The sequence below is a fragment of the Triticum urartu genome, chromosome 1A (assembly GCF_056163025.1).
Source record: "Triticum urartu cultivar PI428250 chromosome 1A, HENAU_Tu73, whole genome shotgun sequence".
NCBI lineage: Eukaryota > Viridiplantae > Streptophyta > Magnoliopsida > Poales > Poaceae > Triticum > Triticum urartu.
In genome coordinates this window covers 475,268,576-475,412,754 of record NC_141873.1, presented here as the reverse complement: position 1 = coordinate 475,412,754, position 144,179 = coordinate 475,268,576, and the positions used below count along the sequence as shown (strand labels likewise).

General features: G+C 45.4%; 5 protein-coding genes and 4 pseudogenes across 6 annotated transcripts; 7 read left to right on the top strand and 2 right to left on the bottom strand.

The window, feature by feature from the left end:
- The first annotated feature begins 52,015 nt into the window (after positions 1 to 52,015).
- Positions 52,016 to 54,138, top strand: LOC125520205 (uncharacterized). Its single transcript, XM_048685049.2, has 2 exons — positions 52,016 to 53,362; positions 53,456 to 54,138. The coding sequence occupies exons 1-2, from the start codon at positions 52,176 to 52,178 to the stop codon at positions 53,679 to 53,681; spliced, it is 1,413 nt and encodes a 470-aa protein (XP_048541006.1). The 5' UTR covers positions 52,016 to 52,175; the 3' UTR covers positions 53,682 to 54,138.
- Positions 54,139 to 75,728: 21,590 nt separating this feature from the next.
- On the top strand, positions 75,729 to 76,638 carry LOC125535786 (uncharacterized). The gene is made up of 2 exons (XM_048698869.2): positions 75,729 to 76,070; positions 76,240 to 76,638. Exons 1-2 carry the CDS (start codon positions 75,744 to 75,746, stop codon positions 76,330 to 76,332), a joined length of 420 nt encoding a protein of 139 aa, XP_048554826.1. The 5' UTR covers positions 75,729 to 75,743; the 3' UTR covers positions 76,333 to 76,638.
- Positions 76,639 to 81,457: 4,819 nt separating this feature from the next.
- On the bottom strand, positions 81,458 to 83,050 carry LOC147991772 (uncharacterized; annotated as a pseudogene).
- A 1,803-nt stretch (positions 83,051 to 84,853) lies between these two features.
- On the top strand, positions 84,854 to 86,403 carry LOC147991771 (uncharacterized; annotated as a pseudogene).
- Positions 86,404 to 86,436: 33 nt separating this feature from the next.
- On the bottom strand, positions 86,437 to 88,005 carry LOC125535775 (uncharacterized; annotated as a pseudogene). The gene is made up of 2 exons (XR_015613981.1): positions 87,691 to 88,005; positions 86,437 to 87,618 (listed from the first exon to the last, which is right to left on the bottom strand). The product of XR_015613981.1 is annotated as an uncharacterized LOC125535775 (transcript).
- Positions 88,006 to 91,582: 3,577 nt separating this feature from the next.
- LOC125520194 (auxin transporter-like protein 2) lies at positions 91,583 to 95,834 on the top strand. Its single transcript, XM_048685037.2, has 8 exons — positions 91,583 to 91,821; positions 91,953 to 92,173; positions 92,282 to 92,467; positions 92,866 to 92,978; positions 93,069 to 93,252; positions 93,386 to 93,483; positions 94,859 to 95,324; positions 95,415 to 95,834. Exons 2-8 carry the CDS (start codon positions 91,973 to 91,975, stop codon positions 95,619 to 95,621), a joined length of 1,455 nt encoding a protein of 484 aa, XP_048540994.1. The 5' UTR covers positions 91,583 to 91,821; positions 91,953 to 91,972; the 3' UTR covers positions 95,622 to 95,834.
- A 4,932-nt stretch (positions 95,835 to 100,766) lies between these two features.
- Positions 100,767 to 101,650, top strand: LOC125520185 (pleckstrin homology domain-containing protein 1 pseudogene; annotated as a pseudogene).
- Positions 101,651 to 112,973: 11,323 nt separating this feature from the next.
- LOC125520177 (uncharacterized) lies at positions 112,974 to 116,461 on the top strand. The gene is made up of 8 exons (XM_048685020.2): positions 112,974 to 113,452; positions 113,557 to 113,617; positions 113,711 to 113,871; positions 113,956 to 114,438; positions 114,543 to 114,603; positions 114,725 to 114,885; positions 114,966 to 115,346; positions 115,979 to 116,461. Exons 1-8 carry the CDS (start codon positions 113,225 to 113,227, stop codon positions 116,222 to 116,224), a joined length of 1,782 nt encoding a protein of 593 aa, XP_048540977.1. The 5' UTR covers positions 112,974 to 113,224; the 3' UTR covers positions 116,225 to 116,461.
- Positions 116,462 to 117,746: 1,285 nt separating this feature from the next.
- Positions 117,747 to 124,803, top strand: LOC125520168 (arginyl-tRNA--protein transferase 2-like). Its single transcript, XM_048685010.1, has 6 exons — positions 117,747 to 118,018; positions 119,028 to 119,066; positions 120,624 to 120,774; positions 120,904 to 122,046; positions 123,476 to 123,800; positions 124,423 to 124,803. Exons 1-6 carry the CDS (start codon positions 117,880 to 117,882, stop codon positions 124,546 to 124,548), a joined length of 1,923 nt encoding a protein of 640 aa, XP_048540967.1. The 5' UTR covers positions 117,747 to 117,879; the 3' UTR covers positions 124,549 to 124,803.
- The last annotated feature ends 19,376 nt before the right edge of the window (positions 124,804 to 144,179 follow it).

Here is a 144,179-nt window from a genome sequence, read left to right as displayed (position 1 = left end):
GTAATTCTTGCATAACACATACCATAGAGGGGTGGGTGTGCGTCTCTCTGATCTAGTATTGTTTCTATGACATGAACACATCGCCAAAATAAATATGAAACAATGAAAAAGGGAATAATTAATACAAATAGAATATGCATAACTTAAATTTTGAAAATGATGTGTATGGATATCACATAAAAATGTCCATGAAATTCAAAATAATCATTTTGTGTCTCACTAAAAAATAGAATGTTTCCAGCAACAAGAAAACATAAAATTACAAAGATTAATTGCCATTTATCCCAGAACCAATGTTCTTTTGTCTAAACAAATGTTCATGACTTTCAAGATATTGTTCATACAATTCAGAAGAAATGGTCATGTATTTTGTGGTAAAAAACACACCAATAGATTAAGAAAAACCATATGTTTTAATCTTATTAATACGGCATGTTATATTTGATCAGAAATAATGAATAGTATGTTCATGTTCCACATGAACATGAACAATATTTCTAAGAGTAGATATAATCATGTAAAACTGTCCTGTATGCAAAAGTATTTTTATCCTATCAAAATAACTTGTTAAATCCCCTGAAAAATACATTTATGTATTGGAGAAACAAAATGTTTTTTGTGCAAAAAAGTTTCCAGTCTATTAAAATATGACAAGGTAATATAAAGACCGGGTACAAAAAAACTTTCTAATTTATATAATTTGCTTTTGTTATTTTCTTTTTTCCCACTTTTTTTCCTCCCTTTTCTCGACACTGTTGGGTAAAAACATGAAATTGTTGACCATGTAGTGAAAAATGGTCATCGTGAATAAGTATTTGATCGCGCATATAAAAACTAAAAAAATGCAGCAATATCATCTTTAATTTACATGAGCACTTTTTTCTAAAATGTTTGACCATTTTTACAAAAATACATGGACATGTTTTAAATACATAATGAACATTTTTTTTTACAAAATGAACCTATTTTAATACAAGATGAACCAGTTTTAGGACATGATGAACATTTTTATACACGATGACCATTTTTTGATACACGATGAACATTATTTTCAAAACATAATGAGCATTATTACCATTAGACAAATATATTTTTAATACATGACGAATAATTCAAAATAGTCATGGAATACTTCAAAATTATATGGTGACAAATTTTTGGTGCATGATGAACATTTCTAAATACACAATAAAGGTTTTCTAATACACTGGACATTTGTAAAATACACTATGGACGTCTTTTAACACAACTTAAACATATTATTAATACAAGATGAACTTTTAAAAAATATGACTAACATTTTTAATACAAGATGAATATATTTAAAATACACAATGAACAATTTTTAATACATGATGAACTATTATACGACAACTTATTTATAAGAACTGATGATTGTTCTAAAACTATAGTATGTCTATTTTCAAATATAAGATGAATAACTTTTAATACGTGATATTTTGTTAGGACCCCAATAGCCAGCGAACGTTCGCTTGGAGGGGCCCATTTATTAACATTTTTGCTGGTAGTTTCTTCAGAAACGCATATCAATTTCTTCAGAGACGCGCGGTAGTTTCTGTAAAGAAGGAAATTTTGCGGCAGAAATTGCCATCTGCTACCACCTAAATAATGCCACGAAAAAACAGTTCGGTATCCATCCCTCTCCCAAAGGATGTTTTCTTTTTTTCTTTTTCAGGGTCTCCAAGAGGATATTTTTCTTTTTGTGGGTCTCCCAAAAGACGTTTGTGAGTTAGTATTTCCGTATTTTTTAATACACAACATTTATTTTTGAAATAGAAAAGAACAGTTGGAAAAAAATAAAATGAACAGATTGTGCTTGATGAACAAAATTACAATGAATACTTCTATAAATAAACGATGAACATTTTTTAAATACACTCTGAACCTTTGTTGAATGCGCGATGAACAAAAAAAAGAACCAGATGAAAAGGGGGGAATATGAAATAACGAAGGAAACATTAAAAGAAAAGGTTAGTAAGAAAATGGAAAATAGGACAAATGAAAAAAGAAATGTTAAGAATAGTAAATAAAAAAGGAACGATAAAGAAACGAATAATGGGGAAAGGGAAAGAAAAAACCAAAGAATACGAACAAAAAAGAACCACACAAACACAACTAACAAACCGCAAGAAATGGGAGGAAAACCGTTTCTTGCATCGTGGCCTATGAGCAGAGCACTGTAGGCGAGCGTTGTTTTCGACTCGCAATGGGCAAGACCCAAATCCTGATTGGCGCCCTCAACGCCAGTCCCTGGCGTTTCCACACACCAGTGCACCCCCCCCCCCCCCCCCCCCCTCCCGCCCATATATACGTAGGTCGTTCGTCTCAGGGTTTTTTTTCTCGATTTTTCTGCTGCCTGCTGTCAGACAGTTTATGATTTTCTGTAAAAAAAATGGACTGACATAAAATATTCCTAGGTTTGAAAAAAAAGCTGAAAATTTTGCTAAAAAGTTAACCGATTCCAAAATATATCATGAATTTGAAAAACAGGTCGTCAAAACAATTTAAAGCTCATCAAATTTAAGTTCACGAATTTGAAAAAAAAGTCATTGTTTTTGAAAATAGTTGATTAATTTGAGAGAAAAATCTTCAATTTTGAAAAAAACATGGATTGTTTTAAAAAATCAGGGTTTGAATCAAAAAAGGTTCCACGCATTTGAAAAGAAAAAAAGAAGGAAAGAAAAAACCATATAAAAAACATCCTGCGGACCGGGAAATGAACTGAAACAAAAAGAGATGAAGGATGGAAGTATGTCATGCACGTGAGCATGCTTATTTGGTTACTAGAGCTTATATAGGAAGAGCAGGTCATGTGTTCAAATCTCCTATAACGCACCTTTTTGCAGAGAAAAAGGTTAACATGAAAAGAAGGCAACATGGGTAAGCCCAACGCGGGTGGGGGTGTGCGTCGGTTTGCGTTTCGCACATTAATGGGCGAAACAGGCGTCGAATAAGAAATTCCTACCTTGGGCTGGGCCCATTTAGTTTTTTTTTCATTCCACAACCTACACATCTTACATGAATGGGCCAGCTCATGTAAGGCTAATCATAGTGGGAGTAACTTAGCTAGTAACATAAAACATTTCAAGACAAATTTGCTTATGTGGCAGCTGGTTAATGAGGAAAGAGGTGTTTGGAGTAACATATTAGAACATGGTTAATAATATAGCCCGCTGCTGGCTATAGTATGTTGACATGTCATCTATAGGCAATGTAATAGTCAACATGTATAATACTCCCATCCGTTCCAAAATATAGTGTGTCCACGCTTTCTGAGGTTCAACTTTGACCATAAATTTAACCAACGAGACCGACTGCGGCGGGAGAAAAAATTAATTGCTCCCGCTACAATCGGTCTCGTTAGTTAAATTGGATAAATTTTGCTCCCGCCGCAGTGGGTCTCGTTGGTTAAATTTATGGTCAAAGTTGAAGCACGGGAAGCAAGGACGCACTATATTTTGGAACGGAGTCAGTAGTTAGCTATAATAAAATACTAATTTACCAACATATGACCCACTTTCCACTATCACAAAATTTATTGGAGCTCTTGCTACAGCCGACTGTAAGTCTATAGCCCGCCTGTCTTCTCTCTCCTCTTCTTTCTCTTCTAGCTCAGCAACAATATATTATTTAAATCTTTATAGCCCACTTACATCATCTTATTATACTTGCTTTTATGTTATTGTTACATAGCATTTCGCAAGAAAAGTTGAGTCTACAAGCTAATAAATGCAAACATATATGAAACTACTTATGACATTTTGCACTATGAAGATAATAACATAGACTAGTGTCACTAGTCTAAGTTACTCTCCACTTTGACTAGCCTAAGTCACCGCTTTTCGAAAAATATTCCAGGCGATTTTATGAAGCTTCCAGAAGTCTTTGACCTGTTTTGGGATGCTTCTAGAAGTTTCCAATGTTTTATTCTTTATATTCAGTTTTTAAATTTTATTTTATTTTATTTTTCATGAACTTTTCAAATGTGGGAAGATTTTCAAATTTGTGAACTTTACAATAGCATGAATTTGTTTCAAATCCATATACTTTTTCAATTCGCTGACTTTTTCAAATCCACAAAAAATTGAAATCATGAAATTTTCGAATTCGTGAGGTTTTTACAAATCTGTAAACTTTTTTGAACCCGTGAACTTCTTCCGAATGCATGAACTTTTCCCAAACCCGTGAACATTTTTTTGGATTCCCGATCTTTTTTCAAATCCGTGAACTTTTTTGAACGCATGAAATTTTTTTGAATTCATGTACTTTTTAATATCTGTGAACATTTTTTTGAATTCTTTTTTAAGTTTCACATTTCCTTGAAAAGTCAAGGGTCAACTATGGACCGGTCAACCATGACAAGTGAACTGCGAAACGAGAGCAACCAGGGGGGACAGGTAGAACCGGCGCGTCATGAGCGAGCTGCCTCGCCTTGTTGTTGGGCCGTCTGCGGAACGGGGGAGCGTGAGCGTTGGATCCTATATCTAGCGCAGGCTCTAAGGAGGGGGTCTCTGGGCAAGATATATATTTTTCATTAACAATATGGCCCATATCATTCTCAAAAAAGAACACGGCGGGCCGATTGTGCTAAGTTGTTTGAGCTGATTCTGTCAAGAAAAATTGTGTTAATATTTCTCAAAAAAAAGAAATAAAAAATGTGTTAATTCTCAAAAAGAAAAGAAAAATTGTGTTCTGAAAAGAAATGTAAGAATTTTCTTTGAACTGAAACTCCGTCTAAAAATTATATCTCTGTACAAATTGTGTTTCTTTAGCCCGTACTTTATTTTATTTATTTATTTTGTGAGAAAAACTAGCCCTTACTTTATACTCCCTCCATTCCGTAATATAGTGCGCCCGCGCTTTTCGAGATTTAAGTTTAACCATAGATTTAACCAAGTATAATTTTTGCTCCAGCTGCAGTCGCCCACGATTGGTTAAATTTACGATTAAATTTGAATCTCGAAAGCGTGTGCGCACTAAATTATAGAATGAAGACAGTATATCGATAAAAAATAACCAGATCTAAAAGTATAGACTAATAAGCCCGAAATAATGGGAAAGCTTACCGGGAAGACACGACAGTGCAGGAACTTTCGGCACAAGATGGCGTGCTTCGCTTTCCGTATTTCAATCTGTTGCACGAAGGTAGCCTAAATCTGGGAAGATATTATTTTCGCCTCTTCCTGGGATATTTGCCACAGGCAGCGCCACACAAGCAGCATTGACGTGCTAACGCTGAAGCGGCGGATCAGCAGGAATCTGGTGAACTAGCCGATCGACGTGGAAAAAATGCATACTCGCGATATGCTTCCAGTTGTCTTTGCTGCGAAAAGTAGCACTTGTGGATAACGTGGAGGCTGGAGCACGTACGCCGTACGAGTTTCGCAGTTCGTTCAAACCAATTAGCCACGATTTCAACGATGGATACGTACGTTGATATGTATGTACAGCGTGCGATGCCCACTGAACATAAAATATCTACACATCGCACGGTGGGTAGTAGGAGCAGCATAGCTGCTCCATTACAGAACCGTGCCAAAACCCGCGAAAAGGTGCCGGGCGTAGCACTCAGCGGCCCCCTCATGCAGGTGCAGTCCGAAACGGAAAGGAGACCGACGGCGACGCGGAAGCTTTTACCAGATGACGCCAACTCAGCGGTCGACCGTGTAGAGTGATCCCTCTGTGACCACGAGCCCGTATATGTCACTGCCAGGAAAAGCAATGGATATCGACGAGATGCTACGGCTATGGCGCCTATTCACCCGATGATCCGAACTCGCAGCGGGTAGAATGGAGAGACGAACGACGGTAACTCGTCGCAGTGTACTGCTGTTCCGGATAAGGTGATGCGTGTGTGGAGTGAGTGGAGTTGGGAAATGGGACGTGCGTCGGGAGCAAAGGGCGGCATGCTTGCATCGATCTGGCTGGCTTGAGCAGACGGTGAGAGCGCAGCAGAGGATAAGGACGGTGTCGCCGGATCGTTGGCGCATGGCGTGCTCGATGAGGCTGGTCCTGGACGGCCGGAGGCACACGAACCCGCTAGGGTTAATTTGCATGCAAATCAAGCGATGGAAGGATCGCAAAGATGATTTTGGGTGGCATCGTTCAGTTGAGCACTGTACTACCCATGTGTGTGTGCTTATTCACAAAGGTATAATAGTTGCTGCTTCAGGAAATGGGATGATATGACTCCACGTCCACGGGGCCGGAGAAGGTGCAAGGAAAAATCTGAATGAACTCCGGACGTGAAAAGACTTATGCGTGTGAATGAACTCAGTGTGGCCTTGTGGGGGCACTGGATCTTTCGCGTACAGTTCCGCCTGTCGCCATTGCAACGGGTTCGTACTACACGGATTCTTGTCTTGTGTGTGGCATGCGTCCTATATATGGACCTCATCAGCTACGGTCCGTCTTTCCAAGCAGGTAAAACGTAGTGCGACAGAATAACTGCCGTGGTTGGAGTATGTAATCATCATGGTCGTCGTCATTATCTCACTCTCATCATCCAACAAGGCTTCTTGTGCGGACCCGACCGAATAACTACCACTGTAGCAGCGTAGCCTTAGGACATGTGCATGTACGTGAAAGGAGTCCTGGGCATATGCGTGTTAGTTGTAACGAACATACGGATGTCCCGTAAAGAGGCAGATACCTACAATCTTCAGAGGGTACGGCTGTGGAAGTGGAAACCGTGATTCAAGTCATAAAAAGTGCACTGGTATTTCAAGGTGGTCTGAGAGAGTTCTCATGACTGATTGAACAATGAGAAATGTGGCATGAAAACCAAACAGGACGGATGCATTGATGCTACGAATTTAAGCTCGCTTGTCCCAAAAGCTGTCTAAGCAGCTGCGGTGCCAGGGGTGCAATTAGTCGTAGAGCATCACTAAAATTCCGCGCGCGTCTCGTCCGAAGCGATTTACATCATTTTCATTGCTGTGCAAAAAGTATGTTGAACGTCCATTAAACTCTGCTTGTACATTCTCTGCAAAGAAAAAACAGACATTTGTCTCTACATTTCCCGGTAGAAAAACCCTGTCGGTACATTTGAAGTTTGCCTTAGGGTATCTTCAACGATATACCCTAAACCGCACCTAAGTGGTTCGGACAGCGGTGCCTGGATGCTTTTTACCATCTAGGATGTGTCACAAAAGTCCGCGGAGAGGTTTACGGGCGTCCGGACCTCCGCCGCGAAGGACCCTGACACCCTGGCCCATCCAAAATTGAGGTTGAGCCCGCGAATTTGGACCATTCCACACTATTTTCGTGTCAAATCCCGTGCTTTCCCACCCTTCCCGCTTCGATCGCTGTTGCCCTCTACGGCAGTTGCCACCCTATTGCACATTAACCGCCGCATGGACCCAATCGAGATGTCTGGAGTGTCGCTAGAGGAGGGGGGAGGATCTAGAGGTGGTGGTCAGCCGCAAGATCAACTCCACGACACACAACGATCACCGCCGCAAACAGAAGATTAGGGAGGTAGCAGCTACGATGGGCACTAAGCTGCCACCTCGTAGGTGAAGAAGGTCCAAGGGCGGATGGAGGGGAAGGGGGAAACCGCCGCCGCTGCACTCGTAGGCTTGGCCAGAACCGTGGCAGCCACCATATTAATACGCCGCCAGCAAATCGGTTATCAGCAACCATCCCCGGCCACCTCCGCCCCGCACGTCCCATGGAGTGTCGACCTCAACGCACCCATCCAATTCCTCGACTCGCCATCGCCACAGCTTGCCCAGTCACGGACGTCGGGCGTGGATCCACTAGGTGTACACTCTTTGTTTGTCGGTTTGTCTCAACCGGGTGCGACACCGGCTGACTATGTGGAGATGTTGGACATCATCCGTGGCAGATCCGGTTTTGAGAACGGGCAAGTGGATGACTCCGAGCCGGAGCCGGGCATGTACACCCAGCAGTCGGACACGTGCAACGAGCAGTCAAGTACGAACAACGAGCAGCCGGGCCTTGAGCAGGACGATTGGCTGGTCGGTGGCGACCCAAAGAAGAAGGGTAGGGAGAAATTTTTAATTCAGGAGAGGATGAACTGTTGTGTGATGCTTGGTTGGCCACTAGCGTTGATTCGTTTCATCACACGTAGAAGGGCTCAACCTTTTTGTCGAACGTTCATGGTTGGTTCCATGAGCACAAGCAAAAGATCTCTATCGCAAGGAAGCGATCCGATAACGTGTTCTGAAGTTGCTCGTCATTCAATGATGCACCATTTAAAGATGTGTCAACAAGTATTGTGACCATTAGAAAGAAATCAAACTCAATGGCAAGTTGTGCGCAAACTAACTAACAAGTAAGTTGTTTTATGTGTTGGTAATTTGACAAGATATGCAACTTGTTAACCATGCCCTTTTTTGCTACCTATCATGTGCGTGCACTTTATTCTTCAACGTGGAGAAGAAGCACTTCATCTTCACGCATTGTTGGTTGAAGTTGAATGTGCAACCCCAATAGCTCCTATCAATTGCCAATTCCATCAAGACCGTGGGCATCATCGTCAATAATTCCAAGATGGTGACCCAACAAAAGGAGGGTTTGAACCAGCCAAGAAGGTCAAAAGGGGTTTCAGAGGAGCAAGTGGGGGGGGAGAGAAGAAGAAGCGACAAGGGGTGGCACCTAAGATGCCAGAGCGGTTCGAAGACATCATGACAAAGAAGGAGGAGGGACAGATCAAGAGCAACGACGCGAAGGAGAAAAAGAAGGCTGATAGGTTTGAGAAGTTCATGGCGGCGACGGAGAAGAAGATCATGCTCGAAGAGAAGAGGGCTGAGATCACGACTAACTTGAAAAATGCCAACATGTTGCCCTTGAAGCAAGAGGACTAGGATCCCGATGCGGCAAAGATCGCGCAAGCCTACCGCGCAAACAAGGGCTTACCGATAGCCTGCTGTACAGTGACGAATTTGCCACAAATATCCAGACTCGTTACTTTTGAGATCTATGTAAATTTCTGTTCAACATCTGGTATTTTTTTGGTCGTTATGCATATGTTATTTTTACATATGTAAAAAATGGTATTGACTCAATGTATACATGTCAACTTCACGAGGTTGGACCTAGGGCAAACATTTAGTGCACTGAATTGGATGGCCGGCTTCCGTTCGTGACCGTTTAGTATGTCCGATTTGAAATACACTGTTGGAAATGCCTTCAATATTCACTTATCACAACTCGGTTCATCTTGGAAAAAAAACAACGCAATCGGGAGTAGTTCATGTTAGAAACAAGGGTTGGCTCGCGCTTAGGCTGGTCATTGGGGAGTAACTTAGCTAGTAACATAGCACACCCAAGGCAAGTTCGCTTATGTAGCAAGAAGTTATTGAGATGTGACATGTTTGTGCTAACACAATATGTTACCGTAACATGACACGCCAAATGAGGCTGCAACATAATAAATACAATCATCTATAACTCTATTTTTACGTTACTTTATATTGTGGTGTTGCCCGTAATGGGAGTACCATAAGCGGCATCATACATTTCAACTATGCATTTTTATGACGTGACATATAATTAAATGAGAAAAGAGAAAATTTGGTATCATACCATGATATGGTATCATATTAAAAATTGCGCTACATTATGTCATGCATGGCAATAAGTAAATCAATCTAAGATACCAACTTATTGAAGGAAATATGCCCTAGAGGCAATAATAAAGTTGTTATTTATATTTCCTTATATCATGATAAATGTTTATGCTAGAATTGTATTAACCGAAAACTTAGTACATGTGTGAATACCTAGACAAACAGAGTGTCACTAGTATGCCTCTACTTGACTAGATCGTTGAATCAATGATGGTTATGTTTCCTAACCATAGACATGAGTTGTCACTTGATTAACGAGATCACATCATTAGAGAATGATGTGATTGACTTGACCCATCCGTTAGCTTAGCACGATGATCGTTTAGTTTGTTGCTATTGCCTTTTCCATAACTTATACATGTTTCTATGACTATGAGATCATGCAACTCCCGAACACCGGAGGAACACTTAGTGTGCTATCAAACATCACAACGTAACTGGGTGACTATAAAGATGCTCTACAGGTGTCTCCGATGGCGTTTGTTGAGTTGGCATAGATCGAGATTAGGATTTGTCACTCCGAGTATCGGAGAGGTGTCTCCGGGCCCTCTCGGTAATGCACATCACTATAAGCCTTGCAAGCAATGTAACTAATGAGTTAGTTATGGGATGATGCATTACGGAACAAGTAAAGAGACTTGCCGGTACTGAGATTGAACTAGGTATTGAGATACCGACGATCGAATCTTGGCAAGTAACATACCGATGACAAAGGGAACAACGTATGTTGTTATGCGGTTTGACCGATAAAGATCTTCGTAGAATATGTGGGAGCTAATATGAACATCCAGGTTCCGCTATTGATTATTGACCGGAGACGAGTCTCGGTCATGTCTACATAGTTCTCGAACCCGTAGGGTCCGCACGCTTAACGTTCGGTGACGATCGGCATTATGAGTTTATGTGTTTTGATGTACCTAAAGTAGTTCGGAGTCCCGAATGTGATCACGGACACGACGAGGAGTCTCGAAATGGCCGAGGCATAAAGATCGATATATCGGATGACTATGTTTGGACATCAGAAAGGTTTCAAGAGAGTTCGGGCATATACCGGAGTACCGGGGGTTACCGGAACCCCCCGGGGAGTCAATGGGCCTTAATGGGCCATAGTGGAAAGGAGGAGGAGGCCGGCCCTCTCCCCCCCTCCACTCCCTTATATACGGGGGGAGGAGGGCACCCCATAGACACACAAGTTGATCATTGATCTCTTAGCTGTGTGTGGTGTCCCCCTCCATCATAATCCACCTCGGTCATATTGTAGCGGTGCTTAGGCGAAGCCTTGTTCTGGTAGCATCATCATCACCGTCATCACACCACCGTGCTGACGAAGCTCTCCCTCGACACTCTGTTGGATCGTGAGTAGATCGCGGAGGTGCCGTACTTTCGGTACTAGGATCGGTCGATCGTGAAGACGTACGACTACATCAACCGTGTTGTCATAACACTCCCGCTTACGGTCTACTGATACGTATCCAACATATCTATAATTTTTGATTGCTCCATGCTATATTATCTACTGTTTTGGACTATATTGGGCTTTATTTTCCACTTTTATATTATTTTTGGGACTAACCTATTAACCGGAGGCCCAACCCAGAATTGATGTTTTTTGCCTATTTCAGTGTTTCGAAGAAACGGAATACCAAACGGAGTCCAAACGGAATGAAACCTTCGGGAACGTGATTTTCTCACCGAACATGATCCAGGAGACTTGGACCCTACTCCAAGGAGTCAAAGAGGCGGTCACGAGGGTGGGGGCGCGCCCCCCTGCCTCATGGGCCCCTCAGTGCTCCTCCGACGTACTTCTTCCTCCTATATATACCTACGTACCCCCAAACGATCATAAGAGGAGCCAAAAACCTAATTCCACCGCCGCAACGTTCTGTATCCACGAGATCCCATCTTGGGGCCTGTTCCGGAGCTCCGCCGGAGAGGGCCGTCATCACGGAGGGCTTCTACATCATCATAGCCTCTCCGATGAAGTGTGAGTAGTTTACCTCAGACCTTCGGGCCCATAGTTAGTAGCTAGATGGCTTCTTCTCTCTTTTTGGATCTCAATACAAAGTTCTCCCCCTCTCTTGTGGAGATCTATTCGATGTAATCTTCTTTTTGCGGTGTGTTTGTTGAGACCGATGAATTGTGGGTTTATGATCAAGTCTATCTATGAATAATATTTGAATCTTCTCTGAATTCTTTTATGTATGATTGGTTATCTTTGCAAGTCTCTTCGAATTATCCATTTGGTTTGACCAACTAGATTGGTAGTTCTTTCCATGGGAGAAGTGCTTAGCTTTGGGTTCGATCTTGCGGTGTCCTTGCCCAGTGACAGAAGGGGCAGCAAGGCACGTATTGTATCGTTTCCATCGAGGATAACAAGATGGGGTTTATTTCATATTGCATGAATTTATCTCTCTACATCATGTCATCTTGCTTAAAGCGTTACTATGTTTTTAACTTAATACTCTAGATGCATGCTGGATAGCGGTCGATGAGTGGAGTAATAGTAGTAGATGCAGAATCGTTTCGGTCTACTTGTCATGGACGTGATGCCTATATACATGATCATGCCTAGATATTCTCATAACTATGCTCAATTCTGTCAATTGCTCAACAGTAATTTGTTCACCCACCGTAGAATACTTATGCTCTTGAGAGAAGCCACTAGTGAAACCTATGGCCCCCGGGTCTATTCTCATCATATCAATCTCCATCACTTTAATCTTGCTTTGCCTTTTACTTTGCCTTTACTTTTTACTTTGCATCTTTATACCAAAAATACCAAAAATATTATATCTATCAGATCTCACTCTCGTAAGTGACAGTGAAGGGATTGACAACCCATAATCGCGTTGGTTGTGAGTAGCTATCATTTTGTGCAGGTAGGAGGGACTTGAGCGTGGCCTCCTACTGGATTGATACTTTGGTTCTCAAAATCTGAGGGAAATACTTACGCTAATCTACTGCATCATCCCTTTCTCTTCGGGGAAAACCAACGCAAGCTCAAGACGTAGCATCTACGAGGGTACGTAGACAACACTCTCCCCTCTCGTTGCTATGCATCACCATGATCTTGCGTGTGCGTATGATTTTTTTTGAAATTACTGCGTTCCCTAACACTTATCTCGAGCAAGCTCTCGAGCAGGCTTTCACCCCCCCTTATAAATAAAGGCACAAGCCAAACGTAGTACACGATCGAACCATACAAGATGGTGAGTCAACCCTCTTACAAAGCAGATCCTAGGCTACCTGGGTCGTGTAGAAGGCAAGCGACTACGCTACTGAAGGTAAACACAGGAGAAACTGAGAACAACCCCATGCAACCCCCTAGGACACCTAAGGTCTTCGACAATGCCTTCAAGAGGGGGAACGACGCAAAACGTCGTCGCTGCCTAGCCACACGGACAAGTAGACCGAAACGATTCTGCATCTACTACTATTACTCCACTCATCGACCGCTATCCAGCATGCATCTAGAGGATTAAGTTAAAAACAGAGTAACGCCTTAAGCAAGATGACATGATGTAGAGGGATAGACTCATGCCATATGAAGAAAACCCCATCTTGTTATCCTCGATGGCAACAATACAATACGTGCCTTGCTGCCCTTGCTGTCACCGGGAAAGGACACCGCAAGATTGAACCCAAAGCTAAGCACTTCTCCCATTGCAAGAAAGATCAATCTAGTAGGCCAAACCAAACTGATAATTCGAAGAGACTTGCAAAGATAACCAATCATACATAAAAGAATTCAGAGAAGATTCAAATATTATTCATAGATAGACTTGATCATAAACCCACAATTTATCGGTCTCAACAAACACACCGCAAAAAGAAGATTACATCGAATAGATCTCCACACGAGAGGGGGAGAACATTGTATTAAGATCCAAAAAGAGAGAAGAAACCATCTAGCTACTAACTATGGACCCGTAGGTCTGAAGTAAACTACTCACACTTCATTGGAGAGGCTATGGTGTTGGTGTAGAAGCCCTCCGTGATCAATGCCCCCTCCGGCGGAGCTCCGGAACAGGCCCCAAGATGGGATGTCGTGGATACAGAAAGTTCCGGCGGTGGAATTAGGGTTTTGGCTCATGTTCTGATCGTTTGAGGGTACGTGGGTATATATGGGAGGAAGAAGTACGTCGGTGGAGCAAGAGGGGCCCCACGAGGGTGGAGGGCATGCCTGGCGGGCTAGGCGCGCCCCCTACCTTGTGGGCTCCTGTTACGTGGCTTGATGTAGGGTCCAAGTCTCCTGAGTTGTATTCAGTGAGAAAATCACGTTCCCGAAGGTTTCATTCCTTTTTGGACTCCATTTGATATTCCTTTTCTTCAAAACCCTAAAACAGGCAAAAAATAGCAATTCTGGGCTGGGCCTCCGGTTAATAGGTTAGTCCCAAAAATAATATAAAAGTGGATAATAAAGCCCAATAATGTCCAAAACAGTAGATAATATAGCATGGAGCAATCAAAAATTATAGATACGTTGGAGACGTATCAAGCATCCCCAAGCTTAATTCCTGCTCGTCCTCGTTTTGATGCGGAGTGCTACTTGGCATAATTTTAATGTAATTCTTCTTAATTGTGGTATGAATATTCAGATCCGAAAGATTCAAGACAAAAGTTCATATTGACATAAAAATGATAATACTTCAAGCATACTAACTAAGCAATTATGTCTTCTCAAAATACATGGCCAAAGAAAGTTCATCCCTACAAAATCATATGGTTTAGTCATGTTTCATTTTCGTCACACAAGAATGCTATCATCATGCACAACCCCGATGACAAGCCAAGCAATTGTTTCATACTTTAGTAATCTCAAACCTATATACTTTCACGCAATATATGAGCGCGAACCATGGACATAGCACTATAGGTGGAATAGAATATAATGAGGGGGTTATGTGGAGAAGACAAAAAAGGAGAAAGTCTCACATCAACGAGGCTAATCAATGGGCTATGGTGATGCCCACCGATTGATGTTAATGCAAGGAGTAGGGATTGCCATGCAGCGGATGCACTAGAGCTATAAATTTATGAAAGCTCAACAAAAGAAACTAGTGGGTGTGCATCCAACTTGCTTGCTCACGAAGACCTAGGGCACTTGAGGAGGCGCATTGTTGGAATATACAAGCCAAGTTCTATAATGAAAAATTCCCACTAGTATATGAAAGTGATAACATGAGAGACTCACTACTATGAAGATCATGGTGCTACTTTGAAGCACAAGTGTGGCAAAGGATAGTAACATTGTCCCCTTCTCTCTTTTTCTCTCATTTTTTTGGGCCTTCTCTTTTTTGGGGGCCTTCTCTTTTTTATGGCCTTTCCCTTTTTTTTTATTCCTCACTTGGGACAATGCTCTATAAAATTATGATCATCACACTTCTATTTATTTACAACTCAATGATTACAACTCGATACTAGAACAAAAGATGACTCTATATGAATGCCTCCGGCGGTGTATCGGGATATGCAATGACTCATGAGTGACATGTATGAAAGAATTATGAACGGTGGCTTTGCCAGAAATACTATGTCAACTACATGACCATGCTAAGCAATATGACAATGATGAATGTGTCATGATGAACAGAATGATGGAAAGTCGCATGGCAATATATCTCGAAATGGCTATGGAAATGCCATAATAGGTAGGTATGGTGGCTTTTTTGAGGAAGATATAGGGTGGTTTATGTGTGAAAGAGCGTATCATATCATGAGGTTTGGATGCACCGGCGAAGTTTGCGCCAACTCTCAATGTGAGAAAGGGAAATGCACGGTACCGAAGAGGCTAGCAAGGATGGAAGGGTGAGAGTGTGTATAATCCATGGACTCAACATTAGTCATAGAGAACTCACATACTTATTGCAAAAATCTACAAGTCATCAAAAACCTCGGTACTACGCGCATGCTCCTAGGGGGATAGATTGGTAGGAAAGGACCATCGCTCGTCCCCGACCGCCACTCATAAGGAAGACAATAAAATAACACCTCGTGTTTCAAATTTGTTGCATAACGTTTACCATACGTGCATGCTACGGGACTTGCAAACTTCAACACAAGTATTTCTCAATTTCACAACTACTCAACTAGCACGACTTTGATATTATTACCTCCATGTCTCAAAACAATCATCAAGCATCAAACTTCTCTTAGTATTCAACACACTCATAAGAAAGTTTTATTATTAATCTTGCATACCAAGAATATTAGGATTTTAAGCAAATTACCATGCTATTAAGACTCTCAAAATAATCTAAGTGAAGCATGATATATCAATAGTTTCTATAAAACAAATCCACCACCATGCTCTAAAAGATATAAGTGAAGCACTAGAGCAAAATTATACAACTCAAAAGATATAAGCGAAGCACATAGAGCATTCTAACAAATTCCAAATCATGTATGGCTCTCTCAAACGGTGTGTAAAGCAAGTATGATTGTGGTAAACTAACAAGCAAAGACTCAAATCATACAAGACGCTCCAAGAAAAACACATATCATGTGGTAAATAAAAATATAGCTCCAAGTAAAGTTACCGATAGAAGTAGACGAAAGAGGGGATGCCTTCCGGGGCATACCCAAGCTTTGGCTTTTAGGTGTCCTTAGATTATCTTGGGGGTGCCATGGGCATCCCCAATCTTAGGCTCTTGCCACTCCTTGTTCCATAATCCATCAAATCTTTACCCAAAACTTGAAAACTTCACAACACAAAACTTAAAGTAGAAAACTCGTGAGCTCCGTTAGCGAAAGAAAACAAAATACCAATTCAAGGTACTGTAATGAACTCATTCTTTATTTATATGGGTGTTATAAATACTGTATTACAACTTCCTCTATGGTTCATAAACTATTTTACTAGCCATAGATTCATCAAAATAAGCAAACAACACACGCAAAACAGAATCTGTCAAAAACAGAACAGTCTGTAGTAATATGTAGCTAGCGCAAGATCTGGAACCCCAAAAATTCTTAAAGAAATTTCTGGACGTGAGGAATTTATCTATTAATCATATGCAAAAAGAATTAACTAAGTATCACTCTCCAAATAAAAATGGTAGCAGTTCTCGTGAGCGCTAAAGTTTCTGTTTTTTTACAGCAAGTTCAACAAGACTTTCCCCAAGTCTTCCCAACGGTTCTACTTGGCACAAACACTAATTAAACACAAAAAACACAACCAAAACAGAGGCTAAATAATTTATTTATTACTAAGCAGGAGAAAAAAGCAAGGAATAAAAATAAAATTGGGTTGCCTCCCAACAAGCGCTATCGTTTAACGCCCCTAGCTAGGCATAAAAGCGAGGATAGATCTAGGTATTGCCATCTTTGGTAGGCAATCCATAAGTGGCTCTCATGATAGTTTCATATGGAAATTTTATTTTATTTCTTGGGAAGTGTTCCATGCCTTTTTTAATGGAAATTTAAATCTAATATTCCCTTCCTTCATATCAATAATCGCACCAACCGTTCTAAGGAAAGGTCTACCAAGAATAATAGGACAAGAAGGATTGCAATCTATATCAAGAACAATAAAATCTACGAGCACATAATTCCTATTTGCAACAATAAGAACATCATTAATTCTTCCCATAGGTTTCTTAATAGTGGAATCCGCAAGGTGCAAGTTTAGAGAGCAATCATCAAAATCACGGAAACCTAACAAATCACACAAAGTCTTTGGAATCGTGGAAACACTAGCACCCAAATCACATAAAGCATAGCATTCATGATATTTAATTTTGATTTTAATAGTTTGTTCCCACTCATCATAAAGTTTTCTAGGGATAGAAACTTCTAATTGAAGTTTTTCTTCATAAGATTGCATCAAGGCATCAACGATATATTTAGTAAACGCTTTATTTTGACTATAAGCATGAGGAGAATTTTGCACGGATTGCAACAAGGAAATACAATCAAACAAAGAGCAATTCTCATAGTTAAATTCCTTGAAATCCATAATAGTGGGTTTAGCAACATCTAGGGTTTTAATTTCTTTAATCCCACTTTTATCAAATTTTGCATCAAGGTCAAAAGATTTAGAATTCTTGGAACGCCTTCTAGGTAAAGGTGGATCATGTTCAGTCCCATCATTATCAAGATTCATATTGCAAAAAATATATTTAATAGGGGACACATCAATAACTTTTAGATCTTCATCATTATTTTCATAGGAACTAGAAGAACACGCTTTTATAAAGGCATCTTTCTTAGCACGCATCCTAGCGGTTCTTTCTTTGCACTCGTCAATGGAAATTCTCATGGCTTTGAGAGACTCATTGATATCATGCTTAGGAGGAATAGATCTAAGTTTTAAAGAATCAACATCAAGAGCAATTCTATCAACGTTCCTAGCCAAATCATCAATCTTAAGCAATTTTTCTTCAATCATAGCATTAAAATTCTTTTGTGAAGTAATAAATTATTTAATATTAGAATCAAAATAAGAGGGCATCTTATTATAATTTCCATAAGAATTTTTATAGGAATTACCATAATTATTAGAGGGATTACTAGGATAAGGCCTAGGATTGAAATTTCCTCTATACGCGTTGTTACCAAAATTGTTCCTACCAACAAAATTCACATCCATAGATTCATTATTATTCTCAATCAAAGTAGACAAGGGCATATCATTAGGATCAGAAGAAACACTCTTATTAGCAAATAATTTCATAAGTTCATCCATCTTTCCACTCAAAACATTAATTTCTTCTATCGCATGCACCTTTTTATTACTAGATCTTTCAGTATGCCATTGATAATAATTAACCATAATATTATTTAGGAGTTTAGTAGCTTCTCCTAAGGTGATTTCAATAAAAGTGCCTCCTGCGGCCGAATCTAAAAGATTTTTAGAAGCAAAATTCAATCCGGCATAAAAATTTTGTATAATCATCCACAAATTTAAACCATGAGTAGGGCAATTACGTATCATTAATTTCATTCTCTCCCATGTTTGTGCAACATGTTCATGATCAAGTTGCTTAAAGTTCATAATATCGTTTCTAAGAGAGATGATCTTAGCGGGAGGAAAATACTTAGAGATAAAAGCATCTTTGCACTTGTTCCATGAATCAATACTATTTTAGGCAAAGACGAAAACCAAGTTTTAGCACGATCTCTGAGCGAAAAAGGAAATAGCTTCAATTTAACAATATCATTATCCACATCTTTTTTCTTTTGCATATCACACAAATCAACGAAGCTATTTAGATGGGTAGCGGCATCTTCACTAGGAAGGCCGAAGAACAGATCTTTCATGACAAGATTCAGCAAAGCAGTATTAATTTCACAAGATTCAACATCGGTAAGGGGAGCAATCGAAGTGCTAATAAAATCATTGTTGTTGGTATTGGTGACAAACAAGCAAACTAACACACAAGCAAACAAAAAGCAAGCGGATAAAAAGGGCAAATAGAGAGGGAGGATAGAGAGAGAGGGCGAATAAAACGGCAAGGGTGAATTGGGGGGAGAGGAAAATGAGAGGCAAATGGCAAATAATATAATGCGGGAGATAAGGGTATGTGATGGGTCTTGGTATGTTGACTTTTGCGTAGGCCTCCCCGGCAACGGCGCCAGAAATCCTTCTTGCTACCTCTTTTAGCACTGCGTTGGTTTACCCCGAAGAGGAAGGGATGATGCAGCAAAGTAGCGTAAGTATTTCCCTCAGTTTTTCAGAACCAAGGTATCAATCCAGTAGGAGGCTACGCGCGAGTCCCTCGTACCTGCACAAAACAAATAAATCCTCGCAACCAACGCAAATAGGGGTTGTCAATCCCTATAGGGCCACTTACGAGAGTGAGATCTAATGGATATGATAAGATAATATTTTTGATATTTTTATGATAAAGATGCAAAGTAAAATAAAAGCAAAGTAAATAGCAAAGTAAATAACTAAGTAGTAGGAGGTTGATATGATAAAGATAGACCCGGGGGCCATAGGTTTCACTAGTGGCTTCTCTCGAGAGCATAAGTAATCTACGGTGGGTGAACAAATTACTGTTGAGCAATTGATAGAATTGAGCATAGTTATGAGAATATCTAGGTATGATCATGTATATAGGCATCACGTCCAAGACAAGTAGACCGACTCTTGCCTGCATCTACTACTATTACTCCACTCATCGACCGCTATCCAGCATGCATCTAGAGTATTAAGTTAAAAACAGAGTAACGTCTTAAGCAAGATGACATGATGTAGAGGGATAGACTCATGCAATATGAAGAAAACCCCATCTTGTTATCCTTGATGGCAAGAATACAATACGTGCCTTGCTGCACTACTGGAATCAGCTACTTTGCCATCTGCCAGCTCTTTGCCGTCAGCTAGCGGACGGCAAAGAAGCTCTTTGCCATCAGCTACCCGAAAGCAGATGGCAAAGAACTGGCTGATGGCAAAGAAAGCCTTTGCCATCAGCCAGCTCTTTGTCGTCCGCTAGCTGACGGCAAAGAATCTTTGCTGTCCGCTAGCTGACGGCAAAGAGGGAGGGGGGCCCACTGAGGAGCTGGTTAAAAAATACTTAACGTCCCCCTGCTTTGCCATCTGCCGCAGATGGCAAATATGAAGAAAAGCGGACGGCAAAGGCTACCCTAACTAACCTACCTAACGGTCGAGCCCCTCCCCCGCCCGTTACTCATCTCTCTCCCTCGACCTCCTCCGCCCCCGCCCCCGCCGCCCCCCGCCCCCGCCGCCCGGCACCGCCCCCGCCCTCGCCGCACCCGCCACCGCCCATCGCCGTCCGGCGCCGCCGCCGCTCCCACCCCCTCCCCCACCCGCCACCACCCCCCCGTCCCGCCGCCCGGCGCTGCCCCCGCCCCTCCCGCCCCTGCCCCTCCCGCCCGACGCCGCCCCCGCCCCCGCCGCCCGGCCATCCCACTGCCCCGGAGCCCCGCCGCCCCCCCCCCCCACCCACCCGCCACCCCGGCGCCAGCGTCGCCCCTGCTCCGGTGAGTTTTTTTCTGTTTTTCTTTTTCTTTGCTGTTTAATTCTTGTTTAATTGTTAGTGTTAGTGTTAGTGTTAGATTTAGTGTTAGAAAAGAAGAAAATTTAGTGTTAGTGTTAGAAAAAAGAATATGTAGAAGAAAAGAAGAAGAAGTGGAAAAAGGATGAAAAAGAAGAAAAGAAAAGAAGTAGAAAAAAGATGAAAAAGAAGAAGAAGAAAAGAAGTAGAAGAAGTAGAAGAAGAAGAATAGAAGAAAAGAAAAGAAGTAAAAGAAGTAGAAAAAAGATGAAAAAAGAAGAAGAAGAAGAAGAAGAAGAAGAAGAAAGGAAAGAAGAAGAAAAAAGAAGAAGAGAAGGAAAGAAGAAGAAGGATAGAAGGAAACACCCCGACCACTGACCCCGACACCCCGACCCCGACACCACACCCCGACACCTGACCCCGACACCCTGACCCCGACACCCCGACCCCGACCCCGACACCACACCTCGACACACAGACCACGACACCACACCCCGTCCCCGACACGACACCCTAACCCCAAAACAGCACCCCGACACCGACATGACACCCCGACCCCCTAAACCTCTCGAAAAGGTGCTCTTTGGCCTTCCAGAGGCCGACGGGGTTATATATTTGTGAATTATTAGTTAGGTCATATATTTTTCGATTTTGTTATGAAAAACATCATATATAATTGTGTTGATCGGGTAGATTTAAATGTGCAGTTGTTTCATCGCTGCGAGGTTTGGTGTTCGACGACCGCGCCGTGCGTTTGACGAGCTCTGCCCCTTCGTTTGTGGGTGAGCACAAATGACATGTCCTTCTCCCCCATTAATTATTTGCACAAATGACATGAAATTTGGTAGCTAGCTATATATGTGTCTTGAATCATCAGTATGCATAACCAATATGTGTCTCCCGTTCGAAAGCGTCATAGTTATAAATATGCATGCATTTGCATATTTATAACCTTGATTCTTTTGAATTGTCCAACGCTATCCACGAACAGCCCGAGTATGTGTAGATTGGGTTCGTTTTCCCATATGCTTTGCTCCGGATCCGACGCATAAATTTCGTCAGTGCCTCCCCTGTTGTTCTCCGGGTACACATCCTCTCTGTTTATTGCAGAGACGTGTATCAGGAGAACAGCTGGGAGGTGCTGCCGAAATTTTGCGTCGGATCCGGAGCATAGCATATGGGAAAATGAACCCAATCTACACATACTCGGGTGGGATTAGGACCTATAATTACCTATTAGAGTGTAGGTTGCATGGACGTAATAAAATTGACAAAGTAGATCAACTGATGAATATATACATGGTGAATTATATATATAATTGTTGTGTGTCCAGTAGCTCTGAAAGTCAAGATGAGTGATCGTGCGTGGATGTATACCGGTCACACTGGTCAGAACAAAATTGTTGGATTTAATAAAAACAGATAAAAGAGCCAATATGCAGGCTCTTTGCCGTCTGCCACCGACGGCAACGGGCTCTTTGCCGTCTGCCGCGGACAGAAAAGAAGACACGTGGCATCCAGCTGTGCTTCCTGGGAGCTGACCCATTTGGTCAGTTTGCCTACAGTGGCAGACGGCAAAGACTTTGCCATCAGTGGCAGACGGCAAAGAACCTGCACTTTGCCATCAGCGGCAGACGGCAAAGAACCTGCCATGTAGTGACGTGTAGATGACATCATACGGCGGACGGCAAAGACACTAGAAATTTTGCCGTCAGCGGCGGACGGCAAAGGCCTGCCGTTAGCCACTTAACGGACTGACAGCGCAATTATTGCCGTCCGCTCTCTTTGCCGTCCGCCGCAGACGGCAAAGGGCCTTTGCCGTCAGCTGCCAGGAAGCAGATGGCAAAGTAGCTGTTTACCGTAGCCTACTTTGCCGGAGCCTTTTGCCGTCCGCCGTTCATGCCTTTGCCGTCCGCCGTGGCAGACGGCAAAATAGCTGATTACTGTAGTGCTGCCCTTACTGTCACCGGGAAAGGACACCGCAAGATTGAAGCCAAAGCTAAGCACTTCTCCCATTGCAAGAAAGATCAATCTAGTAGGCCAAATCAAACTGATAATTCGAAGAGACTTGCAAAGATAACCAATCATACATAAAAGAATTCAGAGAAGATTCAAATATTATTCATAGATAGACTTGATCATAAACCCACAATTCATCGGTCTCAACAAACACACCGTAGAAAGAAGATTACATCGAATAGATCTCCACAAAAGAGGGGGAGAACATTGTATTGAGATCCAAAAAGAGAGAAGAAGCCATCTAGCTACTAACTATGGACCCGTAGGTCTGCAGTAAACTACTCACACTTCATCGGAGAGGCTATGGTGTTGATGTAGAAGCACTCCGTGATCGATGCCCCCTCCGGCGGAGCTCTGGAATAGGCCCCAAGATGGATCTCGTGGATATAGAAAGTTACGGCGGTGGAATTAGGGTTTTGGCTCCTGTTCTGATCGTTTGGGGGTACGTGGGTATATATAGGAGGAAGAAGTACGTCGGTGGAGCAACAGGGGCCCCACGAGGGTGGAGGGCGCGCCTGGGGGGTAGGCGCGCCCCCCTACCTCGTGGGCTCCTGTTACGTGGCTTGACGTAGGGTCCAAGTCTCCTGAGTTGTATTCGGTGAGAAAATCACGTTCCCGAAGGTTTCATTCCGTTTGGACTCCGTTTGATATTCCTTTTCTTCGAAACCCTAAAACGGGCAAAAAACAACAATTTTGGGCTGGGCCTCCGGTTAATAGGTTAGTCCCAAAAATAATATAAAAGTGGATAATAAAGCCCAATAATGTCCAAAACAGTAGATAATATAGCATGGAGCAATCAAAAATTATAGATACGTTGGATACGTATCACTATTCAACAACACCTACAAAGTATTTCTAGTTTCATACTTGTTCTAGGTAAAGCGAACGTTAAGCGTGCATAGAGTTGTATCGGTGGTCGATAGAACTTGAGGGAATATTTGTTCTACCTTTAGCTCCTCGTTGGGTTTGACACTCTTACTTATGGAAAGAGGCTATAATTGATCCCCTATACTTGTGGGTTATCAAGACCTTTTTCTGGCACCATTGTCGGGGTGTTATAGCGTGGGGTGAATATTCTCGTGTGTGCTTGTTTGTTTTATCACTAAGTAATTTTTATTTGCTGTTCTAAGTTGTTCTCTATCTTTAGTTATGTATATGGAGCATGAAATACCAAAAAAATTAGGTGTACTTGCTACTCATGGAGATGGGGAACCTCCTAAAACCCTCAATGCTCACTATGTGAAAGAGATTATGTACTACTTTGATAATCCTGAGAAAACCCCATTCAATTATGTTATGGGAGACACGTTGGATCAACATGAATACTTTAGGGATTATCGCTTGACTCAAAAAGGGAAACTATTACATGATCAAATTTATATGTTGCATTGGTATGCTCGGCAACTATGCTTGAGATATGATTATACTTGTTTCTCTAGGATGAAGGCTCCACACCTTCCCTTTTCATGCGAATTTAATGATAATGAAATCTTAGCTTCAAATGCTAATGGTATTTATGATTACTATGATGTGGAACAAATAGAAGAATTCGTTGCTTTTATGGGTGCTTATGAAATTGAATCTTTGTTTAAAGAGTGTGAAAATCTTGATGATGCTGTTTACAGACCTAAAAATTTTGCTGTACTTAGATATTGCTATGAGAATTATGAATTAAATTCTGATATTGATGATTTTATCGAGAGAGTCTCCGTTGTCCAAGAAGAGACTAATATTTTGCAGGAGTCTATGGAAGAAGAAATTGATGAAACTGTGCGCTCATTGGATGAAAAAGATGACAAGGAGAGCGAAGAACAAAAGGAGGAAGATCGGATTAGCTACCCGTGCACACCTTCTAATGAGAGTAACTCTCCAACTCATACATTATTTAATGTCCCTTCGTTCTTACCGAAGGATGAATGTTATGATGATTGTTATGATCCCGTTGATTCTTTTGAAATGTCCCTTTTTGATGATGCTTGCTATGCTTGTGGACAAGAAGCCAATATGAATTATGCTTATGGAGATGAACTTGCTATAGTTCCTTATGTTAAACATGAAATTGTTGCTATTGCACCCACGCATGATAGTGCTATTATCTATTTGAATTCTCCCAACTACACTATATCGGAGAAGTTTGCCCTTATTAAGGATTATATTGGTGGGTTGCGTTTCACTACTACACATGATGATTTTGATAGATATAATATGTATGTGATTGCTGCTCCTACTTGCAATTATTATGAGAGAGGAACTACATCTCCGCCTCTCCATGTTTCCAATATGATAAAATTGCAAGAAACGGTTTATATTATGCATTGGCCTTTACTATGTGTGCATGGATTGTTCTTTCATGACATGCGATGCATAGAAAGAGAGTTACACTTCATTGTAGAATGATATATGTTACTTTGTGCTCACTACTAAATCACAAATCATTGTTAATTAAAATTGGCTTTGATATACCATGGGATTCGGGTGGATTCATTACTTGAGCACTATATGCCTAGCTTAATGGCTTTAAAGAAAGCGCTACCAGGGAGACAACCCGGAAGTTTTAGAGAGTCATTTATTTCTATTGAGTGCTTTTATATAGTTTTAAAACAAAATAAAATAAAGAGGGAAACCCAAAACTTTTCAAAAAGAAAAGTGAAAGTGAGAGAGACAAGCATTGTTGAAGTGGGGGAGCTCCTTGAACTTTGTTCATGCTCACGAAAACTTAGTGAATCTTGATTATAGAAAATTTTCAACAAAAATAATTATCCCCTTGTACAATTCCATTGTATTATAAAAATAATGTGCCAAGATTTGCCTTTAGGATGTTTACATTGCTTATTGGTTTGTGCGGTGCAGAACAAAAACTTTGGCTGTAGTGCGCGATTTTACATTTTTTACTGGAACGTCAAACGGTTTGGAAACTTTTTGAAATGTCTTTCTATACAAATTGTTTATTTTCCTAATTATTTCAGAATGTTTGGAGTACCAGAGGTACGGTGAATGTTCAGATTATTACAGACTGTCCTGTTTACGACAGGTTCTGTTTTTGATGCATAGTTTGCTTCTTTTGATGAAACAATCGATTTCTATCAGTGGATTAAGTCATGGAAAAGTTATATTACAATAGATACAATGCAAAAATAAAATATGAATTGGTTTGGAAAATTACTTAGAGTAGTGATTTGCTTTATTATACTAACGGATCTTACCGAACTTTCTGTTAAGTTTTGTGTGATTGAAGTTTTTGAATTTTTGGGAGAGATCACGATGGATGAGGGAATAAGGAGTGGCAAGAGCCTAAGCTTGGGGATGCCCGAGGCACCCCAAGGAAATATTCAAGGACTCCAAAGCAACCAAGCTTGGGCATGCCCCGGAAGGCATCCCCTCTTTCTTCTAACAATCATCGGTAATTTTACTTGAAACTATATTTTTATTCGTCACATGATATGCGTAAATCCTGGAGCGTCTTTTGCATTTACTTTTAACTTTTGTTTGATGCACCATGATGGTATGAGATAGTCCTTGGTTGATTTATAGAATGCTCATTGCACTTCACTTATATCTTTTGAGTATGGCTTTATAGAATGCTTCATGTGCTTCACTTATATCATTTGAAGTTTGGATTGCCTGTTTCTCTTCACATAGAAAACCGCCATTTGTAGAATGCTCTTTTTGCTTCACTTATATTTGTTAGAGCGTGGGAATATCTTTTGTAGAAAGAATTAAACTCTCTTGCTTCACTTATATCTATTTTGAGAGATGACAGGAATTGGTCATTCACATGGTTAGTCATAAAATCCTACATAAAACTTGTAGATCACTGAATATGATATGTTTGATTCCTTGCAATAGTTTTTCGATATAAAGATATTGATATTAGAGTCATGCTAGTGGGTAGTTGTGGATTGTCGAAATACTTGTGTTGAAGTTTGTGATTCCCGTAGCATGCACATATGGTGAACCGTTATGTAACGAAGTTGGAGCATGAGGTATTTATTGATTGTCTTCCTTATGAGTGGCGGTCGGGGATGAGCGATGGTCTTTTCCTACCAATCTACCCCCCTAGGAGCATGTGTGTAGTACTTTGTTTCGATGACTAATTGATTTTTGCAATAAGTATATATGTGAGTTCTTTATGACTAATGTTGAGTCCATGGATTATACGCATTCTCTCCCTTCCATCATTGCTAGCCTCTTCGGTACCATGCATTGCCCTTTCTCACCTCGAGAGTTGGTGCAAACTTCGTCGGTGCATCCAAACCCCGTGATACGACACGCTCTATCACACATAAGCCTCCTTATATCTTCCTCAAAACAGCCACCATACCTACCTATTATGGCATTTCCATAGCCATTCCGAGATATATTGCCATACAACTCCATCATCATCATATACATGACTTGAGCATTTATTGTCATATTGCTTTGCACAATCGTAAGATAGCTAGCATGATATTTTCATGGCTTGTCCGTTTTTTATGTCATTGCTACGCTAGATCATTGCACATCCCGGTACACCGCCGGAGGCATTCATATAGAGTCATATAATTGTTCTAGTACCGAGTTGTAATATTGAGTTGTAAGTAAATAAAAATGTGAGGATCATCATTATTAGAAAATTATTCCATGATCAAAATAAAAGTGGCCAAAGAAGCCCCCCCCCCAAAAAAAGATAGAGGCCAAAGAAGCCTACAAAAAAGAGAAAAAAAGAAAAAAAACAAAAGGGACAATGTTACTATCCTTTTACCACACTTGTGCTTCAGAGTAGCACCATGTTCTTCATATAGAGAGTCTATTGAGTTATCACTTTCATATACTAGTGGAAATTTTCATTATAGAACTTGGCTTGTATATTACAATGATGGGCTTCCTCAAATGACATAGGTCTTCATGAGCAAGCAAGTTGGATGCACACCCAGTTAGTTTCAGTTTGAGCTTTCATACACTTATAGCTCTAGTGCATTCGTTGCATGGCAATCCCTACTCCCCACATTGACATCAATTGATGGGCATCTCCATAGCCCATTGATTAGCCGCGTCGATGTGAGACTTTCTCCCTTTTTTGTCTTCTCCACACAACCTTCTGATACGTCTCCGTCGTATCTATAATTTTTTATTGTTCCATGCCAAGATTATTCAACTTTCATATACTTTTTGGCAACTTTTTATATTATTTTTGTGACTAACATATTTATCCAGTGCCCAGTGCCAGTTCCTGTCTGTTGCATGTTTTTGGTTTCGCAGAATATCCATATCAAACGGAGTCCAAACGGGATAAAAACGGACGGTGCTTATTTTTGGAAAATATGGAAAATTCGGAAGGAAAATCAACGCGAACCAGTGCCCGAGGTGGTCACGAGGTAGGGGGGCGCCCCCCCTTAGGGCGCGCCCCCTACCCTCGTGAGCCCACCATAAGGTGGTTGACGCTCTTCTTTTGCCGCAAGAAAGCTAATATTCGGAGAAAAAAATCACGGCGAAGGTTTCAGGCCAATCGGAGTTACAGATCTCCATATATATACGAAATCGTGAAACAGAGCCAGAAGAGAACGCAGAACCAGAGAGAAACAGAGAGATAAATCCAATCTCGGAGGGGCTCTCGCCCCTCCCATGCCATGGAGGCCAAGGACCAGAGGGAAAACCCTTCTCCCATCCAGGGAGGAGGTCAAGGAAGAAGAGGAAGAAGGGGGCCCCTCTCCCCCTCTCCTCCGGTGGCGCCGGAACAGCGCCGTGGCCATCATCATCACCGCGATCTTCACCAACACCTCCGCCATCTTCACCAACATCTCCATTACCTTCCCCCCTCTATCTACAGCGGTCCACTCTCCTGCAACCCGTTGTACCCTCTACTTGAACATGGTGCTTTATGCTTCATATTATTATCCAATGATGTGTTGCCATCCTATGATGTCTGAGTAGATTTTCGTTGTCCTATCCGTGGTTGATGAATTGCTATGATTGATTTAATTTGCTTGTGGTTATGTTGCTGTCTTTGGTGCCCATCATATGAGCACGCGCGTGGATCACACCATAGGGTTAGTTGTATGTTAATAGGACTATGTATTCGAGGGCAAGAGTGACAGAAGCTTCAACCTAGCATAGAAATTGATGCATACGGGATTGAAGGGGGACCAATATATCTTAATGCTACGGTTGGGTTTTACCTTAATGAACATTAGTAGTTACTGATGCTTGCTAATAGTTCCAATCATAAGTGCATAGAATTCCAAGTCAGGGTTGACATGCTACCAGTGGCTCTCCCACATGATACTTGCTATCGGTCTAGTAAAGTAGTCAATTGCTTAAGGGGCAATTTCGCAACTCCTACCACCACTTTTCCACACTCGCTATATTTACTTTATTGTTTCTTTATCTAAACAGCCCCTACTTTTTATTTACGTACTCTTTATTATCTTGCAAACCTATCCAACAACACCTACAAAGTACTTCTAGTTTCATACTTGTTCTAGGTAAAGCGAACATCAAGCGTGCGTAGAGTTGCAAACCTATGCCAATATTATTCAACTTTCATATACTTTTTGGCAAGTTTTTATATTATTTTTGGGACTAACATATTGATCCAGTGCCCAGTGCCAGTTCCTGTCTGTTGCATGTTTTTGGTTTTGTAGAATATCCATATCAAACGGAGTCCAAACGGGATAGAAACGGACGGAGCTTATTTTTGGAAAATATGGAAAATTCAGAAGGAAAATCAATGCGAAGCAGTGCCCGATGTGGTCACGAGGCAGGGGGCGCCCACCCTTAGGGCGCGCCCCCTACCCTCACGAGCCCACCGTAAGGTGGTTGACGCTCTTCTTTTGCCACAAGAAAGCTAATATTCGGAAAAAAAAATCACGGCGAAGGTTTCAGGCCAATCGGAGTTACGGATCTCCATTTATATACGAAACGGTGAAACAGAGCCAGAGGAGAACGTAGAACCAGAGAGAGACAGAGAGATAGATCCAATCTCGGAGGGGCTCTCGCCCCTCCCACGCCATGGAGGCCATGGACTAGAGGGGAAACCCTTCTGCCATCTAAGGAGGAGGTCAAGGAAGAAGAAGAAGGAGGGGGGCTCTCTCCCCCTCGCTTCCGGTGGCACCGGAGTGCCACCGGGGGCCATCATCATCACCGCGATCTTCACCAACAACTTCACCGCCATCATCACCAACTCTTCCCCCCTCTATGCAGCGGTCTAACCTCTCTCTTACCCGCTGTAATCTCTACTTAAACATGGTGCTCAACGCTATATATTATTTCCCAATGATGTATGGCTATCCTATGATGTTCGAGTAGATCTGTTTTGTCCTAATGACTATTTGATGATCGTGATTGGTTTGAGTTGCATGTTTTATTATTGGTGTTGTCCTATGGTGCTCTCCATGTCGCGCAAGCGTGAGGGATTCCTGCTGTAGGGTTTGCAATATGCTTATGATTTGCTTATGGCGGGTGGCGTGAGTGACAGAAGCACATACCCGAGTAAGTAGGTTTTTTGCGTATGGGATAAAGGGGACTTGATGCTTTAATGCTATGGTTGGGTTTTACCTTAATGAATCTTTAGTAGTTGCGGATGCTTGCTAGAGTTCCAATCATAAGTGCATATGATCCAAGTAGAGAAAGTATGTTAGCTTATGCCTCTCCCTCATATAAAATTGCAATAATGATTACCGGTCTAGTTATCGATTGCCTAGGGATAAATAACCTTCTTGTTGACAAGAGCTCTTTACTAAAACTAATTTAGTTGTGTCTTCACCTAAACAGCCCCTACTTTATATTTACTTGCTGTTTATTATCTTGCATACCTATCCAACAACACCTACAAAGTACTTCTAGTTTCATACTTGTTTCCGGTAAAGCGAACGTCAAGTGTGCGTAGAGTTGTATCGGTGGTCGATAGAACTTGAGGGAATATTTGTTCTACCTTTAGCTCCTCGTTGGGTTCGACACTCTTACTTATCGAAGACTGTTGCGATCCCCTATACTTGTGGGTTATCAATACCTTTTTCTGGCGCCGTTGCCGGGAAGCAATAGCGTGGGGTGACTATTCTCGTGTGTGCTTGTTTGCTTTATCACTAAGTAATTTTTATTTGATGTTCTTAGTTGTTCTTTATCTTTAGTTATGGATATGGAACATGAAATACCAAAAACATTAGGTGTAGTTTCTACTCATGGAGATGGGGAACCTCCTAAAACCCTCGATGGTGGTTATGTGAAAGATATTTTGTACTACTTTAATAATCCTAAGAAAACCCCGTTCAATTATGTAATGGGGGTAACGTTGGATCAATGTAAATACTTTAGGGATTATCGCTTGACACAAAAAGGGAAACTATTATGGGATCAAATTTATATACTGAAGTGGTATGCTAGACAACTATGCTCGGAATATGATTATACTTGTTGATCTAGGATGAATTCTCCACACCTCCCCTTTTCATGCAAATTTAATGATAATGAAACCTTGGCTTCTTATGCTAGAGGTATATATGATTACTATGATGTGGAACAAAATAAGAATTTGTTGCTTTTATGGGTGCTTATGAAATTGAATCTATGTTTAAAGAGTTTGATGATATTGATGATGCTTGTTATAGATATGAAAATTTAGCTATCCTCAAATATTGCTATGAGAATTATGAATACAATTATGAAATTAATGCACTTATTAAGAAAGTCTCCGTTGTCCAAGAAGAGAATAATATTTTGCAGGAATCTATGGAAGAAGAAGTTGATGACACTGTGAGCTCATTGGATGAAAAAGATGAGCAGGAGAGCAAAGAACAAAAGGAGGAAGAGCGGATTGAACACCCGTGGCCACCTTCTAATGAGAGTAACTCTTCAACTCATACATTGTTTAATTCCACTTCGTGCTTACCGAAGGATGATTGCTATGATGACTATTATGATCCCTATGATTCTTTTGAAATATCCCTTTTTGATGATGCTTGCTATGCTTATGGCCAAGATGCCAATATGAATTATGCTTATGGAGATGAACTTGCTATAGTTCCTTATGTTAAACATGAAATCGTTGCTATTGCACCCACACATGATAGTCCTATTATCTTTTTGAATTCTCCCAACTACACTATATCGGAGAAGTTTGCTCTTATTAAGGAATATATTGATGGGTTGCCTTTTACCGTTGCACATGATAATTTTGATGAATATAATATGCATGTGCTTTATGCTCCTACTTGCAATTATTATGAGAGAGGAACTATATCTCCACCTCTCTATGTTTCCAACATGATAAAATTGCAAGAAACTGTTTATACTATGCATTGGCCTTTACTAGGTGTGCATGAATTGTTCTTTTATGACATGCCGATGCATAGGAAGAGAGTTAGACTTCGTCATTGCTTGATATATGTTGCTTTGTGCTCACTACTAAATTACAAATCATTGTTAATTAAAATTGGCTTTGATATACCTTGGGATCCGGGTGGATTCACCACTTGAGCACTATATGCCTAGCTTAATGGCTTTAAAGAAAGCGCTGCCAGGGAGACAACCCGGAAGTTTTAGAGAGTCATTTATTTCTGTTGAGTGCTTTCATATAGTTTAAAAACAACAAAAATAAATAGGGGAACCCAAAACTTTTCAAAAAGGAAAGTGAAAGTGAGAAAGACAAGCACTGTTGAAGTGGGAGACCTCCTTGAACTTTGTTCATGCTCACGGCAACTTTGTGAATCTTGATTACAGAAACTTTTCAACAAAAATAATTATCCCCTTGTGCAATTCCATTGTATTATAAAAATAATGTGCCAAGGTTTGCCTTTAGGATGTTTACATTTGCTTGATGGTTTGTACGGTGCAGGACAGAAAGTTTGGCTGTAGTGCGCGATTTTACATTTTTAGTTGGAATGTCAAATGGTTCTGATTCTTTTTGCATGGTATTCCTATACTAATTGTTTATTTTTCCTAATTTTGGTAGAATTTTTCAAGTATCAGAAGTATGGTGAATGTTCAGATTGCTACAGACTGTTCTGTTTTAGACAGATTCTGTTTTTGATGCATAGTTTGCTTATTTTGATGAAACTATCAATTTATATCAGTGGATTAAGCCATGAAAAAGTTATATTACAGTAGACACAATGCAAATACAAAATATGAATTGGTTTGCAACAGTACTTATAGTGGTGATTTGCTTTATTATACTAACAGATCTTACCGAGTTTTCTGTTGAAGTTTTGTGTGGATGAAGTGTTCGATGATTGAGAAGGTCTCGATGTGAGAAGAAGGAAGAGAGGCAAGATCTCAAGCTTGGGGATGCCCGAGTTACCCCAACTAAATATTCAAGGAGACTCAAGCGTCTAAGCTTGGGGATGCTGGGAAGGCATCCCCTCTTTCTTCAACAAGTATTGGTATGTTTTCGGATTCGTTTAGTTCATGCAATATGTGCAATCTTGGAGCGTCTTTTGCTTTTAGTTTTCATTTTTCTTTTTTGCACCATGCTGGTATGAGATAGTCCTTGGTTGATTTATAGAATGCTCATTGTACTTCACTTATATCTTTTGAGTATGGCTTTATAGAATGCTTCATGTGCTTCACTAATATCATTTGAAGTTTGGATTGCCTGTTTCTCTTCACTTAGACAACCGCCATTTGTAGAATGCTCTTTTGCTTCACTTATATTTGTCAGAGTGTGGGCATATCATTTGTAGAAAGAATTAAACTCTCTTGCTTCACTTATATCTATTTAGAGAGATGACAGGAACTGGTCATTCACATGGTTAGTCATAAAATCATACATAAAACTTGTAGATCACTGAATATGATATGTTTGATTCCTTGCAATAGTTTTGCGATATAAAGATGGTGATATTAGAGTCATGCTAGTGGGTAGTTGTGGATTGTAGAAATACTTGTGTTGAGGTTTGTGATTCCCGTAGCATGCACGTATGGTGAACCGTTATGTAACAAAGTCAGAGCATGATTTATTTATTGATTGTCTTCCTTATGAGTGGCGGTCGGGGACGAGCGATGGCATTTTCCTACCAATCTATCCCCCTAGGAGCATGCGCGTAGTACTTTGTTTCGATGACTAATAGATTTTTGCAATAAGTATGTGAGTTCTTTATGACTAATGTTGAGTCCATGGATTATACGCACTCTCACCCTTCCATCATTGCTAGCCTCTCTAGTATCGTGCAACTTTCGCCGGTACCATACACCCACCATATACCTTCCTCAAAACAGCCACCATACCTACCTATCATGGCATTTCCATAGCCATTCCGAGATATATTGCCATGCAACCTCCATCATCATCATATACATGACTTGAGCATTCATTGTCATATTGCTTTGCATGATTGTAAGATAGCTAGCATGATGTTTTCATGGCTTGTCCATTTTTTGATGTCATTGCTACGCTAGATCATTGCACATCCCGGTACACCGCCGGAGGCATTCATATAGAGTCATATCTTTGTTCTAGATATCGAGTTGTAATATTGAGTTGTAATATTGAGTTGTAAGTAAATAAAAGGGTGATGATCATCATTATTAGAGCATTGCCCTAGTAAGGAAAGGATGATGAAGACTTTGATTCCTCCATAATTCGGGATGAGACTCCGAACTTTACAAAAAAATAAAAGAGGCCAAAGAAGCCCACCAAAAATAAAAAAAATAAAAAAATAAAAAAAAATGAGAGAAAAAGAGAGAAGGGGCAGTGCTACTATCCTTTTACCACACTTGTGCTTCAAAGTAGCACCATGTTCTTCATATAGAGAGTCTCTTGAGTTATCACTTTCATATACTAGTGAGAATTTTCATTATAGAACTTGCGTTGTATATTCCGATGATGGGCTTCCTCAAATGCCCGAGGTCTTCATGAGCAAGCAAGTTGGATGCACACCCACTTAGTTTCAGTTGGAGCTTTCATACACTTATAGCTCTAGTGCATCCGTTGCATGGCAATCCCTACTCACTTACATTGATATCTATTGATGGGCATCTCCATAGCCCGTTGATACGCCTAGTTGATGTGAGACTATCTTCTCCTTTTTGTCTTCTCCACCATCATATTCTATTCCACCTATAGTGCTATGTCCATGGCTCACGCTCATGTATTGCGTGAAAATTGAAAAGGTTTGAGAACGTCAAAAGTATGAAACAATTGCTTGGCTTGTCATCGGGGTTGTGCATGATGTAAATATTTTGTGTGGTGAAGATGGAGCATAGCCAGACTATATGATTTTGTAAGGATGAACTTTCTTTGGCTATGTTATTTCAATAAGACATAATTGCTTGGTTGGTATGCTTGAAATATTATTGTCTTTATGTCAAAGGATAGATTATTGCTTTGAATCACTCGTGTCTTAATATTCATGCCATGATTAGACATATGATCAAGATTATGCTAGGTAGCATTCCACATCAAAAATTATCTTTTTTATCATTTACCTACTCGAGGACGAGCAGGAATTAAGCTTGGGGATGCTGATACGTCTCCGTCGTATCTATAATTTTTGATTGTTCCATGCCAAGATTATTCAACTTTCATATACTTTTTGGCAACTTTTTATATTATTTTTGGGACTAATATATTGATCCAGTGCCCAGTGCCAGTTCTTGTCTGTTGCATATTTTTGGTTTCGCAGAATATCCATATCAAACAGAGTCCAAACGGGATAAAAACGGACGGAGCTTATTCTCGGAAAATATGGAAAATTCGGAAGGATAATCAACGCGAACCAGTGCCCGAGGTGGTCACGAGGCAGGAGGCGGCCCCCCTTAGGGCGTGCCCCCTACCCTCGTGAGCCCACCGTAAGGCGGTCGACGCTCTTCTTCTGCCGCAAGAAAGCTAATATTCGGAAAAAATCACGGTGAAGGTTTCAGGCCAATCGGAGTTACGGATCTCCATATATATACGAAATCGTGTAACAGAGCCAGAAGAGAACGCAGAACCAGAGAGAAACAGAGAGATAGATCCAATCTCGGAGGGGCTCTCGCCCCTCCCATGCCATGGAGGCCAAGGACCAGAGGGGAAACCCTTCTCCCATCTAGGGAGGAGGTCAAGGAAGAAGAGGAAGAAGGGGGCCCCTCTCCCCCTCTCCTTCGGTGGCGCCGGAACGCCGTCGTGGCCATCATCATCATCACCGTGATCTTCACCAACACCTCCGCCATCTTCACCAACATCTCCATCACCTTCCTCCCTCTATCTATAGCGGTCCACTCTCCCGCAACCCGTTGTACCCTCTACTTGAACATGGTGCTTTATGCTTCATATTATTATCCAATGATGTGTTGCCATCCTATGATGTCTGAGTAGATTTTCGTTGTCCTATCGGTGGTTGATGAATTGCTATGATTGATTTAATTTGCTTGTGGTTATGTTGTTGTCCTTTGGTGCCCATCATATGAGCGCGCGCGTGGATCACACCATAGAGTTAGTTGTATGTTGATAGGACTATGTATTGGAGGGCAAGAGTGACAGTTCAACCTAGCATAGAAATTGATGCATACGGGATTGAAGGGGGACCAATATATCTTAATGCTATGGTTGGGTTTTACCTTAATGAACATTAGTAGTTGCGGATGCTTGCTAATAGTTCCAATCATAAGTGCATAGAATTCCAAGTCAGCGATGACATGCTAGCAGTGGCCTCTCCCACATGATACTTGCTATCGGTCTAGTAAAGTAGTCAATTGCTTAAGGGTCAATTTCGCAACTCCTACCACCACTTTTGAACACTCGCTATATTTACTTTATTGTTTCTTTATCTAAACAGCCCCTACTTTTTATTTACGTACTCTTTATTATCTTGCAAACCTATCCAACAACACCTACAAAGTACTTCTAGTTTCATACTTGTTCTAGGTAAAGCGAACATCAAGCGTGCGTAGAGTTGTATCAGTGGTCGATAGAACTTTAGGGAATATTTGTTCTACCTTTAGCTCCTCGTTGGGTTCGACACTCTTACTTATCGAAAATTATTGCGATCCCCTATACTTGTGGGTTATCACCTCCATCATCATATTCTATTCCACCTATAGTGCTATATCCATGGCTCACGCTCATGTATTGCGTGAAAGTTGAAAAGGTTTGAGAACATCAAAAGTATGAAACAGTTACTTGGCTTGTCATCGGGGTTGTGCATGATTTGAATGCTTTGTGTGATGAAGATGAAGCATACCCAGACCATATGATTTTGTAGGGATAACTTTCTTTGGCCATGTTATTTTGAAAAGACATGATTGCTTTATTAGTATACTTGAAGTATTATTGTCTTAATGTCAAATGATAGACTATTGCTTTGAATCACTCGTGTCTTCATATTCATGCCATGATTAGATTACATGATCAAGATTATGCTAGGTAGCATTCCACATCAAAAATTATCTTTTTATCATTTACCTACTCGAGGACGAACAGGAATTAAGCTTGGGGATACTGATACGTCTCCGTCGTATCTATAATTTTTGATTGTTCCATGCCAATATTATACAACTTTCATATACTTTTGGCAACTTTTTATACTGTTTTTGGGACTAACATATTGATTCAGTGCCCAGTGTCAGTTCCTGTTTGTTGCATGTTTTTTGTTTCGCAGAAAATCCATATCAAAAGGAGTCCAAACAGGATAAAAACTGACGGAGATTTTTTTTGGAATATATGTGATTTTTAGGAAGAAGAATCAATGCGAGACGATGCCCGAGGGGCCACAAGGCAGGGGGCGCCCCAGGGGGTTAGGCGCGCCCTGGGCCCTCGTGGCCACCCTGTAAGGAGGTTGGTGCCCTTCTTTCGCTGCAAGAAAGCCAATATCCGTATAAAAATCGTGTCCAAAATTTAGCCCAATCGGAGTTATGGATCTTCGGGAATTTAAGAAACGGTGAAAGAGCAGAATCAGGGAACGCGAAAACAGAGAGAGACAGATCCAATCTCGGAGGGGCTCTCACCCCTCCGCCGCCATGGAGGCCATGGACCAGCGGGGAAACCCTTCTCCCATCTAGGGGGAAGGTCAAGGAATAAGAAGAAGAAGGGGGGCTCTCTCCCCCTCTCTTCCGGTGGCGTCGGAACGCCACCGGGGCCATCATCATCACCACAATCTACACCAGCAACTGCACCGCCATCATCATCAACTCTTTCCCCCTCTATGCAGTGGTGTAACCCCTCTTTTACCCGATGTAATCTCTACTTAAACATGGTGCTTAACGCCATATATTATTTCTCTATGATGTATGGTTATCCTATGATGTTTGAGTAGATCCGTTTTGTCCTATGGGTTAATTGATGATCGTGATTGGTTTGAGTTGCATGTTTTATTATTGGTGCTTTCCTATGGTGCTCTCCGTGTCGCGCAAGCGTGAGGGATCCCCGCTGTAGGGTTTGCAATATGTTCATGATTTGCTTATGGTGGGTGGCGTGAGTGATAGAAACACAGACCCGAGTAAGTAGGTTGTTTGCGTATGGGAATAAAGAGGACTTAATGCCTAATAATGCTATGGTTGGGTTTTACCTTAATGATCTTTAGTAGTTGTGGATGCTTGCTAGAGTTCCAATCATAAGTGCATATGATCCAAGAAGAGAAAGTATGTTAGCTTATGCCTCTCCCTCAAATAAAATTGCAATAATGATTATCGGTCTAGTTATCCATTGCCTAGGGACAAATAACTTTCTTGTGTGACAACAAGCTCTCTACTAAAACTAACTTAGTTGTGTCTTCATCTAAACAGCCCCTACTTTTTATTTACGCGCTCTTTATTATCTTGCAAACCTATCCAACAACACCTACAAAGTACTTCTAGTTTCATACTTGTTCTAGGTAAAGCGAACGTTAAACGTGCTTAGAGTTGTATTAGTGGTCAATAGAACTTGAGGGAATATTTGTTCTACCTTTAGCTCCTCGTTGGGTTCAACACTCTTACTTATCGAAAGAGGCTACAATTGATCCCTATACTTGTGGGTTATCAGACAGGAGGAGCAAAAGACATAAACTTACACTCCTAGCCCGGCATCAGACAGAGAGATTGGGACAGCGGCACCACCGTAGGTGCCCCATCCTTGTGAGCCCAACCAGGCACGGTGTACCTTGGGGACACAACTTTGTGACTCTCGACGGCCGTCGCCGAGCACCCTCGCACGACGGCATGGCGATGGCCCTTGACGCTGTGCTGCCCAACGATGGCGCAAAGTCCTCACCACCATCGACGGCCACCGCAGTCATGGAGGGAGGGACCTCTCCACCTACGGGCACCACCCGGATCGAGCCTAAGCAAACCTACTCGGAGTCGCAACTCTGACTCACCTTGGTCCCCGACCAGATCCGCCCGAGCGCAAGCCCCCAGTCACCGGCATGCCGCCAGCATAGACCGAGGAGAAGGTAGCATGCAACCACCCTTGCGATGAGATACTAACTTATGATATTATGCATTATGAAACTAGTATCATGCACCAGTATCATATGCATGGTACTAGTATATGATACTTCCTTTGTAAAGAGATATAAGAGCATTTATATCGCGACAATAGTGATCTAAATGCTTTTGTATTTCTTTACAGAAGGAGTACTCTCCAATGTCTCTATTACGAAGGATCTAAAAATATAGTAATCTACACTAGTGTCATATGCTCCCACTGTGACTGGCCTTAATTTGCCATTCCCTCGTGACGAAAACCACGAGCAATGTCCAATGCACCAACCAGATAAAAGGAACAAAAAAGTTACCACATTAGAGCATCTACAGTCGGGTGCCTTAAACCTATCTCAAACGTCCGGGTGATCGGTTCGGTCACTAACAAGGTCACAAAAAGCGACCCAGACAGGCGCCTCAAACGGGCATCAAACACCCGGGCTGACTGGCACCTATCATATCCAACCCAAATCTTGGGTGGATATGGCGCGCTCTCGGACGTGTCCGCCATGTCGGTCCCAACCCACGCTGGCCCATCGGACCTCACATATATTCCTCCCCATTCGCTCGCCGGACTAAATCCTAGCCACTTCACTCCACTCGTCTCAACTCCCCTCCGTCACCCAAGCTCCCGTCTGGCGATTTTTGTCCTTCTCCCGCATGGCAGGCAGCGGATCCGATGACGACCAGTATAGATATGTCAATTGGGATGTCGTCCCATTCGATTTGGAGGAGGCAATTGCCGTCTGCATTGCACTTCACCGCTCTCGGAGGACAACGCCCGATCGACAGCGGGATCTGTTCTGTGCGACTCCATTGCATCGGCGCATCGAGCGCTCGGATCCTCTTTCCGGGTCTGGATCATCCAGGTCCTCTCGAGAGCCTTCCAATCTTCCTTTCCACATCATCTATCCACATCAGTACGAGTCCTATTGTGACCAGTGTGCCCGCCATGGGAAGGAGAGGTGAGGGCCGCCGAGACCCGACTCGTTGCCGACAGCACGGTGGCAAGGGCGGATGATGCGGCGGCGCACGCTGCCGTAGAGGAGGAAACCATCCGCGCCCTCAGAGGCAGCGCACGCTGCCGTAGAGGAGGAAGTCATCCGCACCCGCATTGTAAAGAAGCGGCAGTGAAGGAACACACTCATCCTCGCCCGAGTGCAGAATCGGGCGATCGGTGCCACGGCCGGACTGCCCGCCAAGGAGGAGGAGGAGGACAACGATGGGTCGGACAGCTCTGGCGGCAAGCAGATCCGGCTCAATCCATACCGCGTCTTCGACCGCTACTTCCGAGAGAAGGGCGGCGCCGGGAAGGGCAAAGGTAACCGTGGATGATCTTCTCCATTGCTACTATGTAGGTTAAACATGCCATTTTTTGATAGTCCGATTACATGTCCTGTTGTAGTACGTAGTTACATGAGTCTGTATGGACTTAAGGTTTGCAAATTAAGATGTCTGGTTGTAAGAAGAAAAATTTGAGGTGTGATCTCTCAGCGTCCGCGAATATTGAGGAGTTTGAGGGGTCGGATATGTCAAAGTCAGCTGGGGAGGCTCACACACGAGATATTTATCCTGCCATAATCCTCCCCTACTCCCTCCGGTTCTTTTTACTCTGCATATAAGAATTGTCTGAAGTCAAACTTCTCAAAGTTTAACCATATGTATATGAAAACATATTAACATTTATCATGCTAAAGTTATACAATATGAATCTTTAAGTCTTGATGTATAAATATGTATTGATTTCACATTATGAATGTTGGTGTTTTTTTCTATAAAGTTGATTAAACTTTACGAGACTTGATTTGAAACAAATTTTATATGCGAACTAAAAAGACCAAAAGGAATACGAGATTCGGGTGCCTCCACGAAGAACGGAAGAGCAACTCAACTTTTACATCTCCCAGTCCCAGTGAACGAGGTCCAGCTTGGCCTAACACTGCGAACCACCGCAGCCTGCCACTGTCACGCACGACCACGTGACTGACACGGCCCCATGCCTCCGTGACCGCCCAGCTAGCGCCTAGCAGTGCACAGTACACATTTGCCATGTGCTCATCGTGGACGAAACAGGGTCGTCTAGTCCAGGACCCACCCAGCGCGCCACCTTAGGGCATCTCCAGCCGCGCTCCAGGAAAATCTTTCCAGACGATTTTTTCGCGCCGGCGCTAAAAAAACGGTCCAGTCGTGCTACAAGAGTCCGATTTTCGTCGGCTTGTACCGAAAACAGCTTCGGCGGACCCAGGCCGAACCCGGCGCGCTGGGGCGCCCGGGAACGCCGGGGCTAGCTGTTTTGGCGCGAAAAGACGCGGGCCAGCCGCGTCAACGACTCGGCGCCTCGTCTTCCCCCAACGGTCTCGGTTCCCGCGGGAAATCAATGGCAAGGCTGCCACCGGTCAGCCTTGCCATTGATTCCTCACGGCGGCGCGTTCACGGGACGGCCCGCCGACGCCTCCACTCCCTCGCAGGCGTACACACGGGCGCGGCCCGGCTATAAAAGCCGGCGACCTCCGCTCACTTGCGCCCACACCAGCCCCGCCCCTCACCGCCGTCCAGCCCTTCCTCTCCCTACCTCTTCCCGAGCGCCGCCGCCCAGCCCCTCCCTCTACCTCTTCCGAGCCCGCCCAGCCCCGCCTTCGCCATGGCAGAGCGCTTCCCCGGAGATACGGCGGCGGCCAACGGCTTAGGCCGCCGTTCGCTGCGCAAACAGGAGTCGTGGCTCCTGTTCCAGGCGAACATCCCGGCGCCGCCGGACATGCGCGCCGGGCCGACGGGGTGGAGACTCAGCGCCGGGGGAGTGCCCATTCCCCCGTTGCCCGACGCCGCGGCGGGCCCGAGGTACTTCGCCGAGGAGGTCGACATCGTGCGCGCGTCCCTCACCGACGCCGAGCTCTCCCTCCCCCAGTACGCCGCCGACAACCACGCGGCCTGGGCGGCGTATTTCGAGCGCCGCCAACAGCAGCGCCTGGCGTCCACCAACGGCGCGCCGGTGGTCGGCAGCCGGCAGAACAGCGAGGGACGCTACCTCTGGCGGGGCATCCCCGGCCGCACACTCGAGGGCGTGCTCACGTACCTCGAGGACGGCAACGACCCGCCGTTGGCGTACCCCCCGGCGAGGGTGGCCGCCCCGGCGCAGCACCGCCGCGCCGGGCCATGGGCTCCAAGAAGGTTTGGCGCCTCCTCTTCTTCCTCCTCATCATCCCGTTCTTCTTCACACTCCTCCGGCTCTCCGGCGCTGCTCGGCGTCAAGGCCGAGCCCGCGGCGGAGACGCCGCTCGGCCGGCGCACTCGCAGCGCCGGCATCGTCATCAACGAGGGCGGCCGGCGCGCCCCCTCGTCGGCTCCTCCGCGCTTCGTCAAGCCAAAGACGGAGCCGGGGCTGGCACCGGTGAAGACGGAGCCGCTGGCGCCGGTGAAGACGGAGTCGCTGGCGCCGATGAAGGCCGAGTTCGCTGACGACGGCGATGCCGCCCTCGAATGGGCGCGCCAGGACTCCATTGCGATGGAGAAGGCGCGCCGCGAGAAGGAGAAGGAGCGCCAGCGCGCCGCCCTACGCCGCTTCGAGGAGCGCCGACGCGGCCGCGAGGAAGGCGGGGTCGTCGTCCTATGCGACAGCAGCGACGACGACGACGCGCCGCCGCCTGTTCGCCATGGCGACGCCGGGCAGGGGGCCAGCAGGGGCGCCCGCCTCAAGGAGGAGAAGGCCGACGACGACGATGGCGACGACGGCGGCGACGACTTCCCCCTTTCTTTTTTTAGATTAGGTTACTATAATGTTTGGACGAATTTCATCAAAATTTGGCATGTTTGGCCGAAATTTCACTAGTTTTTATCATAACTTCGCCGAACGTTCTTTTTTTTAAAAAAAATACGCGCCTGGGGCGGCCCTGGGGGCCGACGGCTGAGGACCGACTCGCCTCAGGGCCTTTTTTGCGCCGGCTCACCCTCAGACGGCGCTTTTAGACGCTCCCTGAAGGCCAACGGCTGAAGATGCCCTTACCCACCGTCCGATCGGAGCCCTCCCATCCGCTCCCGGCCGTCCAATGACCAGGGAGCGAGCACTGTCGCCGAGCCCTAACGGGCCCACTGGCCGTTTCTTTCTCCAGGCCGTTTTCCGGTCGGGACTTTGCTTATCACGGGCCGTTTTTCCTTTTTATGTTTAATGCGACTACTGTTTAGCTCGAGCTGGTTAAGTCTGCGAGACTGCAACTAAGCGGTCAAGTTTATGGATGGCTTTGGTGCACTTGGGCTCCGCAGCCTGCACTCTTTTGCAACCACTTGCTATAATCACATGGAATCTATCTAGAAATTTGGACTTGACCTCATCACGGGAATTCCGTGAGCATGATTTTCGAGCTCCAGTTCATTCAAACTGATTAGCTAGCTAGCCACCCTCAACAACAACAACAAAAAAACACTACTCCCTCGGTCACATAATATAAGAGCATTTTTTATTAACTATATTGATTATTAGAAAAGACAAGATAGACTACGATTTGTTCTGGCTTGTCTCGTACTTCAAGTAAATTATGTACGTCTATATATATGCCCTCGACCCACCGCTGCGTCGCCCATTCGGGTTGTAGCGCAGCGGCCCGCGGTTCACTCCGTCATCATTATGCGTTAACTTTTCGTGGTATGCGTCGCGCCGTCTCCATTGACGCGGTAACACCATCGTCCATGTTGGTCTTCGTCATGCTGTCGGGTTCTTCGCCTACTTCGAGCATCGCCGCCATACTCCTAACCTAGCTATCGCCACCGCCGTCAGGCCACCGTCACCGCCGTCTGTCCACGCCATTCGTCTTCATCCAGCACCAGCCCGTCACCAGCGTCGCTGTCATCTACCCTGACCATTTTCACTCCAACCAACGTTGGTGATATCAGCCCCCGCGCCGATTGGCGCCGCAACCGTCGTCGAGTCCTTCTCTGCTGGCCTATCCGATTTCCCCGACATGACATACAGCTTGCAGGTCCCGGTCTATGCACGTCCGGTGCTGGCAACACCGATGCATGCTTTCATCCACGACGTGTCCCCGGGCCTGGCAAGCCTGGTGCAGCGCTTTGTCAACTTCGTCTTCGTCCGTCTACACATACCCAGTGCTGGCAACACCGATACGTGTCTTCGTCCATAATGTGTCCCCAGGCTTGGCAAACCCGGCACGACGCGCCGTCAACAATGTCTTCTTCCCGGCACACCACTACTTCGACACCACTGCACCCATGACTGACTCGGCGCCTCCTTGCGCCCGCAGCCCCACGACGACTTCCTCGACACCGGCCTCCCCGACTCGACGTCGACCACGGCATTCTTCACACGGCTACCTCGACCATGGCTACACCACCTCGGCTCTCGGCTACCTCGACAAACGACTCAGTTACCATCCGCCTAGACGCACAGTTCGGCGCCCCCTACCCGAGATCCGCCGGTTTTGACACCGACAGCTACCTCGACAAACGACACAAAGGGCTACTGCCTTGCTTGAGCAACCTCGTCGGTTGTCACTGCAGCCACGCCTTCCGCGATGCATCGATCGTTACGACTGTGGGGGGTGTCCGTTGTTACTCCGAAGGGATGTTGAGTATATTGATTATTAGGAAAGACGAGATAGACTAGGATTTGTTCTGACTTGTCTTGTACTTCAAGTAGATCATGTACTCATATATATATGCCCACGAGGCTCAAGCAATACAACAAACTATTCCACCAAATCTCTCTCCCTTCTAACATTATTGACACTAGTGTAGTGTCAAAAAATGCTCTTATATTATGGGACAGAGGGAGTAGCTAATTACATTATTCCATTGATTGACTGATATATACGCTGTTACGGCGTGCTCGTTAAACATGAAATATCTACACAGCGCACGGTTGCAGGAGGAGTGCCTAGCAGAGAACAATGCCAAAACTCACGAAAAGGTGCCGAGCGTAGCACTCAGCGACCTTCTCCTCCTGACGGCGACGACGGAAGCTTTTTGCAGATAACGCCAACTCGACGGTCGAACCTGTCGAGTGACCCCTCTCTGTCAAGGAGAAGAACGAACGGATAGCTACGAGATGTTACGGCTATGGTGACTATTCGACCGATGATCATCGGAGTGTACTGCTGTACCAGATAAGGTAATGTGCGTGTGTGGAGTCGGTATCTCGCAAGTGTACCGCAATGCCGGATAAGGTAAATATTCATCGCTCTGGCTGAGCTGGTCGGCGGAGCGGGGCAGAGGATGAGGACGGGTGTCGCCGGATCGGTGGCGCCTGGCCTCCTCGATCAGCCTGGTTCTGGACGGCCGGAGACGCGCGAACCCGCTAGGGTAATTTGCAAATCAAGCGATGGAAGGGTCACAAAGATGGTTTTGGCAAAGAGATATTGTTGCTGCTTCAGGAAATTGGAATTGATCCACTCCACGGGGCCGGAGAAGGTGCAAAGAAAATCCAGTGAACGCTGCCGGTTTGGAACGAATCCCCTCGACCTCGGTTACAGATTTTCCTTTTCTTTTCTCTGCACCTTCTGTTTGGCTCTTTCTGGAAGATAGAAATCCAGTGGACGGTGCCGGTTTGGAGCTTCGCATCGGGAAAGAAATATCTAGGATCTCGCACGGTGAGCGTGGACGTGTGGGGGCAATAGGTCTTTCGCGTACACTCCTGCGTGTCGCCATTGCAACGGGTTCGTACCACACGTGAAGTGCTTCTTGGGTGTGGCACACACACTGATTGCGTCCTATATATGGGCCTCGTCAGCTACGGCCGTTTTTCCCAGTGGGGAAAACGTAGTGCGACAGAATAACTGCAGTGGTTGGGTCCAGGCCCGCGTCACCATTTCTCCCTTGCAATCATCGTCGTCGTCGCCATTATGCCAACAACGCTTCTCGTGCGGGACCTGACCGTAGGAGCTAGGACCGTGGCCCTTGTAGAGGCGAGAGGAGTAATTCCGTGCTCACACGTAGCTCAGCCCTCCTGCCTTGTCACGGTCCTACGTTATAGGCGTCCTGAGCATGCATGTGCATGTTAGTTGCAACGAACATACGGGTGTCCCGTGAAAAAGCAGACACTAGTATTTTCAGACGATACACTTTTTGAGGGAAAATGCTACTGCTACTCCTACCAGTAGATGTTGTTGTGGAGGAAAGCCATGCAACGAGTCATACAAATTGCACTGGATTTTCAGTGTTGATTGAGATAGTTGTCAACTTCTAATGGCGGACTGAACGCACGTAGATCCACGACGACGAGACCGACTTTGATCAGCTCAGAACCGTTCGAGGCTTCGAGCCTCCCTGCTTAATTTGCCAACGATGAAAGCCGCGAGCAATGGCACCGACCAGCAGGTTCCAGCATGGTCGGAAACGTTGCCGCCTCACACGAGCGAGATATTTGTCCTGCCATTACCAGAAAAATCCGACAAAATTGACAAATCCACCACGACGAGACCGACTTTGACCGGCAGAAAGCCGTTCGAGCCTCCTGCCTAATTTGCCATGACCTGACGATGAAAGCCGCGAGTAAGAGCATCTACAGTCACACCTCCTCTCATGCCCGTCACAATCGGTCAAAAAAGTTAACTTAGTTAAACTTCTTAAACCATGGACAAACGCCCGCGCTGACTGACGCCTCTTATATCCAGCCCAAATATAGGATAGATATGAGACAACGTCCACCATGTCAGCCCGGCCCACCGCTGGCCCACCCCAACTCCCCAAACCCCCCTTCGGCACAAACCCTAACTCACTTCGCTTCGCTCCTAGATGATCCTTTTTCTCCAATCCTTCCAATCCCTAGCGCCGACGAGCATGTCAAGCACCGGCAAGCACTACGACGGCGGCACCGACGCCGGCGCTGGCCCTTCCCACGCTGCGCGCGGATTTGTGGGGGCTGCTCAAACTGCTCTGCCCGCCCAATAGCCTCCTCCACCTTCGGCCCCTGCTCCGCACGGGCAGCGGTGGCCGGTGGGTTCTGGTGCCCGCTCCGCCGGCACCGCGTATGTGGACTCCGGAGTCGGAGGCACGCGCCCGCCTGCTGCGAGAGGCAGAGGGCAAGGGAGATGGGGGCGGGTACGACGCGGCTACACAATCCGCTCGCCACTGCTGCGTGATGCCTATGCCCGACGAGAAGGAGCGTCTCCTCCAGTAGGTGTACCGTCGCTAACTTACCACGGCGGAGACGGACGCCCGGTGGCTTCGAAGGATCAACGCCAAGCAGTTTCCGGCTCGGCATTGAACAATCCGAGTGAGAGGCGGAGAGGGTGGCCAAGCTCAAACGCAGGCAAGACTGCATCATCCAACGCTTGCAAGGCTACATCGTCATCTCCTCCTCCTCTGACGGGTCCGATTCCGATGGCTCCGACTGTGACGGCTCCGATGTCGACCCACCTCCTGTTGCGGACGCCTACAGCAGCGCCACCGACCGGAAGGGAAAAGGGCCGGCGAGAAAGTGGTGAAGCTCGCACTCTTCTTTTTATATAATGGGACATTTGCATTTCAGCCCCTAATTCGAACCACCTACTCAGATTTACCCCTAAAAAAATCGTCTGCTCAAATTCATGTGGCCTTTGACTAGACGGAAAATGTACGGAAGGGCATTTCTACAAGCGCACTTAACGGAGAAGGGGCAAATTTAAGCACATGAATTTTTTAGGGGTAAATCTGAGAGTGGACGCAAATTAGGGGCATAAATGTGAATGTCCCCTATGTAATCTTGTTCTAGTACGTAGTTAGAATGTGCCGGGTCGTTGAACTGTGTGAACTATGCCCGTTTGGTGATCTTTCTGATGATGTTTATGTGATTATGCCCGTTTGCTATCGATTTATATGTGCGTTTTCTGTCGATTTTGATCATTCGGTGATCTACGCGCTACGTTCGCATGAATTTATAAGGGTATGGAAAGCCGGATATGAGATACGCGAATGTGAAGAAGTGGATTTAAGTAGTGACCGGTTAGTGTCCGCAGACGCATCCAGACGTGTCCACGGTCGTTTGAGATGTCGAATTTGCAAAGTCCGGATGTAGACGCACTAGTGGCACCAACCAGCAGGTTCACATAGTCGGACACGTTACCGCCTCACACGAGCGAGATATTTGTCCTCCCATGACCAGAAAAATCTCACCGTACGGAAATCCGGCGCCTCGACAAAGGCACCGAAGAGCAACGTCTCCGACTTTACTCCTCGAGCTCATTCCCCGAGCCCCAGTGAACGAGATCCAGCTTGGCTTGGCCTAGCACCGGTCCGGAACCACCGCGCGTTGGCTTGTCGCCCCTCCTCACCCGACGCGCACGCACGACGCACGTGACTGACACGGGCCCCATCTGTATCCTCCATGGCCGCACAGCTAGCACTTTCAGTACGCATTTCCCATGTGCTCGTCGTGGACGAAGCAGAGTCGTCTGGGCCAGGACCCATCCGCTCCCGGCCGTCCAGTGACCAGGGAGCGAGCACTGTCGCCGAACCCCGACGCGGCCCACTGGCCGTTTCTCCGGGCCGATCAGTACTGAGACCCAGGTCGGATTCCCAGCAGGCCACAGCCGTCCGTTCGCCTCGATATTTCTCACCAGCGTGTGGGGCCCTTCGGACGATGTCAGTCTCACTTACTTCCTGCGGTTTCTCAAAAAAAAACTTACTTTCTGCGGTCACTCATCAAGTCTCGGGGCTCGAGATGGTGCGACGGATGCACCCGCGGCAGCTTTTTCCGCTCTGGACTTTGCTTGGCACGGGCCGTTTTTCCTTTTGATGTGACTACTGTTTAGCTCGAGCTGATTAGGCCTGCGAGACTACAATTAAGCGGTCAAGTTTATGGATGGCTTTGGAGTGTTTGGGCTCCGCAGCATATACACTCTTCTGCACCCACTTGCCAATCACATGAATTCGATCTAGAAATTTGGGTTCGACTTCGTCACGTGAATTAGCTGATCATGGTTTACCACGGGAGTTTGATGGAGCATGCCACTTTATTATGACTAATTGACCACATGATGCCTCTACACGGCCACAAAGTTTTTTCCACTACACTTGGTGGGTTTCATTTCTGAAGAAGGTGTGGGAGATGTAGATAACTATGATTGGTGCGTTAAGGCCTTCTTTGGTCCATAGGTTAGGAATATTATAGAAATGGGAACTTCATAAAAAGTAACATGACATGCATCTCAATTTCTATAAAGAAAGAGATGACATTTGATGTATATGATAGGAATTTTTTTATTTATTTTAGGCTAATGTTTTTTTTCCTTTAAAATGTGAAGGATTGGACTCTATCCTACATAGGAATAGGAATTAATTGCTACAAACCAAAGGGCTTCATATGAATTCTTCCTTTGAAAATCCTATCCTACAAGATTCCTACAAACCAAAGGAGACCTAAATAGATTTTGTGTCAAGCTAGGGTCAAATTTATCCAACTACTCCCTCTGTAAATTGATCACTAGTTTCCAAACTTAAAGTAGTGATCAATAGGAGTATTAGTTTACGGAGAAAGTACACATGAAATTTTCCCGCAAGAAAAAATACGTTTGAAATTGATTAAAAAAATTCAGACGGCTGGTGCATCAAGTTGGAACATAATTTCTGGCTTCTGTTCAAAATGATCAAATATTAATTTGTTTAAACTCACGAGAGAGGCAAAGTTACCGCAAACATTTACTTTCGAACAAATACACAAGGATCGTTCGACTTTATAATAAACCTCCAAACAAGTGTGATCACTTTCTCATAAAATTTGTTGAACGGGAAGGAAATATAAACAATGACAAACTAGGCGTATAGTGTGATTCACACTTTTGTGGCTAAGTGTGCCATGGCCTCAACATCCGTGGCAACAGCTCTGCAACGGTCATCCCCGTCGTCGTGCAGTGCGTACATGATTGCACGATAAGAACCGATTCCCTGTTATGAGTCATGAAAAAAATATGTAGTCACGCGATAAGTATAGACTCTGCACTATGATTTACAAATTACAAAAAAACATAAGCAATTCAATTTACATACATGCCTTTCATCTCTACTCCTAAAAGGGGAGTATGCGATCGTGATGGTAGGTTTTGGTTTGGTTTGGTTTTGCACGTAGTCATTAATGCCCAAAAATAAAATTAATAATTTGCTAGACATTAATTATGGAAAATATCATCCATCATTAATGCAAAACAATTCGAAACACAAGCACCGAATCAATTTGAAAATCAAGCCATTAATACAATTGAACAATTAATTACATGTACAATTAATTCCCATGCGGCCAGGCATGGATTTCTTTCTAGGACAAATCAGTATAAAATCTAGCGATTAACGCAATCAATTAATTAGTACATTGCCATAGATGATCCATTTTCTATTGATCATGGTTGGAAGGAACGTCATTTCTGAACAGTGAGGCCGGTGAGGTCACAACGTAAGGAAAAATAGATATTACTTCATTTTTGCCACACATTTCCTGCCTAACCATGTTCAGATGTTTACACATCGCATGTAGCTTTATATAGATGTTCCAAAGTTACTTCCGCTAGTATGATTAGCTAGAAAGTAAAAGACTTAGGGACTTAAGTTTAGGTTGTATGTGTTTCTATCCTTGTAGCAGATATTATCCATTCGATCTTAGGATTTAAGTTCGTGTATCATGTTTTTGAAAAGCACATAGGGTTGCAGCATAGAAAGTACACAGGAGAGCTGCGTTTTCATTAATAAAGAACAAGCGAGAGCACGCCGATTGTACAGTGAATAGAAAGGAAATGAAAACAAAAGTGAAAAATCCAATGAAGAATGGTATGATCTCAGGGTAACATGTCGGCCACAAGCAAGCACCCACAGGGGCGCTCCTATAGTAGGTCCTAAGGCAAATACAATTTTTGATTTGTACTTGCATGCATGGCAATGAAGGTCACATGCTCTGCCTAATTTGTGATGCTTGGTTCGTCATTCTTTTGCCTATAGTTCATGGTTTCTTTTCAATTATGCAATTTAGAAAATAAGTATCTTATTGTACAATTAGACTATGCCAGCAGGTTACAAAGGACAGTAAAGTGATTATTAATTAAAAAACATAGGTCAAGCTTGATATGTTTTAATTTGAAGTTACCTAACCTTTTGTACAAAGTAGTCATGCATTTTGAGATTATCAAGCTTCAATTGCATGATGATTTCGTTGATTAATTCCATCTTTTGTAGGTTTGTCACAAGCAAGCCTGCCAGATAGTTGAGAAAGATGATGTCCATTGATCTGACATGCGATAACTATGTAGGTTGTAGGGCCTATAGGAGAAGATATCAAAAGTGGAGAGTGGGCATGTATTGATTTGCATTGACAAATCTTGTATTTTATCCCAAAGAAATCAAAAGATCAGTTATGTCATCTCATTAGTAAAGCACTTCTTATAGACCTTTTTTCTTTCACAATTAGTAAAGGACTAAAGCAGTGATCTAAACGCTCTTATATTTCTTTACGGAGGAAATATATGTTAATCGCATACATTCATGAATTGTACACAATCTCATATTTTTCTAAATATAAATGTTGTTCTTTTTTTAAATGAATATGTGTGTCAACACACTTTCCAACATTTATGTAAGCAATCATTCTTGATATACCAAGTTCATGCATGTCTAATTTGTGAAAAAAAATTTGTTGCTCAATTTATTCTCCATGATATAGCAACAACCAAATTAACAAAGGGTGCATTTAAAAAAAGCAGTATGTGTAGCAGACTAGACTGAGGGGTATAATCGGATTAAGAGTACAGACCAGAGATGCTTTTTATTTTGTAGCCCGTAACAACGCATTGATGTTCTACTAGTATTGTTTTTTCATGGGTTGAGGGCCATAGTTGAACTCTACGAGCGTTCATCAAAAAGTTGAGAGATGTTCCTACAAAATCACAAAAAGGCTAAGAAGTGAATTTTCCACCAAAAAATTCCAAGATCTTTTTTGCTATGGCCAAAATACGGTTAGAACTATTTTCATCTTGATCACACTACACTCCAAGGCACAAACAGTGACACTACAACTAGGCCGCATCACATTCACGGGAGGCCGGCCAAGGCGGCAAGACGCGCACGCCCCTCCTGGATCTCCTTGGTTAAAAGCACCCGACGCGTTCCCTCGTCTGCTCGCATCCAGCCAGCCGCCTCCTTCGACGGCCGTGCGCGGTTTTCACACCTCCCTCGCGCCCGCGGTGCTGATCTCGAGGCCCAACCAGAGGCCGAGGGCTCTCGCCGCGCGCAGGGAAGGGGACTAGGACCAGACAACCTAGCCATGGGCTTCCAGGTTGCGGCCGTCGTGCCGTCGCCGTGCGCGCCCTCGACCTCCTCGCGGTCCCCGTTCCTTGGCGGCAGGCTCATGAGATCCTGGGCGCCCGGCGGTCTTGTGTCTCGCCGGCGTGGCGAGGGGCGGCCCGCGGGCGCGAGGTGCGCGCTGAGTGCCAGCATAGATGGCGTGGGCGGCGGGGACATGGAGTTCTTGAAGCGGATCGAGGAGCTGGCGGCGTCGGCGGGGGTGCGGACGGCGGGGTGCGGGTGGCCGCCGAGCCTAGAGCGGAGCGCGAGCGGCGTCGGGCTGCCCCTGTCTCTTCGGATGCTGAAGCGGAAGAAGCAGCAGCGGCGGCAGCAGCAGGTGCCGCAGCCGTTGCGGTGGGACGGGCGGCTCCGCCTGGGCTCCGCCGGCGAGTCGGTGGGCCGCGCCTTCTCCTCCATGGTGCTCATCGTGCGGGAGCTGCAGAGCTTCGCGCTGCAGCAGATGCTCTGCGACGACCTGCAGGCCGTCCTGGCGCGCGCCCACGGCGAGATGCAGGACTCGTTCGTCTGGCTCTTCCAGCACATCTTCGCCGGCACCCCGGCGCTCATGCTCTCCCTCATGCTCCTCCTCGCCAACTTCACCGTCCACTCCATGAGCAACAGCGTCGCCGCCGCCGCCGCGGCTGCCGCAGTGGTCGACGCCCAGCACACCGAGCCGTCCAACCCGCGGTTCGACGCGGCTTCGGTCAAGACGTTCTCTGCTGGCCGGACCGCCTCGGTCGGTGGGGGCAGCGGGAGTGGTGGCGATGTCCGGCCCGTCGCGGGCGCTTCCGGCGACGACCGGTGGGACGAATCCCGCTACAGTCTGAGCCGCGTCGCGCCACAGCAACTAACGCCGCTGGCGGGGACGGGCGCGGAGAATGTCGTGCCCGACGCCGGCGCCGTGGACGAGCAGGCCATCTGGGAAAAGATGGTCGCGGAGGCCTCGAGCATGCAGGCCGACGCGCGCGCCGACGAGCTGACGGACCCGGGCGTGCTGGGGAACCTGGTCGCGCCGGTGGAGGCGGAGATCGAGACGGAGGACGCCGGCGGCGAGTACGCGCGGACGGAGCAGCGGTACGAGCTGGCCGTGTCCGAGGAGCCCAACAACTCGCTCATCCTCGCCAACTTCGCCCAATTCCTCTACATCACGCGCAAGGACCACAAGCGGTAGGCCCTCGGTCACGCCCCCCAGTTGTTCGACGAATTGCCCGTCCATTTTCACCGTGGTTATTGATCTGTCGACGTATCTCTTAATCACAGGGCGGAGCACTACTTCGAGCGGGCGGTGCGGGCGGAGCCGGCGGACGCGGAGGCGCTGAGCCGGTACGCGACGTTCCTGTGGAGGGCGCGGGACGACGCCGAGGCGGCGGAGGAGACGTTCCAGCAGGCCATCGCGGCCGACCCCGGCAACGCGCACTACGCCGCCGCCTACGCGCATTTCCTCTGGAACACCGGCGGCGAGGACACGTGCTTCCCCCTCGACTGACGCCCGTGTTCTTGCGCCGCCCGCGGTGGATGCCGGCGCGAGGCGAGACGCCGAGAGCACGGCACCATGGCCGGACTAGTGGGCGGTGGATTGGAGCTGGGCTAACACATGATGATCCGTTTACTTAGTAGATTGAGTAGGAGCGTTCAGGGGGCGGTGTGGCGGTGATCCGGGAGTCCGTGGCGCCGTGTTTCCCGTCCCGGGAATACGGCGACCGGAGCTTTTGGCCGGGCAGACGTGAGGGCGAAGTCCCGATGAGCTTGCCGGTCATCTCCCTGGCATGCAATGGGTGGCTGTAGGCTGGCGGTGGCGCAGTGGGGAGGAAGAAGGGTGAGTGGTGGTGGCATGGATGTTTGGATATGTTGTGTGTAGCAACTTGCGTCCGGTAATTATGGTGTGTAGTATATGAGCAAAAGAACAAGTGAATAATAAGAAGGTGATGGTGATCGCGGTGCAATCTTTCTCGGATCTTTCGTATTTGTACTCTAGCCTCTGGGGATTGGAGTGCCCAAGGTGCAAAAATCGATTTGTAGCTAGTTGCACGTTCCCCGCTGATCGATTAGTGTTGCTAGCAGTATATGGTTACTGATTATCGCCGATGTTTAGAGCATCTCAAGCGGATCTTAAGCTTTTCGTTTTGATTACACCCCTTTTCAAGGGGATTGAAGGAATTTTGACTTATATGAAATTTAATCCCCCTCAACCGGATCAAGCCAAACCCTTAGTCGGTTTAAGGAAAATTCTAAGAGGCGCGAGGGCTGATGCTTATATTTGAGCAGCAGCAGCTGAGTCACTGGATAATTTTGGCCCCATCCCTCCGCATCGGCCATCCTTCTTCCTCCCCTCGCTCGCACCGCAACCACGTTGGTGCTGCCCCAAGCCACCTCGCAGCCCCTGCCTCCCCTCCACCTACACCACGGACCTCGACTCCCCCTAGCCCTCTTTGAATGGACCGCCGCCGCGCCTGGTCACCCTAAATGGTTGGATCTAGCTGTCAGGCATCGCCGCCGTCGAATCAACCCGGTGGGCCACTATAGAGTCGACGCTATGATTAGAACGGAGCCGCGCGAACCCCTTAGCACACACCGACGCAATAAGCTTCAGATCCATGTCTGACAAGCCACTATCGGCTACGCTGAAGAAGAAGTACCATGGCGTGTGGCAGCCGTTGTGGGGACGTGTGTGCCAGAGATTAAGGATTGGGACATGGGGAAGAGGCATTGGATCGCCAGAACAGGCGGCTCGCGCCTACAACATGATGGTGGTTCGCGTAAACGACACTAGGTGAAGATAAATTCCCCTGTCGATAGCGGCATCATCCTGAAATCTGTCCCCGTCGATCCCTGAGTGGTCTCCCGCCGCGAGGTGCGGGAGAATTGGGAGGCCTCCGAGGAGATCGAGGTCACGTGCGTCGACGAGGCTTACAAGGTTGAGCTCTGAGCGACATCCGGAGCTTGCGTCCGAGGAGTATCGGGTCTATGAGCTCTCCAAAAAGACTGCTGATGAGGCCGGGGCGTCAGAGAGGGAGGGGGGGGATATGGAGAAGCTCCATGCTAACGTTAATTTTTTTTGTTCGAATGAAGTAGTTTTAGTTCAGTAGTTTAAATTCATGTTATGCAATGTCTCGAATTGTGCTACTTTTGTTTTAATTTGTGTTTGAATCGAATAGTTTCAATTAATGTGAAATTTTTTTAGGGAGTTAAATTTTAAAAGGTTGGCTAGAAACTGATTTTATGCGGCTCCTCAAATATAAGGGGTTTGGGTTAAGGGGTCATTTGAGGTGCTAAATTATATGGGATTGACTAGATATGCCCTAACTCCTTATATTTGATTCACTAAAAAAATGGTTCCTAGCCGTACCCTTAAAACTTCACTCCATGAAACAAAACTTCGTCAATTTTTCTAAGTTTTTGTCTGCGTACTACATTTCAATTACATATTTGCACATGTATTAAAACCAAACTTAATAATCAAAGTTCACACAATCCATGAATATTACAATTTTAAAGTTCACGGATCGAATTATTGGAATTGAAACACACAAAAGGGTCCAAATGGAGTAAAGAGCATGATAGAAGTAGAACAATCAACCAGTGCTATGAAGCACACCAAAATCTCTCTCAACATTCTTCCTCGTCGATTCTTGACGCATTGCAAAGTGGATTCTCACGTTGCCTTCAATGGGCTCGCGGTTTTCCCCACAAATGTACTCCTCCGCTTAAACCATTCATCATGCTTCTCTACAATTCTTGCAATGGTGAGGAAGAGACTTTAGTGCATCCGAAACCGCCCCGAAAATACTTCTCCGGATAGGCTGCATTGGTGTTGGAATAATCTTTCATACGCTTCTCGTGGAGATCGATCGTCTTGTTTACCGGATCGTCGGGTGAATGCAGGGAGTCGTGTTCACGGGATTCGCACCGAAGCTTTTGTATGCCGCGGCCGGTGTCGCTGGAACAACCTTCTGGACCGCGCACATGGACGGAGCGAAACCTAAACCACTATCTCACTCTTCTAACAGACTGATAGCTGGTCCATATTGTCTTCCTGGCTTCGGACGACGGGGAAGAGTACAGACGAAATGGAGCTTGTGCGCTCCTCGCCATGTGTGCGGTGCCACTCTATGGTGGTAGGTTATCCTGTCAATCAAACGCAATGATCTTGGCTTAATGCACCAAGAGCGAGCGTCCGAATCCGGCAAGTGAAATCGTAGCTGGCTCTCAGATGATTTGTTCCGGCCAGTGAAACCATTTGGAGAGCTCGACAGCAGCATACATGACCCGCGTCCAGTCGGCGTATATATATGTTCGTCGGTACGGGCCTGCTTTTAGGCCTACACATTCCCGGCGCTGATGGGCCCATTGAGTGGAGCTTTTTCTTTGCTTTTTTTTTCCGATGAGGCGACCGTGGAGGGTTTTTTTTTGTCGAAAAAAAAGCGTCAAATTGCCTCTGATCCGGACGAGAGTGAGCGAACCAGGCCGGGCCCTGAAGGAAAAAAAAATATTACATGAACATTGCAGCACCGAAGAGCAGCTCCAACAACTCCCGTAAAACCCCTAAAAAAACTCCCTTAAAAATCTTCCCGTAAAATTGGTTTTTTTGCCTTCTTGTAAAAGTTAGGGAAATTTTTCTCGAAGCAACTTTTGCCGGTTCCCCTAAATTCTTTTTTAATTTATTTTTAATAAACACAAATAATAATGGCTAGGACCTGCTAGTCAGTAACACACTGATGGTAGCGGGCGAACGTGCGGGCGCAGGCAACGGCGGCATGGGCATGGTGGCGGACGCGGGTGGTAGCATGGGCGTGGCGACGCGAAAGTGGGTGACGACAGCAGGGGCACGATGCCGACGATAGGGGGGGGGGGGGCAGCGACAGCGGCGACGGCAGGGGCGTGGAAACAACGATGGAGTGCATGATGACCGCCAACGGTGGTAGGGGTGTGGTGCACGTGGTGGTAGTTGTTGAAATTCCTCTGGAATTAAGGTGAGGAACTGTTGAGGGGTTTCTGGCCTTCACTTTCCGTAAATGACGGTTAATTTAGAGATACTAGAGTTGTTGGAGTTGCTCTAATACTGCAATGGCCAAGAACACACCCGAAAACACTGTAAGCGAAACACAGTAGCGTGCGGGTTTATTGGTCAGCTTTGAAAAAGAATCTAAAAATTCTAAACAAAATTCAAAAACCCACTTTTAAAAACATGAATCTACATAATATTAAATGGTGGTACTTTTCCCCCATTTTGGTCCATCCACTGCTCAAGCTGCCCATGAAGGTGAAATAAATTACCCACCATGCTACTAGTAAGTGAAAAAAACTCTTTGTTAATTGTTTCTTTAATTTTTTCATCAGTTATTGAAAAAGCCCCTAAAATTGGAGTAAATTGTCCACCTTGCCACCCATAAGTCAAAAAAACTCTCTGTTAATTCCTTCTCCGATTTCTTCGCCCGTTATTTAAATTGCCCCTAAAGTTGAAATAAATTACGCACCATGCCACTTGTAAATGAAAAAAACTCTTTGTTAATTGTTCCTCTGATTTTTTCCATATGTCATCCAAACGTCCCCTAAAGTGGAAGCAAATAACCCGCCTCGTCATCCGTAAAGTTTTTAAAAAATGAGTGTTCCTATGAATTCTTTGTACGTCGTAGCGCCCTTTAGTTTTTCATTTATCATGAGTCTGACCTTTTCTTTTTCTTCTCATACACGCATAGATGATGTACTAAAAAACATGCATCAATGATCAAATCCAACATCGATCCATTGTGAGTATGTTAGAATGCACATGCCTTATGTCCGCATGCGTGCCGGTTGGTGCACAAATAATCAAATACGTGTATATACATGTAGTGTGCATATTTGGAATTTGATTTGAAAACCATTATTTTATTATCCCATTGCAACACATGAGCCTTTTTGCTAGTTTTTTTTACAAAAATGAATATCTTTTTACATTTTCAAACAATTTTTGGGACTGTGGTTTTTTTTAATTTCAGAATATTTTTTGAAAATGAGAATATTTTATCGAATATTTGATCATTTTTCGAAAACAAGATGTTTCTTGGAACATGTTTTTTTAAAGATCAACATTTTTTGAAATTTGTAGATATATGATTTCAACAACAGAAGATTTCTTGAAACTTCGAACAACTTTCAAAACATGACCATTTTCTGAAATTCAGAGGTTTAAAACACAAACATTTTTTAAAAATATGAACATTTTTTGAAATTGCAATCAATTTTTTATTAGAAAATAATTTTTGATATTATGAACAACTTTGAAGATATTAATTTTTTTCGGAATTTATGTTTTTAAAGAAATAAAAAATAAAAAGCAGAAAGAAAATTTAAAAAATGGAGTAGAGAAGCAGTAAAAGTAAAAAAAGAGTAAAAGTAGAAAGAAAATGGTTAAAAAGGCGGGAACCGTACAAAACACCCGCCAAAGAAGAACCTCTTCCTGGTGCTAATGGCCGGCCCATGACTCGCTTGGTGCGTCCCTCTTTGTGAATCAATGACAAATCGTCGCACCGAGCGGCAAATAAAAAATTCTGCGAGCTTGCTTGGGCGAGCTCCACTTTAGCTCTTTTTAAGACGGCAAAATGCTCTTAAAACACACACTAAATTTCTGCACTGTTTATAATTTTTAGAGGACATTGTATGTAGGTTGTGTCAATTAATTCAGATCAGAAGAAGTAGTAAAATTATGAAAAGCTTTACATTTTTTTTAAAATGTTAGTGAATTTAAAAAATATTCATGAATTTCAAAATTGTTTGCAAATTTAAATAAATATCCATGAATTTAATCAAATTGTGGATTTGAAAAAAGATCATGGATTTGAAAAGTTGTTTGCGGATTTAAAATTTCATGAAATTGAAAAGATATTCATGGATTTGAAAATGTTAACAAAAATTTGGAAAACACAAATTGAAGAAAAAACATAATTAAGAAAATGAAATATAAACAAGTCTAGAAACCAGCCGAACACGTAGAAAAGGGGAATAAACCGAACTGGGAGCTTCTGGAAGTTTCATAAAACTGATCGGGAGCTTAAGGTAGCACAGTGCCCCTAATGGGCCGCCCATAACAAAGTGCTTTATGCACTATTTGTGCTTTAAGCACCAAATAGGAAATTCCTGTTCTAGGATCGATATGGGTATGTCTGTCCTGGGATGATCTAGTGTGTTGCATTACCGAACCAAGAGATTTTTTGTTAAAATAGTTTAAGGCATGTAAGCAATATACAACTTGACGACTGGTCTAGCCCACTTTGAGGCTTGGTGCAATCTTCTTCTGAGCTAGACAATTAACAGCAATTGCCCTTATGCAATTTTCAACGCGGCTCATTTAGTTACTGGGTGCATAGGGAAAGATGACAAAAGGCAGGACAATGGAGTACTACCGTGGAATTGTCATGGCAGATGTCCTAGTGAAAGGACTTAATCGTGGAGCCATCACAACTAGGAAGCTTAAAGGGGTTAAACGGACAAAGGACACGAGAGGTTTATACTGGTTCGGCCCCTTGCGATGAAGGTAAAGACCTAATCCAGTTGAGGTGATATTGCTAGCTTTCGATGACCAAGGAGCGAATATGCTTAACCTGGCTCTCGATCTGTTGTTTTTCTTGCCCTAAGCCGCCGCCGGGTCGTCCCCTTATATACACAGGTTGACGCCCCGCGACCTACAGAGTCCCGGCCGGCTCATACAACGTGTCCGGCTCGGTGACGTATCTTACATGCCTTACATTACAAGTCTATTCATATATAGCGGTTTATACTTACGGGCCTTAAGTTGCCTCTGGGTCTGGGCCTATCATAAGCCTAACTGTGAACCGCCACCTTATATACTCTTGGGCTTCACTCAGGTGAACCGTCATTGTGGTTGACCCGACCCCTTCTGGGCGGGTCATATATGATAGTCATATCCCCAACAACCTCCGTCTGGGTTTATTGGTCCCCTTCGTATTTAGTTCCTAACTTTGACCACAAATTTGACTAACAAATTATAAGTTGTACGTATGTCACAAAACTTATATTATTGGATTCATATTTGAAAGAGGTTTCTAATAATATTAATTTTAGGGTATATAACTTATTTTTAATAGTTAAATAAATTGTCAAAGTTTGACCCAAATTACAAAGAGGACTAATAAATCAAGACAGAGGTAGTAACAAGGGATTAGATGATTTGCCTCATTTTACAAGGGATGGATGATTTTCCCAAGGTTGTTTAATGATTAGTGGCCTCAGCCTCATGCGTCAATTAGAGGGCAAATTATCAAATGGAGAAGTAAAGTGCGGCTTATGATCTAATTTCACGGAGTAACAGGGAGCAAGTCTTTGATATGGATCTTGGTGAAGTTGCTCTGTAGGTTTACGGACAATTCCTTCATCAATTAGGGAATGCTTGGGGGTGGTTAGATAGGTTTAAGAAAAAAGATAAAAAGCTAGTTATGGTTGGGATCACTGCTTTACTATGGGCTATTTGGAAATGCAGAAATGGGATAATTTTTGTGAATAAAAGGGTGACTGGCCCTATTGTTTTGATCAAACTAATGAGCACTGGATTGTGGACTGGTCTATTTTGCAGACAAAGGAGCCACTAAAAAGGGTGCTGGAGCTGGGAGCAAAACTGTTAGAATGAGTAGCAAGTGAAGTATATGCAGAGTCATAGGGGTGGAGGATCAAAGTGGCGTGGCTGGAAGGATGAAAAAAGATAACTTTCTACCTGTCGTAGTTGCAAGTTCTTCATTGTGCTATTCTCTATCTAGTAGTTGTCTTTTGGAAGTCTGTAAGATAAATGTTGATACCTGGATTTGAATGCGATGGACATGTAAGGAGATATCGTGATCGACGTGGGTGTGTTTCTCTTCACTTAGAGCAAGTACAATAGGGTGACATAAGCAGGTTATAAGGAATAGAATAATATATCTTTGCTTAGTTGGAGGAGAGAGAAGAGAAGCGGGCTCTTAGTTAGTAGCTGTTAGACATACTAGGGTTTGGAACAATGCTCGATACCCTTGGTGGGTACGGCTGTCATATTTTTATAAGAGGGAACCGTAAAAAAATACAGGTTATGTTACAACACGTATATCTAATATATACTTAGTCTAACATCCTCCCTCAATCTTAACTATGTCCTGAAACACACAGAAGGTTAAGATTGCGACGACATCCTTCAAAAGAAGGCAAGGGCAAAGGTTTAGTGAAAATATCAGCAAGCTGATCCTTAGAAGAAACAAACCTGATCTGAAGGAGCTTCTGAGCAACACGTTCCCTCACAAAATGATAGTCAACTTCGAGGTGCTTCATTCGGGAATGAAATACTGGATTGGATGAAAGGTATGTGGCACCGATGTTATCACACCAAAGGACAGGCGGCTGAGTTGGGGAGACCTTCAACTCTCGAAGCAACGACTGCACCCACATGATCTAAGCTGTGGCATTAGCAACGGCTTTGTACTCAGCTTCGGTACTACTCCGGGGCACCGTAGCTTGCTTGCGAGCTTGCTAGGCGATCAAGTTAGGCCCAAAGAACACAGCATGTCCCCCCGTGGATCGCCGGTCATCAGGACAACCAGCCCAATCGACATTAGAAAATGCTGAGATCAGTCCAGAACGCGCAGGCTGAAGATGGAGACCATATGAGCCCGTGTGACGAACATATCACAAGATGCGCTTAACAGCTGACCAATGAGAATCACACGGTTAACTGCAAATGATATGTCTGGTCGAGTAATGAGCAAGTACTGCAGTCCACCCACAATGTTGTGGTACTCAGTGGCATTCTCAGGAGAGAGCAAGTCACCAGCAAGAGCTGTCAGTTTGTCTGTGGCAGACATGGGAGTTGTAGCAGGCTTGCACTGCAACATACTTGCACGACTCAGGAGATCCTGAGAGTACTTCTTCTAAGTAAGAGTCAAGCCACTATCAGAATGAAGAACCTCTAGGCCCAGAAAATAATGCAGTTCCCAAGATCCTTAACACAAACTCAGCACCAAGAGAGGACACAAGCCGATCCGTAGCAAAAGCAGACGAACTGACAAGGATGATGTCATCAACATTGACCAGAATGTACATAGTCACCTCAGGTCTCTAAAGAATAAACAGAGACGTGTCCGCTGTAGAAGGGACAAACCCATGTGCACGAAGAGCAGCGCCAAGACGGGCATGCCACGCACGCGAAGCCTGCTTCAAACCATAGAGAGCTTTGACAAGGCGACACAAAATGATGTGGCTGAGCAGGATCAACAAAACCTAGTGGCTGACGCATATAAACCTCTTCTTCCAGAACTCCGTGGAGAAAGGCATTCTGAACATCAAGCTGTCGAAGCGACCATCCGCGAGTAACAACCAAGGAGAGAAGAACACGAATAGTAGTTGGTTTAATAACAAGATTGAATGTGTCTTCGTAATCAATGCCATACCGTTGTTTGAATCCTTTGGCAACCAGGCGTGCCTTGTACCTTTCAATGAAGCCATCAGCATGTTTCTTCACCTTGAATACACATTTAGAGTCAATGATATTGACACCAGAGGGAGGTGGAACATGACGCCAAGTGTTGTTTCTTTGAAGAGCATGAATCTCCTGCGCCATCGTAGCACGCCAATGTGGGATGCCAAGCGCTGCTCGAAAATGTTGTGGTTCAGTCGTAGGGTCAGCCTCAGCATGCACCACATAGCCCGCAAGCCACGCGATAGTGCCGTCAGTGTGCTTCTTCGGTTGGAAGATGCCACTTTTGCTGCGAGTATGGGGACGCAGGACGACAGGCGGAGGTGGCGCTGGAGTTGCCACACCAGAGGAGCCACTGTCCATCAGCGGCGAGGAGGACGCGCCTGCGGGCGAGTCAACAAGTGCACCCGGTGGCACAGTCAGGGTCGGCGAAGACAGACCGGGCGTGACCGGCGTCGACGGACCAGGCGACGAAGACCCGGTGACCGGCGAGGCCGCCGGCCCAGGTGATAGCACCGCGGGTCCAGCCGGCCCGGCCGATAGCTCCGCAGGTTTAGCCGGCCCAGGCGACTCGGGCACCCCGTCGGATCCACATGCATGGGACATGCACGCGTGATCGACGTCGGGGACAGTCGGGTAGCGGCGGGGGCAGCCGGCGTAGCAGCAGCTGGCATGGTTGTGGCCATATCATCATCAAGAAGCTCAAGTCGAGCGCCTCATCCAGTCCCTGCACCATGGTTAGGCAACAACAAAGGAGAATATGCAACATCCACAAATTGATCAGGCAAAACTGGAAAAGAGTGCAACTCAGTGACAGGAGTATCGGTGGGTGATGTGGGTGTGGAAAACGGGAAGACAGTCTCATCGAACACAACATCACGAGAAATGTAAACACAATTTGTCGGAATGTGAAGACACTTGTAACCTTTATGGAGAGGACTGTACCCAAGAAACACACATTGTTTGGATCGATACTCAAGTTTATGCTTATTGTACGAACGAAGATGCGGCCAACACGCACAACCGAACACTTTGAGGAGGGAGTAATCTGGAGTTTCATTAAGCAACACTTCTAGCGGAGACTTCATGTGAAGAAGTCGTGTGGGAATCCTGTTTATCAAAAAATAGGCAGTAACAAAAGCATCGCTCCAGAACTGAAACGGGACAGAGGCATGTGCAAGAAGTGTTAGGCCAGTTTCAACTACATGACGGTGCTTGTGCTCTGCTGCACCGTTCTGCTGATGTGTATGAGGACAAGACACATGGTGTGAGATGCCAAGCTTCTGAAAGAAGGTGTTAAGGTTACGATACTCACCCCCCAGTTTGACTGAACATGGATAATTTTGTGCTTAAGCAATCGCTCAACATGTGCTTGAAATTGCATAAAGACATGAAACACATCAGATTTGCACTTAATAAGATAAATCCAAGTAAAGCGACTAAAAGCATCGATGAAACTAACATAATAGTTGTGACCACTAACAGAAGTTTGGGCATAGCCCCACACATCTGAAAACACAAGTTCAAGAGGAGCCGTGACAACACGACTTGATACAGAAAAAGGTAACTGATGACTCTTGCCTTGTTGACACGCATCACACACTAAAAACTCATTATTACTTGACTCAACAGGAAGACGATGACGATGAAGCACATGGCGCACAATGGAAGTAGCAGGGTGGCCAAGGCGAGAATGCCACTGCGACGATGACACCCGAACACCACTGAAAACTTGAGAGACTCGTGGCACATCAAGCGCGTATAAGCCGTCGCGAGCTCGACCACTAAGAAGAACGTCCCTCGTGTCCCGGTCCTTAACAAAAAATGGAAAGGGTGAAACTCAACAAACACATTGTTGTCACGAGTTAATTTAGGAACCGAGAGTAAACTACGTGTGACTGAAGGAACACGAAGGACATCAAGCAGACGCAAGGTTTTAGTGGTACGTGAAAGGAGAGATGTCTGACCAACATGTGAGATGGGCATACCTGATCCATTGGCCGTGCGGACTTGATCATGACCGGTGTAGGGCTGGCGAGTGGCCAACTTGTCAAGCTGGCTCGTCAAATGGTCCGTAGCGCCCGTGTCCATGTACCAGGAAGGATCCACAAAGTATGAAGGAGTGAACCAGGGATCCTGTGTAGCGAGAACAACTTGTTTCTCATTGCCCTTCCCATTGTTCCCAATGCCAAGAAAATCTTGTTTAAAGCGACGATGGCAGCGAGACGCCAAGTGCCCCTCAATGCCGCAGAGTTGACACTCAACCCCACCACCACATGCCTCGCAGTGGAGCCGCTTGTGGCCAGCTGTCGGAGGAGGTGCAGCGGGCAGACGGGGCTGGTTGCATGAGGACGACGGCGCTTTCTGCTTGGCGCCGTGGGCACCCCCGTGGAGAGCAGCGTTCACAGAAGGACCCTTCGTGTAGACGCCAACGGAGCGGCGAGCGGCGAGCCGCTGTTCGGTGTTGAGGAGGCGTGCGTAGAGATCGCGAGGCAGCATCGGCGTGTCACGTCCATTGATGTTTTCAACAAGAGAATCATAGTCCTCATCAAAGCCCATTGAGAATGAATGAAGTAAACTCCTCATCACGGAGAGGCTTTCCAATGGATGACAGTGTATCAGCCAAGGTTTTGACCTTGTTGAAGAAGGCCGTGACGGAGCGATCATTTTTCTTGACCTCGCCCAGGTGATTACGAATGGCAGAAGAACGGGCCAGCGACTATGAGGAGAAGCTGGAGTCGAGCGTGGCCCATGCGTCCCTCGACGTCGCGGAAAAGACCACCATGTCGGCCATGGAGGGAGTGAGCGAGGACTGAATAGCACCTAGAATAGCCTGATCCTGAGCGATCCACCGACGATGAGCAGGGTTGGACACCATGACGGAACCACCAGCAGCTGAGGGCACCGGAACCACGGCCGGAGGGCACGGCAGCGAGCCATCAACATACCCCTCAAGGTAATGACTACGCATCAGCGGCAACACTTGAGCACGCCACAGGAGGTAGTTATCAGCAGAGAGCTTCACCGTCACCAGATGAGCAAAGTGGAACGGTCCTGGATCGGCCATCGGCACGGAGAACGGCGGGTCAGGCGTCGGGACTCCACTAAACGAAACCAGCGCATCAGTCGACGGAGGCGTACGGTAGTGTTGGTGATGACCGGAGGGCGCCGAAGGGGGCACACCGTAGGGTAGGGCGGCAGGCGCGACGTATGACAAAGGAGTGGCGGCGTAGGGCGCACCATACGGTGCTTCATAGTGCACTACAAGAGGCGGACCGTACGACACCGGCGGTGACGCGACGTACGACGCAGGATACGGGCCACCATAGGGCGCCTGTACGGGAGCACCATAGGGCCCCGAGGCCAGCGGCGCGTCGGGGAATTGAGCCGGAGCAGGGTGGCCGCCGTAGGGCACCCGCGCGGAGGCGCCGTAGGAGGCCGGCGGTGGAGGCGTGATACGTCTCCAACGTATCTATAATTTTTGATTGCTCCATGCTATATTATCTACTGTTTTGGACATTATTGGGCTTTATTATCCACTTTTATATTATTTTTGGGACTAACCTATTAACCGGAGGCCCAACCCAGAATTGTTTTTTTTGCCTATTTTAGGGTTTCGAAGAAAAGGAATATCAAACGGAGTCCAAATGGAATGAAACCTTCGGGAACGTGATTTTCTCAACGAACAAGACCCACGAGACTTGGACCCTATGTCAAGCAACCAACAGGGAGGCCACGAGGTAGGGGGGGCGCCTACCCCCCCAGGCGCGCCCTCCACCCTCGTGGGCCCCCTGTTGCTCCACCGACGTACTTCTTCCTCCTATATATACCTACGTACCCCCAAACGATTAGATATGGAGCCAAAACCCTAATTCCACCGCCGTAATTTTCTGTATCCACGAGATCCCATCTTGGGGCCTGTTTCGGAGCTCCGTCGAAGGGGGCATCCATCACGGAGGGCTTCTACATCAACACCATAGCCTCTCCGATGAAGTGTGAGCAGTTTACCTCAGACCTTCGGGTCCATAGTTATTAGCTAGATGGTTTCTTCTCTCTTTTTGGATCTCAATACAATGTTCTCCCCCTCTCTTGTGTAGATCTATTCGATATAATCTTCTTTTTGCGGTGTGTTTGTTGAGACCGATGAATTGTGGGTTTATGATCAAGATTATCTATGAATAATATTTGAATCTTCTCTGAATTCTTTTATGTATGATTGGTTATCTTTGCAAGTCTCTTCGAATTATCAGTTTGGTTTGTCCTACTAGATTGATCTTTCTTGCAATGGGAGAAGTGCTTAGCTTTGGGTTCAATCTTGCGGTGTCCTTTCCCAGTGACAGTAGGGGCAGCAAGGCACGTATTGTATTGTTGCCATCGAGGATAACAAGATGGTTTTTATCATATTGCATGAATCTATCCCTCTACATCATGTCATCTTGCTTAAGGCCTTACTCTGTTTTCATGAACTTAATACTCTAGATGCATGCTAGATAGCGGTCGATGAGTGGAGTAATAGTAGCAGATGCAGGTAGGAGTCGGTCTACTTGTCTCGGACATGATGCCTATATACATGATCATACCTAGATATTCTCATAACTATGCTCAATTCTGTCAATTGCTCAACAGTAATTCGTTCACCCACCGTAAAATACTTATGCTCTTGAGAGAAGCCACTAGTGAAACCTATGGCCCCTGGGTCTATCTTCATCATATTAATCTTCCAATACTTAGTTATTTCCTTTGCCTTTTACTTTGCTTTTATTTTAGGGAGATTTACATTTTTACCCCTAACTTTGTCCCGACCTCATCTTTACCCCTAAATAAAAACAGTGCTCAACTTTGCCCCTCTTCCGTTAAGTGTGCTTATAGAAATGCCCTTCCGTACATTTTCTGTCCAGTCAAAGGCCTTTGACCGTTAAGTGCGCCTATAGAAAAATCTAACGGTCAAAGGCCTTTAACTGGACGGAAAATGTACAGAATGGCATTTCTATAAGCGCACCTAACGGAAGAGGGGCAAATTTGAGAACTGTTTTTATTTAGGGGTAAAGATGAGGTCGGGACAAAGTTAGGGAGGGGGGGAATGGAATTGGCCCTTTATTTTTCTTTGCATCTTTATCACAAAAATACCAAAAATATTATCTTATCATATCTATCAGATCTCACTCTCGTAAGTGACCATGAAGGGATTGACAACCCCTTATCGCGTTGGTTGCGAGGAGTTATTTGTTTTGTGCAGGTACGAGGGACTCGCGCGTAGCCTCCTACTGGATTGATACCTTGGTTCTCAAAAACTGAGGGAAATACTTACGCTACTTTGCTTCCTCTCCTTTCCTCTTCAAGGAAATCCAACGCAGTGCTCAAGAGGTAGCAAGAAGAATTTCTGGCGCCGTTGCCGGGGATTCTACGCAAAAGTCAACATACCAAGTACCCATCACATACCCTTATCCCCCGCATTACATTATTTCCCATTTGCCTCTTTGTTTTCCTCTCCCCCCACTTCATCCTTGCCGTTTTATTCGCCCTCTCTCTCTCTCTATCCTCCCTCTCTTTCTCTATTTGCCTCTCTTTGCCCGCTTGCTTTTTGTTTGCTTGTGTGTTAGTTTGCTTGCTTGTCACGATGGCTCAAGATAACACTAAATTGTGTGACTTTACCAATACCAACAACAATGATTTTCTTAGCACTCTGATTGCTCCTCTTACCGATGTTGAATCTTGTGAAATTAATGCTGCCTTGCTGAATCTTGTTATGAAAGATTTGTTTTCCGACCTTCCTAGTGAAGATGCCGCTACCCATCTAAATAGCTTCGTTGATTTGTGTGATATGCAAAAGGAGAAAGATGTGCATAATGATATTGTTAAATTGAAGCTATTCCCTTTTTCACTTAGAGATCGTGTTAAAGCTTGGTTTTCGTATTTTCCTAAAAATAGTATTGATTCTTGGAACAAGTGCAAAGATGCTTTTATCTTTAAGTATTTTCCTCCCGCTAAGATCATCTCTCTTAGAAACGATATTATGAATTTTAAGCAACTTGATCAAGAACATGTTGCACAAGCTTGGGAGAGGATGAAATTAATGATACGTAATTGTCCTACTCATGGTTTAAATTTGTGGATGATTATACAAAAAATTTATGCCGGATTGAACTTTGCTTCTAGAAATCTTTTAGATTCGACCGCGGGAGGCACTTTTATGTAAATCACTTTAGGAGAAGCTACTAAACTCCTAGATAATATTATGGTTAATTATTCTCAATGGCATACTGAAAAATCTACTAATAAAAAGGTGCATGCGATAGAAGAAATTAATATTTTGAGTGGAAAGATGGATGAACTTATGAAATTATTTGCTAGTAAGAGTGTTTCTTCTGATCACAATGATATGCCCTTGTCTACTTTGATTGAGAATAATAATGAATCTATGGATGTGAATTTTGTTGGTAGGAACAATTTTGGTAACAACGCGTATAGAGGAAATTTTAATCCTAGGCCTTATCCTTGTAATCCCTCTAATAATTATGGTAATTCCTACAACAATTCTTATAGAAATTATAATAATATGCCCTCTTATTTTGAATCTAATATTAAAGAATTTATTACTTCACAAAAGAATTCCAATGCTTTGATTGAAGAAAAATTACTTAAGATTGATGAGTTGGCTAGGAACGTTGATAGAATTTCTCTTGATGTTGATTCTTTGAAACTTAGATCTATTCCTCCTAAGCATGATATCAATGAGTCTCTCAAATCCATGAGAATTTCCATTGATGAGTGCAAAGAAAGAACCGCTAGGATGCGTGCTAAGAAAGATGCCTTTATAAGAGCGTGTTCTTCTAGTTCCTATGAAAATAAAGATGAAGATCTAAAAGTTATTGATGTGTCCCATATTAAATCTTTGTTTTGCAATATGAATCTTGATAATGATGGGACTGAATATGATCCACCTTTACCTAGAAGGCATTCCAAAAATTTGGAGTTTTTAGGTCTTGATGCTAAATTTGATGAAAGTGGGATTGAAGAAATTAAAACCCTAGATGTTGCTAAACCCACTATTTTGGATTTCAAGAAATTTAATTATGAAAATTGCTCTTTTATTGATTGTATTTCCTTGTTGCAATCCGTGCTAAATTCTCCTCATGCTTATACTCAAAATAAAGCGTTTACTAAACATATCATTGATGCCTTGATGCAATCTTATGAAGAAAAACGTGAGTTAGAAGTTTCTATCCCTAGAAAACTTTATGATGAGTGGGAACCAACTATTAAAATTAATATTAAAGATCATGAATGCTATGCTTTGTGTGATTTGGGTGCTAGTGTTTCCACGATTCCAAAGACTTTGTGTGATTTGTTAGGTTTTCGTGATTTTGATGATTGCTCTCTAAACTTGCACCTTGCGGATTCCACTATTAAGAAACCTATGGGAAGAATTAATGATGTTCTTATTGTTGCAAATAGGAATTATGTTCCCATAGATTTTTTGTTCTTGACATAGATTGCAATCCTTCATGTCCTATTATTCTCGGTAGACCTTTCCTTAAAACGATTGGTGCAATTATTGATATGAAGGAAGTAAATATTAGATTTCAATTTCCGTTAAGGAAAGGCATGGAAAACTTTCCTAGAAAGAAAATTAAATTACCTTATGAATCTATTATGAGATCCACTTATGGATTTCCTACCAAAGATGGCAATACCTAGATCTATCCTTGCTTTTTATGCCTAGCTAGGGGCGTTAAACGATAGCGCTTGTTGGAAGGCAACCCAATTTTATTTTTATTCCTTCCTTTTTGCTCCTGTTTGGTAATAAATAATTTATCTAGCCTTTTTTTTGGTTGTGTTTTTTGTGCTTAATTAGTGTTTGTGCCAAGTAGAACCGTTGGGAAGACTTGAGGAAAATCTTGATATCTTGCTGTAAAAAAACAGAAACTTTAGCGCTCACAAGAACTGCTGCCATTTTTATTTGGAAAGTTTTATTTAGTTAATTCTTTTTGCATATGATTAATAGATAAATTTCTCACCTCCAGAAATTTATTTTAGAATTTTTGGGGATCCAGATCTTGCGCTATCTACAGATTACTACAGACTGTTCTGTTTTTGACAGATTTTGTTTTTCGTGTGTTGTTTGCTTATTTTGATGAATCTATGGCTAGTAAAATAGTTTATAAACCATGGAGAATTTTAAATACAGTAGGTTTAACACCAATATAAATAAAGAATGAGTTCATTACAGTACCTTGAAGTGGTCTTTTGTTTTCTTTCGCTAACGGAGCTCACGAGATTTTCTACTTTAAGTTTTGTGTTGTGAAGTTTTCAAGTTTTAGGTAAAGATTTGATGGATTATGGAACAAGGAGTGGAAAGAGCCTAAGCTTGGGTATGCCCATGGCACCCCCAAGATAATCTAAGGACACCTAAAAGCCAAAGCTTGGGGATGCCCCGGAAGGCATCCCCTCTTTCGTCTACTTCTATCGGTAACTTTACTTGGAGCTATATTTTTATTCACCACATGATATGTGTTTTGCTTGGAGCGTCTTGTATGATTTGAGTCTTTGATTTTTAGTTTACCATAATCATCCTTGCTGTACACACCTTTTGAGAGAGCCATACATGATTTGGAATTTGTTAGAATACTCTATGTGCTTCGCTTATATCATTTGAGTTATATAGTTTTGCTCTAGTACTTCACTTATATTTTTTAGAGCACGGTGGTGGAATTGTTTTATAGAAACAATTGATCTCTCATGCTTAACTTAGATTATTTTGAGAGTCTTAAAGAGCATGGTAATTTGCTTAAACAATCCTAATATGCTTGGTATTCAAAGATTATTAAAAACTTTCTTATGAGTATGTTGAATACTATGAGAACTTTGATACTTGATAATTGTTTTGAGATATGAAGATGGTGATATTAAAGTTGTGCTAGTTGAGTTGTTTTGAATTTGAGAAATACTTGTGTTAAAGTTTGTGATTCCCGTAGCATGCACGTATGGTGAACCGTTATGTGATGAAGTCGGAGCATGATTTATTTTTTGATTGTCTTTCTTATGAGTGGCGGTCGGGGACGAGCGATGGTCTTTTCCTACCAATCTATCCCCCTAAGAGCATGCGTGTAATACTTTGCTTCGATAACTTGTAGATTTTTGCAATAAGTATATGAGTTCTTTATGACTAATGTTGAGTCCATGGATTATACGCACTTTTCTTCCTTCCACCATTGCTAGCATCTCTAATACCGCGCACCTTTCGCCTGTATTATACACCCACCATATACCTTCCTCAAAACAGTCACCATACCTACCTACTATGGCATTTCCATGGCCATTCCGAGATATATTGCCATGCAACTTTCCACCGTTCCGTTTATTATGACACACTCCATCATTGTTATATTTCTTAGCATGATCATGTAGTTGACATCGTATTTGTGGCAAAGCCACTATTCATAATTCTTTCATACATGTCACTCTTGATTCATTGCATATCCCGGTACACCGCCGAAGGCATTCATATAGAGTCATATTTTGCTCTAAGTATCAAGTTGTAATTGTTGAGTTGTAAGAAAATAAAAGTGTGATGATCATCATTATTAGAGCATTGTCCCAGTGAGGAAAAGATGATGGAGACTATGATTCCCCCACAAGTCGGGATGAGACTCCGGACGAAAAAAAGCCATAAAAAGGAGAAAAGGCCCAAATAAAAAAATGAGAGAAAAGGAGAGAAAGGACAATGTTACTATCCTTTACCACACTTGTGCTTCAAAGTAGCACCATGATATTCATGATAGAGAGTCTCTCATTTCGTCACTTTCATATACTAGTGGAAATTTTTCATTATAGAACTTGGCTTGTATATTCCAATGATGGGCTTCCTTAAAATGCCCTAGGTCTTCATGAGCAAGCAAGTTGGATGCACACCCACTTAATTTCTTTTGTTCAGCTTTCATATACTTATAGCTCTAGTGCATCCGTTGCATGGCAATCCCTACTCACTCACATTGATATCTATTGATGGGCATTTCCATAACCCGTTGATACGCCTAATTGATGTGAGACTATCTTCCCCTTTTTGTCTTCTCCACAACCACCATTCTATTTCACATATAGTGCTATATCCATGCCTCACGCTCATGTATTGCGTGAAGATTGAAAAAGTTTGAGAATGTCAAAAGTATGAAACAATTGCTTGGCTTGTCATCGGGGCTGTGCATGATTTAAATATTGTGTGTGGTGAAGATAGAGCATAACCAGACTATATGATTTTGTAGGGATAATTTTCTTTGGCCATGTTATTTTGAGAAGACATGATTGCTTTGTTAGTATGCTTGAAGTATTATTATTTTTATGTCAATATTAAACTTTTATCTTGAATCTTTCGGATCTGAATATTCATACCACAATTAAGAAGAGTTACATTAAAATTATGCCAAGTAGCACTCCACATTAAAAATTATCTTTTTTATCATTTACCTACTCGAGGACGAGCAGGAATTAAGCTTGGGCCGGGATGCTTGATACGTCTCCAACGTATCTATAATTTTTGATTGCTCCATGCTATATTATCTACTGTTTTGGACATTATTGGACTTTATTATCCACTTTTAGATTATTTTTGGGACTAACCTATTAACCGGAGGCCCAGCCCAGAATTGCTATTTTTTTGCCCTATTTTAGGGTTTCGAAGAAAAGGAATATCAAACGGAGTCCAAACGGAATGAAACCTTCGGGGACGCGATTTTCTCAATGAACAAGACCCAGGAGACTTGGAGCCTACGTCAAGCAACCAACAGGGAGGCCACGGGGTAGGGGGCGCCCCCCCAGGCGCGCCCTCCATCCTCGTGGCCCCCTTGTTGCTCCACCGACGTACTTCTTCCTCCTATATATACCTATGTATCCCAAACGATCAGATACGGAGCCAAAACCCTAATTCCACCGCCGTAATTTTCTGTATCCACGAGATCCCATCTTGGGGCATGTTCCGGAGCTCCGCCGGAGGGGGCATCCATCATGGAGGGCTTCTACATCAACACCATAGCCTCTCCGATGAAGTGTGAGCAGTTTATCTCAGACCTTCGGGTCCATAGTTATTAGCTAGATGGCTTCTTCTCTCTTTTTGATCTCAATACAATGTTCTCCCCCTCTCTTGTGGAGATCTATTCGATATAATCTTCTTTTTGCGGTTTGTTTGTTGAGACCGATGAATTGTGGGTTTATGATCAAGATTATCTATGAACAATATTTGAATCTTCTCTGAATTCTTTTATGTATGATTGGTTATCTTTGCAAGTCTCTTCGAATTATCAGTTTGGTTTGGCCTACTAGATTGATCTTTCTTGCAATGGGAGAAGTGCTTAGCTTTGGGTTCAGTCTTGCGGTGTCCTTTCCCAGTGACAGTAGGGGCAGCAAGGCACGTATTGTATTGTTGCCATCAAGGATAACAAGATGGGGTTTTATCATATTGCATGAATCTATCCCTCTACATCATGTCATCTTGCTTAAGGCGTTACTCTGTTTTCATGAACTTAATACTCTAGATGCATGCTGGATAGCGGTCGATGAGTGGAGTAATAGTAGTAGATGCAGGCAGGAGTCGGTCTACTTGTCTCGGACGTGATGCCTATATACATGATCATACTTAGATATTCTCATAACTATGCTCAATTCTGTCAATTGCTCAACAGTAATTCGTTCACCCACCGTAAAATACTTATGCTCTTGAGAGAAGCCACTAGTGAAACCTATGGCCCCCGGGTCTATTTTCATCATATTAATCTTCCAATACTTAGTTATTTCCTTTGCTTTTATTTTACTTTGCATCTTTACCACAAAAATACCAAAAATATTATCTTATCATATCTATCAGATCTCACTCTCGTAAGTGACCTTGAAGGGATTGACAACCACTTATCGCGTTGGTTGCGATGAGTTATTTGTTTTGCGCAGGTACGAGGGACTCGCGCGTAGCCTCCTACTGGATTGATACCTTGGTTCTCAAAAATCAAGGGAAATACTTACGCTACTTTGCCGCATCTCTTTTCCTCTTCAAGAAAATCCAACGCAGTGCTCAAGAGGTAGCAAGGCGCATCACGCGGCAGAATCGGGGCGCCGGCCGCGAGCGATTGCATCGCGGGTGATCGAGGCGGTGCAGGAGGATGCGACCCCGACTCGGTCGATCGGGCCTAAGCGAGCGGAGGCGACGCCAGGAACGGAGACTCCATCGCTAGGGTTGACAGAGGCGGCGCGACGGCAGTGGCCGACGCGGCGGCAGCAAAGGAGGCGGAAGCGCGACACGGATCGAACGCGTCGTCTGATACCATGTTAGACATACTAAGGTTTGGAACAATGCTTGATACCCTTGGTGGGTATGACTGTTATATATTTGTAAGAGGGAATCGTACAAATACAGGTTATGTTACAACACGTATATCTAATATATACTTAGTCTAACAGTAGCCAGCTGCAACACGAGACCCAAGACCCTTTGTGAGGATGTAAGATGTGTCAACTATTGATAAACTAGTACATATTTAAAACTTAATATTGTACACGCCGGCTAAGACTAGCCACAGTGGGAGTAACTTCAGAAGTAACTTCAAGTCCAACTCAACAAATTTGTCTACGTGGCAATGAGTTAATGAAAAGAGATGTAGTTCTAGTAACTTAGCTAGTTACTGTAATATCACATGTCCCAATGCAGTATGAGTCTATAACCTAATAAATGTAGCTTTGCATGACACCCATTATGAATATAGTAACATAGTCTAGAAATATGTGTACTATGTTACTAGTGTATATGTTACTCTTCATTGTGACTAGTCTAAGAGGTTGGTTGTAGATGACATGGCAACTTCTTATAACCGACTGTTGGCTGTATTATTAACCATGCTCTTAGCTGTGATAGTCTTCATGTGGAGGTTGGGGTGGAGTTGAGAGGGAGAAGCACGGTAGATTTTTCGCGTTTGCTTCCTGTCGTAGGTTGTTTAGTTTGGATGCTTGGGTTTTCTTTAATGAAAATCGGAAGGGGACGCCCTTCTTTTATAAAAAAACAGGGAGCAAGATTTTCTTTTGAGAAAGTAAAAAGTCCTCGTTACATTTTTCGTTTGAGGAACAAGTCCTCGTTACATGAGCCCTGTGCAGTCCGGAACTACAAAAGCCCAGAAGCAAAGACGAATCTTGCCGTCGGCACCGTTGCAGCCCGCCAAAGAGATTCCAGCGTGCCGCCAGCGTTCACGCCTCTCTCCCCTCCCTGCCAGCCAGCCAGTCGCCAGAGGAGGAGGAGGGGAAAGTGGATCGACGATGATGTGGGGAATAGCAGCCGCCGTGGCGTCCGCGGCCGCCGTCGCCGTGGCCTCCGGCGCGGAGCTCCTCGCGTGCGACCGCGCCCCGACGCCGCCGACCGCCGCCGCGGTCGTCGTCGGCAGATGCGACGGGTTCCTCTTCCGACAGCGGGTACGTGCTGCGTCCGCGCGGGTCGCTGTTCCGTTTCCTCCCCTGCCTTCTCCCCCAGTCTTCCCCTCCCAAAGAATCTCCTCCTTCCTTGGATAGCAATCCCCGGTTTCGATTTGGGATCACGACGGCGTCTTGAACTGTTTTGTACTACTTCCTGCTGCTTTCGCAGGAATCCTCGTCGTCGAGCGGCCGGGACGACAGGTTCGCGCCGAGGTTCGACGGGCTGCGGTTCATCGAGACGCTCGTCACGGCGCACCGCTGAAATCGCCGGAACATCGACCCGTCGGCCGGGCGGCTCCCAGCCGGCACTGTTCATCAGGGGATTCTTTCCTACCGCCCTCTTCATGCGATTCGCGACAAGAGGCTAGCTGCTACACGGTTAATTCGGCGATTGGTGGCCAATATGTTGCCAAATTTTTGCTAGGACAAATTGAGATTTTTCGTTTCTTTCTTCTTCTTTTCCTGGTGATGATGGTCGACCTGTTGTTGAGTGATGCGGTTGAATTGGAACCTTCAAGTGGCATGTGATGATTGTATGTGCTTGTGCTAGCATTGGTTCTTTCCCTGATTTGTTGTGCAAGCACGATGTGATATGATTCCACCTCCAAACTTGCCATTCTCGTGTGTTGTCTTCTGTGTGTGGTCGGTCTTGTTCTGGAGCAAAACACTAGGTAGATGCTTTCTGAAATGAAAATCGGTAGATGCCAGACACCATTTAAATGAGCAAAACACTCAACCATCCGTGCTAGCGTAAGAGGTAAAACCAGATGCATCATTTTACCGACTCCAGCCTCCAGGAATGATTGTGCATGTTCGGTTCAAGTATACTCCTTTTTTTTTGGAAAAGGAGGCGTGTCCCCAGCCTTTGGATCTGAATGATGCATGCAACCATATTATTAAAAATCTCGAAAAACAAATAGTATCCAAAGTATTACAGCTCGCAAAAGGAGCAGGATGGCAAAGCCATAAAAGACCTCAAGATTACAACCGATGATGATAACAGGACTAGAGACCTAAACTCGTATCCTGTTAAGCGACCGCCATCCAAATCGGTTGAATATAACCCGTGCTACCATTTCTCATTGGTTGCACCCAGTAATCAGCGGCTTCCTGGATTCCGTAGAAGTGAGTAAGGACCATGTACGGATCCATGCAGTAGCTCTGAAAATAACCTGCAAGAAGTTTAGAAATTGTTGCCTGTTAAAGATCATATCGTTTCTGCAGTTCCATATAGCCCACAAAAAAGTACATATTCCAACTCGAATATGACTCGCAGTATTGCGATCCACCCCATCTAACCACGTCCCAAATAACGATTCAATGTTAATTGGAGGGGCAATGTTGAAAGCTATATGAATAGTGCGCCATAAAAGTTTAGCCAAAGGACAATCCATGAAGAGGTGTTGTATTGTTTCATTATTATCACAAAAGCAACATCGTGAGCTGCCTACCCAATGTCGTTTTAACAAATTGTCTTTGGTGAGGATCACTTGTTTATGCACGAACCACATGAAAATTTTGATACGCAAGGGGACCTTAACTTTCCAGATATGAATGGATCTCGGGAGGAAGCCAGAGTTAATTAGGTCCAAATAAAATGATTTGACCGTGAATGAGCCATTCTTGGTTAGTGTCCAATGTAAGGAATCCGATTGGTCGGTTAATTGTACATCCATTACTCTCCGTACCAGATGTATCCATGAATTCCATCTCTCCCCAACCAAAGATCACCTAAACTGAATATTTAGAGGTACCGATTGTAATATCGTACCAACGTAATCTTCCTTACGTTGGACAATATTATATAGACTTGGATATTGAACAGCTAAGGGCGTCTCCCCTAGTCATGTATTCTCCTAAAATTGTGTTGACATCCCATTGCCAATAGTGAATTTGGTTCTACGAAAGAATAAGTCTTTAGTTCTCATTAGGCCCTTCCAGAAAGGTGAATCGGATGACCTCGCGTTAACTTGTGCTAGAGTTTTGGACTGTAGATATTTGTTGCGTAGAATTTGTGCCCACATCCCGTCGTTCTCTACCGAAAGCCTGAAAAGCCATTTGCTTAAAAGACATTTATTCTTGATCTCTAGATTCTCAATGCCGAGACCCCTCTGATCCTTAGGTCGACATAATATATCCCAGCGAGCTAAGCGGTATTTCTTCTTGGCCTCATCAGACTGCCAGAAGAATCGAGATCGGAAGAAGTCTAGTCTCCTTCGTACCCCTTTAGGTACCTCAAAAAAGGAGAGCAGAAACATCGGCATACTTGTCAAGACAGAGTTAATGAGTACTAGTCGACCACCGTAGGACATTAACTTGCCTTTCCAACAACTTAACTTCTTTTCAATTCGATCCTCGATGCACTTCCACTCCTTAATGAATAATTTCCGATGATGAATAGGTATGCCCAAATAGCTAAAAGGCATTGACCCTAGTTCACAATCGAACAAAATTTTGTAAGTATCTTGCTCATCTTTGGCCCTACCAAAGCAAAATAACTCACTTTTGTTAAAGTTTATTTTTAGTCCCGATAATTGCTCGAATAGACATAAAACCAATTTCATATTCCGAGATTTTGCAACATCATGCTCCATGAATATAATAGTGTCGTCTGCGTATTGGAGAATCGATACTCCACCATCCACCAGATGGGAACTAAACCATCTACTAGGCCATTCTCCTTAGCCCTGCGAATAAGCACGGTCAACATATCTGCCACTATATTAAACAAGAGCGGAGACATTGAATCCCCTTGCCTCAACCCCTTGTGTGTCTGAAAATAGTGGCCTATATCATCGTTAACCTTAATCCCGACGCTACCTTTTTGGACAAGAGAATCCACTTGGCTCATCCAAGCTTCAGAAAAATCTTTCATGCGCATAGCTTGCTGAAGAAATGTCCATTTCACTTTATCATAAGCCTTTTCGAAATCCACTTTAAAGATAACCCCATCTAGTTTCTTCGAATGGAGTTCGTGGATCATTTCATGTAGAACCACTACCCCTTCTGGGATGTGTCTACCAGGCATGAAGGCCGTCTGACTCTCTTGAACCACAGAATGGGCGATATAGGAGACACCACTCTCCAAGAAGTAACAAATGGTGTGTTGATGATGAACTCCTTGCTCTTGTGCTTCAAATGATAGTCTCCCCAACACTCAACTCTCTCTCACAGGATTTGGATTTGGTGGAAAGAAGATTTGGGTGGAAAGCAACTTGGGGAAGGCTAAAGATCAAGATTCATATGGTTGGAAAGAAATATCTTGACCTCAACACAAGTGTAGGTGGTTCTCTCTCAGAAAATGTGTATTGGAAGTGTAGATATGTTCCGATGGCTCTCTCCACAAATGAAGAGTGGGTGGAGGGGTATATATAGCCTCCACACAAAATCTAACCGTTACACACAATTTGCCAAACTCGATGGGACCGAATGGTTAAACTCGGTCGGACCGATTCAGCAAACCTAGTGACCATTAGGATTTTCGGTGGGACTGAGATGCAACTCGGTAGGACCGATATGGTTAGGGTTAGGGCATAACGTAATCTCGGTGTGACCGATTACACAAACTCAGTGGGACCGATTTTGGTAATAAGCTAACCAGAGAGTTGGTCAGGTAAACTCGGTGGGACCGATTCGCTCATCTCGGTGAGACCGAAATGTTACAAAAGGGAAACAGATAGTTTACATTGCAATCTCGGTGGGACCGATCGCTCATCTCGGTAAGACCGAAACGTTACGAAGGGAAACAGAGAAATTACAATCCCATCTCGGTGAGACCGAGATCCCTATCGGTGAGACCGATTTGCCTAGGGTTTGTGGCAGTGGCTATGACATTTGAAACTCGGTGGCGCCGGATAGAAAGAATCGGTGGGGCCGAGTTTGACTTTTGGTTTAGGTCATATGTGGATGTGGGAAGGTAGTTGAGGATTTTGGAGCATATCACTAAGCATTTTGAGCAAGCAAGCCATTAAGCAACACCTCATCCCTCCTTGATAGTATTGGCTTTTCCTATAGACTCAATGTGATCTTGGATCACTAAAATATAAAATGTAGAGTCTTGAGCTTCAAGCTTGAGCCAAACTTTTTGTCCTTAGAATTTTAAGGGATCCACTTTCCTCATCCATGCCATGCCATTCATTGAGCTTTTCCTAAAATATTAATCTTGAAATAATGTTAGCTCAATGAGCTATATGTAGGGATAGTTGCACTTTTAGACGGCCCCTTAGCCGCCTTATCAGATTTATGAGGCTGCGGAGTGTGTTTCTTGGCCGAGCCCCTAGATGTGTCCTCAGATTCCTTGTTCTGGTTATCCGGTGCTCGATCTCCATCAGATGTATCCATGTCTTGATGCTCGTCAGTCCCATCATCTACTAGTGTGTCCTCAATCTCAAGTTCTAGACTATATGTAATTCCGTCATGCGTCCATGGAACCGTGTCGGGTAATAAGTCAATACTGATGACACTGACCATCAACCTTGCCACACCATTAGCACGCGTGAAGGGCATATCAACCTTCTCCGTCTTACCAATCAGAGACCCCAAACTCCAAGTGACGAGAAAATGATTTAACGGCTTAGATGGCGCACCCGAGAAGCGGACCCAAGCCTTTTCCAAAGGTATTCACTGTGGTTCGTTTTGTTTCCACTCGTCAAACTCGAGAATAATATTTGTGCTAGGAACCCTGCACATGCCAAACTTAAGAATACGAAGTTGATCCTCCTTAGTTGGAAATTCTACCTTGTATATCTGGTTCTCCAGCCTAACAAGGTTCCACTGGAAATTTCCCGGTGCCAACTCACGTAGGAGCTGAATAATCCGGGCCTCTGTCATCACCCCATTAGTCACCTTAACTACTCATGGATAAGAGTCATCAACAGCCTGAAACGACGATGTTACTTCCGGAGACTCGAAAAACATTAGCTCTTTGCAACAAACTCCATATATGGTGACTACCGGTTTGGGTCCAGACAACAAAGGACATTCACCGATTGCATGTTTAGCCTTCTGACAGTAATCGCATAACTCCGTAGTGCAATCCGCCACGAAGTGTCCTGGCTCACCACATCTGTAACACGTCAATTTCTTCTTCTTGATTACCCATTTGGATATCTTTTCACCCTCGGCCTTGTCAGTACCCTTGTCCGAACCACCATATTTTGCATTGACATGCCCCGATCCAGCCTCTGGCACCTTCACCGCCGCGAAGGCCCGAACCACGTCCTTGGCGGCTGCTGGTAACACCGCGGGCGTAGCAGCCACTGCCTCTATAGTGGTGTCGCGAGCAGGGTCGGCCTGCGGTGGAGTATGGGGTCATGGCGGTGGCGGGTGTCGCCCCCCACCTCTCCCTCCATGAAAACGATGCCCTCCCTGATTGTGAAAGGGTCCAGCTACTCCTTCAACAAAGTTTCCCGGCGGTCCTTGGAATCCACGCCCTGGTCCGTTGCCATTATTCCATCTAGAACCTCGGCCACCGCCAGACGATGAACCATGGTGTAGGCCCTCACCATAGGCATCATAACCATCATCGCCCCACTGGCCATAGCGATTATAACGATGTCCATCTCCGCCAAAGTCTCGACCACCACCGTAATCCCGTCCAGCACCACCGTATCCTCCGTTGTCGTAGCCATCATCTCGACCCCGACCGGTGCCATGGCCAGCAGCAGGTGGACTACGTGGAGGTTGCTCCTGATGCCGTGTAGCAGTGCGTGAAGACTCCTGGGTGTCAAGAGCCCTCGCCGGTGGTCGCGCAGGTGGCTGCGCCCCCGTTTTTGCCGGCGGCGGACCTCCTCGCCCCGCCATGGAGTTAGCGTTAGAGCCGGCCGCGCAGCAAATCCTCGCCGCCCGACGAATTCCAAGCGATGTGAAGCCAAGTCTTCGACAAACCCTAGTAATAGGCGTAGATTGATCGAACGGTTGTTCGTTTCCCGACGCCTCATGCAACGATGCTGGGTCAGGGTTGACCGCAGGTGTGATTGTGGGCCTGTACGTGTACATATGCGTGGCTTGGGAATTTGCCTGGGCCTCATACCCAGTGCAAATAGAGCCCACGACCAACGCATTCGCGCACCCCAGCTCCTGGCCCAACAGATCGTTCAAGCGTGTCCGTCTGACCGCTTGAATTTCCTTGGCCGCCCTAGCTGTCGACGGCTGCTGAATCGGCGGCGGCCTCGCCGCCTGTCCCTTCTTGCCGTTCTTCTTCCTCGTAACTAGTGTCCACGAATCCGGTATGAAATCAGAAAGGGTAACGCGTGCGCGGTTTACCTTCGGGATCGGACCACGCCACAGTTTCATGTGAAAATCCGGCTTCCTTTGAACCCCTCTCTTCTGGTAAGTTTTGTCGGCCGAGAAGCCACAGCTTGCCGGCGGCGGCGGCGTCATCGTAATCTCCAGGTTGCTCTGAGGCATGCCAGTCCCATCATCAACCTCCCCCCCCCCCCCCGATCAGGCCCTTGTTCCTCCTCATCGTCGCTGTCTGCAAGAACCCAGAATCGTCCTCCAAAACGATGATCCGATCTTTCGGCTTTTGGGCGTATCTGTCAAATCGATCAGATCCGTATCCTCCGTCTGATCCTCCTGCATACGACAATCGACAAGCACATCATATATATCAAAATGTAAACGAGATCCTACCGTAGTCCGGACGTCGGCCGCCAGGTAATCGCCGGCAAGGACATCGTTGTCCAAATTGATAATCCCCGTCCACCTAGACGATGGATTATGTTGAAGACGACCCTCGATCCAGCCATCAGACGAGCGCTCGTTGGCGAAATGAATCCTCCAGCGCTCCGTCTGTGCAATGTGAGGGATCGAGAGACTAGCGTCCGCCGGATCTGCGTGAGCGCTCTCCGCCCCCTGCTCGACGGCGCAGACGAGGAGCAGTGCGCCGGGGGATCCGCATGGATCTCCGGTATGGAGAGTGCGGAGATCTGATGTTCCGGCGGCCGGGGGCTGTCGCCGCGACGTGCGCCCCTAGTCATGGCCCCTCTCTTTGCTGAGTCAAGGGATCCCAAGTATACTCCTGGAGTCAAAGAATGAGCTTGCTGCACTATTTTTGGGGCATGTTTGATTTTAGCAGGACATCGAGTGACGATAGGCTCCGTTCTTTCCAAGACAAATAATTATGGAGCCAAAGAATGAGCTTGCTGTAACACATCACACAACGTCATCAGAGCAGTCAAAAATTCCGGGAACTAGGCCACACCAACTGCAAGGAAGCCTCATTTCCCCTGAATTTCTTCCTTTGTCCTACTTCTCTTGGCGAGAACGCGCTGCCTTTGCTCACTTTTCTGCAAGAGACATCCTCTTCTGGTGTTGTTTCTGCTTATTGCTCGAGCCATCAGTCTAACGGACACCCAGAAGAACAAGAACGCAATCAGGCAAGCCTCCAACATGTAGCCCAGGGTAAAATAAGTTTCTTTTCAAGAAGGTTCTGGCTTTACCATTTTCTGTTTATAGCTGCTCCTGCTTGCTATTCTCCCCTGTCCTCCCTTCCAGCTTTCACTAACAACTCTAATGTTTCTTCTTTCGTCATCTTTCTCTTGATGTGAACCTGCATAAATAGTTTGTATAGGCTTAAGCTGGTCAGAAGACGGGAGTTTGAAGGTCACTGATTTTGTGTCATCCTTGCTTAGGCCATGTTGAACCAAAGCCAGCTTTGCTTCTTTCTTTGCCTGAAAGGCTGAGACTCATATAGTACATTCAGTAAAATTTCCATCTACTTTTGAACAAAAGTAAGTACTCTAAGCATTTTGATGCTATTTGAAATTATCGGGGAACACACTGAATTGAGAAGTTGTTCGAAACTCACACTATAAACACATTCAGTAAAACCTTGAGCTCTTTGATGCGCTTAAAATCTTCATCGAAACTCCCTGAATTCGGAACGAAAGTAGGTTTAGCACTTTAGCCAAGCGAAACGAAGCAGTAGACGCTAAAACGGACATAGAATCTGCAAGAGAAGATCTGACCTCCCTTCTTGAATAATGTGATAAGGGCATGTACAATGGTTCTATCTTAAGAGTGCCATGTAGGATCAATAATGAGGTGGAGGAGAGAGCTCATAAAAAAAGGTTTGTCTTCTCTTATTTAAGAGAAGACAACAGATGATCTCTTAGCACAATATGACTCACCACATTTTTAGGAATTGCTAGTTATTGAAGATAAGGCTAAGAGATAACTCATTGTAGACTTTCTTTTTGATCATCTCTAAATTACATGCAAAACTTAAGATAAAACTATCTTATCAACCATTGTACATGCCCTAAGTGAGCGAGCGGCAATAGAAACAGCTTTCTCGCGGGACTTCTTATAGCATAAAAGAAATTTGAAAACTGAATAAACTAAACATGGTCTTGTATAGCCAAGTTACGTGTATCTTCAGTGAGCTATGCTTAGAACCTGTAGTGACACAACCATCACAATCTTTTCAGTCTATATATCATCCAGGAGCTTACAAACCAACGATTTGCAATAAACTGCAAAAGGTGGCATAATCATGCCGTCATACGCTAAGAGCATCTCCAATAGCACGTCTAAACGGACGTGTATACCTGTTTTACACGATATGGCCAAAAAACTGGTGTCCAGCAGCTCGTCTAAATGGACGTGCAAATTTACACATCGTCCAAATCAGCCTCGACAACGTCCACAGGTAGACGATGTGAAGGCGTTGTCCAAAGCGCAACCGAAGGCCAGGTTCCTCCTTCCCGCCGAGACCAGGAAGAGGCGCGCAACCATCGTCAGGTCGCCGCCGTACCGCACCACCCTATCCGAGCCGAGGTATGCCCTTTTTGTTACCGGAGACAGAGAAAAAGGAGGGGAGGGGATCCCGCTGGGTCGGGTTGGATCCACCAGCTGCTGTCGGGCTGGATCCAGCCGCCGCCGCCCTCGGGGATGGCCGCCGCCGCCGCGCTCGGGAAGGGCCGCCGCTGCCGCGCTCGGGGAGGGCCGCCGCCGCCGCGCTCGGGGAGGGCCGCCGCCACCGCGCTCGGGGATGGCCGCCGCCGCGCTTGGGGAGGGCCGCCGCTGCCGCGCTCGGGGTCGCGGGGAGCACGGGGCTGGCTTTCTCTGGCTGGACTGTGATGGCCTTTGGGTCTCTGTCGCTAGATATGTTCAGGGTAGTTAACTGAATATGTTCAGTTATACTAATGTTGCTACTGCTATTTATATAGAGAATTTTCTTTGATATTGATGCTGCTAGGTAGGCTATATGATGTGGTGCTATATGAAACTTGTGTCAAATTTTTCGCAGATGGAAGGCGACGAGAGTTTCCTGGGCATGTTGAACTTTGGTGTCTCAACACAAGTGCCAGATAGTCCAGTTGGAGAGCAAGAGTCGCCCATGCTGCCAACTCAAGAAACATCTACAACTGTGAAAGGAAAATCCACCAAGGGGAAGAATTGGTCTATTGAAGAGGATGATCTGTTGGTGGCAGCATGGGTGCACACTAGTTTGGATGCTTTGATAGGAACAGATCAAACATCAAATTTTTATTGGGGTAGGATTTATGATTACTACAGCACGCGCAAGAAAGTATCATGGCTGGTGCGTGTTCAAAATGCACTCAACTGTCGTTGGACCACTATTAATGAACAAGTGAGCAAGTTTTGTGGATACTATCAGCAAATACTTAATAGAAACCAAAGCGGAGTGACTATTGCTCAGCAGGTATGCTCCATCATTTTAATTCGGTTCTCTGTATATTCATGTGTTTGGTTCAAGTATAATAGGCCATTTATTTGTGCAGCAAGCCCAGGCACTTGTTCTGTACCAGTCCAAAGATTCTAAAAAGAGGCCATTTACATTAATGCATTGTTGGTTAGTGTTGGAAAAGCATCCTAAGTGGGAGAATCATGTGATTTCGAAGGGGCCTCAGAAAAAGCAGAAGAAGACCTCGGATGCAAGTCCAGGTACGACTTCTAATGACGAAGACTTCGAGAGATGCACTGATGCTCTTGAAACAGAGACAAGACCTGATGGTAATAAGCGGGAGAAAACCCGTTTACAAAAAGCTAAAGCTTCTGCTTCTGATGCTTTTAGTCCCAAGTTATCATTAGAAAATTTGTGGGCGCAAAAGTTAGAGAAGGCTGAGGTCAAAGAGGCCACAAAGAATGCTCGTTATGAGCGAGCGTTTGAATTGCAAGAGAAGCAGATTGCATTGCAGGAGAGGCAGATGCTAAACCAAGAGAGGGAGATGTCATACAAGCAATTTGAGTTAGAATAGAAGATCATATGTCCATGGACACTACTGTTATGATTGGGGCTCAACAAGAATACTACATGAACAAGCAGAATGAGATCGCCGCTCGCCGGTTCAACACATCGGGTTGAACCATTTGTCAGGTCTGCTAGTATTTGTCGTGTGAACTATTTTCATATCTGAAACTATTTTTCATATCTGAAATATTTGTTGTGTGTGAAAACATTGCATTATGGCATAACTGAAATAGTACATCATTACAACCGCGTACAGGATTGAAAACACTACATTATTACAACTACGTCCATAATCATTCGTCTCCAAACTTTTGCCAGATGTGCTCAACTAGATCATCTTGGAGCTGAGAGTGAAATGCTCTGTTTGTGATCCGTTGATGCATTTGAATAAACACACTCAGTTTTTCCGCATGAGTATGAGATGGGGTCACCTTTACTCCCATAGAGTCATAGATGTAGTCATGTGGACCGCTGTCTCGCTCATCTTCGACTATCATATTGTTCATTATGATGCAAGCTTTCATGAGATCACCAATTTCTTTACGTTTCCAACCTTTTGCTGGTCCTCGAACAATGGCAAAACAGGATTGCAGAACTTCAAATGCTCTCTCCACATCCTTTCTGGCCCCCTTTTGTCTTTTGGCAAAACGTTTCTTCTTTCTGCCTTCTGGAGCTGGTATGGTCTTCACAAATGTTGCCCATGGTGGATATATACCATCTGCAAGGTAATACTCCATTGTGTACGGATGACCATTGATGGTATAATTCACTTTTGGAGCTTCACCTTCAGATAGCTTTGCAAACACAGGTGAACGTTGAAGCACATTTATGTCATTGAGAGACTCTGGTAAACCAAAGAATGCATGCCAAATCCAAAGATCCTTTGAAGCAACTGCCTCCAGAATCATTGTTGGCTTGTTCACATGACCTTTAAACATGCCATGCCATTTTTTAGGACAATTTTTCCAAGTCCAATGCATGCAATCTATAGACCCTAACATACCAGGAAAACCTCTTTGCTCCCCTATTGCAAGCAATCTAGCAGTATCTTCTTCATTTGGAGATCTCAGATACTGGTCCCCAAATATTTCACAAATAGCTATCACAAACTTTTTGCAAGATGCTAGATTTGTAGATTCTCCAGACCGACAATACTCATCTGCGGCATCAGCTGCATATCCGTAAGTTAGCAGTCACATTGCCGCTGTCATCTTCTGCAGAGGATGTAACCCAAGAGCTCCAGCAGAATTTCTTTTTTGCTTAAAATAACTATCATGCTCAAGTACTGCTTCAACTATGCGATTAAACAAATTACGGGACATTCTATACCTGTGCGGAAAAACAAATATGAGATATGAAGATGAAAAATAGGCAGACAGGGAATAATGTAGTAATACTAACCTTCGGCGAAAATAACTTTCGGGAAAAGTGGGATTTTCTTTGAAGTAGTCGCTCCACAGTAGAACAAATCCGGCATCTCTTCCGCGATGCAAAAATTGTCGTCCCAGCGTGGAACCGCCATGACGTCGAGCATTTGCCTCCTCTTCCTCCTCGCGCTCTGCAAATGCTGCAAGAATTAGTTCGTCGTCGTCCGATGAAGACGACGACGACGAATTCATGAGCATATCCAAAACGAATCCTGTTTCACTCATTGTGTTGTAGCACAAGATGGAAAGATATTTGAGAGAGGAGAGGGGTGGTATATATAGGCCAGCAATAGAGCTGTTGGAATAGAGCTGTTGCAATAGAGCTGTTGGAAAGGTAGCCGTTGGAAATATAGCCGTTTGGAAAGTGCCTATTGAAAAAATAGCAGTTGACACTGCAATAATAAATCGTTGAATTATTGTTAAGATGGTAGTTGAATTGATAGTTACAAATTAATATTAAAATATATGAGAGAAAATGTAGACGTTCTATATATACACGTTCTACTGCAAAATTGGATGTATGTATGAGGGAATCTTTTTAAACCATTGTCTATATAGATATATAGATATATAGACCTTCAAATTTACACATGCTATTGAAGATGCTCTTATCAGCAGCCATTTTACTTGACGATGACACCGGGATGCTCAAGGCAAATTATGCGTGTGTGCAGTGTTATTCAGGTCTAGTGGAGAAGCTACCTGACCTAGCAGCCTAGCTAGCTAGTCGGGTGCAGATATAGCTAGTACTATAGCTAGTAGCACAGTGAAGATCAATGTGCGAACCCAAATGGCCCATCCACCACAGATCAAAGCATCCCCTGGCAGCAACACAAACTACGTACAAATCAATCGTCTTAAGCAAGTGGTTTTGATGAGACTCGCCTCCCGAAAGAGCGATGGCCGCGCGTCACTTTCTTCAGGTTTGGCAGCCAAATCTGGCGCCTAATCATTACAGATCCTTCGATTTGACTCGACGGTACTGCCGATCGAGCACCCAAGTCCTAGTTAACCCAATCTCTTCCGGAGTCCCTGCCGCGGTACAACGACGGGACCAAACTTGATTAACCGTCGCCGCCATGCCCCTCTCTCGTGCAAACACACTGACACTGGGTTTCCTTGCAAGCAGTTTCCACTGAATAATCTCATCACACGCACCTGCCACTGAATAATCTCGTGAACGATTCTATGGGCAACATATTTATCTACTTGAGCTTACTTTTGTGTACAACGTTGGTTGAAATGAGTGATTACTGCAGTTTTTTACAAGCAATTTGCAGTTTAGATCAGCCTCTAACCGGCCCATTACCTCTTAGCTTTTTACATGGGATATTATTCGCGGTCCAGGGATAGGATAGATGCCTATGCCTGCCATCGTGCAAGCTACGGGCATATAGAGAACACATAGCCATTACATGAAGATGATGCAGGTCGCTTTCCCTCAGGAGGCCGCAGAAAGTGTTCCTACTTCCTATCTACCGCTGCTACGTCCATAGGAACCGATTCCGGCCAAAAGCTGCGCGGAGCCTGAGTGGAATTTAGGCAGAACCTCAGCCATATTCAAGAAAAATGATCATGTTAATTAGGGGCAGTGTATTTGTTTTTTAAAAGTAAAAAAGATTGCCATTTTCATTTACTCAATTAATTAAGAAGAGAGCAAAAATTGTCCGGTTAATTTGTGAGAACTTGGCTAAAATTGTAACAACAACAGCCGCCATGCCAACACAATCCCTACACACACCTCTCATTCATCCACCTTGGTATGCTTCCTTTCTTGGGCTTGATTCTTCACTGCAGCCTCTTTGCCTTCCTCCACCTCTTTAATTTGTTATTTTACCTTTGTTTACCATGATTAAGAGCTTTGACTTATGTTTACTAGATCTAGCGTCGATAATCAACGTAAAGTGTGCTTTGCCAGGCTAAGTATGATACCATGGTATTATTAGTTATCCAGACAACAAGTACGATCAATACCAATCTTGTTTTGCATTGGGATAAAATTGTGTACATACGATTTTTCAAAATCATTAAAAAAATCATACACCTTAAATTCGAACAAATATTAATAAAAAAGACCAATGGCATATCAATGGATAAGCGCTTGAAAGAGATAGAGATTGACACATCAAAGAGGGTAACTTAATGTGGCAATATATGAAAATCATGAAACACGACAACCATTAATTTGGTTCCATTATATGGTGTATATTCTATTCATTGTGGTATTTACTACTATTGTCTATTGATTTCTCTATAATTTTTCCGTGTGATCATTTTTGTTTATATTTTTCTCTAGATTTCTTTTAGTGCCATGTTATAAAGCAAATTGTTCGAAGTTTTCTTCTGACAAAGGGTGTATTTATTGATTCTAAATAAAGCATCAAATGGATAAAAATACCATGAGCACACATCCAACCTCTACATAGCTAGGATACATACAATCAACACCAAAACGCACACACAAATAAACACACTGTCAAATGGCAAAGTCAGAGAAGACCAAAAGTATGCCTAAGCAAAAAAAAAACCCAAAGTGATCAAAATAGTGATCAACAAACTAGAGAAGCGACCATATGTACACCAACCATCTCTAGACATCACAAGGACAAAGAAGGTCTTCCACAACAACACCTTCAGAAAGGGAGCAACACTCAATCAAAACACCAAAGATTAGATTCTAAGTTTTCATCCTGCAGAACAAGTCCAATCATACTTAACCAGCAATGGGAAGGACCATTGGAGCCCAACCTCTGTGCTTGTTGGAGATCTCAGCTGCCACTTGCAGCAGAAGCCTTGCCCCTCTGACTTGCACCCCTCATTATTTTCGTTACTATAATAATTTTCAGAATTCTAACCAATAGTCAGATTCCATAATTGCTTGAAGGATCATAGGGATAAATATTCTCGAAACATGGTTTATTTCTAGATTTCCACAAAGCTCACAACATCGCAACAACTCCTACTGCTATATTCCCCACTAGCTTTTCTAGGAACACCAAAAATCCAACCACAAAAGTCATGTACATATCCTACATTCATATCTATCCCGAGAGCACACTTGACCACATACCTCAAGCATAACTAGGCAAAGAGCAATGGAAAAATATATGATCTAATGTTTCTTTCTCATTACAAAATCTGCACTTATCACTACCAAACCATCCTCTAGCAAATAAGCTATCTTTTGTGAGTATACTATGCCCAAACATAATCCAAAGAAAGACCTTAAATTTCAACGGAACTTTAATAAACCAAAGCTTATTATAAGGACAATCTACCCGTATAACCTTCAACATATTATATAAAGATTTTACCAAGAAGTTACCAATGTATAAAATGGCAGAGATATAGATGGATATAAGCGTATGAAAGATAGGAATTGACACACCATAGCAGAATAATAAAATGTGCCAACATATAAAAAACATGAATCAAGGCAAAACCATTAATTCGGTTCCACAATATGGTGTATATCCTATTTATTGTATTTATTTACTATTACCTATTGATTCCTCTACAATTTTAGTTTTTCACCGTGTGATCGTTGTTGTTTATATTTTGTAGATTTCTTTTAGTACCACGCTAATCGAATAAATCGTCCAAGATGGAATACATTTGATGCGAAAGCCTGCCAAAAGCATTATTACCATAATCAAGTTCTATGAAATTCCACACATTACCTGTACCCTATTCAATGTAAATATACTTGTACTGTCTAATGTTAGTATACTCATGATAGTCGTTGTTTATATTCTGCTTTAGAATCTTTTTAACATGAATATTGTATTGCTAGAAATTAGTCGTATGCTAGAGCGGTCGTTATAAATGTGGGTGGCGTGTGGTTCCCCTCCCACCCTCCTCACTCGACACCTAGCGAGAGAAGTGAGGCGGAGCCGGGGAGGCCGGGAGAAGAGGACGCCGCGAGGGGGAAGGAAGACCCGGCCGGTCGAGAGGCGGAGCTGCGGGACCCCGAGAAAGCCGCGGCGAAGTAACTGCACCCACTCTGCCGCCAACTTTGCAGTCTCGGCTGCGGGCGGCCTGCCAGATAGCAGCGCAGTAAATTCCGCCGGCGCCCTGCAGCTTTACTCCCCCTCACCGGCGACAGGTTGGTGCTGGCTGTTACAAGTAATTTACTACTGGCGTGCATATATAGCCACCGGCCGGTGCGTGTGTTCCTCTGTTCCCTGCAGCCATTGTTACATCGGGTTCTTGGTTTCCTTCCTGTCGCGTGCGTAGAGAGAGAAAGAAGCGGGAGGATGGTGCCGGGGGATCAGGCGGAGGAGTCGATCGTGGCCATGGCGGACGGCGGCCACGGCGGCGGCAAGGAGGGGGCGCGCGTGATGGACGGCGGCGAGGAGTCGGAGCGCGGGCACGGCGACGGCGGGTTCACCGTGAAGGACATGCTCTGGCACGGCGGGTCCGTGTGGGACGCCTGGTTCAGCTGCGCCTCCAACCAGGTACGTCCGTCCGTCGCATCCATCTTCTTCCCCGTCGCTTCGCTTCTCAACGAAACGAGACCTCATCGTCGCCGGATCGGATCCGCGTGTGTGCGTGCGTGGGTGCAGGTGGCGCAGGTGCTGCTGACGCTGCCCTACTCCTTCTCGCAGCTGGGGATGGCCTCCGGGCTGGTGCTGCAGGTGTTCTACGGCCTCATGGGCAGCTGGACCGCCTACCTCATCAGCGTGCTCTACGTCGAGTACCGCGCCCGCAAGGAGAGGGAGGGCGTCAGCTTCAAGAACCACGTCATCCAGGTCCGTCGGCCCGTCCATCCATCACTCCACTCCACTCCACTCCGCCCCAGTCAGTTTTTCAGTTTCCATTTTCTTCTCCGGCTTTCCTGCATACGTTTCCAGTAGTCTCTAGTCGATCTGCACCGGAACTGGATCCCTCCATCCGTCCCCTCGCGATCGTGATGCTCCGGAGTTGGGGACGAAAAGGCGCTTTGCATGCGCTGCTGTGTGGACTTGACCAGTTCCTTGTCGCTGAAGCAAAACCGCACTGGGAGTAAGCATGAATGCATTATGCACGCATGCATGCACCCATCCGTATCCATCCTCACATCAAACTCGAATGCACTAGTCCCTGAATTCTTATGTTTCATAGGAGTACCGAATTGAATTGATTGATTTTCTGTCTTGCTGGGATACAGTGGTTCGAGGTTCTTGACGGGCTGCTGGGCCCGTACTGGAAGGCGGCCGGGCTGGCCTTCAACTGCACCTTCCTGCTCTTCGGCTCCGTCATCCAGCTCATCGCCTGCGCAAGGTTCTTCCATTGATTTTCTTTTACACCTGTTATTAATCTATGTTGTCTATGGTGGATTGCTGAAACCACCGTGGCTATGGGCTATGGCAGCAACATCTACTACATCAACGACCGGCTGGACAAGCGGACGTGGACGTACATTTTCGGGGCGTGCTGCGCCACCACCGTCTTCATCCCCTCCTTCCACAACTACCGCATCTGGTCCTTCCTCGGCCTCGGCATGACCACCTACACCGCCTGGTACCTCACCATCGCCGCCGCCGTGCACGGCCAGGTACGCACGCACGCTCACTCATTTGTCCCGACATCACTACAAGCCAGCATCCCTTGTTGGCGATCGGCACACGGGTTGACACTACGCTAACCAACGACGACACCGACGATCGATGTCTTTCTGTCGGTCGCAGGTCCCCGGCGCCAAGCACTCGGGCCCCAACAGCCTCATGCTATACTTCACCGGCGCCACCAACATCCTCTACACCTTCGGCGGCCACGCCGTCACCGTGTAAGTACCACTCCTCTGTAAACAAGTAGTGATCTAAACGTTCTTATATTTCTTTACGGAGGAAGTACAAACAATCTAGCGGGCTACGGTTACTGAATTAGTGCACCACAGACACCAATATCTATCGTCTGAACTTTCACCTGGTGCAGCTTTTGCATAGTGCTGCGCTAGGGAGGTCGTGTGGATAGAGTTGAAAACTGAAAATCTCTAGTGCTGATTGTCTCCATTGCATCCTTCGTTGGTCCCCCACCTCCAGGCCAACTTGCTTCACAATTGGTACCAATCCTGATGAGTTAAAAATGGTTCACGGTTCGTGGAAAACCAGCTGTCGTGGCTTCTTACCGTCGGCAGGCCGGCACTAAAGCCAGCTGCTAGCTATGTGATCAACACTTACAGTCCTACTCAGTGCCCTCTGCTAGGCACTATGAATTTCAATACTCCTCATGAGCAAGCCTTTATGCCCCGACCCTTCATTCCCTAGCTCATCCCCATTCTTAATACATGACTGCTCGATCCATGATGATCCTCGTGCCGCGACTAATGATTATAGCCAACGCGATCGAGGAATAATCGGTGCCCGTATGTGTGGTGTTCAAATCCCCGGTTGTTAACTGGAGAGGCCTTTGTCTTAAGAAATTCGGCTGCGTTTTCTTTTTCGGTGATAGAAATGCTCTTTCCAGTCTAGCGATTAGATGATGTGGACCGGCTTCCATTTTGCTAGTGCGGAGTTCACATCAAGATCAAGTAAACGAAATCCGTCCTCGTGCGGGCCATCGCTTCTCTATAATTCCCAGTCTATTAGTAGCAACTAGCAACCTTTGGTTAGTGGAGAACTGGAGATAATGGCCTACTTTGGGTATTCCATCCAAAATCCTTCAGTTTGAGTGCTTGACAAATGACAATGGCCCTTCTCATTTGCCATTCCTTGCTATAGAAGCTATTCAAGGATGCATTTGGCCTTGATATAATAGCCTTGAAAACTGGGTGAGAGTTGAAAGTTGGGCGAGATTCCTCACGTCCCCATCCTCCTAAATGTCCTCCTGACTAGGAGAAGCACTGCTTTTCATTCCATCAACCCTAAAGCATATAGGTGTACGTAGTACGCTAATTCCAAAGGGTTTATATTCGCATTATGCATCTGTTTTTTTCTCTCGAAAAGATTCTATTCTCTATGTAACTGCCTGCCGTTATGATAAGATGATCATTTTTTGGTAATAATTAACTGATCGATCAGGCAATATGTTGCTTCCACGAAATTGTTCATGCACTTTTTTTTAGAGAAGTTGCTTATAGTACTTGGAAGTTGGAACAGCCCAATATTTTTGCACATAGATAGAAACTGACTTTGGCTGTGCGCATGCATGCATGCATGCAGAGAGATCATGCACGCGATGTGGAAGCCGCGCAAGTTCAAGTACATCTACCTGGTGGCGACGCTGTACGTGTTCACGCTGACGCTGCCGTCGGCGTCGACCATGTACTGGGCGTTCGGCGACGCGCTGCTCACGCACTCCAACGCCTTCTCGCTGCTCCCCAAGTCCGGGTGGCGCGACGCGGCGGTGATCCTCATGCTCATCCACCAGTTCATCACCTTCGGCTTCGCGTGCACCCCGCTCTACTTCGTCTGGGAGAAGGCCATCGGCATGCACCACACCGGCAGCGTCCTCCGGCGCGCGCTCGCGCGGCTCCCCCTCGTCCTCCCCATCTGGTTCCTCGCCATCATCTTCCCCTTCTTCGGGCCCATTAACTCCGCCGTCGGCGCGCTCCTCGTCAGCTTCACCGTCTACGTCATCCCGGCCGTCGCCCACATGCTCACCTACCGCTCCGCCCACGCCAGATCGGTAAGCTTGCTTGTCTTTGTCCACGTCCGTTAGCGCGCGCCGTGTCGGCCGGTATCACATGCTCTTGTTTGACGTGGTGCTTCTTAACAGAATGCGGCGGAGAAGCCGCCGGCGTTCCTGCCAAGCTGGAGCGGGATGTTCGTGGTGAACGCGTTCGTGGTGGCGTGGGTGCTGGTGGTCGGGTTCGGGCTCGGCGGCTGGGCCAGCGTGTCCAACTTCGTCAAGCAGATCGACACCTTCGGCCTCTTCGCCAAGTGCTACCAGTGTCCCCCGAGGGCGCACCTCCCGAGCCACTAGGGCACGCCGTCGAGCAGATAGAAGAAGCTCCGGTCGATCCGTGCACTAGAGTTCCGGCTTTAATTTGTTGCTAGTTACTGATCGCCTTGCGATATAGCACTACAAACCTTCTAGAGTGTTACTGCAGCTAGCATAGTAGAACAGCCCTCCGTGTTTGTCACTGGCTATAAGTTTGGAAAAAAAATGGTATCCTTTTGGTAGAGCTTGGGTTCATTTCCGTGGATTTATCTTTGTACTTCTGAAAATGTAGATGGCTGATTTCCAAAAGTTCACGTGAGAATGTAGTGTCAAAAACGGCCTTATATTATGGGACGGAGGAAGTAGGAGTCAAGCATTTTTCAAATTTGGATCCCCTTGGTTTACATTACTTATAGCAAGAAGGTAGATTGTTTTGCTATAACCAATGAAGCGGTGCATTGGCGATGACGGGCGGAGTCACGTGTTTGCTGTAACCATAGGGCGGCGAGATGCAACGCCTGCCGGCTGAGGCTACGTGTCAGCGATCATGCTGCTGCGCCCATCCACGGCTGGAGCTGCAAGCAGCCATGGCCGAACCTCTGCCTAGCGAGAAAGCAAAAATTAAGCCCTAAAAAGCCAAAGATGTTTGGTTGAAAAAAAATGTGCCAAAAACAGAGAGGGTAACCCTCACAGAGTCTGTTTTTGTTCATTTTAGACAACAATGAAACATAATGATGTAAAGCAAATACTATTGAATATGCGAGTTTTACCCACTTGTAGTGGCCGGACGCCATTACCGCAATTTGATGGCTCTGGAAAAGCAACGAACAACACATCTATCCATTTGAGATATATCATCGGTGTCTTTAGAGGTCATTTTCACTAACTTGGTCCGTTCTTGTAAGGGTTATGTCCGTCTCTTTTGAGTGGATGTTTTAGTGGTGATATTTCCTTTTTAGAATCTCAAAATGGAACGACGGGCATGGCAAGTGAGTACCACCGCCCTCCGTCTATAGTGTGTGTTTGGTGTGTTTTCGGCTAATGAGACAAGGGGCGACAAGGGGCCACTTGGGTTTGTACCATGGACCTTCATTTTATTTTCTTAAACCTTGTAAACCGTAAAGGCTCCAGTTCGTTAAATTCGGACAAGTGTCTAGTTTCTAAAAAAGACTTGAACGGAGAAACATAATGAGAAGATTTTTATAAGTCCATCCTTGCAACCATGTGGTGATTTTAGTTGTCCGATTTCTCTTATTACCAACGTGCTTGTGTTGGTGATGTAAGAAAAAAAATGCTAAAAACTTGACATTAGATTATTTTTAAAGCATGGAAAATTATGTTGTAGTAGGGATGGCAATTTTCTTTAGCAAGCAGGGCAATTCCTTCTTTCCTTTAGCGAGCAGAGCAATTTCTGTAAAAAACGAAGGCCTCCTTCGATTTGAAGAAATTTTGTAGGAATTCTATAGGAAAATTTTCTTTAGAGTTCTTTGGATTGTAGGAATAGAATCATATTCCTATGAAGGATTCTTCATATCCTTCATATTTCGTAGGAAAATAAATATTAGTCTAGACTCAATGGAAAAAGGGGGCTGCTATGTGTGATGGCCTGCCTTATTAGGGATGATAGACTACTCATATCAATAAGGAATTCCTTCTTTTCCGGGAGCCCATTCAGACAGAACTCCAAAGTTAAGCGTGCTCAGCTTGAAGTAGTGTCAGGATGGGTAACCGACCGGGAAGTTGCTCCCGGGTGCGCACGTGTGAGGGCAAAGTGCGCAGAAAAGACTAGTATTGATTTGTGGGGCCAGTCTAGATCCCGCCAGGAGTAACGACCACCGGTGGGTGTGTCCGGGGCGTTACACTATGCATCGGCCGTCGGATTTGATGGATTGAGCGACCAAGCGCCATCTTTTATCATTGTAACACATGTCGTGTTGTGGGAAATTTCTACAACGCGAGTCATGTTGCAGAAATTTTTGCAAGATCACAACAGAGGCCTTGTTATAGTTTTTTTACAATAGAGGCCTTGTTGCAATTTAGTGTTTTTTTTGCAACAGATATCTCATTGCAAATTTAATTTTTCTGCAACAGAGGTCTTGTTGCAGTTTTCGCAATAGAGACCTTGCTGTGGAAACTCATCGTATTGATCAGTGAGCAGCGAGTAGTGGCCACATTGACGGAAAGGAAAAAAAGGACCGCTCGGTCAGGACACACGTCGTACAAATGAGCCGGCGGATGCTCGCGTGCGATCCGCTGGTAGAAGCCAAGCATTTTCCATGGAAAAAATCATATGATGTGAGCAAATGACATTTCTTTTCCTATTCATATTTATGGAATTTGATATAAATGTCATCTCATTTTCTATGAGTTTCCTATTCCTATGACTTTTCTACCCTATGAACCAAAGGAGACCTAAACATGAGAAGGATTTACCATGCTTGCAAAAAAAATGGACATTCCCGCGATAACATATTTTGCCATCTCGAACATTCTATTGTAGTGAAATCTAGAAAAAGTAGTTGTATAGCTAACTCCATGATTGTGTTACTATTAGGAAAATGACTCGATGGCTACGTGACTACTGACTTGCGGTAATATATTGACTTTGTTAATTCTCACCTAGATAAGAATTAGCAAATCCACTTTTTAACACATAGCGATAACATAGTTTGTTTATAGGTTTCCACCATGTTTTATTCAAGAATCAATATTGTTTAGTACAAAAAGAAAGAACAATAGGAATGATGGATAACCAAATATGCCGTCCAACGGCAAGAGAGGCCAAAGCCTTTGCAAAATCATGATCTTAAAAGTTGTGTTCCCTAGCCTCATGAACAATTTCTGATTCATCAAAGTGTAGCATTCTCTTCTGTATGTCCCTGATAACAGGCGCCAAGCTGCCGAGGCTCCTATAAAAGTGCTCTTGAGATAAGTGACAGTAGCAGAACAGTCCATCGCTAACTATAACATGCTATATACTACTCCATAGCGTGACCTAAAAAGTCTTAAAATAGTTTAGAAGGATTTTTTTTAGATCGTAGCGTTAACATAGAGAGAAACTAAACGAGGGGTAGCTCTTACGGGAACCTCTCAAGGGTCACTTTTGGTGGGCTGAGAGCGTGCCACAGCCACAGCCACTGCCATGCTTCCCCGGGATTCATTTTTTAATTTTTCTGTACGTGTTTTCTAGTTTTAGATGATTTATTTTTGGCTTTTTGCCCAGTTTTTCTAAGGTTTTTGACCAAAAAATCGGGGGGAAATTACGCGAGAAAATGCATTTTTTTTCATCCATGAGGGACAGAAAAAAAGAACATGTGTTTTTTGTTTTTTTCGCGATAGACACATATTTACTTCTCGTGGAGGCACAGTTTTGTTTCCGCGAAAGGAACAATTGTGCCTCTCGAAAAAAAAACATTTCTTTTTTGCCTTCGCAAGAGTCACGGATTTACTTTTCGTGGTGACATATGTGTGCTTCTGCAAGAGACACGACAATACCTCTTGGAAATAAAAAATGGCATTTTTTTACTCCGCGAGAGGCATAGGTTTACTTCTCGTGAAGGCACAGATTTGCTTCCGTGGGAGGCACAACTATGGCTCTCCGAAAAGGAAAAAGACTTTTTTTTTGCTTTCTTGTGAGACACAAATTTGTTTCTCGTGAAGGTACATATTTACTTTTGCGAGAGGCACAACTGAAAAGGAAAAAAAGAAGTGAGAAAAAGATGTGCTTCCAGCTCGGTTCTATTTTGTCATGTTTTTTTTTCTTCATAAAAATAAGTTTTTCAAAACCTATCAACTTTGGATCTAGTTTTTGAAGATTTAGAAGTGATAAATCCAAAGATGAATAGGGTTCAAGATTTGGAAGCATGGTTTAAGAGATAAAGTATTTTAAAATAAATGAATTTACGAAAAAGAAAAAACTCTCAGGTTGTAACAAGTGGCACACTTGCAACTTGAAAGGTGAGAGTGCCCTTTGCAAGGGGTACCCTGCAATTAGTTTTTTTAGGGATAAGAACAAGCTTTATTCATCAAAATCCACATGTAGTGGGATATAATGATGGTCACGAAGTTGGCCAAACCAAACATGACGCCCTGGATCTCAAGAAAGCGAGAACTTAGCTAAGCTATGTGCTTCATAATTGACAGCACGACCTTCAAACAGAAAATTATAATGAAAGTTTAAAGCTTTGAGATTGATCTCAGTAGTGATAACGTTGTATCTACCTCGAGCACCCTTGGATATATCAGAGATTACTTGTTTGCAGTCTGATGCTATGACCACATTCTGAAGATGTGGGGCTTCTCGACATGCAACGGCTTCCAGTGTGCCAGGGTCAAACACTCCCTCAATGACATGAGCCGAACTCCCAAGTTAATTGCCATCTCTATCCCTACATACCGCCGTTGTTGATCCTCCTCTTCCGCTTAGAACTCCGACATCAATGTGGATCTTACAATACCCCATCGGTGGCATATTGGGCACTCTCCGGACTGCTGCATGCGGTGTTAGTCCTTGTTGAGAATTGTTCTGCTGTTTTTCACCTATGATATTAAGATTGTCTCTAAACCTGGTGATAAAACTGTCGGTCATATGTGGATTTTGAAAGATTGACTCGTGAATGGCCTTACCCTGCAATTAGTTTCTTTTAGGAAAATCTTACCCCGTAATTAGTTTTTTTAGTCTAAACATACTTTGCTTTATTAATTGAACAAGTTCAGGGGATACAATGTAAGTCCGGCGGGTTTAAGAGCCACACATGCGCTCGAAATCCAGATCAAAAGTATGTTTAGCAAGGCTATGTGCCTCGATATTAGACTCTCATCCTTCGAAGATGAAGGAAAACTGTTGAAAGTTTCTAGATGTTTATGCAATCTCTTTGATAATGCTTGCATAAATGCCTCCAATGTTGTTTTTCAACCTTGATAGATGAACGATGGGATAAAGCCCAACGGTCTTTATTAAAACCAGATGAAATGGGCTTCCCGTGTATCCATATAGTTTACAGATTTCTTAACCGTTATGATATTAGTTGCTAAAAAAAAGCCGTTGTGATATTTGTTTATAAAAAGACGTATGATATTCCCATTATAGAAACGTTATGATTTTGTGTGAATAAATACTGGATTTAAGCGAATCAATTCAGCTGGATATAAAACGCCAAATTAAACCGTTCAAGGCGACGCCTTTGCGATCGCATCAAACCGCCCGGCCAAATCCAGCGGCGCAATACTCCCCACCCACTTTGTCCCTCTCCTCCCTCCCCAGTCGCAGTCCCCCCCGGCGCTCGCACGCGCCCGCCCGATCCCGGATCCCCGATCCCCCCCGGCGCGATGGCGGCCAGCCTGTGGCGCGCGGTGATGGGCTCCTCCTCCTCCTCGGCGGGCGGCGGCGACGACCCGGCGGCGGGCGGCGTGGAGTTCTGGCACGGCGCGGAGCGCGCCGGGTGGCTGACCAAGCAGGGCGAGTACATCAAGACGTGGCGGCGGCGCTGGTTCGTGCTCAAGCAGGGCCGCCTCTTCTGGTTCAAGGACGCCGCCGTCACGCGCGGCTCCGTGCCCCGCGGCATCATCCCCGTCTCCTCCTGCCTCACCGTCAAGGGCGCCGAGGACGTGCTCAACCGCCAGTTCGCCTTCGAGCTCTCCACCCCGGCCGAGACCATGTACTTCATCGCCGACGCCGAGAAGGAGAAGGAGGAGTGGATCAACTCCATCGGCCGGTCCATCGTCCAGCACTCCCGCTCCGTCACCGACGCCGAGGTCGTTGACTACGACAGCCGCCCCCAGCCCCCGCCGCAGCCGCAGCCCAAGAAGAGCGAGGCGAGCGAGCCGTCAGAGTAAGATCGCGGTGAACTCCGTCGCCCTCTCTCGATATGACTATGTTGTATCAACTTACTTATGTGATTGTGAATTCGTGTTTTTGTTTCTTGTTTATTGACTGTGTGTGTATATTATTGACTGCTGTCTGGGAATAATTGGGTTTCAGTGTATAGCTCATTGACACTTTGGATCGGTTGACATGTTATAATTTCCAAAAATTGGTGGTCGTCTTCTAATTCAGTGCTCTGTAAATTTTATCCCTCTTGTTTTTGAAGTGGCGACAATTTTTTATCAGGCAATTCTCTGTTTTGTTCATTTTGCTTAATATATTCGGGTTGAGTTCCAGAGGATTTCACCTTAACTGACGCCAATTTCTTGGTTCCTACTACAACATAAGCGCAAGAGAGTGTTGTATAGAGGGTCTTTTCACAATAAGTAGCTCATTTTGGCAAGCAAAATGAATCATTATCCCACAATTATTTTCTATATGAAGGTAGCCGGATGTAGTTCAATATTCCTGTGAAGTTTGTGTCACAGAGTTGCTATCCTAATTTATATGAGCAACTCCAGTGGCAGCAGTACAATGGAATTTTGAGTGCGACCAATGTCAACTTGTCAAGCACTGTGTTTATCAGCAGTCAACTTGAACAATCACACACTTATTTTTTCCATCTGATGACTGAAATGGAAACTTTTGCCTTTATAAGAGACTGGAGTCTGGAGTTGGTGTGGTGGTGCTGGGCTTTGGTGAGTACAGTGACCATCATCCATCATTAGTCATTACTTATTGCAGTTAAGAGACTGGATTCGTCATCCTTAGTCAATCATGCGCAAACACAAACTGGTACTCTGACTGATTTTTGAAAGGCATGGTGACTTAGCATGATCTTAAAAACTGAACTTTGAACATTGATTCTTTTGACATTGTATTGTTCTAAACTGAGATATCATAATCATGATGACTCTCAAGTACAACTTGAACAACTTTCAATCTTTCATTCTCAAGGCTAGGTGCCTTGAAATAGTGAGCAAAAAGAGTGCTGATGAATACATGATCCTTAATAAGATGCAACCAAAGAATTTCTTGAATACTGTATATTAGAATGGAGTAGAACCTTGTATAACTTTCAGTTGTCAAATTCGTTCAGGTGGTGCCCTTATAACTGGTAATCTGTTCTCAGGTTCACTCAATTTGTGTCACTACAATTGGATTTGTAGCATTACTTTGTTATGCCTTGTTATATGCAGTTTAGTGCATGCTGATCTCTTCAAATAGTTATACATGAAATCCCAAAGTCAGGATGATCATTACCACTTGGGTGAATGTCTTTCTGACACCCGTGACCTGTCTACTCCGATTCAGCTACTTCTAATAATGTTATGGTGTTCAGGTGTCTGGGTACCTTTGATCTTTTTGCTAACAAAGTTCTTCCATTTTCTACGCTTTTTCCGACCTGTCTTTCTTCTAGTAATACAGTTGCTACTCTTCTTTATTTGTTCTACCAGCAAGACGGGTAATATTTAGCAATCTGCTGCCCCTTTGCTTGGAGTCCGAAAATATTTTGGTTGACAGTGTTGTCAACTTGTCATGCTGAAAAACAGTCATTGGCGCGGCATGTTGTTCGAGAAGTAGTCCATGTCGATGGTCCGAACATTTTCTAGGGTTCATCCTTCCCCAAAGCACCCAGAGTTACCTGTTGCTCTGAACATTTTTAATACTACTCTGGAAGTGTGGTACCAAGTTTTGAGCCTGGGTGACAAGTTCTTTTAGGGCTCAACCTTTTCCAAAGTTACAGGGAAAATGGTTTACTTAGTCCGAGCTGGAGTTTTATTTCTCATGGGAATGATCGTCCTGGGTAAACGGTACCGGTAAAGCCCAGAGCTTGAAGCTTCATTTAACAACATGTAACATCTCTCGTAATGTGGGCTATTTATAGATGGTGACGGATGTTGAACATCGGAGTGCTGAGCGTTTGTTTGGTCCTTGATTTCCATAGAATGTTTGACGGAGCAGCACACAAGCTTGGGAGTTTTAATGAGAAAAGCTAGAGCACTGTGATACTGTTCTGACGGTGTTGCAGTTCTCTCACGTCGACCCTCTGTTCCACGCGCCTCGGCAGGGCACATGACGTCCAACGGAGACAACGCGCCGCACTGCTGTGGCGTTGGAATCACGCTGGCTGGGTAGCGGTGTCCAATTTTTTTGGTGCTACTACTTAGCGCATTATTCATTCCGGTAGACAGCTTTCCTTTTTGTTGGCATATCTATATTCACCCGCTTGCTTGCAATTCTCAGAGCATGAATGTAACTATAGGTAACATGCACTTTCCTACCCTGTTCTTCAGTTTTATCCTAAGAGTATCTCCAGCCGCGCCTCCAGAACGGCTTCCCCAGGCGGTTTATTTGCGCCGGCGACAAAAAAATGGCCCAGCCGCGCCCTCAGGACGTCGAATTCCGCCGGCTCGGCGCTCAGAAGCCGAACACGACGCACTGGGGGGCGCTCGGGGGCTTCGGTGCAGGGGAAAAGCGTTCCTGGGGCCACATTGACAGGCAAAAAGTCAAGCCACCCGTCCAGATTCGCCTCCTACCACCGCGCTCGGCCGCCACCCTGCGCCACCCTGCCGATCCCGGCGCCGACCACCGCCCGCCGCAGCTAGGTAGACCATCTCCCGCCAGGAAAAAGAAGGGGTTTCGTCGAGGCAGCCTCTCCGCCGCCGCCCCGGCACCTTTTCCGGCGCTTCGGCCGCGCAGGGCCTGTACACCGGCGGGCTTGCGCCCACCTCGCCCACAAGGTGTTCGGTGAATTGCCCGGCCCGGCGATGGACTCTGAAGATGAGGAGGCGCTCGCGGCGTTGCTGGATGAGGAAGTCGAAGCCGACGTCCAGGAGCAGGAGCATCTCATGGTGCTCGCCGCCCTCGCTGGCCTGCTCGCGAGCAGTGAGAAGCCGCGGCGAGGTGGCTCGGCGCTTGGGCGGGTGAAAGCAAAGAACCGGCATCGTCTTGAAGGCTACTGCATGCTCTACTCGGACTACTTCGCCGACGCTCCATTGCACGGTGAGAAAACATTTCGGCGCTGTTTATCGGATGAGCCGAAAGCTTTTCCTCCGGATTGTGAATTCCATCCGGGAGTTTGACAGCTACTTCAAGTGCAAGAAGGATTGCACCGGCACACTTGGATTCACCTTCATCCAGAAGTGCATGACAACTATGAGGATGCTTGCATACGGAGCTCCCGGTGATTCACTCGACGACTATGGGCGCATGGACGAGTCCACCAACATAGAGTATTTCTACAAGTTCTGTCGGGCAGTGGTGGCAGTGTTTGAACCGCAATACTTGAGAACACCCAATGCGGAAGACGCTGCTCGGATCCTAGCACAGAATGCAGCAAGAGGATTTCCTGGGATGCTTGGAAGTATCGACTGCATGCATTGGAAATGGAAGAATTGCCCATTTGCTTGGCAGTGGTTGTACAAAGGCACCAGAGGCGGTTGCAGTGTGGTGCTTGAGGCAGTGGCCACACATGACCTCTGGATTTGGCACTCTTTCTTTGGGATGCCAGGAACTCACAATGACATCAACATCCTGCAGTGCTCCCCAGTCTTTGCCAAGCTTGTTAAAGGTCATTCTCCTCCGATGAATTTCGAGGTCAATGGACGACAGTACAATAAAGGGTACTATCTAGCTGATGGCATCTATCCGAGATGGTCGACATTTGTGAAGAACATCTCAAACCCTGTGCCAGGAGGCAAGAACGTCTGGTTTGCGAAGATTCGGGAGGCTTGTAGTAAGGATGTCGAGCGGGTATTTGGTGTGCTCCAATCTCGATTTGTTGTTGTCTGGTACCCCGCTCAGACCTGGTCGAAAGATCAAATGTGGGAGATCATGACTTGTTGTGTCATCTTGCACAACATGATCATTGAGAGCGAGCAGGAAGAGCCAGTGTTTGACACTGAACCATACTACAGGCAGGGCCCTCTAGCCGAAGTTGATCACCAGCTACCGGCAACCTGGACTGCCTACCTCAGTATGCGTCAGGAGATCCGAGACCCACAGGTGCATCATCAGCTGCAGTAGGATCTGGTGGAGCACCTATGGAGGCTCAAGGGCGAGGCCGAGAATGACGTGTGATGAAACTTGAGTTTTTATTTGTTAGACTATATAATTTGTAGTGAACTATTTGTTGAACACGTCGAAACACGCTGAACTATGTGATGAACTAATTGATTTCTATTTGTATGTGAAAATTCACGCCGAAACACGCCGAACCGCACCGAGTATGGGTCGATTCACGCAAATATCGGGCCGTTTTGGGCCGAAAGCTGGGCTGAATTCGGCGCCTGGGGGCGACGACTGGGTGCCGAACCGCCCCCAGCGCCAAGTTTATCGCCGGCGCACCCCCAGGCCACTCTTTTTCGGCGCCCTGCGGGGCGAACGGCTGGAGATGCTCTAAGAGCAAACCCCAATGGGGCAACCCATTCCGTCTATGGCCGTCCGTTTGGGTCGGCGCGGACAGAAAAGTCGGCCCAATGCGCCGACCCAAACGGACGCGTCCGCTTTCGTCCGCGTGCCGGCCCATTCCCGGCCATTTTTGAGCCGGATTTGCGTCGGCGCAGACACAAGACGGGCGCACGCGCTCGCCCTCTTTCCTCACCGGGCCCGCTGATCGGTGGCACATTGGCCTCTCCACATCAAACAGCACACCCTCGCCTGCCTGCTTCGTCGCCGATGTCGCCGGCCATTTATTCCGATAAAAATGGATACATAGATAGTGCTAGCGTACACGGATAAAAGAAAAGACTAACTACTCGTCGCTTTCTGACTCCGACTCGGTAATGTCCTCCTCCGACGTCTGAATGTAGGTGTCAGCATGCCGCTCCTCTTCGAAGTCCCAACCCGACATTTCTCGTAGCTTCAGTTTTAATTGAGCGGCCTGCTTTCGCGAACGCTTGTCCTCCCGATTAGGAGGCTCGCTCCGTCCTCCTCGCGTCCCTCTCCGTCCTCTTTTGCTTGTAGAACTGGTGCTCGTCGATGATGTCCTGCGGGAAGCGTTCGCGCCACACCATCATGGCTTCCACGTCCATCTCGGCGATGGCGAGGCGACGATGCCGCCTCCGGTGGACATGACGATCATCGTCGGTGAAAAGCCGCGGGAGAGGCGCGAGATCCTGCGCCCGCTGGCTCGACACGTCGGGAAAATTCATATCCCGACAAGGCCTCAGGAGGCGCCACGCCGCCGCGTCGTGCGCGCAGGCCGCCTCCTCTGCGGTGTCGAAGGTACCGAGGATGAGGCGTTTCTCGCCAAACCAGATTTCGGAGGAGAAGGCGCCAGAGCGGCGCTCGCGGACTCCGCGAAAATCTGAAGCGCCCAGGCGGCGTATTGAAATGGTGGCGCAGAGGCGGCGAGGCTAGTGAGAGGGGGCGAGACGACTGGGCAGTGGACAGAGTGTGGAGGGAGCGCCTTCTTATAACGAGCGCCGGCCGCGGCATGCGCGCAAACCTTTCCCGCGCGCTGGAGCGCCAAAACCAGCGCGCGCTAGGCCGCTTTTCCCCCGCGCGCTGGAGCGCCAAAACCAGGGCGACGGCATGGCCGATGGCATGATCTAAAGAGTGCGCGGTCATGAAATGGGTCGGCCCGTTGGACGCACTGCCAACCCAAATCTAAAAAGGACTGACGGCGGACGGACGGACGACTCAAACGAACAAAAACGCCGTTCGTTTGGGTCAGCCTGTTGGAGTTGCTTTAAGGGTTATTATGGCAATTCGCATTTCGTGAACAAGGCGGTTGAGCAAACACGGACCTCCGTGGGCGCTATTGAGTGTAACATGTAGGCCGGTACTTTTGGTTTTGGGAAGGTTCCGTTCTTTTTTTTCATGGTTTATTTTCTTGTTCGTTTTTACATTTGTTTTCTTTTAATTAATGAATTTTTTTGAATTCAGAAATGTATTTTTTTAATATTTCCAAATTCATAAATGTTTTATTAAAAAATTTGAGTTTGTTTAAAAATTCATTAAGATTTTCCATATTAGTGATTTTTTAAAAAATTGCAAACATTTTTTAAATCCCCAAACAATTTTTAAATTCGTGACCATTTTTTAAATTCATGAACAATTATAAACTCGTGATTTTTTAAATAGAATTCATGAATATTTTTTGAGATGCATAAATAATTTTTATGACATGTATAATGATATAATTTATAGCAGCGGGGGAGCTTGATCCGAAATTATGGGGGGCCATGGGCTAGAGGGGGGCAAACATAACTATTTTAGCTGATTTTTAACATGAAGTAGGCCTAATACAAAGGAGTACATACATGTGAGCTTGGGGGGGATGGCCGGGGGAATGTATCGCGCATTTGTGATGCTACCGGTGCATCGGATGACATAATTTTTTAAAAAAATTCTGAAAAAATTCTAGCGCGTTAACGCAACATCTGTGTATGATGTCACAAAATTTCATATAAAAATTGATTTTTTTTTTGAGATACAAAAATGATAAATTTAACATCACTGTTATAAGGGAAACGCTTAGCTAAAGCCGACGGATGCACGCGGGTGTCCGCCGCCTCGTTCGTGCAACGCGTGTCGTGCGTGGGATCACCTAGCATTTTCTCGTGCCTTTTTGCAACTGAACCCTTGTTGTAGTCTGCCCACCGCAACAACTCATATGTTGTAGGATCTGGATCCCTCAAGGGTTATCGTCCGCGCAGCCGAGGTACCCCGCCGCTCCTTCCTCTCTTCCTCTTGCTCCACTCACCACGCCGTCACATCTAACCGCACCGCCCCTGTGAGGTCACCGGTGACGGCCCGAATCACCATGGAAGGGATCGGGCTCGCCCGTCGCCGGACTCCACCGCCGCTGTCGAGCTGTGCATGGCCACATTGTCCGGATCTACTCGTCCCCAGCCCTTATCCGCACCTCGTCGTTCCTCCCTCGTTTGTCGGTGTGTGTGCCGCCTTCGTGGACTAGTTTGCCGCCTCGCGCTGAGCCTTTACATCACCTGCCGCTGGAAGACGCCACCGCTTCGTGAGCCGCCTCCTCACCTGGGAAAAAATTATATAGCATCACCTTTCTTGCAGAAAAAATATCCGCAACAAGACCTTCGTTGCAAAAAATTGTGCAACAAGTCCTCTATTATAAAAAATGATTTTACTGCAAAAACTTTCCGTAACAAGACCTTTTATTGAAAAAAATCCGCAACAAGACCTTTGTTACAATAACAGAGATGTCAACCGGCCGCACAATCCGCCAGATCCGACGGCTCGCAACCAGGCCGATCTTTTAAAAAGATCGACCGGCGGACGCGTAGCACGCCCCCTGTTATAATGGGTCAAATCTAAAGCCCAAGTTATATTATGTACTATCCAGTGTTGAATTTGTCATTTTTGTTTGTTGAGTTATCTTTTGAATTTTAACTTGAAATTTTATGCCAACCTACATTGATGTTGTTTGAGTGTGCTAATTTTTTTTCCAAAATTTTGTGAACATTTTAAAAGCACAATGTGAGTTTGATGCACTCGTAGCACCACAAGCTCCTATGCACCATATATTTTCCCATCGCCCAGGTTAGCCTCGATGAAGCTCCACCACTGATTTAGTCAAACGTTAGCCCAAAACAAGAGGGGCCCCAATACATTCTGAAGGAGGGAGTACCCGAAATCACTAATTAAGAAGTACTCATTGCAAAGAACACTCCACTTTCTCAGGTCGCGATAAGTGGCCATGCAGTGCGCCACTTGTCGCAACCTGAGAGTTTTCCCTTTTTTCGTAGATCTGTTTATTTAAAATGTTTTATCTTTTAAACTGTGCGTCCAAATCTTGAATCGTTTTCACCATTGGATTCCTCGTGTCGAGATCTTCAAAACTAGATCCCATGTTGATAGGTTTTGACGAAAAAAATTTCCACGAAAAAAACCGGGTGAAAAAACCGAACCGGGAGCATGGTTTTTTTCTTTCCGACCGTGCCTCTTGTGGAAGCAAAACCGTGACTCTCGTGGAAGGAAAAAAATAGAAAACGCGTTTTTTTTCGTTTCCGAGAGGCACGGCCGCGACTCTCGCGAAAGCACAACCGTGCCTCTCGCGAAAGCAAAACCGTGACTCTCGCGAAAGACAAAAAACAGAAACGCGTATTTTTTCCCTTTCCGAAAGGCACGGCCGTGACTTTCGTGTAAGCACAACCGTGCCTCTCGCGGAAGCAAAACCGTGACTCTCACGAAAGAAAAAAAGCAGAAAACACGTTTTGTTTTTCCCTTTCCGAGAGGCACGACCGTGACTCTCGCGAAAGCACAACCGTGCCTCTCGCGGAAGCAAAACCGTGACTCTCGCGAAAGAAAAAAAAATAGAAAACGCGTTTTTTATCGTTTCCGAAAGGCACGGCCGTGACTCTCGATAAAGCACAACCGTGCCTCTCGCGGAAGAAAAACTGTGACTTTCGCGAAAGAAAAAAAAACGCGTTTTTTCGCGCAAAAATATTTTTTTTTCATCGAAAAGTTAAGAAAGACCGGGGAAAAACCAAAACTTCGAAAAAACCCAAAAAAAAACCGTTTAAAAAGCCAAAAATGCGTGCGGAAAAATAAAAAAACAAAATTCGAAGGAGGCGTCCGAAGCACGACACGTGGCGAATGGCTGAGAGCGCGCCAAGTGGCGCTGATCGTTGTGAGGCATCCGAAGGAGCGCTCGTTAACTACTTGCTTCCAGGAGTACCATTTATTTTTATTCTTATTTTTTGTGTGTAAAATGATAAGTTCAAGAAACACGTTCTGCTGGGCATGAGACGACCATATGAATGAAGCTTTCGATGTGTTGCATCTGCCGGCCCGTATTTTATCCCACCTACACTTTCCCACCCTTTCATGTTTGGGCACTTATAGACGCCAGCGCACCGGCCGAAAGTTTCGGCCGGTCCAGCCCAGTCCGTCGGATGTGAGTCACGCGGCTGTTGGATATAGTAAAAAAAAACATATCGCCCCAGCTTCTTCCTCCTCGGGCAGTCGGCCTGGATCCGCATCTTCCTCCGAGGAGCGCGGCACTGTGCCTCCTGTCCTCCTCCGGTGGTCGTCCCCGTCGTCAGTCCCCACCCTTGCCGGTCTTCCTCGTCGCCCGCCGGACCCCGCCCTCGCCGGCCGTCCTCGTCATCGGTTCCCCACCCCTCCCTACCTCGTTCTCGCCTCAACCCATGCAACAACTCCACCTGCGGTTGCAGCTCTTGACGACGACGGTTGTAGCTCCGCCGCCCTCGCCATTGATGCTCGCTGCAGGAAAAAACGTCGACGGCGGCCGCGAGTCAATCAACGTCGTTTGAATGGATGTAGCAAAAAAATTCACCGGTAGTAGCAAAAACAAACTACGGGTGCAGCAAAAACGCCGTCGCCGCCTTCGCGAGGTCGCAGCTCCGCCTTACATGGATGTAGCAAAAACCTCCACGGTAGTAGCAAAATCCTGCTACGGTTGCAGCAAAAAATCATGGATGTAGCAAAAACCTCCAACGGTAGTAGCAAAATCCTGCTACGGTTGCAGCCAAAAAATCATTGTCGTCCTTGCGAGGTCGCAGCTCTGTGGATGGATGTAGCAAAAAGATTTGCCGGTAGTAGCAAAATCCAACAACGGTTGCAGCTTCCCCTTTTGTGCAGTGCCATCGAAGCTTTTTATGTCTATGGTTGAAGCTTTTTTCAACGGCTGTTGAAGCTTTCCTAGGTGACGGTTGCAACACTTGTATACACGGAAGGATCCGGGCATGGCGGCAGGCAGCCATGGCAGCCGGCGAGGGAGCTCCTGGCGGCCGGCGAGGGAGCGCCTGGCAGCCGGCGATGGAGCTTCTGGTGGCCCAAACGCAACCCGGGAGGAGGGGGGAGGGGATGCGTGTGCGTGAAGACTGTAGGTAGGGGATGGATCTGACCATGGCAGCCGGCGAGGGAGCGCCTGGCCGCCGACAATGGAGCTCATGGTGGCCCAATCGCTACCCGGGGGAGGAGGAAGGGGAAAGGATGCGCGCGCTGAAAGGAGGCGGGATGGAGGCGCTGGAAGGAGGTGGGGCGCGTGGGGCCATTGCGCGGGGCGCGTTTGCCAGCGTGGCGTGAGAACCGGCCGAAAGTTCGGCCGGCGCACCACGCCCAAACATTAACATTTGCGTTCGGTGCGCCGGCCGAACGCAGCGCCGGTCGAGCGCGAGCCGTGTGATCTGTTTTCAATCGTACGCCTCGCGATCCCTTCGCGCTCAATACAGCTAGGCCCACGAATCGTTTTTTCTCTACGCAACCTTATCCTCTTAACCGTTCGTCCTCATCCCTTCCTTCTTCCTCGCACAAGCTCCTCTGCGGCTGTCATGGCCGCTCCCTCCGGTGACAAGCCAACTCCTCGCAGGCCTCGACCACGACCATGACGATGCTGCGGGTCCTGACACCCATGGCCGCCGCTGCTGGGGGGCGTCGTATCCCAGCGAATCTACAGGCGAGGCACTGCAGACCCCGCCGCACAACCCCCATGTGCTGCAACCGCTAAAAAAAGCTTCAAACTCTAGATGAAAAGCTTCAACCGGATATACAAAAAGCTGCAAGCGTTCAGTGCCATATAAGAAAGCTACAACCGTCTATAAAAAATGCTACAACCTTCGATGAAAAAAGCTTCAATCAAACAATAGAGAAAGATTTCACCCAGACGTTGCTCAAAACAAAAAAAGTTTCAATCGTTTACAGAAAAGCTTCTACCATAAAGGGAAAAAGCTTCAACCGGCAGCGAAAAAAGCTACCACCGGCGGTCATTTTTGCTACAACCACCAGCGGTCGTCGCCGGCCACACTTTCATCGTCTTCCTGGTTGTAGCAAAAATGGCCATTGGTTTGTAGCATTTTCCTCATGCCGTTTGCAGCAAAATCGTGTATAAAAAGCTTCAACTACGAAAAGATATCTTTGAGCGGGGCGGAAAAAGCTTCAACCGATGTGTGAAAATGCTTCAACTGGTTTGTAAAAAGCTTCAACCTTGAAAAAAGCTTTAACGGCCATGGAAAAAAAAGCTTCAGCCTGGCATGGCAGTTGACGGCATGGGCGGTGTTGCATCGCCACCGAGCTACAACCATCGCCACACGGAGCTCCAACTAGAGGGTGCAGCTGCTGCATGGGTGGAGCTGGAGGACGAGGGCGGCGACCGGTGACGAGGACGGTCGGCAAGGGCGGCGACCGACGACGAGGGCGCCGTGGTGGTCCTCCTCGTTTCTCTCGCGGGTGTGTGGCGGGGCGTCGGCGGTGCTCGAGGGCATTCCAAATTTCCTTGTAAGGGAGGGGAAGGTGGACGACTACGAGAAGGACGAAGCGGGGAAACAGATCTAACGGTATTTATCACTGCATCGGACGGCCAGAACTGGACCGGCCCAACTGTTCGGCCGGTGCACCGGCGCCTAGAGTCGCCCTTCCTGTTTACGCACTCCATCTCCTACCAAGGCTTTTGACGGTGGCAGCAAAACCAATATCAAGAACAAAAAAAAGAAATAGCCGACTTCGGGAGTCTAGAAATCCAGTCCAGCTAGACGACTGGAGCGGAAGCCTCCCGAACACCGAGACGCGCGCGCCAGATCCAACGGCCAACGGGGAGGGCCCTCCCCCCAACGGCGCGGACGCACCTGTCCGTCCGTTCCCTTCCCCCCTCGTCGCCATCCCGCACACCACCCTCGTGCCCCCACCGCCGGCGGAAGCCGCCAAAAACCCCGGCCGCCTGCTGCCGATCCGCGCACCGCACGCCGACACGCCCGCCTCGTGAACTAACCCGCGCCCCTCCGCCACTGCTGCACACGCGCGCAGGGTTCAGTCAGGGCTTTGGCCCGAGGTTCAGGCCGGGATGAGATCCCCGTCCCTGGAGCCAGCCGCGGCCGCCGCGCCGGTCCCCCGGGCTGCGGCCTTCGGGCGGGTCCGGGTCGCCCACGGCGCGCGGGGGCCGCGTGGCGTCGCGGGCGCCGGCGTCGCTGGGACCGCGGGCCGCCTGAGGGTGCTCGTCGCCGCGCTCCCGGAGCCCCTCCTCCACCGGCTCATGCCCGCGCAGGAGGGCGCCGCAGCACTGTCGCCGGAGGTGAGTTGCATTAAGATCGGGAATCAGCGCGCGCGCCAATGTGGCGTGTTAACCCTTTGGTCCACTGTGATTGACTGATGGTTCTAAGGTTGCTGCTGCTGCAGGCTGATGAGGTGCATGGGGACATGGCTTCTGCCGAGACTTCGTCACCCGCTGCTCGTGCTGGTGAGTTTGCCTGCTCCCCTGAACCATTGACATTGCGAAACAGAAACGGTGATATGATGTCTTACCAACTGTATGTCTGTCTGTTGCCTCCAGTTCCTGGAAGCACAGTGCGTGTCAGATTTGTGCTAAAAGAGCGGTGCAACTTCGGCCAAAGCTTCCAGATGGTCGGCGACGACCCGGCGCTCGGCCTGTGGGAACCGGCGAGGGCGGTGGCTTTGGATTGGTCTGAAGGCCACAATTGGACAGTGGAGAAAGTGAGACTTTCCCCGGTTATGCACGATGTTTCATTATTTAGCCTCTTTTGTGTAAATTCGTCATCTCTTTTCTGTTTTGGCCAGGATTTGCCTGCCAACAGGCTGATTGAGTTCAAGTTCTTGCTGCAAGATTCCCTGGGGAAGTTCCACTGGCAGAATGGACCTAACAGAACCCTACAGACAGGTGAAACCACAAAGACATTGGTGGTCTACGAGGATTGGGGTAATGCGAAGAATCAGAAAGTAGCAGAGGAGGGAGACGCCCCTGTTCAGATGATGGAGGCAGTTCTCGATGGTGATCACGGCAGAAATGGTGTTGTTTCGGCACATGAGCTACAAGTGTGTGACAATCAAGAGATGAAAGAACCAGATGCGCCCATGCCGATCCCTTGGGGCGGAGCTTTTGGCCGGGTCCGGGTCACCTACGGCGGGCAGGGGCTGCGGCGCGTCGGCAGCGATGGCTTGGCTGGGACTGCCGGCCGCCTGAGCGTGCTCGTCACCGCGCTACCGAAGCCCCTCGAGCAGCTCGTGCCCACACAGGAGGGTGGCATAGCACTAGCGCCGGAGGTTTGTCACATCAAGATCGGAATAGGCTTGCGCTCTAATGTGGCGTGTTTCCCCCTTTGCTCCACTGTGATTGACTGATGGTTAGATGGTGGTTGCTGTTGCAGGCTGATGAGGTCCAGGGGGGCGTGGCCTCTGCTGAGATTTCGTCACCACCTGCTCCTGCTGGTGAGTTTGCTGCCCTGAACCATTGACATTGCAATCTTTGGTCTTAACATAACCTGTTTTTAATGTGATGGATCTTTGGTCTTACCATCTGTCTGTCTGTCTGTCTATCTGTTACCTACAGTTCCTGGAAGCACAGTGCGCGTCAGATTTGTGCTAAAAGAGCAGTGCACCTTTGGCCAAAGCTTCCACCTGGTCGGTGATGTCCCAGCACTTGGCCTCTGGGAACCGACGAATGCGGTCGCTATGGATTGGTTGGAAGGCAATGACTGGACAGTAGAGAAAGTGAGACTCCGTTTATGTACAGTGTTTAATGATTTAGCCTCTTTTGAGTAACTTCATCATCTCTTTTCTGTTTTGAACAGGATTTACCTGCCAACAGGTTGATTGAGTTCAAGTTCTTGCTCCAAGATTCCTTGGGAAAGTTCCATTGGCAGAATGGGCCTAATAGAAGCCTACAGACAGGTGAAACCACAAAGACATTGGTGGTCTACGAAGATTGGGGTAATGCGAAGAATCAGAAAGTGGCAGAGGAGGGACACACCCCGGTTCAAATGATGGAGACAGTTGTCAATGATGATCACGGCAGAAATGGTGTTGTTTCGGCACATGAGCTACAAGTGTGTGACAATCAAGAGATCAAAGAGGACGAATCAACTATAAGCGATGATGATAATTCAATGGCTGCTGCTATTGCATCTGTTGGAGAGGAAACAATGAAGGCATGTGAAGCTGATCAACCAGAGGTAATGGATTAATTCAATATCCATCAGTACCTTAGTGTGGAAGCTAGACATTTATTTACTACTGAAATTCCAGGGGCATTTCTATGTCTTGCCACCTGTTCTGCTGAAAGTAAGTAGTTCAGTGACCCTTTTATGCTTTGATGCTTTGCCGAATGAAACGTGGCATCTATCGCTTTCGTTAGTCACTCCATTTCCGGGCACAGAGACCATACCTTCATTAGATTTGAGAGAGAGAGAGAGAGAAGGGGGGGGGGGGGATGCAGGTTGCACGTGGCTGATCTGAATTATAGATGACCATACTCAAAATTGTGTGCTATTTTCCGGAGCACCACATGTTGGTGGTTCTTTTACAAGAGAATGTCTAAGAACTGTCAGCCTGAACTGAACTATCTATCAAGCATTAGATCACTCGTTTCATTAGAAGGTGGAAAGACATGCTTATAAAGCGGAATAACACTGGTTTTCCAAAAAAAAAACCAGTATTCTTAATGGGTAGTGTAAGCTGCATAAATCTCATTCAACGATCATGTCTACCAGTTCTTATAATCATATTTTGAGGGCTAGTTAATCATTTGTTAAGTTCCTCCAATTGTTAGACTCAACTCACACGGTGCTTTTTGATTCTGAATCAGCTATTGATGGGCGAACAGAAAATTCAAGATGAGCTTCGTTATGAAATAGACACAGCACCCCAGAATGGCAGGGCTACGACGTATGCTGATGCTGATGGTGAATACGATGAAACGACCGACGATGATAGTATCCTGCCCAAGAATGGCGCTCTGGTTAAGCATGGGCTGGCAGGAGCTTTTGAGCGCGAGTTGCTTTGGGGTTGGAAGGCCTTGCAGCAGCTCGTGGGCTTCAAAGCGGACACATGAGAGATGATGCATCTGGTATTGCTTGCTATGTATGCACGAGGGCATGGCGGTTTAGACGGCATGCTGTTCCTCAAAATGATGTAGTGGAGAACACTAGCAGGTAGCAGCAGCTACTGAGTATTTTGTTGTGGCCCTCTGTTGTGTGTACATAGTTTCTCTGGGAGAAACGCTATTTGTCAAGGGATTGTAACAACTTGTTATCAATAAGCCATGATCGGTCTGTCGACAGTTTGTAAAGCGGCCCCCGTTTTGACCCAGGGAAGATAATATCCTCTGCAAGGATGGTCAGTGAATCCTGAATCGTGCATATTCGTCGGAGTAAGCCGTGTTTCAGAACAAAATTGCACAGAAATCGTTTGATGATTGTGCTTCCTTGCGCTGTTTAAATAATCAAAATGCAATGTACAGTCAGCTCTTGTGTGCATTTAATCGTCTTTTATTTATTTATTTGTAACACTTTGCTTTCTGCCTAGTCGCCTTTTCCATTGCGACGTCTAGACGGAGCTGATGGTGGTTGGCCCTATCAGCTATCGTTATCCCAAAGATGCTTTGCGAGTTGCAGGCGAGGAATAACTATATGTAATTAGGAGGAGACGAGCCAATCAGAGGGCGAAAATGAAAACTTGTAGCCATAATAAAATTCCAGATGTTGCTTTCACTTTGTGCACGCAGAGACCATTGTTGAACCCATGTGAAATGAAAGTAGGAACGTGGAACCAACTATCTTTGGTTTAAAGGAGAGAATTGTGGACTTGAGCCCATAAAGAAATGAGAATACTACTATACTAGGGAGGAAGGTAGAACTACCTGTCATGAAGATTTGAATCCTTGATCTCATTGACTCGATCAAAGCGAGGTTGTGACTTACCGCCAATTTAGGGGTCTTATTAAGTCCTATCTTAATCCTCCCCGCAAAAACACTTTAAAAACTAGTATTAAAATGTCATGAAGCTGAAGTTGATTTTTCCTAAAAGTTTGGGCTTTTAAAATCTGTCATTTTCTATCATCTATATTTGGGAGATGAGGATGTAATTCGGTAGCCGCGTTGAGCCCGAAAAACCATGTGCAGTATGTGTTTGCTAGAAAAAAAATGGAAGGATTAACTTTAAACTATACAACCAATTTGTAGGGACAAAAGCTTTTAAGGCATGTTACGACGTAAGATGCTTAGAAATGTGCTTAGTAAAATAAATTGAGGTCTTTTTACGCATTAGTGCTTATCTCTATGATGCTATAAACAAGCATTGATTCTTAAAGAAAAACTGCTTTATTTCTCTAAACATCTCTTCTAAACACTTTGCGTTATATAAGGCCTGGTACTAGTAAAAACCCGCATGCAATGGTCAACTTTTCTTACTCTCCGTTCGAAAAAAAAGCTTTTCTTACTCTCAGCAAAAAAAAATTCTTACTCAGAATTTTTTTTATTTTGTCGATGGGGAGCCCTGTGATTTTTATAAAAGAAAAAAGAAATCTTATTCTCGGACGAGTGATGACTAGTTCTGCTATAACAACGGGGCCAGTCCAGCAGCGGCAGAGAACCCTGTGACATCCACAGCCCAGCCCTACCAGACAGATCCGGGGACCCAACCAATCCGCCCAACCAACATCGTACTCCGGCCCGGCGGCGGCGAAACCACCGCGCGGCCGCATCGGCGATGGCGGACGGCGCCAGCAGCAGCGGCGCCCGGGACGGCGGGGGAGGCGGCGGCGGCGAGTCGGTGGTGATTGACTACGGCCGGCGGCGCACGACCTGCGGCTACTGCCGATCCACCGGCCCTACGAGCATCTCCCACGGTACCAATCCCGGAATTCCCTTCCGATTTGAAATATAGCACCGGCACTTCTTCGACCTGGATCGATCCTTGTTGCGTGTGGAATTGCTCGTCAGTTCTGGTGTCTGTCTGGAGACGACGCGCTATGCGTAGGAGGCGTAGATCACCCCTGAATCGAGTTTCAGGGGTACATGCTGTTGCTAAGGGAATCAGGCCACGAAGGCACGATGTTAGGAGGTATAGGTCACCCCGAGATGAATCTTAGGCGTACATACCCTTGCTAAGGCGAGATGCTCTCTAGTTGGGGTCGTGTAGAATCGTTGTTCTTTCTGCCTACAAGTCCTCACATTTGAAAAAGGCATGCCTAGGCTCTAGGTGATAGCAAAACACCTACGCGCTTTGGTCAGAAAAGCGCAAGGCCGTGGCAAAACACACAATTAACGCCTAGTACTTTTTAGAACTTTGATAATCCTAATGAAGTGGCTTATCCTTGCTAGTATAGGTTTGTGCAGTTAGGCTTTGAATGCTGATCGTTACTTCTCTGACTTTCTTAATTTGTTAACATGTGAGAATTTTCAGATAGCTCGGTTTGTGCCTCACCTTGTGCCACTTGTAAGAGTCAGCCAATTCCATTTTCGTAAGGCGTAATGAAGTGAAAAACATGCTATTTTCATGCTGAGTGATAACTCTTAATGTTCATTATGTTTTTGACGATAAACAACTAAACAAGTTTAAATGGTCAATCTCCTTCTTCCCTTGCCGTTACCTTCTCCCCTTCTTTTTTCATTTCCTTATCAAACATCTGTTTATATGTCTATGAGTCTATAACGACAGTTTGTGCTACCATGGTGTGTCTGCTGGAATGTCCTTCTTGTGGTCATCAGTTGCTGTCTTGCCATTGTTGTGTTAGGTTGTATTGGCATATTCTTAGTCCTGTAAATCATTCTTTCTGTCAACAATGAGATACAAAACTTTTGTGCTTTCTTGGAGTAAAGTTATTGTGCTAGTTTCTTATCCTATTAATTTTACAGGTCTGTGGGCTAACAGTCTGAAAGCTGATGACTATCAAGGTGTGAAGATTTTTTGGCTCTTACCTTTTCTGTAAAATATCCATTTTTTGGACAGTTAGCTAATTCATTGATATAGATTTAGAGGCTGGTTGTTTATTCTGTTCGCACATGTAATTTAATATGCTTCTGATATTCGAAATACTAACCAGTAAATTTTTAATTAACATAATACATATATAATTAAATAATTGATAAAAAAATCAGATGACATTTTGAGCAGTACCAAATAAGTTCTTAGATAAGGTCAAGGAAGTTCATGATACGCGATAGTATATATATAGAACCATACATGAGAATCGGTGGCGGAGTCAGGAATTTGCTCCTGGGTATTCTTGCAAAAAAATTGGCCAAAGCAATATAATAGAATAACAAATGTGCAGTAAGATGGCAAAATCAATGACTCAATGACCATACATCGATAATAGTAGCAAAATATCATTGTGGCGATATCTCTAACAATGTGGCAGTGGCAATGTTTCAGACAACAACCTATAGCTACAATCAGTGGCAGTGACAAACAATTACAATTTACAAGAAAAAGTCAACAAAGTAGCATGGCAGTGGCCATTTACAAGAGAAGTTTAAGATTTGTTTGAAAAACAGAGGAAAATCACCTTGGTGGTTCCGTGGTTGGTGCCTGTAGATGGATGCAGTACTAGATGGATGGCGTACTGACGCAGCGGCGCCAAGGGGAGGCCCCGCAGCCCAGTGCCGCAGCCCCGCATGGACTGCGGAGGCCGGAGGCGGAGGGGAGGCCAGAGGGGAGGGGAGAGCCGGAAGGGAGGGAGAGGGGCAGAGAGCTAGATCGCTGGACCAGGATGGCTGGAATCGCTTGCCGTCGTCGGCGCCATCAGCTAGGTTTGGGGACTCTGCATCGAGGGAGGGAGAGTGGGAGACGGAGACCAGTTGCGTGGCTGTCGTGGCTCAGGATGGGCTGCTCTACTGGGCTCCAGCATGTATGCATGTATAGTCAGATTTTTTTGTGCCAAATTCTTTGGTATCCAGGGAATGCCCAGGAATACCCTGAGCGCCGCCACTGATGAGAGTGCATACGATGACATGCTTTTATATCTTCAAGATATTGGGATATGAACATTTGGCAACACCAAGCTCCACCATGTTACATTTTCATCCATCTAATTTATCAGTATATCACTGACTGCCCATTGTTTTAGGATCAGTGCACCTACCGAAAACGACAAACATATCCCAACTGTGATATATGGAAACAACAGCAGGTTACTTAAAATCAGATTACTTAACAAGGAAGGAAATGTGCATATTTTCATATCATAGCAATTTGCAACAAGGAAGAACATTTATACCATGAAATAAGTGTATTCACAAAAACGATGCATTTGTTAATTATGGATTTAACTAGAGGCTTTATAGAAAAGCAGAATGGAAGTGAGAGATGGAATAAGCTGACTTGTTAGTATATTAAAACTTTATTTGTTTGTATTGTTCCACGTAATGTGACTCTTATTTTTTCTTCAGAAGAATTGCTTTTGTTGCCATGGTTTTCACCATGATTAGAATGTTGATTGTCGTTTACAGCTCTTCTTGACCGTGGATGGAGGAGGTCTGGCAGTTTTCTCTACAAGCCTGAGATGGAACGGACATGCTGTCCGGCATATACTATACGCCTGAAGGCAAGTGATTTCATTTGTTCCAAAGAGCAAGACCGTGTACTTAAAAGGATGCAAAGGTACATGTTTGTTTGTCTATTTCCCCTCTTCTTCTTTTTTGCATACGCCACATGAAGTTTATATAATGTATATTTTATAGTTGACTCTTAAATTGTCTTATATCGTGTCTTCACCTTACCCCTGTTCAGGTTTCTTGATGGAGAGCTTGACCCACAGGTTGGAAGTCCACAGTGCAAGACTAACCCTACGAAACGTTCACTCAATGAACCTATGAATTCACCAACCTTGAAAGTATCCAGGGTATCAGCATATGAATTTCAAACAGCCACGGGTCCAAGTTTAGACAAAGAAGATGAGTTTATTAGTTTCCTGTCTAGCAAAATCAATGAGGCAATAGCTACGTGCTTCCAAGGTGGAATAGCAGGTTCTGATGTTGAACTCCCTAAAGCTGTTGTGAAGACTGTTAAACCTCAAGTAAAAAAGAAAGTAGGAGGAGCAGCACAAGAAAAGAAAGGAGGAGCAGTGCAAGATTTGGTGTACTCATGTAATGTAAGTTTCCAACTGGCTGCAGTAATTAAACGTGCATTGCCTGAAGAAAAACGTGCAGTATTAGGGGACCTTTCACCAAATTGTATTGCAGAAAGACTGGTGTTGACAATGGAACATCATGGAGAAATAGCTGGTTTTGCAGTGAAAGCCTGTAATGGCCATCTGAACTTCTACTCAGCCACTATTCAGCCAATTCAGAACCACACTAGCATTGATACATGTGCACAAGCTTCTGATAGGCCGACTAGCTCAAAACAAAGCTCTGTGAACAAAAATGATGCAAGACATGGTAAAAAAGCAAGAAAGCTGGAATTTAAGATGGCAAGATCGCATTTTGACCCTGAGGAGTTTGCTTTGTACCAAAGATATCAGACAAAAGTTCACAAGGAAAAGACAGTTACGGAAAGCTCATACAAGAGATTTCTGGTGGATACCCCAATCGTACCTATTCGCCCAAGGAGTGGTGATAATACAGTTCCGCCATGCGGTTTTGGTTCATTTCATCAGCAGTATAGAATTGATGGAAAACTTGTGGCAGTTGGTGTAGTTGATATCCTTCCGAAATGTCTCTCAAGCAAATATTTGTTCTGGGATCCTGACCTTGCTTTCCTATCTCTTGGAAAGTATACAGCTCTAAAGGAAATAGATTGGATCAAGACAACACAGAAAAGTTGCCCCAGCCTTGAGTACTATTACCTTGGTTATTATATACATTCCTGCAATAAGATGAGATATAAAGCTGCATATCGACCATCAGAACTTCTCTGTCCAGTCCGTTATGAGTAAGTTGTTTTTCCTCCTATTCTGTAAAAATATCCCATTCTCATGCAAATGCAATTGGAATAAGTCCATTTTACCCTCATCAATTCTTTCCTGAGTCTGTAAGTCATTTGTCAACTCCTAAGTCGGGCATTTGACAATCCTCATACCATGATAACCGGTTTAGGCTGATGTGGGTACAGCTGAAGAGAGCAACCCGATCCTAGGTGCTCCCTACCATATTAATAATTGGGTTCCTCGCCTTCCTGGTTGCTCCTTTGTGACTTTCTCCACTAGCCCCGAGAAAATCCGTTGGTGGCCTTGTCCCGCGTACCTCTTGAGTTGGGGAACAATCGGCACGGGCTGGATCTAGATGCAACCTTTCCCAAGTCCGCTCCCTGGTCTCCACCCTCTCGATGCACTCGAGGAGAGAGAGAGGAAGAAATTGAGTTCGTAGAAATACATGGGAGGGTAACATGGTATGCTCCACTGCTTATTGTAATTTAATTTGCTACTAATCCAGAAAGGGACAAAGTTGAGTGGTATCCTTGTGGCACTCATGTCAGCAAAATTTGAACATGTAGGTGCCACATGAGCCAAAACCATGGTGGTTTAGGCTTTAGGGTAAGATGCATGTTCTGCATTGTTTTTAGGAGTTTCAAGGCGTCAAATGCCTGGTTTTGGAGTTAGGGGCTGATTCCCAGACTCGGTGAGAGTTGAGGGGGTAGGTTGCAATAGCAAAATACTCGACAAAACACTATTAATATGCAGTTTATATGTGGCATAAAATTGGTGCCATTTGATTCATATTCAAATGTGCTTATCAAATGTAATTTTTTCATATAAACTACATAATAATGGGGTAATTATTGGTCAGAGCCTTTTTTTTCAGAAGATGCAAAAGGCTTGCATGTCATTAAATTAAGAATGAAAGAAGTGATGTTACAAGGGGTAATCTCCGCAGTCCGCACTAAGAACAGTAGATACAGTGACAACCATATCTACCTACAGACATGGAAAGAGCTACGTGATTCTCTCCCTGTCCCGCGGCCACCAGCCTACCTAATAAGTATTAAGAGTTTCTCTGATTGTTGGACATTCTATCTTCCTAGTTCTAGTCTTTTCTCAAACACGTGATCATTCCTCTCCAACCAGATGTTGTGCATGCACAAGACTATCATAGTACTTTGAAATGGAGGGGCACTTTCTGGGTAAGGTATATACTGGAGCCATAGGAAGTTCAAATGCGTAGAATTTATCTCCCTTTTTAGAAGGTACAGTAAATTTCCGAAGTATACGCACGGGACTTCACGTCATATTACATGGGCCTCTGACAATAGATTTTGACATGCTTATCTGCTTAATATATTATCTGAAGTTCTATTCTGAAATGGTGTGGGTTTTCTTTATCTACCGATTTTTTGACAGTTACATTAACTCTTGATGTTGCAGGTGGGTGCGCTATGATGCTGCAAAACCATTACTAGATAGGAGCCTGTATTCCGTTCTATCTGATTTCTCCACCATGGCGCAAGATGAAATCCCCCAACCACACGCTTGTGGCCCTTGTGACGAATCTTCAGCAAAAAATGACCACAGTGAGACTCCTATTGATGAGGATGATGAGGACTCAGAGTCGGACTACGACGAATCAGACATGATGGTTGATGAAGAGATGGTTCATTCAGAATCCAAAGGTGATACAGCTGAGGACTGTTCTGGCGTAGATGTTGAAAATGTTATCATGGACCTGAGCGGCTCTCGGGTTAAATACAAGGTATATACATAAATTTGAGCTCCAGCCTAAAAAATGTGATCTTAGTTGTAGCTGGTTGATGCACTCGAAAGGGGGCGTACAGTTAGGCAGGCATTTATTTTGCCTTCCTAGCATCCATTATCATTGGTAAAAACTTCGACTTGCCGGTATTAATCCATCCATCCATCCTTTTGTAAGTCACTTCCATGGAACATCTAACTGAAAGCTCTTTGTTTTGGGTTTACCTACTAGTTTGACATCCATTCATGTTGCTGCATATAATTGGTTAAAACCGCACAATTCATGCGTAGGAAACTGCATCTGTAAGGTGTAGGAAACTGCATCTACAATTGTTTGACATCCATTCATGCTGCATGTAATAATTAAATTTGCACAACTGATGTGTAGGAAACTGCATCTGTAAGGTGTTATTTCGAGTTTTCGGTTTTATCTAATTTGACATCCATTCATGTTGGATATAATAATTAAAACCGCACAATTGATGTCCAGGTAACTGTATTTACTGTAAAGGTGTTCTTTTGAGCAGTCAGCTGTCATTCTTTGGCCGTTTGGGCTTGTTGTGAAACAGTTTGTTGATATAGATGTCCTATATATAACGCTCATGAACTTTTATATCTTTCAGGAACTTCACAGCGTTGTCGGGCCGATCGAAAGGAGACACCTGAGTGAGCTGGAAAGGCAGCTGAGCCGATACGCGAAAGTCGTTGGGAAGGAGCTGTCTGACCGTATCGTCTATTCCCTCAGCTGAGCAGCAACCATTCTTCAGGGGCAACGCAGCGCAGCCGTCCGAAACTCCTCTCCGAGTGTCTGTGCAAGTCATGTAGAGAACCAGATAGTAGATGGCTATGATGCTTTCGTTGTCAATCGATTCATAAAAACGTCTCTCTTTTGGCTCCAGTGGCAATTGCCCGGACAGCGACTTGTGCTGCGCCACAAGCGATTTGATTTGGACGCGTACATGGTTGTTGAAATTATCACAACGGAAAGCGCATGCGTACAAGTATCTCCTCTGGTTCCCCGGTGCTATCTTTTGAATATGGTGCTGTTTGTTTGGGCTTTTGCTTCTGCTTTACAGTTTTTCTACTTTAGCAAAAAAGCCAAAAAAAGCTTCTAAATAGTTGCTTATTGTTCGGCTTTTGGCTTATATCATTATATTGAGAAGCTTTTGTGGCTTTTTTTGCACGCAGAAAGCCCAAACAAACAGCGTATGTAGTTTTGCACGCAGCACGCAATGGTACAACGATCTACTACGCGTGTGGTTGGCATCAAATTATCGGAAAAAATTATGTGCTGGGGCCTGTATGGCATCGCGTAAAAGGTGTATCATCGGTAGGGGCGTGGCGTCGGGCCGTGCCTTGTCCCCCCGCGCGCGCATGCCGCCTGGGAAGAAAGGCCAGGCCAGGCCACGACGCGCGGCAACAACCCCGTGAACCGCGGCCGGGCGACGTGTTTGGCTGGTAGTGCCACCGTTCATGGCTAAACGCATGCTAAACGGGTGTCAGTCATGGCCACCCAACCCAATGAATGCATGGTCGGTCCTGCTATTTCTCAGCTCAGCTGGTGGTACCGCTGCGACGGGTGTACATGCCACGAGATGAGCCACTCGAAAGTTCAGTTCAGTACGCCCCTTTTTAGTGATGGGAACAACAACAGTGCAGCTTTAACCATAGCGAAACTGTTGGCACGTGCTGTACTGCGTCTTTGCTTTGTACGCGTCTGTACAACATACGCTGCCCTCGCCCGTCTAGAAAAACTACTCCTCCGTTCCCAACTAAAACCACGAGACTTACTTATTTTGACACGGCGATGGTTACTTCTCTCCTGCGCTGGTTCTATGAGGTCTTAACACGATGACTTTTCGATTGTCTATTACAACAAGGTTTGTACGGCTTCGGTGAGGGAGAGACGATGACGGTGGCGCGCCTTCGGCTGGTTCCAGTGATTGTATTCGTCGCTAGGTGGTCGACGGATATGGTTGTCATTTTTACTACTTCTGCTGTTCTTTGTACCGTCATGATTAAAAATGAATAGATTGAAAATTTCTCGCAAAAAATAAATAAATAAGACTATTATGTTGTGTGTAGTAATTATGCGCCGGGATAATGAAAATGCGAGGAAGGGAGGATTAACGAGGGATTAGGGGGATAAACCTTTCGATCAATTGGAATCTGTAGGTATTGTCTACATTGCCTACGTTTCTAAAAAAAGGAAGGGGTGATGGATAGAGGGATAGAGGAGACATTGTTGAAGAAGAGCTAGACTAGGGATGCAAAGCGGGGCCCGATCCGCCCCGCTTTCAAGTCAAAATAAATCAAGTTAGTTGTAATTCTTTTGTCCAGGTGTAGCTTAATTTGAACTAACCTCATGCTTTCGCGGGCTTACGCGGGATGCCTACCTGCATCCCTAAGCCAGACACATATGAACATATATTATAAACTTGCAACAAAATTATTAAAAACACATTAGGGCGGATGGTTCCTTTTCTGTTCATGATGGCTCGGCTGCAACTGGTATGGTGCTACGACGTCATGACGGTTCGGTCATCTTTGCTGTTTATAGGGTTTTACTCAGATGCAATGATACTCTTGAAGCAGAGATCCATGCGCTTATGCAAGGCATGACTTTAGCTCTCCAACACACAAAACTGCAAGTGATCGTCCAGTCAGATTCAATTGAGACTCTGTCCATCTTATTAAATGAGAATCTCTCATGTTTAGCTTATGGGCACTTGGTAGCTAAGATCAAGGCCCTGATGGAGAAGAGGGAGTTTATTCCCCAGAAGATTTGTAGGGATCAAAATAGGATAGCAGATTGTCTGGCTAATTACAACAGTACAGAATCGTGTACTGCTGTTTGGCTTCAGAAAGGCCCTCCATGTTTCGAGGATCTCTTGCCAGTAGATTGTAATCCTATAATTTTGGAATAAAACTCCTCTTTGCCGAAAAAAAATAATACAAACATGACACTCTTAAATCCTATGTGGCGTCAAATCCAGACAGACGGCATAACGACAAGAGATTCGTGACGAAGAACCGTGCATGCGCGGGTGGTCTCGTCTGTCCTCAACAGCAAAACGACAAAACCATGGAATGTTCGTCGCAAAAGCAAATCTATGCCAGTGGCGAGGACCAGAACTAGATTGTCGGAAAAGAGAACACACCGTTGTTATCGTATTGATTATTGTACGACATTGTACAACCGTCAAGCGAGAATTTATTATTGGGACAGTCAGACAAGTAAAACAGCTGCAAGGCTAGTCATAGTGAAAGTAACATAAATAATAACATACATGTCACATAAGCAAAAAGATGATATGTCATGTAATTAATAAGAAGAGAGACAAATATAATAACATAATATGTTACCATCACATAGTGCTTTCCAATGCAAAATGAATCTTTCTTTTTTGCGGGTAATGTAAAATGAGTCTACAAAGCAATAAATGAAGATATGTATATTACTAGACCGATGACACTTCCCACTATGGAGGTAGTAACTTATGCACCAGCAGAGTACTATTCTAAGTTACTTCCACTATGACTAGCCTAACCTCTATATCTCGATTTTTGTGTATACAGTACTTGTTAGTATAATACTCTTTTAAATTATTACCAGCGATAAAAAAATTTAAAAAATATGCGATGTCCGTACGGCATCTTTGTGCTAGTGGAGCGATCAGTACTCTGCCACGAGCAAACCGTCTATGAAGCGTGGCGTGTTTAGCTGGCAGTGCCACAGGCCGTTCCGGGGCACACAAACGCATGGTAAACGGGTGTCAGTCACGGCCACCTTACCCAATGAATGCATCGTCGGTTCTGCCATTTCTCTGCTGGTGCCGCAGTACCGAGTGTCCGAGTGCGTGCCACGAGCTGAACAGGAAAGATCACCCCTTTTTAGTTGGTGAGGGAACAGCTTTAACCATAGCATAACTCCTAATACCTACTACTCCACTCCGTCTTTGCGTACATATCTGTAGTACTATTAGTATATATCTCTAGACTGAGGATGGCAATCTCGCCGTAATCATAGTGCCACCTGACCATATAGTGATAGAGTGCTTTGGATCGAGTCGATTAGATCTTTCGGTGAACCTACCTTCCGTTGGTGCAGATGAACTCGATTCAGCGCCGGTCATGGTGAAGTAGGGGCCGGTGATGGCAGAGAGATGGCGGCGGTGATGGAGCTTCCCGTGAGAGCCGCGCTAACCCTAGATCGAAAGGGATTATTGATGGGGATTGTGGCAGCGATCAACCTCGTAAGTTGTGCCTCGGTCCCCATCTCTGTTTATATAGCGCGGGTCACAGGGGCCCACCAACCATGGTTTGGTTGGGCGCCCCCGATCAGGGCGCGAGTCAAGGGCCCGTTCGACCCGTTGGGTTCAAATGAGAGAGAGATCAACCTAACATTCTCCCCCTTGATCTCAACTTTACTTTTAACTTTATACTTTCTAATTTATTTGTTTCATCACATATTGGTACATAGAGCATGTTTCATCGTCACAGCTTAATTGCCGATAGAATCATACAGCTACAACATATGTTATGTTCAGAAGCAAATTCTGTTTCTTTTGGGCCTATCCAGAAATCATAAAGCTTTCCCTTAAACCCATGCCTGCTAAGTGTTCCTTGAGCACATTGGGTGGTAAGCCTTTCGTTAGCGGATCCACAAGCATATCCTTTGTCCTTGTATGCTAGAGACTTATAGTTTGATCCTGGATTTTATCTTTCACAACATAATACCTTATCTCTATTGTTTTGGCAGCATTACTCGACTTGTTGTTGTGAGCGTAAAATACTGCGGGTTGGTTGTCGCAGTACATCTTTAGTGGTTTGTGAATACAATCCATCACTTTCAAGTCGGGTACAAATTTCTTTAGCCATATCGCCTGCCCCGTGGCTTCGAAGCATGCTATGAATTCTGCATACATCGTGGATAATGCAACTATCGACTATTTGGAGCTTTTCCACGAAATAGCTCCCCTAGCGAGAGTGAAGACGTATCCTGACGTGGATTTTCTATCATCTCTGTCCCTCGCAAAATTTGCGTCAGAATACCCTTTTATGTCTAGGGAATCACTTCTCATGTATATTAGCATGCAGTCCTTCGTGCCTTACGCATAACGCAATGCTTTCTTTACCATCTTCCGGTGCTCCATGCCTGGATTCTCTTGATATCTACCGAGTACCCCGGTGATAAAAGCTAAGTCAGGGCGAGCGCACACTTGTGCATACTGTAAGCTGCCAACTGCCGAAGCATATGGTACCGCTTTCATTTGATCGATCTCGTACTGGTTCTTGGGACATTGGAATTTCCCAAAACTATCGTCCTTGACTGTAGGAGCAGGCGTGGCTTTACTCGCATGCATATTATACTTTATAAGAACCTTTTCTAAATATGCTTTCTGCGATAGTCCTAAGACTCCATTGCTCCTATCTCGGTGAATTTCTATGCCCAAAACATATGATGCTTCACCAAAATCTGTTTTGTCAAAATTTGAGGATAAGTATTTCTTTGTTTCTTGTAGTAGACTAACATCACTACTAACAAGCAAGATATCATCCACATACAAGATTAGGAAAATATATTTCCCATTTTTAAACTTTGCATAAATGCAATTATCCTCAATATTTTCTTTAAATCCAAAACTTTTAATCATTTGATTAAACTTTAGATACCACTGAGAGGCTTGTCTTAATTCATAAATGGATTTCTTTAGATGACATCCCATATTTTCCTTGCCTTCCATGATAAAACCCTTGGATTGTTTCATGTAGACCTTTTCTTTTAAATCACCATTCAGAAATGCCGTCTTAACATCCATTTGATGTAACTCTAAATCAAAATGTGCAACTAATGCCATTATGATTCTGAAGGAATCCTTACATGAGACGGGAGAAAATGTCTCATTGTAATCTATCCCTTCTCTTTGTGTAAATCCTTTTATCACGAGTCGTGCTTTATACTTTTCTATATTTCCTTTAGAGTCATACTTAATTTTGTAGACCCATTTACAGCCTACTATTTTGGCTCCTTTAGGAATTTCCTCTAAGCCCCAAACATCTTTGGAACTCATAGATTTCATCTCATCTTCCATTGCCTTCATCCACTTCGATGAATGAGAGCTTCTCATGGCTTCTTCATATGAAGTGGGATCTTTTTCCATATGAACCATTTCTGTGTTATAAATTTTAAAGTCAGTAGAAATAGCTGACTTTCTTGGTCTTGTAGACCTTCTAAGGGCCTCAGTTTCTGGCACATTATGTGCCTCAACTTCTGGCACTTCTTCTAAAATTTGCTGTTGCACCTCCCTTTCATGCTCAACAACGGGTCCAGTCAGCTCCTGACGGACAGGTTCCGGGTCTACCCCCATGGTTGTCATGGGTGGAGTTGCAACTGGTAGTGAGAAAAATGGCTCCTGAATCATCGGATTAGGTGCATGCACCCTCTTCTCCTCAAGATCAATTTTCCGAGCTACCAAGCTCCCCCTCATCATTTCGTCCTCTAAGAAGACTGCATGTCTCATTTCTACAAACTTTGTATATCTGTCTGGGCAGTAGAAACGAAAACCTTTTAATTTGTCTGGATAGCCAATGAAGTGGCAACTTACTGTTTTGGAATCTAACTTTGCAATGTTTAGATTAAACATTTTGGCCTCAGCAGGGCACCCCCACACCCTGAAGTGTTGTAGGGAGGGCACCCTTCCTGTCCATAGCTCGTACGGTGTTTTGGGCACCGACTTACTTGGTACTCTATTGAGAATGTGAATGGCGGTTTTAAGCGCCTCCATCCATAACCCCAGTGGCAAGTTGGAATAACTCATCATGCTGCGCACCATGTCCATAAGTGTACGGTTGCGCCTTTCAACTACTCCATTTTGCTGAGGCTCGCGCGACATTGAATACTGGGCTACTATGCCAGTCTCCTGCAAGAACTTTGCAAAAGGTCCATGGACTTGGCCATATGGAGTGTGCCGACCGTAGTACTCTCCCGCACGGTCGGACCTTACTATCTTTATTCTATTATCATGCTGATTTTCAACTTCAACTTTGAATATTTTAAATTTATCCAACGCTTCAGATCTTTCTTTGATTGGATAAATATGACCATAGCGAGAGTAATTATCTGTGAATGTTATGAACGAGTCATATCCATCCACACTTTTCACCGGAAATGGTCCACAAATGTCAGTGTGGATGATTTCTAGTGTGCTTGTGCTATGGATTGCACCTTTTTTGATTTGTTTTATATACTTTCCTTTAATGCAATCTACGCATTGTTCTAAGTCTGAGAATGAGGAAGAATTTCACTTTTGACTAATCTTTCTATTCTCCCCTTCGAAATATGGCCCAAGCGACAGTGCCATAATTTCGATGAGTCGAATGTTCTCTTTCTGTTCTTTTGTTCTTTATTCGACGCGGAAACATGTTCATTCACATTGCATACAGAATGCACTTTTTCACGAAGTGATAACAAATAAAGCTCATCGTGCAGTAAAGCATTACCCACATAAGCATTATTATACCATATGGCACACTTGGCATGTCCAAAATAACACTCATAATTTTCTTTGTCCAAACATGAAACGCTAATTAAGTTTCTATTACATGAAGGAACATAAAGAATATCTCTAAGTAGAAGCTTGAATCCATCAGCTAACTCCAAGGAGATGTCGCCGACAGCTTCAACTTCCACTTGAATTCCATTGGCTACTTCAATGCCTCTTTCTCTTCTTAGCGTAGTCCGGGTCGAATGGAGTGCCTGTAAACAATTTGCAACATGAACAGTTGCCCCCGAGTCAATCCACCAAGTAGATTTCAAAAACTGTGTGTACAAGGATTCATTAACTAAGGAAACAATGTTGTTACCTTGCTTTGCCATTAAGGACTTCAGCCAAACAGGGCAGTCTTTCTTGTAATGCCCGGTCTGCTTACAGTGGAGACATGTGTCTTTGTCCACTTGGGAATGATGTTGCTGATGCTGATGCTGATAGGGAGCTTTTCCTTGTGGCTTTGAAGGAGAACTTTTGTTGTTTTGATTGTAGTTCTTTTGCTTGTGACCCTTCACATAGTTGAGTGTACCGCCATGTGAGGCTTTTAGTCTGTCCTCTTCTTGGACACACATCGCTATTGTCTTTTCAATGTCCCATGTTCCAGCTGACATATTGTAGTTCACAACAAAAGTTTCTAACTCCTTTGGCAGTGAACCCATGACCAGGTGGACCAGGAGATTTGGTTTGATCTCCAGATCCTCATCCATGGGCTTTAACTTTGCTGCCATATTGCTCATCCCGAGGATGTGCTCTCTTATTCCACCACCTGTGTATTGTTCTGTCACCAGTTGTTTCAACACCTAGGTGGCATATATCTTTGAAGAGCCAGTGAATTGGCTCTTTATCTTTGAAAGCAACTCCCCTGCGGAAGTACACTCTGCAATGGAGCCCACAATGGTGCTCTCAATTGTATTTTTTATAAAGGCCATGCATTTTTTGTTTGCATTGACCCACTTTTGGTTTTCTATGATGTAGGACATCTTCAAAGGAGCATAATCCCCCCTCTTTTTAGCCCATGCAGCATCATCATCAGTGGTCTTTCTTACTGGCTCTGTAGGTCTGACCAGCTGTGGTTCATCCAGAACCCAGTCCAGATCAGCACAGACAAATGCCAGTTCAACTTTCTTCCTCCACTCAGTGTGATTGTCACCTCTGAGTGTCGGAACTTCTTTTAGGCAACTCATCAAGTGAAAGCCTCATGAAATCACAATTTAAGTGACATCAATATAACAATCATATGCATTAATCTAACGTTGGTCAAATTAAACATATAATTGTCTATGCAATTAAATCTATATTACCGTTAGGCAAAAATTAGAAATAAATGCACCTTTAAATTTCAATAATAAAACATGATCATGTTATTAATAACGTTGGTCATAAACATAACATAATCATATTCATTCTAACAATCACTTTAACATGCTCTTAAAAACATACTATGTAAACTTTTATTTTCTTTGTAAAAGAGCACTAATTATTTACGCAGCGGAAAAACATGAATAAAAATTCATGAACTTTTTATTATTTACGGAAACTTTTCTTTGACCGAATAAAAATCATGAATTTTTTTAATTTCCTTTGTAAAAATTCATGAACATTTCTTTTTCTGAAAGTTTTCTATTTTAATTTTCAGAAACTTTTCTCTGCGAATTTTGCTCCAAAACTGGACAAAAACTATTAAAACGTAAAGAAAACAGCAGCAGCAGCCGACCTCGACTCAGCCTGGGCCTCCCGCGGCTGCGGCCTCGGCCCAGCTCACGCGTGGGCTGTGCCCGCGGCTGCACCCGCGCCGCCGCTCTCCACTTTTGGCCCATCGGCCCAGCGCGATCTTAGGGTTTGCTCGTGGCCGTCGGATCAGATCGGACGGCCCAGCGCGCCGATCGGTGGATCAAAACAGCGCCCGGTCGCCCCGATCCAAACCCTAGGCCATTTCCCCCTCGTGCGCCTCTCTCGCGCCGCTCGCCTCTGTCCCGTACGGGACTTCGCCGGCAACGGCGTCGAGCGCCACCGCGCGGGAGCGCCGGCCGCCGGCGACGGCGTACACCACCGCGCCGCGCGAGGCTTTCCATTTCTTTTCCCCTCCCCCCTTTTTTTCTTTCCTCTATTTCTCCCCTTCTCCCGCGTCAGAGAGAGTGAGAGAGAGCAGAGAGACGCAGTCGTCCTTCCCGATGTGCGCCGGCCGCCGGCGACGGCGTCGAGCCGCGCCGCGCGAGCCTGCTCCTCCTTTTCGTTCTTTTCTTTTCTGTTTCTCTCTTCCACCACTTCCCAGCAGTGAGAGAGATAGAGAGGAGCTCGACGGTGGCGCCATTGCCATTCCCTTCGCCGACTGCGCGTTCCCCTCTGTGGTGAGCGCGCCGCCGTCGAACGGATTGGCCGTGGTGCACTTTGCCCCTCGCGGGGTGGTTCTTCGTCCGGCGCCTCGGCTTGCCGATGCGCGTCCGGATCGAGAGGAACAGGCGCGGCCATGACGGTGGCGCTCTTTGCCGGCGAGGCCCGATGCCATACTCCGGTGAACTTTTGGGGTTTTCTTTACTCTGCCCTTCTATGGTTCTTTAGGGAGGGGAAAAACTTTTCTTTGATTACTTTCTACCGAAAATCTAACCCGATCTGGCTGATACCATTGATAGAGTGCTTTGGATCGAGTCGGTTAGATCTTCCGGTGAACCTACCTTCCGCTGGTGCAGATGAACTTGATCCAGCGCCGGCCATGGTGAAGTAGGGGCCGGTGAAGGCAGAGAGATGGCGGCGGTGATGGAGCTTCCCGTGAGCGCCGCGCTAACTCTAGATCGGAAGGGATTGTCGGTGGGGATTGTGACAACGATCAACCTCGTAAGTCGTGCCCCGGCCCCCACCTCTGTTTATATAGCACGGGTCACAGGGGCCCACCAACCATGGTTTGGTTGGGCGCCCCCGATCAGGGCACGAGTCAAGGGCCCGTTTGACCCGTTGGGTTCGAACGAGAGAGAGATCAACCTAACATATAGGTGTCTGGTTCGCAGTTTTTCATTCGGTATGTGATACTGATGCCAAAAACGTCTTACGTTATGGGATGGAAGAAGTACATCGCAACCTCATATGCTTCATCATATTTGCTTCGCTTTGCCTGTAAATAAAGCTCACTTTCACCCACCCCTCACCGTGAATAAATTACTGTCAAGGGTCCTTGTTTTCTTGCCGGTATTCATTAGCGTTACAACAAATTAACCGAACAAGAATTGATTTTGGCCCATGCTGTTTACATTAAGGGTGTAAATCCATTACGTTTACGTTTGCGTTACACTTCTGAAACCAAACACCTCCAGTGTCAACTACTCCCTCCATCAGCTAATATAAAAATATTTAGATTATTATTTTAGTGATCTAAACGCTTTTATATTAGTTTACAGAGAGTACTAGCAAAAAAGTACACTCAGCGCAAGGAGGAAAATACATTATTAACAAGATACATGTGATATATGTAATAAAAAAATTAACTACCTCACGTGCAACAATTTTGTACGATGTTGTACGGCAGCGAGGCTGATGAGTGGGTCATGATGGCTGAGAGCACACCGCACTTAGATGACGCGTGTCTGATTATCATTGGTGTTTTGTCGTGTGCATAGCAGAATCGTATTAGTTGCGACAAACGGCGGGAGTCTTAGATCTCTTCCAATGCAAAGGTGCTTAGATGAGGTGCTAAATGCATTAAATACCTTAGCAACTCAACTCCTCAATGCATAGGTGCTTAACTTGTTGGTGCTAAGCACACTTTATTTAATAAGTTAGCACCTAAAGTCTTTCATGCATTGGCCAAATTGTTTCATTTAAGTGGTCTGCCTAGGTTCTCGCGCTTGGCATTGATTCTTCCTGGGTCACCAAAGTACTCTCTCCCCTCTTTAAATGTTATGCAATGTCATTTTTCTGCTTATATGATATACTTAGCACCCGTCCACGGTGGAACACTGGAAAGGGCCTTAAATAATGCACTACACCAATGCGGGCGAAACCGGCTGATGGCAAAACGACAAAGAAGAGATCCGCGGCAATGAGTGCCGCACGTGCAAGCGGTCCCGTCTATCATCGGCAGGGAAACGACAAAAGCATGGAATGTTCGTCGCAAAAGCAAATCTATGGCAGCGACAAGAAGAACTAGATTGTCGGAAAGGGAAACGGTCCGTTATCATCAAACCAATGATCCCACAAGGCATGGTCGATGAGAGCTTCATTATCGGGAACAGACAGACAGACCGGTAATACGGCGGTAACCCTGTATCTCTCGATTCTTTCATATACTTGTTATAATATTTATTTATTACCAGTGATACAAAACAATAAAAAATATTAGATGTCCGCACGTCATCTTTGTGCTAGTGGAGCCATCAGTACCGTGTCACGAGCAAACCGTCCCTGAACCGTGGCGAGTTTAGCTCGCAGAGTCACAGGCAAACCAACGCATGGTAAACAGGTGTCATCACGGCCACTTAGGGCATCTATAATGGTGCTATCTTAGCAGCGTCACGTAGGATAAATGATGAGATGAAGAAAAAAAAACTTGGAAAAAGAACTCATAAGAAAAAGACTTGTCTTCTTTTATTTAAGAGAAGACAAGAAATGATCTCTTAACATAATATGGCTCATCATGTTTTTAGGATTAGCTAGTTATTGAAGATAAGGCTAAGAAAAGACCCATTGTAGACATTTTTTTGTCATCTCTAAATTATATGTAAGAGTTAAGATAAGACTATCTTATCAACCATTGTACATGCCCTTAGGCAACCTCAACGCCCACACTTAAACCGTCCGTTGTCCACCCAACACGATCTTAAATCAGTCCGCAACGTGTATTAGACGCATTTTCTCTCATAAACTAGAAACAAATATGGGGCTTTGCGGACATCCGGGCAGCAGCCACATTCATTTCGGACCACCCTGGCTCACCCAAAATCATTCTCACTTGTTCATGTGTGTTCTTGTCCGGTGTCAGCTGCCCGCATTCATGCCGTTGTATAGCGGCCGCTCCACATTGAAGCCGAACAAAAGCGGACATGACCTCTCACTTGCTCCGTCATTAAGGTGGCGCGCCACCCGCGACGCGTCCCCGGTATCCCCGCATGTTTAATGCCGGAGACACGTTACTGGACGGGATGTGATGGATATCTACTACGCCCGCTTAATGCCTAGACCGTCCGTATGCTGCCATTAAGCAGGCTCGTCACCAGAGAAACCCACTCTGGCACCGCACATTGACACACTCGGACGCGTTGCCTCATCGGAATCCACTAGGGCCACCGTATTCTTCTCACGCCCTCACACAATGCGAGATGCCGTGATTCCACTATTGGCGCCCTTGAAGGCGTCAACCGGACCTTTACAAACAAGGTTGAGGCTCTCTCCACAACTTAATTGGAGGCTCCCAACGAAACCCCGGAGCTTCACCACAATGGAATGTGGCTCCGAAGTGACCTCTTCCGCCTAGGGCGCCCAATCACCCAAGAGTAACAAAATCCACACAAGTATGGGGGAATCAAATATCCTTTGGTGGAAGTGTAGATCTAGGTCTCCTCCTTCAATCCCTAGCAAATCAATGAGTTTGAGTGGCTAGAGAGAGAGATCGGGCAAGAAAGCTTTGATGGCAGTAATGGAGGAGAGAGAGAGGCAAGAGGTAGGTGGGAGGTAGGAGAAGCACCTCCTTAAATAGGCCCCCAAGATCCAACCGTTATGTGCAGAAACGCATAGGAGCGGAACTTTCGGTGGCGCACCCGGTAGTACCGGTTTATCGGAACAAACCGGAACTACCGCACAACCACTTCTCAACTATCGGGCCACATACAGAAAGTAAACCCCTTAGGCCGGTGGTTGGAGCGGAAGTTGGACCGGAACTACCGCTAGGCCAGCAGTTCCTGGGCGGTGGGGTCCGAGGCGGTACTACCACCCTGAACACCGGTAGTACCGGTTTATCAAGAAAAACCGGAACCGCACCCGGTACAAAAGGGAGTCACCCCTGAGCAGTACTAGGGGCGGTGGTAAGACCGGAACTACCAGCCAGCGGTACAACGGCTTAATGAAGCGGTACAACCGCCAAGAGCAGGACTGCACATAACAGAGGATGGGGAACCTCTCTCTCCTCGAACGGAGGGTATATGATGGGTGCAGAGAATGTGTATGTGAAGGATTCACCCAATACCTTCCAATGAGGATTCCCTCTTAATAGTACGGATATCCTACGACCAAAGGAAATAAAAACGTCGGAAACTCCATCTTCGATCTTTTCCGCATAGAGGGAAAACTTAACCGTCTTGCGCCACACAAAGTGTACCTGAGAAAACTATGGTGCACGATTAGTCCACATGTGTTGTCATCATCACCAAAACCCTAAGGCAAAAGATGCCATTACAGTCTCCCCTTTTTGGTGGATGATGACAACCACACGATTAGTCCGGGAGTTCTAAAAAATAAAGGAGGGGCTCCCCCTGAGTGTGAGCACTATTTAGAGTTTGCTTTTGGAATGCAAAGTGCGCACACTAGGGAAAGCTCCCCTGGATTTTATAGACCAACCGGAGACAGTAAAACAACCGCAATAAACATAATGCAGTAGAGACAAGGAACATAATAAACTCTACTGAAAGAAGAGTGCATAGATAAATATAACGACGCATGTCTTACACCATGCATGAGATCACAACATAGAATAAGTCCATAGAGCACTAGAAACATAGGGCACTAGAAAGATAAAGCAAATAAACTAGAAAGACCAACTGCAAATAACCACCCATGCAACTCCCGTGACCTAATGGAGCTCTCTCCCCCTTTGGCATCGAGACACCAAAAAGGAAAAGAGCGAAGCTAGTGTCCCGGGGCTTAGTAGATCTCCTCGCCAGTAGCCGCAGAGCTGTCAGACGCATCATCATCAACATCATCGTCAGGATCCTGAGCCTCATCAGACTCCCCAGACTCCTCAGATCTCGCAGTAGCTACCTCAGGAACACAGATAGAGGAAGAAGCAGGTGCTTCATCAGACCACTGATAGTTCTCCAAGCACCATGTATCTTCAGGAGTGATGGTCTTCTAGGATCCACTCTTCACATCCGGCACATTGAGGTGCCTCATCAACTGAATCTGCCGGCGACACGCCATCTTCTCAGCAACATGGGCCTTGTACAACTTCTTCTGAATGTGAGTCTGTAGGCAAAAGGTCTTCTTGATCTTTGAAGTCAGCTTCTCAACCCATGAGGGCTGGACCCTAGGCTCTAGCTCAAAGTCCTTGTCGTCCGAGGTAGAAAACACATCCTCCTGATTGCCTGAAGCAAAGCGAGGGGTCTTATGCTTCTTTTTCCTTAGCTCCTTGACCTCATGCTCCGTGAGGTTGGCAGGGGTGGTGAGAGGCTCTCCTGGCCTACGGATGGCCCAAACGGTGCTCAGAAACTGCATCACAAAAGGAGCATATATTGGTACCTTGCGGTAAAACACCATATTGTACATCTCCTCTCATAGCCACTTGGAGACATCAAACGTGGCACCAGATCCCCTCTTGGTCTTCATGGCCACAAGCAAATCCACCAGATAACCATAGATATCATCTTGATTCCCAACCTTCGGAAGCAGCACACAACGGAACACACGATGCATAATTTCATAGACTGGCAGAAGATCATTGGACTTGCCCACAATGCCATGTCCAGGGATGTATAGAGGGCAAGCTTCACCTTGTCCATGGGGTGAGCACGGTCGTGAGGACGGATACCACCTTGTGAAAGGATCGATATGGTTGACTAGGGGGGGGGGGTGAATAGGCAACTAACAATTTTTAGCTTTTCTTTACCAAATTAAACTTTGCATCAAAGTAGGTTGTCTAGATGTGCAACTAGGTGAGCAACCTATATGATGCAACAAAAACGAACACACAAGCAAGCAAGAGAAGTAACGCTAATAAGCTTGCATAAGTAAAGGTAAGAGATAACCAAGAGTGGACCCGGTGAAGACGAGGATGTGTTACCGAAGTTCCTTCGTTTTGAGGGGAAGTACTTCTCTGTTAGAGTGGTGTGGAGGCACAATGCTCCCCAAAAAGCCACTAGGGCCACCGTATTCTCCTCACGCCCTCACACAATGCGAGATGCCGTGATTCCACTATTGGTGCCCTTGGAGGCAACGATCGGACCTTTACAAACAAGGTTGGAGCTATCTCCACAACTTAATCGGAGGCTCCCAACAACACCATGAAGCTTCACCACAATGGACTATGGCTCCGTGGTGACCTCAACTGTCTAGGGTGCTCAAACACCCAAGAGTAACAAGATCCGCTATGGATTGGTGGGGGATTCAAATTTCTCTTGGTGGAAGTGTAGATCGGGGTCTTCTCAACCAATCCTGAGCAAATCAACAAGTTTGATTGGCTAGGAAGAGAGATCGGGCGAAAATGGAACTTAGAGAAAGAAGAGGTAGTCAACTAGAGGAAGAAGACACCCCTTATATAGTAGAAGAACAAATCCAACCGTTATCCACCATCTCAGCCTGCGCAACGCGGTACTACTGTACTAGAGGCGTGGTACTACCGCAGGGGCACGCAGTACTACCGCAGGGCCCCGCGGTACTACCGCCCATGCAACAGAGACCAGACCAGCCCAAAATGCACTAAGGCAGAGGGCGGCAGTACTGCTGGCGCGGTACTACTGCGCCCCCTTGCGGTACTACCGCAAGGCAGGGACTGTCCAGATATGGGAAGGCATGGATATAAAAAATTACATCCGTGGCTACTTCCGCTGAGTTGGAGTCGAAGCAAAAACCCGATACGGTAGTACCGTAAGCCAGCAGCGGTACTACCGCGCTAGGCGCGGATGAAAAAAATTTCATCTGCCCCTTACTGCCGCATACTTGCGGAACTAAGCCAGATACCACGGTACTACCGTGCCCAATGCGCGGCACTACCGTGATGGGTGTCACCCACTAGGGAGAGGGCGACAACATCTGGACTCCGGCCACAGTACTACCGCTTTCCAGGAAGCGGTACTACCGTGGGCACTTGCGGTACTACCGCACCGGCGGATGGTACTACCGCAAGGGCCTGCGGTACTACCGCTCTAAGGAGCAGTACTACCGCACGCCCTAGTTCAGCAAGCACGAGCAATCTTTGCATAGACAAGGAAAATATAGGATGCTCCAAAGGCTAGAAGAAAAGGAGGTACAAAGGAAGATGTGTACGTGATGAATCCACCCACCCTTTCCAATGCGGACCCCCTCTTAATAGTACGGCTTCCCTACGACTCAATACCACTGAAAAGAAACAAAGATAAATGTCGTCTTCCATAGCCTTCGAGGGGAACCAAATCATCTTGTGCCTTAGTCAATATATATCTGAAATATTCGATGCACATGATTAGTCCACAAAAGTATTGTCATCAATCACCAAAACCAACTAAGGGATAAAATGCCCTTACAATCTCCCCCCTTTTGGTGGATTGATGACAACACGGGATTTGCACAAGAATATAATGCAAAGAGCAAGGGCAAACCCCAAGTCTCTAAAATATAGACGGCCCCCCCTAGATGTGTGCTATCTCGATGAGTGCTTTGGACTGCACGGCACACATACTAGGATCAACACTCCCCCTATATTTTGTAGACATGGCATATCTTGCAATAGGGCTAAAACTAAGAAAGATAGGAAAGAGCATAATGAAATAAGCACAAGATAGAATAAGTTCACTACGGTACGATAGAGTGCATATGTCTTACACCATATGATAGATGGACTCACAAGCACAAACCAAAGCAAACCAAAGCAAACGACATAAACGAAGTTCAACTGACCCAAACACGACACAACTCACAAATCCTACATTCTCTCCCCCTTTGGCATCAAGACGTCAAAAAGGCAGAGAGGACACCTACAACAAAAGGGGTGGCTCAAGCTGAGTAGTCACTCGCACGCTCCCCGCCAGACTCGGCAGCTGGGACGGACTCTTCCTCTGACTCTGTCGAGTGATAACCCTGCTTGGCGATCCATTCTGCCTCTGGGGTGACGTCCTCCTCTGACCCGCTGGAGATGTTCTCGCCGAAGGTCCTGAAAATCCGCTTGTCGCGGCGGCGAGTCTCCTTGGAAGACACATGGGTCTTGTACTGCCCCTTTGCCTGCATACAGAACAAAATCTTCATCTTGTTCTTTAGTCGCTTAGACCAAGATGGCTCAGAAGTGGGAGGGGTGTAACCCTCAGAGTTGTCCTCGTCTGCTGCCTCCTCGTCATGCTCATCTGCACCCACGTCCATGTCAGCCGCAGCATCAGCCCGAGAGGTAGTGTTGGCCCACTGAGTCTTGATACGGAGGTTGATGGGCTCATGCCGGATCCAACTAGGAGCCTCAAAATCATCCTGAGGGTAGAGCTGCTCCCAAGTTGCTGAGATCAACTGAAACAGATAAGGTATATAGATGGGGACCTTGCGGTTGTAGACCGCAAACCGAAGCTCATTCCACATGATATGTGAGACATCAAGTGGTAGTGTCTGAGAGTTGCGAGCGTCTGCACACAGGAGCATCATATCCACAAGATAGGCATGCACCTTGTCCTTGTCCCCAATGCATGGGAAGAGAGTGTTGCGAAAGATCCGGTGCATGATGTCGAGAAAGGAGTTGAGTACCCAAGTTGTCTTGTCATTGTCGAGAAAGGAGCTTCTTCTCCACATAGAAGGGCAAAAGCCTGTTCTTGTTTGCAGACTCGGAATTGGCATGAGGGCGAACACCTTGGGGTGTGGCGAGCCCCTCGTCCGGAATCCCAAGCAAAGTCATGAATTCCTTCCAAGTAGCAGCCAGCTACCGACCATTGGTCATCCAAGTCATGGTCCTTTCCTCATTGGGATGAAAATGCACTGAGGCAAAGAACTGACCAATGATCTCAGGATCAAAGTCTTTGTGGAATGAGATGATATGCTCAATGCGAAATTGCTCCATGAGGTCTAAAGCCTCACCAAAGTATTCCCGATGCTTCTCTTGCCTCATGTGATGCATGTTGATCCACTTCACCTCCACATAGGTGTTTTGCTTGGCCTTGATGACATCCAGATATATGAGATTCTGCTGCTTGGTCCAGAATAGCTCATCCCTCGAAAGTTGGCACGAGGGTTTCCATATGGATTGATCTTCCTCCGAGCGATGAACTCAGCAGGCGGTATCTCATCCATACCCATGGTGGGTTCCTTCTCTTTGGTGGCGGTGGTCTTGGTTCTGCGTTGGGGGGCATTGGAGCCCTCTGCTGCCTCTAAGTTGCGCATACGCTTGGATCCCGTGTTACAACTTGGATTGGAGCGGCGAGCCGGAGCACCTGAGCCACCACCTAAAACACACACCACAAAACAACCATGCACAAAACGCGAGAAGGATCAATGCAAAGACCACAAAAAACGGGTGAAACAAGTAGACATAGTACGTGAGAAGTGCCACAAGAGGGATTTGAGACAACGGTAGTAGCGTGTGTTGCGCCACGTGCGGTAGTACCGCTCCGAGGAGCGGTAGTACCGGCGACGCGGTAGTACCGCACTAGCAGGGCGGTAGTACCGGACGCACGGTAGTACCGCACCTGAAGAGCGGTAGTACCGCACGGTTGCAGATCCGTAATGGACATGGAGATCTGAGCACAACCGTGTCAACACGCGGTACTACGGTCGATCAAATCCATCACGGGACAACTAAAGCAAGTACCATCACTACACAAAACCACTCTCCTATATCCGACTCTTGCAAAGATTTGTCCTAAAATCTCATGAACAACTTGCATCTCCCCAAGACCTAAAAACAACAAGACGAACAAGAAAAAGGAAGGGATTGGGGAGAAACCTTGATCCATGGCAAGAGGGAGTGGTGGGGAATGATCCCACCGGTTAGAATCCGAGGAGAGCGGCCGGAAACGGAGATCCGACGAGGACCTCCGGCGCCGTTCTTGAGCGAGAGAGAGAGATGGAGTGGGGAGAGAGACGAATGGGTATGGGGGAGTTAGAACTCCCCCTGCCCGTGTTTAACCCCCCACGCCCTTCGACCGCATGGTAGTACAGCATGTCATTGCGGTAGTACCGCCCCGGGCGGAAGTACCGCACCGTGGCTTTAGTACCGCTCCCCCAAGCGGTAGTAAAAAATTTCTGCCGCGCTGGGTGCAGAAGTACCATGCACTCCTCACGCGGTAGTACCGCACGTCATTGCGGTAGTACCGCCCGGGCGGAAGTACCGCACGAGGCCGTAGTACCGCTCCCCCAGGCGACAGAAAAAAATTTCTGCCGTGCTGGGTGCGGAAGTACCGCGCGCTTCCCTCGCGGTAGTACCGTGGCAAGCCGCGGTAGTACCGTAAGCTCAAGAAAGAGCAGTTTCAACCAACCGAGAGAACACCGAAGCACTGAACCTTCAAGCGAAAGACCACACCAACGAGCTAACACACAGGACACCACAAGCACAAGCTCAACACAAAGAAGGAGAAGCAAGAGACAACACATACCAAAAACGAGACACAAACTCTCCAAGGAGGGGGCGGTGGCCGGAGCCACCTATGTTTGAGTCAATTGGTATGGCACCGCAAAGAATTATCCTTGGGCCCATGACCAAAACTTGTCTTTGAAGCACAAGTACCATAAAAATGGCTAATGTGAAAGAGTTGATCACTTTATGCATAATGGGGGATGGAGAGTTCATTGAGAGAACAACACTCCCGCTATGTCCATGCCTACACCTAGATTAGACAACAAGTTGAGTGAGGTGGGGTGTGCAAGGGTTCAAGCAACATTGCTCGAATCAATGATATTTAGCTCATGCCTTAGCTCACGAAATCTTGCTTCATCCAAAGGCTTCGTGAAAATATCGGCGAGGTTATCAT

Coding starts and splice junctions, on each gene's coding strand:
- LOC125520205 (XM_048685049.2), top strand. CDS start 52,176: ATGGGCTTCCAGGTTGCGGCCGTCGTGCCGTCGCCGTGCGCGCCCTCG. Junction 53,363..53,455: donor ACGCGCAAGGACCACAAGCG/GTAGGCCCTCGG, acceptor TCTTAATCACAG/GGCGGAGCACTACTTCGAGC.
- LOC125535786 (XM_048698869.2), top strand. CDS start 75,744: ATGAGCCCTGTGCAGTCCGGAACTACAAAAGCCCAGAAGCAAAGACGA. Junction 76,071..76,239: donor GGTTCCTCTTCCGACAGCGG/GTACGTGCTGCG, acceptor CTGCTTTCGCAG/GAATCCTCGTCGTCGAGCGG.
- LOC125520177 (XM_048685020.2), top strand. CDS start 113,225: ATGAGATCCCCGTCCCTGGAGCCAGCCGCGGCCGCCGCGCCGGTCCCC. Junction 113,453..113,556: donor CCGCAGCACTGTCGCCGGAG/GTGAGTTGCATT, acceptor CTGCTGCTGCAG/GCTGATGAGGTGCATGGGGA. Junction 115,347..115,978: donor GTGAAGCTGATCAACCAGAG/GTAATGGATTAA, acceptor ATTCTGAATCAG/CTATTGATGGGCGAACAGAA.
- LOC125520194 (XM_048685037.2), top strand. CDS start 91,973: ATGGTGCCGGGGGATCAGGCGGAGGAGTCGATCGTGGCCATGGCGGAC. Junction 92,468..92,865: donor TCAAGAACCACGTCATCCAG/GTCCGTCGGCCC, acceptor GCTGGGATACAG/TGGTTCGAGGTTCTTGACGG. Junction 92,979..93,068: donor CAGCTCATCGCCTGCGCAAG/GTTCTTCCATTG, acceptor GGGCTATGGCAG/CAACATCTACTACATCAACG.
- LOC125520168 (XM_048685010.1), top strand. CDS start 117,880: ATGGCGGACGGCGCCAGCAGCAGCGGCGCCCGGGACGGCGGGGGAGGC. Junction 118,019..119,027: donor CCCTACGAGCATCTCCCACG/GTACCAATCCCG, acceptor TTAATTTTACAG/GTCTGTGGGCTAACAGTCTG. Junction 119,067..120,623: donor GAAAGCTGATGACTATCAAG/GTGTGAAGATTT, acceptor TGTCGTTTACAG/CTCTTCTTGACCGTGGATGG.